The following is a 143,771-nucleotide window of genomic DNA, read 5'->3' as shown; positions in this document are numbered from 1 at the left end:
GAGGCGTCTGGAGACTAACGACACCTAACCTCTGGAACTTCGAAAGGGTCTTTCACACCCTTGCTGCTACTCAAGAAGTTCACCGCCATACCCGTGTCCACTCGAGAGGAAGCACGATGGTCCCGCCCACATCCAGAGGAGCCCCGTTTCCCCCTCGTAGCTCGAGATGAGGGATCCTTTCCCTGCTTTCAACGGGAAAGAATTCCCGGCATTCCCGTCGCATCTCAAGAGGAGGCACTCTCAACAGGAAAGGCGAGAGGAACTCCATGGTCGTACCACCATTCCAAGAGTCCCCCAGATGTCTCAGTCCATTCCAGAGGAACCTCTTTGCCCTGCACTGGCTCATCTTTCACGCCGAGGATCGACTCACACCACGGTGGCACGTGGGACAGCCCTGTGGGAAAGCCTCAAGGGAAAGCCTCGAGGGAAAACCACAGATCCTTTGATCCAGGCGAGGGGAAGCATGACATTGCTGCTATAGCCTGAAAGGAAAGCGCACGTGCATGCCCCCACTCGAGACGGGGCCTGACTCCCCTGGGGAGACTCCAGAAGTACCCAAAGATCCATGTCAGCCCCTGAGAGGAATCCTCGGTTCCGGCCCTGACTCCACACAAGGTTTTTGGCCCCGGTATCGACGGGAGAGGAATCCCGAGAGGCCCCCTAGCAACTCGCATGGGGACTGGCCTCTCCTGAGGCCACCAGGGCGGGTCCCTGAGGTCCCCGTCGTAACTCGAGAACACCTGTCCCAACTCGAGAAAATCCAGGAAGTTCTCCCTTCCAGGCGAGAAGAATCCTATTTCCGATGAGGCGTTTGAAGACTAATGACACCTAAACTCTGGAACTTCGAAAGGGTCTTTCACACCCTTGCTGCAACTCAAGAAGTTCACCGCCATACCCGTCTCCACTCGAGAGGAAGCACGATGGTCCCGCCCACATCCAGAGGAGCCCCGTTTCCCCCTCGTAGCTCGAGATGAGGGATCCTTTCCCTGCTTTCAACGGGAAAGAATTCCCGGCGTTCCCGTCGCATCTCAAGAGGAGGCACTCTCAACAGGAAAGGCGAGAGGAACTCCATGGTGGTACCACCATTCCAAGAGTCCCCCAGATGTCTCAGTCCATTCCAGAGGAACCTCTTTGCCCTGCACTGGCTCATCTTTCACGCCGAGGATCGACTCACACCACGGTGGAACGTTGGACAGACCTGTGGGAAAGCCTCGAGGGAAAGCCTCGTGGGAAAACCACAGATCCTTTGATCCAGGCCACGGGAAGAGTGACATTGCTGCTACAGCCTGGAAGGAAAGCGCACGTACCTGTCCCCACTCGAGACGAGGCCTGACTCCCCTGGGGAGACTCCAGAAGTACCCAAAGATCCATGTCAGCCCCAGAGAGGAAACCTCGGTTCCGGCCCTGACTCCACACAAGGTTTTTGGACCCGGTATCGACGGGAGAGGAATCCCAGAGTCCCTCTAGCAACTCGCATGGGGATTGGCCTCTCCTGAGGCCACCAGGGCTGGTACCTGAGGTCCCCGTCGTAACTCGAGAACACCTGCCGCAACTCGAGAAAATCCAGGAAGTTCTCCCTTCCAGGCGAGATGAGGCCTATTTCCGATGAGGCGTCTGGAGACTAATGACACCTAACCTCTGGAACTTCGAAAGGGTCTTTCACTCCCTTGCTGCAACTCAAGAAGTTCTCTGCCATACCCGTCTCCCCTCGAGAGGAAGCACGATGATCCCGCCCACATCCAGAGGAGCCCCGTTTCCCCTCGTAGCTCGAGATGAGGGATCCTTTCCCTGCTTTCAACGGGAAAGAATTCCCGGCGCTCCCGTCGCATCTCAAGAGGAGGCACTCTCAACAGGAAAGGCGAGAGGAACTCCATGGTCGTACCACCATTCCAAGAGTCCCCCAGATGTCTCAGTCCATTCCAGAGGAACCTCTTTGCCCTGCACTGGCTCATCTTTCACGCCGAGGATCGACCCACACCACGGTGGCACGTGGGACAGCCCTGTGGGAAAGCCTCGAGGGAAAGCCTTGAGGGAAAACCACAGATCCTTTGATCCACGCGACGGGAAGCGTGACATTGCTGCTACAGCCTGGAAGGAAAGCGCACGTGCATGCCCCCACTCGAGACGAGGCCTGACTCCCCTGGGGAGACTCCAGAAGTACCCAAAGATCCATGTCAGCCCCTGAGAGGAATCCTCGGTTCCGGCCCTGACTCCACACAAGGTTTTTGGCCCCGGTATCGACGGGAGGGGAATACCGAGAGGCCCCCTAGCAACTCGCATGGGGACTAGCCTCTCCTGAGGCCACCAGGGCGGGTCCCTGAGGTCCCCGGCGTAACTCGAGAACACCTGCCGCAACTCGAGAAAATCCAGGAAGTTCTCTCTTCCAGGCGAGATGAGGCCTATTTCCGATGAGGCGTCTGGAGACTAATGACACCTAACCTCTGGAACTTCGAAAGGGTCTTTCACACCCTTGCTGCAACTCAAGAAGTTCACCGCCATACCCGTCTCCACTCGAGAGGAAGCACGATGGTCCCGCCCACATCCAGAGGAGCCCCGTTTCCCCCTCGGAGCTCGAGATGAGATATCCTTTCCCTGCTTTCAACGGGAAAGAATTCACGGCTTTCCCGTCGCATCTCGAGGAGGCACTCTCAACAGGAAAGGCGAGAGGAACTCCCTGGTCGTACCACCATTCCAAGAGTCCCCCAGATGTCTCAGTCCATTTCAGAGGAACCTCTTTGCCCTGCACTGGCTCATCTTTCACGCCAAGGATCGACTCACACCACGGTGGCACGTGGGACAGCCCTGTGGGACAGCCTCGAGGGAAAGCCTCGAGGGAAAACCACAGATCCTTTGATCCAGGCCACGGGAAGCGTGACATTGCTGCTACAGCCTGGAAGGAAAGCGCACGTGCATGCCCCCACTCGAGACGAGGCCTGACGGCCCTGGGGAGACTCCAGAAGTACCCAAAGATCCATGTCAGCCCCTGAGAGGAATCCTCGATTCCGGCCCTGACTCCACACAAGGTTTTTGGCCCCGGTATCGACGGGAGAGGAATCCCGAGAGGCCCCCTAGCAACTCCCATGGGGACTGGCCGTTCCTGAGGCCACCAGGGCGGGTCCCTGAGGTCCCCGTCGTAACTCGAGAACACCTGCCACAACTCGAGAAAATCCAGGAAGTTCTCCCTTCCAGGCGAGATGAGGCCTATTTCCGATGAGGCGTCTGGAGACTAACGACACCTAACCTCTGGAACTTCGAAAGGGTCTTTCACACCCTTGCTGCAACTCAAGAAGTTCACCGCCATTCCCGTGTCCACTCGAGAGGAAGCACGATGGTCCCGCCCACATCCAGAGGAGCCCCGTTTCCCCCTCGTAGCTCGAGATGAGGGATCCTTTCCCTGCTTTCAACGGGAAAAAATTCCCAGCTTTCCCGTCGCATCTCAAGAGGAGGCACTCTCAACAGGAAAGGCGAGAGGAACTCCATGGTCGTACCACCATTCCAAGAGTCCCCCAGATGTCTCAGTCCATTCCAGAGGAACCTCTTTGCCCTGCACTGGCTCATCTTTCACGCCGAGGATCGACTCACACCACGGTGGCACGTGGGACAGCCCTGTGGGAAAGCCTCGAGGCAAAGCCTCAAGGGAAAACCACAGATCCTTTGATCCACGCGACGGGAAGCGTGACATTGCTGCTACAGCCTGGAAGGAAAGCGCACGTGCATGCCCCCACTCGAGACGAGGCCTGACTCCCCTGGGGAGACTCCAGAAGTACCCAAATATCCATGTCAGCCCCTGAGAGGAATCCTCGGTTCCGGCCCTGACTCCACACAAGGTTTTTGGCCCCGGTATCGACGGGAGAGGAATCCCGAGAGGCCCCCTAGCAACTCGCATAGGGACTGGCCGTTACTGAGGCCACCAGGGCGGGTCCCTGAGGTCCCCGTCGTAACTCGAGAACACCTGCCACAACTCGAGAAAATCCAGGAAGTTCTCCCTTCCAGGCGAGATGAGGCCTATTTCCGATGAGGCGTCTGGAGACTAACGACACCTAACCTCTGGAACTTCGAAAGGGTCTTTCACACCCTTGCTGCTACTCAAGAAGTTCACCGCCATACCCGTGTCCACTCGAGAGGAAGCACGATGGTCCCGCCCACATCCAGAGGAGCCCCGTTTCCCCCTCGTAGCTCGAGATGAGGGATCCTTTCCCTGCTTTCAACGGGAAAGAATTCCCGGCATTCCCGTCGCATCTCAAGAGGAGGCACTCTCAACAGGAAAGGCGAGAGGAACTCCATGGTCGTACCACCATTCCAAGAGTCCCCCAGATGTCTCAGTCCATTCCAGAGGAACCTCTTTGCCCTGCACTGGCTCATCTTTCACGCCGAGGATCGACTCACACCACGGTGGCACGTGGGACAGCCCTGTGGGAAAGCCTCGAGGCAAAGCCTCGAGGGAAAACCACAGATCCTTTGATCCACGCGACGGGAAGCGTGACATTGCTGCTACAGCCTGGAAGGAAAGCGCACGTGCATGCCCCCACTCGAGACGGGGCCTGACTCCCCTGGGGAGACTCCAGAAGTACCCAAAGATCCATGTCAGCCCCTGAGAGGAATCCTCGGTTCCGGCCCTGACTCCACACAAGGTTTTTGGCCCCGGTATCGACGGGAGAGGAATCCAGAGAGGCCCCCTAGCAACTCGCATGGGGACTGGCCTCTCCTGAGGCCACCAGGGCGGGTCCCTGAGGTCTCCATCGTAACTCGAGAACACCTGTCGCAACTCGAGAAAATCCAGGAAGTTCTCCCTTCCAGGCGAGAAGAATCCTATTTCCGATGAGGCGTTTGGAGACTAATGACACCTAAACTCTGGAACTTCGAAAGGGTCTTTCACACCCTTGCTGCAACTCAAGAAGTTCACCGCCATACCCGTCTCCACTCGCGAGGAAGCACGATGGTCCCGCCCACATCCAGAGGAGCCCCGTTTCCCCCTCGTAGCTCGAGATGAGGGATCCTTTCCCTGCTTTCAACGGGAAAGAATTCCCGGCGTTCCCGTCGCATCTCAAGAGGAGGCACTCTCAACAGGAAAGGCGAGAGGAACTCCATGGTCGTACCACCATTCCAAGAGTCCCCCAGATGTCTCAGTCCATTCCAGAGGAACCTCTTTGCCCTGCACTGGCTCATCTTTCACGCCGAGTATCAACTCACACCACGGTGGCACGTGGGACAGACCTTTGGGAAAGCCTCGACGGAAAGCCTCGTGGGAAAAGCACAGATCCTTTGATCCACGCCACGGGAAGCGTGACATTGCTGCTACAGCCTGGAAGGAAAGCGCACGTACCTGTCCCCACTCGAGACGAGGGCTGACTCCCCTGGGGAGACTCCAGAAGTACCCAAAGATCCATGTCAGCCCCTGAGAGGAATCCTCGGTTCCGGCCCTGACTCCACACAAGGTTTTTGGCCCCGGTATCGACGGGAGAGGAATCCCAGAGTCCCCCTAGCAACTCGCATGGGGATTGGCCTCTCCTGAGGCCACCAGGGCGGGTCCCTGAGGTCCCCGTCGTAACTCGAGAACACCTGCCGCAACTCGAGAAAATCCAGGAAGTTCTCCCTTCCAGGCGAGATGAGGCCTATTTCCGATGAGGCGTCTGGAGACTAATGACACCTAACCTCTGGAACTTCGAAAGGGTCTTTCACACCCTTGCTGCAACTCAAGAAGTTCACCGCCATACCCGTCTCAACTCGAGAGGAAGCACGATGGTCCCGCCCACATCCAGAGGAGCCCCGTTTCCCCCTCGGAGCTCGAGATGAGATATCCTTTCCCTGCTTTCAACGGGAAAGAATTCCCGGCGTTCCCGTCGCATCTCGAGGAGGCACTCTCAACAGGAAAGGCGAGAGGAACTCCCTGGTCGTACCACCATTCCAAGAGTCCCCCAGATGTCTCAGTCCATTTCAGAGGAACCTCTTTGCCCTGCACTGGCTCATCTTTCACGCCAAGGATCGACTCACACCACGGTGGCACGTGGGACAGCCCTGTGGGACAGCCTCGAGGGAAAGCCTCGAGGGAAAATCACAGATCCTTTGATCCACGGGACGGGAAGCGTGACATTGCTGCTACAGCCTGGAAGGAAAGCGCACGTGCATGCCCCCACTCGAGACGAGGCCCGACTCCCCTGGGGAGACTCCAGAAGTACCCAAAGGTCAATGTCAGCCCCTGAGAGGAATCCTCGGTTCCGGCCCTGACTCCACACAAGGTTATTGGCCCCGGTATCGACGGGAGAGGAATCCCGAGAGGCCCCCTACCAACTCGCATGGGGATTAGCCGTTCCTGAGGCCACCAGGGCGGGTCCCTGAGGTCCCCGTCGTAACTCGAGAACACATGCCGCAACTCTCGAAAATCCAGGAAGTTCTCCCTTCCAGGCGAGATGAGGCCTATTTCCGATGAGGCGTCTGGAGACTAATGACGCCTAACCTCTGGAACTTCGAAAGGGTCTTTCACACCCTTGCTGCAACTCAAGAAGTTCACCGCCATACCCATCTCCACTCGAGAGGAAGCACGATGGTCCCGCCCACATCCAGAGGAGCCCCGTTTCCCCCTCGTAGCTCGAGATGAGGGATCCTTTCCCTGCTTTCAAGGGGAAAGAATTCCCGGCGTTCCCGTCGCATCTCAAGAGGAGGCACTCTCAACAGGAAAGGCGAGAGGAACTCCATGGTCGTACCACCATTCCAAGAGTCCCCCAGATGTCTCAGTCCATTCCAGAGGAACCTCTTTGCCCTGCACTGGCTCATCTTTCTCACCGAGGATCGACTCACACCACGGTGGCACATGGGACAGCCCTGTGGGAAAGCCTAGAGGGAAAGCCTCGAGGGAAAATCACAGATCCTTTGATCCACGCGACGGGAAGCGTGACATTCCTGCTACAGCCTGGAAGGAAAGCGCACGTGCATGCCCCCACTCGAGACGAGGCCTGACTCCCCTGGGGAGACTCCACAAGTACCCAAAGATCCATGTCAGCCCCTGAGAGGAATCCTCGGTTCCGGCCCTGACTCCACACAAGGTTTTTGGCCCCGGTATCGACGGGAGAGGAATCCCGAGAGGCCCCCTAGCAACTCGCATGGGGACTGGCCTCTCCTGAGGCCACCAGGGCGGGTCCCTGAGGTCCCCGTCGTAACTCGAGAACACCTGCCGCAACTCGAGAAAATCCAGGAAGTTCTCCCTTCCAGGCGAGATGAGGCCTATTTCCGATGAGGCGTCTGGAGACTAATGACACCTAACCTCTGGAACTTCGAAAGGGTCTTTCACACCCTTGCTGCAACTCAAGAAGTTCACCGCCATACCCGTCTCCACTCGAGAGGAAGCACGATGGTCCCGCCCACATCCAGAGGAGCCCCGTTTCACCCTCGTAGCTCGAGATGAGGGATCCTTTCCCTGCTTTCAACGGGAAAGAATTCCCGGCGTTCCCGTCGCATCTCAAGAGGAGGCACTCTCAACAGGAAAGGCGAGAGGAACTCCATGGTCGTACCACCATTCGAAGAGTCCCCCAGATGTCTCAGTCTATTCCAGAGCAACCTCTTTGCCCTGCACTGGCTCATCTTTCACGCCGAGGATCGACTCACACCACGGTGGCACGTGGGACAGCCCTGTGGGAAAGCCTCAAGGGAAAGCCTCGAGGGAAAACCACAGATCCTTTGATCCAGGCGACGGGAAGCATGACATTGCTGCTATAGCCTGAAAGGAAAGCGCACGTGCATGCCCCCACTCGAGACGAGGCCTGACTACCCTGGGGAGACTCCAGAAGTACCCAAAGATCCATGTCAGCCCCTGAGAGGAATCCTCGGTTCCGGCCCTGACTCAACACAAGGTTTTTGGCCCCGGTATCGACGGGAGAGGAATCCCGAGAGGCCCCCTAGCAACTCGCATGGGGACTGGCCTCTCCTGAGGCCACCAGGGCGGGTCCCTGAGGTCCCCGTCGTAACTCGAGAACACCTGTCCCAACTCGAGAAAATCCAGGAAGTTCTCCCTTCCAGGCGAGAAGAATCCTATTTCCGATGAGGCGTTTGAAGACTAATGACACCTAAACTCTGGAACTTCGAAAGGGTCTTTCACACCCTTGCTGCAACTCAAGAAGTTCACCGCCATACCCGTCTCCACTCGAGAGGAAGCACGATGGTCCTGCCCACATCCAGAGGAGCCCCGTTTCCCCCTCGTAGCTCGAGATGAGGGATCCTTTCCCTGCTTTCAACGGGAAAGAATTCCCGGCGTTCCCGTCGCATCTCAAGAGGAGGCACTCTCAACAGGAAAGGCGAGAGGAACTCCATGGTGGTACCACCATTCCAAGAGTCCCCCAGATGTCTCAGTCCATTCCAGAGGAACCTCTTTGCCCTGCACTGGCTCATCTTTCACGCCGAGGATCGACTCACACCACGGTGGAACGTTGGACAGACCTGTGGGAAAGCCTCGAGGGAAAGCCTCGTGGGAAAACCACAGATCCTTTGATCCAGGCCACGGGAAGAGTGACATTGCTGCTACAGCCTGGAAGGAAAGCGCACGTACCTGTCCCCACTCGAGACGAGGCCTGACTCCCCTGGGGAGACTCCAGAAGTACCCAAAGATCCATGTCAGCCCCAGAGAGGAAACCTCGGTTCCGGCCCTGACTCCACACAAGGTTTTTGGACCCGGTATCGACGGGAGAGGAATCCCAGAGTCCCTCTAGCAACTCGCATGGGGATTGGCCTCTCCTGAGGCCACCAGGGCTGGTACCTGAGTTCCCCGTCGTAACTCGAGAACACCTGCCGCAACTCGAGAAAATCCAGGAAGTTCTCCCTTCCAGGCGTGATGAGGCCTATTTCCGATGAGGCGTCTGGAGACTAATGACACCTAACCTCTGGAACTTCGAAAGGGTCTTTCACTCCCTTGCTGCAACTCAAGAAGTTCTCTGCCATACCCGTCTCCACTCGAGAGGAAGCACGATGATCCCGCCCACATCCAGAGGAGCCCCGTTTCCCCTCCTAGCTCGAGATGAGGGATCCTTTCCCTGCTTTCAACGGGAAAGAATTCCCGGCGTTCCCGTCGCATCTCAAGAGGAGGCACTCTCAACAGGAAAGGCGAGAGGAACTCCATGGTCGTACCACAATTCCAAGAGTCCCCCAGATGTCTCAGTCCATTCCAGAGGAACCTCTTTGCCCTGCACTGGCTCATCTTTCACGCCGAGGATCGACTCACACCACGGTGGCACGTGGGACAGCCCTGTGGGACAGCCTCGAATGAAAGCCTCGAGGGAAAACCACAGATCCTTTGATCCACGCGACGGGAAGCGTGACATTGCTGCTACAGCCTGGAAGGAAAGCGCACGTGCATGCCCCCACTCGAGACGAGGCCCGACTCCCCTGGGGAGACTCCAGAAGTACCCAAAGGTCAATGTCAGCCCCTGAGAGGAATCCTCGGTTCCGGCCCTGACTCCACACAAGGTTATTGGCCCCGGCATCGACGGGAGAGGAATCCCGAGAGGCCCCCTACCAACTCGCATGGGGATTAGCAGTTCCTGAGGCCACCAGGGCGGGTCCCTGAGGTCCCCGTCGTAACTCGAGAACACATGCCGCAACTCTCGAAAATCCAGGAAGTTCTCCCTTTCAGGCGAGATGAGGCCTATTTCCGATGAGGCGTCTGGAGACTAATGACGCCTAACCTCTGGAACTTCGAAAGGGTCTTTCACACCCTTGCTGCAACTCAAGAAGTTCCCCGCCATACCCATCTCCACTCGAGAGGAAGCACGATGGTCCCGCCCACATCCAGAGGAGCCCCGTTTCCCCCTCGTAGCTCGAGATGAGGGATCCTTTCCCTGCTTTCAAGGGGAAAGAATTCCCGGCGTTCCCGTCGCATCTCAAGAGGAGGCACTCTCAACAGGAAAGGCGAGAGGAACTCCATGGTCGTACCACCATTCCAAGAGTCCCCCAGATGTCTCAGTCCATTCCAGAGGAACCTCTTTGCCCTGCACTGGCTCATCTTTCACGCCAAGGATCGACTCACACCACGGTGGCACGTGGGACAGCCCTGTGGGAGAGCCTCGAGGGAAAGCCTCGAGGGAAAACCACAGATCCTTTGATCCAGGCCACGGGAAGCGTGACATTGCTGCTACAGCCTGGAAGGAAAGCGCACGTGCATGCCCCCACTCGAGACGAGGCCTGACTCAGCTGGGGAGACTCCAGAAGTACCCAAAGATCCATGTCAGCCCCTGACAGGAATCCTCGTTTCCGGCCCTGACTCCACACAAGGTTTTTGGCCCCGGTATCGATGGGAGGGGAATCCCGAGAGGCCCCCTAGCAACTCGCATGGGGACTGGCCTCTCCTGAGGCCACCAGGGCGGGTCCCTGAGGTCCCCGTCGTAACTCGAGAACACCTGCCGCAACTCGAGAAAATCCAGGAAGTTCTCCCTTCCAGGCGAGATGAGGCCTATTTCCGATGAGGCGTCTGGAGACTAATGACACCTAACCTCTGGAACTTGGAAAGGGTCTTTCACACCCTTGCTGCAACTCAAGAAGTTCACCGCCATACCCGTCTCGACTCGAGAGGAAGCACGATGGTCCCGCCCACATCCAGAGGAGCCCCGTTTCCCCCTCGTAGCTCGAGATGAGGGATCCTTTCCCTGCTTTCAACGGGAAAGAATTCCCGGCGTTCCCGTCGCATCTCAAGAGGAGGCACTCTCAACAGGAAAGGCGAGAGGAACTCCATGGTCATACCACCATTCCAAGAGTCCCCCAGATGTCTCAGTCCATTCCAGAGGAACCTCTTTGCCCTGCACTGGCTCATCTTTCATGCCGAGGATCGACTCACACCACGGTGGCACGTGGGACAGCCCTGTGGGAAATCCTCGAGGGAAAGCCTCGAGGAAAAACCACAGATCCTTTGATCCACGAGACGGGAAGCGTGACATTGCTGCTACAGCCTGGAAGGAAAGCGCACGTGCATGCCCCCACTCGAGACGAGGCCTGACTCCCCTGGGGAGACTCCAGAAGTACCCAAAGATCCATGTCAGCCCCTGAGAGGAATCCTCGGTTCCGGCCCTGACTCCACACAAGGTTTTTGGCCCCGGTATCGACGGGAGAGGAATCCCGAGAGGCCCCCTAGCAACTCGCATGGGGACTGGCCTCTCCTGAGGCCACCAGGGCGGGTCCCTGAGGTCCCCGTCGTAACTCGAGAACACCTGCCGCAACTCGAGAAAATCCAGGAAGTTCTCCCTTCCAGGCGAGATGAGGCCTATTTCCGATGAGGCGTCTGGAGACTAATGACACCTAACCTCTGGAACTTCGAAAGGGTCTTTCACACCCTTGCTGCAACTCAAGAAGTTCACCGCCATACCCGTCTCCACTCGAGAGGAAGCACGATGGTCCCGCCCACATCCAGAGGAGCCCCGTTTCCCCCTCGTAGCTCGAGATGAGGGATCCTTTCCCTGCTTTCAACGGGAAAGAATTCCCGGCGTTCCCGTCGCATCTCAAGAGGAGGCACTCTCAACAGGAAAGGCGAGAGGAACTCCATGGTCGTACCACCATTCTAAGAGTCCCCCAGATGTCTCAGTCCATTCCAGAGCAACCTCTTTGCCCTGCACTGGCTCATCTTTCACGCCGAGGATCGAATCACACCACGGTGGCACGTGGGACAGCCCTGTGGGAAAGCCTCGAGGGAAAGCCTCGAGGGAAAACCACAGATCCTTTGATCCAGGCCACGGGAAGCGTGACATTGCTGCTACAGCCTGGAAGGAAAGCGCACGTGCATGCCCCCACTCGAGACGAGGCCTGACTCCCCTGGGGAGACTCCAGAAGTACCCAAAGATCCATGTCAGCCCCTGAGAGGAATCCTCGGTTCCGGCCCTGACTCCACACAAGGTTTTTGGCCCCGGTATCGACGGGAGGGGAATCCCGAGAGGCCCCCTAGCAACTCGCATGGGGACTGGCCTCTCCTGAGGCCACCAGGGCGGGTCCCTGAGGTCCCCGTCGTAACTCGAAAACACCTGCCGCACCTCGAGAAAATCCAGGAAGTTCTCCCTTCCAGGCGAGATGAGGCCTATTTCCGATGAGGCGTCTGGAGACTAATGACACCTAACCCCTGGAACTTCGAAAGGGTCTTCCACCCCCTTGCTGCTACTCAAGAAGTTCACCGCCATACCCGTCTCCACTCGAGAGGAAGCACGATGGTCCCGCCCACATCCAGAGGAGCCCCGTTTCCCCCTCGTAGCTCAAGATGAGGGATCCTTTCCCTGCTTTCAACGGGAAAGAATTCCCGGCGTTCCAGTCGCATCTCAAGAGGAGGCACTCTCAACAGGAAAGGCGAGAGGAACTCCATGGTCGTACCACCATTCCAAGTGTCCCCCAGATGTCTCAGTCCATTCCAGAGGAACCTCTTTGCCCTGCACTGGCTCATCTTTCACGCCGAGGATCGACTCACACCACGGTGGCACGTGGGACATCCCTGTGGCAAAGCCTCGAGGGAAAGCCTCGAGGGAAAACCACAGATCCTTTGATCCACGCGACGGGAAGCGTGACATTGCTGCTACAGCCTGGAAGGAAAGCGAACATGCATGCCCCCACTCGAGACGAGGCCTGACTCCCCTGGGGAGACTCCAGAAATACCCAAAGTTCCATGTCACCTCTGAGAGGAAACCTCGGTTCCGACCCTGACTCCACACAAGGTTTTTGGCCCCGGTATCGACGGGAGAGGAATCCTGAGAGGCCCCCTAGCAACTCGCATGGGGACTGGCCTTTCCTGAGGCCACCATGGCGGGTCCCTGAGGTCCCCGTCGTAACTCGAGAACACCTGCCGCAACTCGCGAAAATCCAGGAAGTTCTCCCTTCCATGCGAGATGAGGCCTATTTCCGATGAGGCGTCTGGAGACTAATGACACCTAACCTCTGGAATTTCGAGAGGGTCTTTCACACCCTTGCTGCTACTCAAGAAGTTCACCGCCATACCCGTCTCCACTCGAGAGGAAGCACGATGGTCCCGCCCACATCCAGAGGAGCCCCGTTTCCCCCTCGTAGCTCGAGATGAGGGATCCTTTCCCTGCTTTCAACGGGAAAGAATTCCCGGCGTTCCCGTCGCATCTCAAGAGGAGGCACTCTCAACAGGAAAGGCGAGAGGAACTCCATGGTCGTACCACCATTCCAAGAGTCCCCCAGATGTCTCAGTCCATTCCAGAGGAACCTCTCTGCCCTGCACTGGCTCATTTTTCACGCCGAGGATCGACTCACACCACGGTGGCACGTGGGACAGCCCTGTGGGAAAGCCTCGAGGGAAAGCCTCAAGGGAAAAACACAGATCCTTTGATCCACGCGACGGAAAGCGTGACATTGCTGCTACAGCCTGGAAGGAAAGCACACGTGCATGCCCCCACTCGAGACGAGGCCTGACTCCCCTGGGGAGACTCCAGAAGTACCCAAAGATCCATGTCAGCCCCTGAAAGGAATCCTCGGTTTGGGCCCTGACTCCACACAAGGTTCTTGGCCCCGGTATGGACGGGAGAGGAATCCCGAGAGGCCCCCTAGCAACTCGCATGGGGACTGGCCTCTCCTGAGGCCACCAGGGCGGGTCCCTGAGGTCCCCGTCGTAACTCGAGAACACCTGCCGTAACTCGAGAAAATCCAGGAAGTTCTCCCTTCCAGGCGAGATGAGGCCTATTTCCGATGAGGCGTCTGGAGACTAATGACACCTAACCTCTGGAATTTCGAAAGGGTCTTTCACACCCTTGCTGCAACTCAAGAAGTTCACCGCCATACCCGTCTCCACTCGAGAGGAAGCACGATGGTCCCGCCCACATCCAGAGGAGCCCCGTTTCCCCCTCGTAGCTCGAGATGAGGGATCCTTTCCCTGCTTTCAACGGGAAAGAATTCCCGGCGTTCCCGTCGCATCTCAAGAGGAGGCACTCTCAACAGGAAAGGCGAGAGGAACTCCATGGTCGTACCACCATTCCAAGAGTCCCCCAGATGTCTCAGTCCATTCCAGAGGAACCTCTTTGCCCTGCACTGGCTCATCTTTCACGCCGAGGATCGACTCACACCACGGTGGCACGTGGGACAGCCCTGTGGGAAAGCCTCGAGGGAAAGCCTCGAGGGAAAACCACAGATCCTTTGATCCACGCGACGGGAAGTGTGACATTGCTGCTACAGTCTGGAAGGAAAGCGCACGTGCATGCCCCCACTCGAGAAGAGGCCTGACTCCCCTGGGGAGACTCCAGAAGTACTCAAAGATCCATGTCAGCCCCTGAGAGGAATCCTCGGTTCGGGCCCTGACTCCACACAAGGTTATTGGCCCCGGTATCGACGGGAGAGGAATCCCGAGAGGCCCCCTAGCAACTCGCATGGGGACTGGCCTCTCCTGAGGCCACCAGGGCGGGTCCCTGATGTCCCCGTCGTAACTCGAGAACACCTGCCGCAACTCGAGAAAATCCAGGAAGTTCTCCCTTCCAGGTGAGATGAGGCCTATTTCCGATGAGGCGTCTGGTGACTAATGACACCTAACCTCTGGAATTTCGAAAGGGTCTTTCACACCCTTGCTGCAACTCAAGAAGTACACCGCCAGACCCGTCTCCACTCGAGAGGAAGCACGATGGTCCCGCCCACATCCAGAGGAGCCCCGTTTCCCCCTCGTAGCTCGAGATGAGGGATCCTTTCCCTGCTTTCAACAGGAAAGAATTCCCAGCGTTCCCGTCGCATCTCAAGAGGAGGCACTCTCAACAGGAAAGGCGAGAGGAACTCCATGGTCGTACCACCATTCCAAGAGTCCCCCAGATGTCTCAGTCCATTCCAGAGGAACCTCTTTGCCCTGCACTGGCTCATCTTTCACGCCGAGGATCGACTCACACCACGGCGGCACGTGGGACAACCCTGTGGGAAAGCCTCGAGGAAAAGCCTCGAGGGAAAACCACAGATCCTTTGATCCACGCGACGAGAAGCGTGACATTGCTGCTACAGCCTGGAAGGAAAGCGCACGTGCGTGCCCCCACTCGAGACGAGGCCTCACTCCCCTGGGGAGACTCCAGAAGTACCCAAAGATCCATGTCACACCTGAGAGGAATCCTCGGTTCCGGCCCTGACTCCACACAAGTTTTTTTGGCCCCGGTATCGACGGGAGACGAATCCCGAGAGGCCCCCTAGCAACTCGCATGGGGACTGGCCGTTCCTGAGGCCACCAGGGCGGGTCCCTGAGGTTCCCGTCGTAACTCGAGAACACCTGCCGCAACTCGAGAAAATCCAGGAAGTTCTCCCTTGCAGGCGAGATGAGGCCTATTTCCGATGAGGCGTCTGGAGACTAATGACACCTAACCTCTGGAACTTCGAAATGGTCTTTCACACCCTTGCTGCAACTCAAGAAGTTCACCGCCATACCCGTCTCCACTCGAGAGGATGCACGATGGTCCCGCCCACATCCAGAGGAGCCCCGTTTCCCCCTCGTAGCTCGAGATGAGGGATCCTTTCCCTGCTTTCAACGGGAAAGAATTCCCGGCGTTCCCGTCGCATCTCAAGAGGAGGCACTCTCAACAGGAAAGGCGAGAGGAACTCCATGGTCGTACCACCATTCCAAGAGTCCCCCAGATGACTCAGTCCATTCCAGAGGAACCTCTTTGCCCTGCACTGGCTCATCTTTCACGCCGAGGATCGACTCACACCACGGTGGCACGTGGGACAGCCCTGTGGGAAAGCCTCGAGGGAAAGCCTCGAGGGAAAACCACAGATCCTTTGATCCACGCGACGGGAAGCGTGACATTGCTGCTACAGCCTGGAAGGAAAGCGCACGTGCATGCCCCCACTCGAGAGGAGGCCTGACTCCCCTGGGGAGACTCCAGAAGTACCCAAAGATCCTTGTCACCCCTGAGAGGAATCCTCGGTCCCGGCCCTGACTCCACACAAGGTTTTTGGCCCCGGTATCGACGGGAGAGGAATCCCGAGAGGCCCCCTAGGAACTCGCATGGGGACTGGCCACTCTTGAGGCCAACCGGGCGGGTCCCTGAGGTCCCCGTCGTAACTCGAGAACACCTGCCGCAACTCAAGAAAATCCAGGAAGTTCTCCCTTCCAGGCGAGATGAGGCCTATTTCCGATGAGGCGTCTGGAGACTAATGACACCTAACCTCTGGAACTTCGAAAGGGTCTTTCACACCCTTGCTGCAACTCAAGAAGTTCACCGCCATACCCGTCTCCACTCGAGAGGAAGTACGATGGTCCCGCCCACATCCAGAGGAGCCCCGTTTCCCCCTCGGAGCTCGAGATGAGGGATCCTTTCCCTGCTTTCAACGGGAAAGAATTCCCGGCGTTTCCGTCGCATCTCAAGAGGAGGCACTCTCAACAGGAAAGGCGAGAGGAACTCCATGGTCGTACCACCATTCCAAGACTCCCCCAGATGTCTCAGTCCATTCTAGAGGAACCTCTTTGCCCTGCACTGGCTCATCTTTCACGCCGAGGATCGACTCACACCACGGTGGCACGTGGGACAGCCCTGTGGGAAAGCCTCGAGGGAAAGCCTCGAGGGAAAACCACAGATCCTTTGATCCACGCGACGGGAAGCGTGACATTGCTGCTACAGCCTGGAAGGAAAGCGCACGTGCATGCCCCCACTCGAGAGGAGGCCTGACTCCCCTGGGGAGACTCCAGAAGTACCCAAAGATCCATGTCAGCCCCTGAGAGGAATCCTCGGTTGGGGCCCTGACTCCACACAAGGTTCTTGGCCCCGGTATCGACGGGAGAGGAATCCCGAGAGGCCCCCTAGCAACTCGCATGGGGACTGGCCTCTCCTGAGGCCACCAGGGCGGGTCCCTGAGGTCCCCGTCGTAACTCGAGAACACCTGCCGCAATTCGAGAAAATCAAGGAAGTTCTCCCTTCCAGGCGAGATGAGGCCTATTTCCGATGAGGCGTCTGGAGACTAATGACACCTAACCTCTGGAACTTCGAAAGGGTCTTTCACACCCTTGCTGCAACTCAAGAAGTTCACCGCCATACCCGTCTCCTCTCGAGAGGAAGCACGATGGTCCCGCCCACATCCAGAGGAGCCCCGTTTCCCGCTCGTAGCTCGAGATGAGGGATCCTTTCCCTGCTTTCAACGGGAAAGAATTCCCGGCGTTCCCGTCGCATCTCAAGAGGAGGCACTCTCAACAGGAAAGGCGAGAGGAACTCCATGGTCGTACCACCATTCCAAGAGTCGCCCAGATATCTCAGTCCATTCCAGAGGAACCTCTTTGCCCTGCACTGGCTCATCTTTCACGCCGAGGATCGACTCACACCACGGTGGCACGTGGGACAGCCCTGTGAGAAAGCCTCGAGGGAAAGCCTCGAGGGAAAACCACAGATCCTTTGATCCACGCGACGGGAAGCGTGACATTGCTGCTACAGCCTGGAAGGAAAGCGCACGTGCATGCCCCCACTCGAGACGAGGCCTGACTCCCCTGGGGAGACTCCAGAAGTACCCAAAGATCCATGTCAGCCCCTGAGAGGAATCCCCGGTTCCGGGCCTGATTCCACACAAGGTTTTTGTCCCCGGTATCGACGGGAGAGGAATCCCGAGAGGCCCCCTAGCAAATTGCATGGGGACTGGCCTCTCCTGAGGCCACCAGGGCGGTTCCCTGAGGTCCCTGTCGTAACTCGAGAACACCTGCCGCAACTCGAGAAAATCCAGGAAGTTCTCCCTTCCAGGCGACATGTGGCCTATTTCCGATGAGGCGTCTGGAGACTAATGACACCTAACCTCTGGAACTTCGAAAGGGTCTTTCACACCCTTGCTGCAACTCAAGAAGTTCACCGCCATACCCGTCTCCACTCGAGAGGAAGCACGATGGTCCCGCCCACATCCAGAGGAGCCCCGTTTCCCCCTCGTAGCTCGAGATGAGGGATCCTTTCCCTGCTTTCAACGGGAAAGAATTCCCAGTGTTCCCGTCGCATCTCAAGAGGAGGCATTCTCAACAGGAAAGGCGAGAGGAACTCCATGGTCGTACCACCATTCCAGGATTGCCCAGATGTCTCAGTCCATTCCAGAGGAACCTCTTTGCCCTGCACTGGCTCATCTTTCACGCCGAGGATCGACTCACACCACGGTGGCACGTGGGACAGCCCTGTGGGAAAACCTCGAGGGAAAGACTCGAGGGAAAGCCACAGACCCTTTGATAAATGCGACGGGAATCGTGACATTGCTGCTACAGCCTGGAAGGAAAGCGCACGTGCATGCCCCCACTCGAGACGAGGCCTGACTCCCGTGGGGAGACTCCAGAAGTACCCAAAGATCCATGTCAGCCCCTGAGAGGAATCCTCGGTCCCGGCCCTGACTCCACACAAGGTTTTTGGCCCCGGTATCGACGGGAGAGGAATCCCGAGAGGCCCCCTAGCAACTCGCATGGGGACTGGCCTCTCCTGAGGCCACCAGGGCGGTTCCCTGAGGTCCCCGTCGTAACTCGAGAACACCTGCCGCAACTCGAGAAAATCCAGGAAGTTCTCCCTTCCAGGCGACATGTGGCCTATTTCCGATGAGGCGTCTGGAGACTAATGACACCTAACCTCTGGAACTTCGAAAGGGTCTTTCACACCCTTGCTGCAACTCAAGAAGTTCACCGCCATACCCGTCTCCACTCGAGAGGAAGCACGATGGTCCCGCCCACATCCAGAGGAGCCCCGTTTCCCCCTCGTAGCTCGAGATGAGGGATCCCTTCCCTGCTTTCAACGGGAAAGAATTCCCGGCGTTCCCGTCGCATCTCAAGAGGAGGCACTCTCAACAGGAAAGGCGAGAGGAACTCCATGGTCGTACCACCATTCCAAGAGTCCCCCAGATGTCTCAGTCCATTCCAGAGGAACCTCTTTGCCCTGCACTGGCTCATCTTTCATGCCGAGGATCGACTCACACCACGGTGGCACGTGGGCCAGCCCTGTGGGAAAGCCTCGATGGAAAGCCTCGAGGGAAAACCACAGATCCTTTGATCCACCCGACGGGAAGCGTGACATTGCTGCTACAGCCTGGAAGGAAAGCGCAAGTTCATGCCACCACTCGAGACGGGGCCTGACTCCCCTGGGGAGACTCCAGAAGTACCCAAAGATCCATGTCAGCCCCTGAGAGGAATCCTCGGTTCCGGGCCTGACTCCACAAAAGGTTTTTGGCCCCGGTATCGACGGGAGAGGAATCCCGAGAGGCCGCCTAGCAACTCGCACGGGGTGTGGCCTCTCCTGAGGCCACCAGGGCGGGTCCCTGACGTCCCCGTCCTAACTCGAGAACATCTGCCGCAACTCGAGAAAATCCAGGAAGTTCTCCCTTGCAGGCGAGATGAGGCCTATTTCCGATGAGGCGTCTGGAGTCTAATGACACCTAACCTCTGGAACTTCGAAAGGGTCTTTCACACCCTTGCTGCAACTCAAGAAGTTCACCGCCATACCCGTCTCCACTCGAGAGGAAGCACGATGGTCCCGCCCACATCCAGAGGAGCCCCGTTTCCCCCTCGTAGCTCGAGATGAGGGATCCTTTCCCTGCTTTCAACGGGAAAGAATTCCCGGCGTTCCCGTCGCATCTCAAGAGGAGGCACTCTCAACAGGAAAGGCGAGAGGAACTCCATGGTCGTACCACCATTCCAAGAGTCCCCCAGATGTCTCAGTCCATTCCAGAGGAAACTCTTTGCCCTGCACTGGCTCATCTTTCACGCCGAGGATCGACTCACACCACGGTGGCACGTGGGACAGCCCTGTGGGAAAGCCTCGAGGGAAAGCCTCGAGGGAAAACCACAGATCCTTTCATCCACGCGACGGGAAGCGTGACATTGCTGCTACAGCCTGGAAGGAAAGCGCACGTGCATGCCCCCACTCGAGACGAGGCCTGACTCCCCTGGGGAGACTCCAGAAGTACCCAAAGATCCATGTCAGCCCCTGAGAGGAATCCTCGGTTCCGGGCCTGACACCACACAAGGTTTTTGGCCCCGGTATCGACGGGAGAGGAAACCCGAGAGGCCCCCTAGCAAATTGCATGGGGACTGGCCTCTCCTGAGGCCACCAGGGCGGTTCCCTGAGGTCCCCGTCGTAACTCGAGAACACCTGCCGCAACTCGAGAAAATCCAGGAAGTTCTCCCTTCCAGGCGACATGTGGCCTATTTCCGATGAGGCGTCTGGAGACTAATGACACCTAACCTCTGGAACTTCGAAAGGGTCTTTCACACCCTTGCTGCAACTCAAGAAGTTCACCGCCATACCCGTCTCCACTCGAGAGGAAGCACGATGGTCCCGCCCACATCCAGAGGAGCCCCGTTTCCCCCTCGTAGCTCGAGATGAGGGATCCTTTCCCTGCTTTCAACGGGAAAGAATTCCCAGTGTTCCCGTCGCATCTCAAGAGGAGGCATTCTCAACAGGAAAGGCGAGAGGAACTCCATGGTCGTACCACCATTCCAGGATTGCCCAGATGTCTCAGTCCATTCCAGAGGAACCTCTTTGCCCTGCACTGGCTCATCTTTCACGCCGAGGATCGACTCACACCACGGTGGCACGTGGGACAGCCCTGTGGGAAAGCCTCGAATGAAAGCCTCGAGGGAAAACCACAGATCCATTACTCCACGCGACGGGATGCGTGACATTGCTGCTACAGCCTGGAAGGAAATCGCACGTGCATGCCCCCACTCGAGCCGAGGCCTGACTCCCCTGGGGAGACTCCAGAAGTACCCAAAGATCCATGTCAGCCCCTGAGAGGAATCCTCGGTTCCGGCCCTGACTCCACACAAGGTTTTTGGCCCCGGTATCGACGGGAGATTAATCCCGAGAGGCCCCCTAGCAACTCGCATGGGTACTGGCCTCCCCTGAGGCCACCAGGGCGGGTCCCTGAGGTCCCCGTCGTAACTCGAGAACACCTGCCGCAACTCGAGAAAATCCAGGAAGTTCTCCCTTCCAGGCGAGATGAAGACTATTTCCGATGAGGCGTCTGGAGACGAATGACACCTAACCTCTGGAAATTCGAAAGGGTCTTTCACACCCTTGCTGCAACTCAAGAAGTTCACCGCCATACCCGTCTCCACTCGAGAGGAAGCACGATGGTCCCGCCCCCATCCAGAGGAGCCCCGTTTCCCCCTCGGAGATCGAGATGAGGGATCCTTTCCCTGCTTTCAACGGGAAAGAATTCCTGCGTTCCCGTCGCATCTCAAGAGGAGGCACTCTCAACAGGAAAGGCGAGAGGAACTCCATGGCCGTACCACCATTCCAAGAGTCCCCCAGATGTCTCATTCCATTCCAGAGGAACCTCTTTGCCCTGCACTGGCTCATCTTTCACGGAGAAGTCGACTCACACCACAGTGGCACGTGGGACAGCCCTGTGGGAAAGCCTCGAGGGAAAACCACAGATCCTTTGATCCACGCCACGGGAAGCGTGACATTGCTGCTACAGCCTGGAAGGAAAGCACACGTGCATGACCCCACTCGAGACGAGGCCTGACTCCCCTGGGGAGACTCCAGAAATACCCAAAGATCCATGTCAGCCCCTGAGAGGAATCCTCGGTTCCGGCCCTGACTCCAGACAAGGTTTTTGGCCCCGGTATCGACGGGAGAGGAATCCCGAGAGGCCCCCTAGCAACTCGCATTGGGACTGGCCTTTACTGAGGCCACCAGGGCGGGTCACTGAGGTCCCCGTCATAACTCAAGAACACCTGCCACAACTCGAGAATATCCAGGAAGTTCTCCCTTCTAGGCGAGATGAGGCCTATTTCCGATGATGCGTCTGGAGACGAATGACACCTAACCTCTGGAACTTCGAAAGGGTCTTTCACACCCTTGCTGCAACTCAAGAAGTTCACCGCCATACCCGTCTCCACTCGAGAGGAAGCACGATGGTCCCGCCCACATCGAGAGGAGCCCCGTTTCCCCCTCGAAGCTCGAGATGAGGGATTCTTTCCCTGCTTTCAATGCAAAGAATTCCCGGCCTTCCCGTCACATCTCAAGAGGAGGCACTCTCAACAGGAAAGGCGAGAGGAACTCCATGGTCGTACCACCATTCCAAGAGTCCCCCAGATGTCTCAGTCCATTCCAGAGGAACCTCTTTGCCGTACACTGGCTCATCTTTCACGCCGAGGATCGACTCACACCACGGTGGCACGTGGGACAGCCCTGTGGGAAAGCCTCGAGGGAAAGCCTCGAGGGAAAACCACAGATCCTTTGATCCACGCCACGGGAAGCGTGACATTGCTGCTACAGCCTGGAAGGAAAGCGCACGTGCATGCCCCCACTCGAGACGAGGCCTGACTGCCCTGGGGAGACTCCAGAAGTACCCAAAGATCCATGTCAGCCCTTGAGAGGAATTCTCGGTTCCGGCCCTGACTCCACACAAGGTTTTTGGCCCCGGTATCGACGGGAGAGGAATCCCGAGAGGCCTCCCAGCAACTCGCATGGGAACTGGCCTCTCCTGAGGCCACCAGGGCGGGTCCCTGAGGTCCCCGTCGTAACTCGAGAACACCTGCCGCAACTCGAGAAAATCCAGGAAGTTCTCCCTTCCAGGCGAGATGAGGCCTATTTCCGATGAGGCGTCTGGAGACTAATGATACCTAACCTCTGGAACTTCGAAAGGGTCTTTCACACCCTTGCTGCAACTCAAGAAGTTCACCGCCATACCCGTCTCCACTCGAGAGGAAGCACGATGGTCCCGCCCACATCCAGAGGAGCCCCGTTTCCCCCTCGTAGCTCGAGATGAGGGATCCTTTCCCTGCTTTCAACGGGAAAGAATTCCCGGCGTTCCCGTCGCATCTCAAGAGGAGGCACTCTCAACAGGAAAGGCGAGCGGAACTCCATGGTCGTACCACCATTCCAAGAGTCCCCCAGATGTCTCAGTCCATTCCAGAGGAACCTCTTTGCCCTGCACTGGCTCATCTTTCACGCCGAGGATCGACTCACACCACGGTGGCACGTGGGACAGCCCTGTGGGAAAGCCTCGAGGGAAAACCACAGATCCATTACTCCACGCGACGGGATGCGTGACATTGCTGCTACAGCCTGGAAGGAAATCGCACGTGCATGCCCCCACTCGAGCCGAGGCCTGACTCCCCTGGGGAGACTCCAGAAGTACCCAAAGATCCATGTCAGCCCCTGAGAGGAATCCTCGGTTCCGGCCCTGACTCCACACAAGGTTTTTGGCCCCGGTATCGACGGGAGATTAATCCCGAGAGGCCCCCTAGCAACTCGCATGGGTACTGGCCTCCCCTGAGGCCACCAGGGCGGGTCCCTGAGGTCCCCGTCGTAACTCGAGAACACCTGCCGCAACTCGAGAAAATCCAGGAAGTTCTCCCTTCCAGGCGAGATGAAGACTATTTCCGATGAGGCGTCTGGAGACGAATGACACCTAACCTCTGGAAATTCGAAAGGGTCTTTCACACCCTTGCTGCAACTCAAGAAGTTCACCGCCATACCCGTCTCCACTCGAGAGGAAGCACGATGGTCCCGCCCACATCGAGAGGAGCCCCGTTTCCCCCTCGAAGCTCGAGATGAGGGATCCTTTCCCTGCTTTCAACGCAAAGAATTCCCAGCGTTCCCGTCACATCTCAAGAGGAGGCACTCTCAACAGGAAAGGCGAGAGGAACTCCATGGTCGTACCACCATTCCAAGAGTCCCCGAGATGTCTCAGTCCATTCCAGAGGAACCTCTTTGCCCTGCACTGGCTCATCTTTCACGCCGAGGATCGACTCACACCACGGTGGCACGTGGGACAGCCCTGTGGGAAAGCCTCGAGGGAAAGCCTCGAGGGAAAACCACAGATCCTTTGATCCACGCCACGGGAAGCGTGACATTGCTGCTACAGCCTGGAAGGAAAGCGCACGTGCATGCCCCCACTCGAGACGAGGCCTGACTCCCCTGGGGAGACTCCAGAAGTACCCAAAGATCCATGTCAGCCCTTGAGAGCAATTCTCGGTTCCGGCCCTGACTCCACACAAGGTTTTTGGCCCCGGTATCGACGGGAGAGGAATCCCGAGAGGCCTCCCAGCAACTCGCATGGGGACTGGCCTCTCCTGAGGCCACCAGGGCGGGTCCCTGAGGTCCCCGTCGTAACTCGAGAACACCTGCCGCAACTCGAGAAAATCCAGGAAGTTCTCCCTTCCAGGCGAGATGAGGCCTATTTCCGATGAGGCGTCTGGAGACTAATGACACCTAACCTCTGGAACTTCGAAAGGGTCTTTCACACCCTTGCTGCAACTCAAGAAGTTCACGGCCATACCCGTCTCCACTCGAGAGGAAGCACGATGGTTCCGCCCACATCCAGAGGAGCCCCGTTTCCCCCTCGTAGCTCGAGATGAGGGATCCTTTCCCTGCTTTCAACGGGAAAGAATTCCCGGCGTTCCCGTCGCATCTCAAGAGGTGGCACTCTCAACAGGAAAGGCGAGCGGAACTCCATGGTCGTACCACCATTCCAAGAGTCCCCCAGATGTCTCAGTCCATTCCAGAGGAACCTCTTTGCCCTGCACTGGCTCATCTTTCACGCCGAGGATCGACTCACACCATGGTGGCACGTGGGACAGCTCTGTGGGAAAGCCTCGAGGGAACGCCTCGAGGTTAAACCACAGATCCTTTGATCCACGCGACGGGAAGCGTGACATTGCTGCTACAGCCTGGAAGGAAAGCGCACGTGCATGCCCCCACTCGAGACGAGGCCTGACTCCCCTGGAGAGACTCCTGAAGTACCCAAAGATCCATGTCAGCCATTGAGAGGAATTCTCGGTTCCGGCCCTGACTCCACACAAGGTTTTTGGCCCCAGTATCGACTGGAGAGGAATCCCGAGAGGCCTCCCAGCAACTCGCATGGGGACTGGCCTCTCCTGAGGCCACCAGGGCGGGTCCCTGAGGTCCCCGTCGTAACTCGAGAACACCTGCCGCAACTCGAGAAAATCCAGGAAGTTCTACCTTCCAGGCGAGATGAGGCTTATTTCCGATGAGGCGTCTGGAGACTAATGACACCTAACCTCTGGAACTTCGAAAGGGTCTTTCACACCCTTGCTGCAACTCAAGAAGTTCAACGCCATACCCGTCTCCACTCCAGAGGAAGCACGATGGTCCCGCCCACATCCAGAGGAGCCCCGTTTCCCCCTCGTAGCTCGAGATGAGGGATCCTTTCACTGCTTTCAAAGCAAAGAATTCCCGGCGTTCCTGACGCATCTCAAGAGGTGGCACTCTCAACAGGAAAGGCGAGAGGAACTCCATGGTCGTACCACCATTCCAAGAGTCCCCCAGATGTCTCAGTCCATTCCAGAGGAACCTCTTTGCCCTGCACTGGCTAATCTTTCACGCCGAGGATCGAATCACACCACGGTGGCACGTGGGACAGCCCTGTGGGAAAGCCTCGATGGAAAATCACAGATCCTTTGATCCACGCGACGGGAAGCGTGACATTCCTGCTACAGCCTGGAAGGAAAGCGCACGTGCATGCCCCCACTCGAGACGAGGCCTGACTCCCCTGGGGAGACTCCAGAAGTACCCAAAGATCCATGTCAGCCCCTGAGAGGAATCCTCGGTTCCGGCCCTGACTCTACACAAGGTTTTTGGCCCCGGTATCGACGGGAGAGTAATCCCGAGAGGCCCCCTAGCAACTCGCATGGGGACTGGCCTCTCCTGAGGCCACCAGGGCGGGTCCCTGAGGTCCCCGTCGTAACTCAAGAACACCTGCCGCAACTCGAGAAAATCCAGGAAGTTCTCCCTTCCAGGCGAGATGAGGCCTATTTCCGATGAGGCGTCTGGAGACTAATGACACCTAACCTCTGGAACTTCGAAAGGGTCTTTCACACCCTTGCTGCAACTCAAGAAGTTCACCGCCATACCCGTCTCCACTCGAGAGGAAGCACGATGGTCCCGCCCACATCCAGAGGAGCCCCGTTTCACCCTCGTAGCTCGAGATGAGGGATCCTTTCACTGCTTTCAAAGCAAAGAATTCCCGGCGTTCCTGACGAATCTCAAGAGGTGGCACTCTCAACAGGAAAGGCGAGAGGAACTCCATGGTCGTACCACCATTCCAAGAGTCCCCCAGATGTCTCAGTCCATTCCAAAGGAACCTCTTTGCCCTGCACTGGCTTATCTTTCACGCCGAGGATCGACTCACACCACGGTGGCACGTGGGACAGCTCTGTGGGAAAGCCTCGATGGAAAATCACAGATCCTTTGATCCACGCGACGGGAAGCGTGACATTGCTGCTACAGCCTGGAAGGAAAGCGCACGTGCATGCCCCCACTCGAGACGAGGCCTGACTCCCCTGGGGAGACTCCAGAAGTACCCAAAGATCCATGTCAGCCCCTGAGAGGAAACCTCGGTTCCGGCCCTGACTCTACACAAGGTTTTTGGCCCTGGTATCGACGGGAGAGTAATTCCGAGAGGTCCCCTAGCAACTCGCATGGGGACTGGCCTCTCCTGAGGCCACCAGGGCGGGTCCCTGAGGTCCCCGTCGTACCTCGAGAACACCTGCCGCAACTCGAGAAAATCCAGGAAGTTCTCCCTTCCAGGCGAGATGAGGCCTATTTCCGATGAGGCGTCTGGAGACTAATGACACCTAACCTCTGGAACTTCGAAAGGGTCTTTCACACCCTTGCTGCAACTCAAGAAGTTCACCGCCATACCCGTCTCCACTCGAGAGGATGCACGATGGTCCCGCCCACATCCAGAGGAGCCCCGTTTCCCCCTCGGAGCTCGAGATGAGGGATCCTTTCCCTGCTTTCAACGGGAAAGAATTCCCGGCGTTCCCGTCGCATCTCAAGAGGAGGCACTCTCAACAGGAAAGGCGAGAGAAACTCCATGGTCGTACCACCATTCCAAGAGTCCCCCAGATGTCTCAGTCCATTCCAGAGGAAACTCTTTGCCCTGCACTGGCTCATCTTTCACGCCGAGGATCGACTCACACCACGGTGGCACGTGGGGCAGCCCTGTGGGAAAGCCTCGAGGGAAAGCCTCGAGGGAAAACCACAGATCCTTTGATCCACGCCACGGGAAGCGTGACATTGCTGCTACAGCCTGGAAGGAAAGCACACGTGCATGACCCCACTCGAGACGAGGCCTGACTCCCCTGGGGAGACTCCAGAAATACCCAAAGATCCATGTCATCCCCTGAGAGGAATCCTCGGTTCCGGCCCTGACTCCAGACAAGGTTTTTGGCCCCGGTATCGACGGGAGAGGAATCCCGAGAGGCCTCCCAGCAACTCGCATGGGGACTGGCCTCTCCTGAGGCCACCAGGGCGGGTTCCTGAGGTCCCCGTCGTAACTCGAGAACACCTGCCGCAACTCGAGAAAATCCAGGAAGTTCTCCCTTCCAGCGAGATGAGGACTATTTCCGATGAGGCGTCTGGAGACTAATGACACCTAACCTCTGGAACTTCGAAAGGGTCTTTCACACCCTTGCTGCAACTGAAGAAGTTCACCGCCATACCCGTCTCCACTCGAGAGGAAGCACGATGGTCCCGCCCACATCCAGAGGAGCCCCGTTTCCCCCTCGGAGCTCGAGATGAGGGATCCTTTCCCTGCTTTCAACGGGAAAGAATTCCCGGCGTTCCCGTCGCATCTCAAGAGGAGGCACTCTCAACAGGAAAGGCGAGCGGAACTCCATGGTCGTACCACCATTCCAAGAGTCCCCCAGATGTCTCAGTCCATTCCAGAGGACCCTCTTTGCCCTGCACTGGCTCATCTTTCACGCCGAGGATCGACGCACACCACGGTGGCACGTGGGACAGCCCTGTGGGAAAGCCTCGATGGAAAACCACAGATCCATTACTCCACGCGACGGGATGAGTGACATTGCTGCTACAGACTGGAAGGAAATCGCACGTGCATGCCCCCACTCGAGACGAGGCCTGACTCCCCTGGGGAGACTCCAGAAGTACCCAAACATCCATGTCAGCCCCTGAGAGGAATCCTCGGTTCTGGCCCTGACTCCACACAAGGTTTTTGGCCCCGGTATTGACGGGAGATTAATCCCGAGAGGCCCCCTAGCAACTCGCATGGGTACTGGCCTCCCCTGAGGCCACCAGGGCGGGTCCCTGAGGTCCCCGTCGTACCTCGAGAACACCTGCCTCAACTCGAGAAAATCCAGGAAGTTCTCCCTTCCAGGCGAGATGAGGCCTATTTCCGATGAGGCATCTGGAGACAAATGACACCTAACCTCTGGAACTTCGAAAGGGTCTTTCACACCCTTGCTGCAACTCAAGAAGTTCACCGCCATACCCGTCTCCACTCGAGAGGAAGCACGATGGTCACGCCCACATCGAGAGGAGCCCCGTTTCCCCCTCGTAGCTCGAGATGAGGGATTCTTTCCCTGCTTTCAACGCAAAGAATTCCCGGCCTTCCCGTCACATCTCAAGAGGAGGCACTCTCAACAGGAAAGGCGAGAGGAACTCCATGGTCGTACCACCATTCCAAGAGTCCCCCAGATGTCTCAGTCCATTCCAGAGGAATCTCTTTGCCGTACACTGGCTCATCTTTCACGCCGAGGATCGACTCTCACCACGGTGGCACGTGGGACAGCCCTGTGGGAAAGCCTCGAGGGAAAGCCTCGAGGGAAAACCACAGATCCTTTGATCCACGCCACGGGAAGCGTGACATTGCTGCTACAGCCTTAAAGGAAAGCGCACGTGCATGCCCCCACTCGAGACGAGGCCTGACTCCCCTGGGGAGACTCCAGAAGTACCCAAAGATCCATGTCAGCCACTGAGAGGAATCCTCGGTTCCGGCCCTGACTCCACACAAGGTTTTTGGCCCCGGTATCGACGGGAGAGGAATCCCGAGAGGCCCCCTAGCAACTCGCATGGGGACTGGCCTCTCCTGAGGCCACCAGGGCGGGTCCCTGAGGTCCCCGTCGTAACTCGAGAACACCTGCCACAACTCGAGAAAATCCAGGAAGTTCTCCCTTCCAGGCGAGATGAGGCCTATTTCCGATGAGGCGTCTGGAGACTAATGACACCTAAACTCTGGAACTTCGAAAGGGTCTTTCACACCCTTGCTGCAAATCAAGAAGTTCACCGCCATACCCGTCTCCACTCTAGAGGAAGCACGATGGTCCCGCCCACATCCAGAGGAGCCCCGTTTCCCCCTCCTAGCTCGAAATGAGCGATCCTTTCCCTGCTTTCAACGGGAAAGAATTCCCGGCGTTCCCGTCGCATCTCAAGAGGAGGCACTCTCAACAGGAAAGGCGAGAGGAACTCCATGGTCGTACCACCATTCCAAGAGTCCCCCAGATGTCTCAGTCCATTCCAGAGGAACCTCTTTGCCCTGCACTGGCTCATCTTTCACGCCGAGGATCGACTCACACCACGGTGGCACGTGGGACAGCCCTGTGGGAAAGCCTCGAGGGAAAACCACAGATCCATTACTCCACGCGACGGGATGAGTGACATTGCTGCTACAGCCTGGAAGGAAATCGCACGTGCATGCCCCCACTCGAGCCGAGGCCTGACTCCCCTGGGGAGACTCCAGAAGTACCCAAAGATCCATGTCAGCCCCTGAGAGGAATCCTCGGTTCCGGCCCTGACTCCACACAAAGTTTTTGGCCCCGGTATCGACGGGAGATTAATCCCGAGAGGCCCCCTAGCAACTCGCATGGGTACTGGCCTCCCCTGAGGCCACCAGGGCGGGTCCCTGAGGTCCCCGTCGTAACTCGAGAACACCTGCCGCAACTCGAGAAAATCCAGGAAGTTCTCCCTTCCAGGCGAGATGAAGCCTATTTCCGATGAGGCGTCTGGAGACGAATGACACCTAACCTCTGGAAATTCGAAAGGGTCTTTCACACCCTTGCTGCAACTCAAGAAGTTCACCGCCATACCCGTCTCCACTCGAGAGGAAGCACGATGGTCCCGCCCACATCGAGAGGAGCCCCGTTTCCCCCTCGAAGCTCGAGCTGAGGGATCCTTTCCCTGCTTTCAACGCAAAGAATTCCCAGCGTTCCCGTCACATCTCAAGAGGAGGCACTCTCAACAGGAAAGGCGAGAGGAACTCCATGGTCGTACCACCATTCCAAGAGTCCCCGAGATGTCTCAGTCCATTCCAGAGGAACCTCTTTGCCCTGCACTGGCTCATCTTTCACGCCGAGGATCGACTCACACCACGGTGGCACGTGGGACAGCCCTGTGGGAAAGCCTCGAGGGAAAGCCTCGAGGGAAAACCACAGATCCTTTGATCCACGCCACGGGAAGCGTGACATTGCTGCTACAGCCTGGAAGGAAAGCGCACGTGCATGCCCCCACTCGAGACGAGGCCTGACTCCCCTGGGGAGACTCCAGAAGTACCCAAAGATCCATGTCAGCCCTTGAGAGGAATTCTCGGTTCCGGCCCTGACTCCACACAAGGTTTTTGGCCCCGGTATCGACGGGAGAGGAATCCCGAGAGGCCTCCCAGCAACTCGCATGGGGACTGGCCTCTCCTGAGGCCACCAGGGCGGGTTCCTGAGGTCCCCGTCGTAACTCGAGAACACCTGCCGCAACTCGAGAAAATCCAGGAAGTTCTCCCTTCCAGGCGAGATGAGGCCTATTTCCGATGAGGCGTCTGGAGACTAATGACACCTACCCTCTGGAACTTCGAAAGGGTCTTTCACACCCTTGCTGCAACTCAAGAAGTTCACCGCCATAACCGTCTCCACTCGAGAGGAAGCACGATGGTCCCGCCCACATCCAGAGTAGCCCCGTTTCCCCCTCGTAGCTCGAGATGAGGGATCCTTTCACTGCTTTCAAAGCAAAGAATTCCCGGCGTTCCTGACGCATCTCAAGAGGTGGCACTCTCAACTGGAAAGGCGAGAGGAACTCCATGGTCGTACCACCATTCCAAGAGTCCCTCAGATGTCTCAGTCCATTCCAGAGGAACCTCTTTGCCCTGCACTGGCTCATCTTTCACGCCGAGGATCGACTCACACCACGGTGGCACGTGGGACAGCCCTGTAGGAAAGCCTCGATGGAAAATCACAGATCCTTTGATCCACGCGACGGGAAGAGGGACATTCCTGCTACAGCCTGGAAGGAAAGCGCACGTGCATGCCCCCACTCGAGACGAGGCCTGACTCCCCTGGGGAGACTCCAGAAGTACCCAAAGATCCATGTCAGCCCCTGAGAGGAATCCTCGGTTCCGGCCCTGACTCTACACAAGGTTTTTGGCCCCGGTATCGACGGGAGAGTAATCCCGAGAGGCCCCCTAGCAACTCGCATGGGGACTGGCCTCTCCTGAGGCCACCAGGGCGGGTCCCTGAGGTCCCCGTCGTAACTCAAGAACACCTGCCGCACCTCGAGAAAATCCAGGAAGTTCTCCCTTCCAGGCGAGATGAGGCCTATTTCCGATGAGGCGTCTGGAGACTAATGACACCTAACCTCTGGAACTTCGAAAGGGTCTTTCACACCCTTGCTGCAACTCAAGAAGTTCACCGCCATACCCGTCTCCACTCGAGAGGAAGCACGATGGTCCCGCCCACATCCAGAGGAGCCCCGTTTCCCCCTCGTAGCTCGAGATGAGGGATCCTTTCACTGCTTTCAAAGCAAAGAATTCCCGGCGTTCCTGACGCATCTCAAGAGGTGGCACTCTCAACAGGAAAGGCGAGAGGAACTCCATGGTCGTACCACCATTCCAAGAGTCCCCCAGATGTCTCAGTCCATTCCAAAGGAACCTCTTTGCCCTGCACTGGCTCATCTTTCACGCCGAGGATCGACTCACACCACGGTGGCACGTGGGACAGCCCTGTGGGAAAGCCTCGATGGAAAATAACAGATCCTTTGATCCACGCCACGGGAAGGGTGACATTGCTGCTACAGCCTGGAAGGAAAGCGCACGTGCATGCCCCCACTCGAGACGAGGCCTGACTCCCCTGGGGAGACTCCAGAAGTACCCAAAGATCCATGTCAGCCCCTGAGAGGAATCCTCGGTTCCGGCCCTGACTCTACACAAGGTTTTTGGCCCTGGTATCGACGGGAGAGTAATCCCGAGAGGCCCCCTAGCAACTCGCATGGGGACTGGCCTCTCCTGAGGCCACCAGGGCGGGTCCCTGAGGTTCCCGTCGTAACTCGAGAACACCTGCCCCAACTCGAGAAAATCCAGGAAGTTCTCCCTTCCAGGCGAGATGAGGCCTATTTCCGATGAGGCGTCTGGAGACTAATGACACCTAACCTCTGGAACTTCGAAAGGGTCTTTCACACCCTTGCTGCAACTCAAGAAGTTCACCGCCATACCCGTCTCCACTCGAGAGGATGCACGATGGTCCCGCCCACATCCAGAGGAGCCCCGTTTCCCCCTCGTAGCTCGAGATGAGGGATCCTTTCCCTGCTTTCAACGGGAAAGAATTCCCGGCGTTCCCGTCGCATCTCAAGAGGAGGCACTCTCAACAGGAAAGGCGAGAGAAACTCCATGGTCGTACCACCATTCCAAGAGTCCCCCAGATGTCTCAGTCCATTCCAGAGGAAACTCTTTGCCCTGCACTGGCTCATCTTTCACGCCGAGGATCGACTCACACCACGGTGGCACGTGGGGCAGCCCTGTGGGAAAGCCTCGAGGGAAAGCCTCGAGGGAAAACCACAGATCCTTTGATCCACGCCACGGGAAGCGTGACATTGCTGCTACAGCCTGGAAGGAAATCGCACGTGCATGCCCCCACTCGAGACGAGGCCTGACTCCCCTGGGGAGACTCCAGAAGTACCTAAAGATCCATGTCAGCCCTTGAGAGCAATTCTCGGTTCCGGCCCTGACTCCACACAAGGTTTTTGGCCCCGGTATCGACGGGAGAGGAATCCCGAGAGGCCTCCCAGCAACTCGCATGGGGACTGGCCTCTCCTGAGGCCACCAGGGCGGGTCCCTGAGGTCCCCGTCGTAACTCGAGAACACCTGCCGCAACTCGAGAAAATCCAGGAAGTTCTCCCTTCCAGGCGAGATGAGGCCTATTTCCGATGAGGCATCTGGAGACTAATGACACCTAACCTCTGGAACTTCGAAAGGGTCTTTCACACCCTTGCTGCAACTCAAGAAGTTCACCGCCATACCCGTCTCCACTCGAGAGGAAGCACGATGGTCCCGCCCACATCCAGAGGAGCCCCGTTTCCCCCTCGGTGCTCGAGATGAGGGATACTTTCCCTGCTTTCAACGGGAAAGAATTCCCGGCGTTCCCGTCGCATCTCAAGAGGAGGCACTCTCAACAGGAAAGGCGAGCGGAACTCCATGGCCGTACCACCATTCCAAGAGTCCCCCAGATGTCTCAGTCCATTCCAGAGGACCCTCTTTGACCTGCACTGGCTCATCTTTCACGCCGAGGATCGACTCACACCACGGTGGCACGTGGGACAGCCCTGTGGGAAAGCCTCGATGGAAAACCACAGATCCATTACTCCACGCGACGGGATGCGTGACATTGCTGGTACAGACTGGAAGGAAATCGCACGTGCATGCCCCCACTCGAGACGAGGCCTGACTCCCCTGGGGAGACTCCAGAAGTACCCAAACATCCATGTCAGCCCCTGAGAGGAATCCTCGGTTCCGGCCCTGACTCCACACAAGGTTTTTGGCCCCGGTATCGACGGGAGATTAATCCCGAGAGGCCCCCTAGCAACTCGCATGGGTACTGGCCTCCCCTGAGGCCACCAGGGCGGGTCCCTGAGGTCCCCGTCGTACCTCGAGAACACCTGCCGCAACTCGAGAAAATCCAGGAAGTTCTCCCTTCCAGGCGAGATGAAGCCTATTTCCGATGAGGCGTCTGGAGACAAATGACACCTAACCTCTGGAACTTCGAAAGGGTCTTTCACACCCTTGCTGCAACTCAAGAAGTTCACCGCCATACCCGTCTCCACTCGAGAGGAAGCACGATGGTCACGCCCACATCCAGAGGAGCCCCGTTTCCCCCTCGTAGCTCGAGATGAGGGATCCTTTCCCTGCTTTCAACGCAAAGAATTCCCGGCGTTCCCGTCACATCTCAAGAGGAGGCACTCTCAACAGGAAAGGCGAGAGGAACTCCATGGTCGTACCACCATTCCAAGAGTCCCCGAGATGTCTCAGTCCATTCCAGAGGAACCTCTTTGCCGTACACTGGCTCATCTTTCACGCCGAGGATCGACTCACACCACGGTGGCACGTGGGACAGCCCTGTGGGAAAGCCTCGAGGGAAAGCCTCGAGGGAAAACCACAGATCCTTTGATCCACACCACAGGAAGCGTGACATTGCTGCTACAGCCTGGAAGGAAAGCGCACGTGCATGCCCCGACTCGAGCCGAGGCCTGACTCCCCTGGGGAGACTCCAGAAGTACCCAAACATCCATGTCAGCCCCTGAGAGGAATCCTCGGTTCCGGCCCTGACTCCACACAAGGTTTTTGGCCCCGGTATCGACGGGAGAGGAATCCCGAGAGGCCCCCTAGCAACTCGCATGGGGACTGGCCTCTCCTGAGGCCATCAGGGCGGGTCCCTGTGGTTCCCGTCGTAACTCGAGAACACCTGCCGCAACTCGAGAAAATCCAGGAATTTCTCCCTTCCAGGCGAGATGAGGCCTATTTCCGATGAGGCGTCTGGAGACTAATGACACCTAACCTCTGGAACTTCGAAAGGGTCTTTCACACCCTTGCTGCAACTCAAGAAGTTCACCGCCATACCCGTCTCCACTCGAGAGGAAGCACGATGGTCCCGCCCACATCCAGAGGAGCCCCGTTTCCCCCTCGTAGCTCGAGATGAGGGATCCTTTCACTGCTTTCAAAGCAAAGAATTCCCGGCGTTCCTGACGCATCTCAAGAGGAGGCACTCTCAACAGGAAAGGCGAGCGGAACTCCATGGTCGTACCACCATACAAAGAGTCCCCCAGATGTCTCAGTCCATTCCAGAGGAACCTCTTTGCCCTGCACTGGTTCATCTTTCACGCCGAGGATCGACTCACACCACGGTGGCACGTGGGACAGCCCTGTGGGAAAGCCTCGAGGGAAAGCCTCGAGGGAAAACCACAGATCCTTTGATCCACGCGACGGGAAGCGTGACATTGCTGCTACAGCCTGGAAGGAAAGCGCACGTGCATGCCCCCACTCGAGACGAGGCCTGACTCCCCTGGGAGACTCCAGAAGTACCCAAAGATCCATGTCACCCCTGAGAGGAATCCTCGGTTCTGGCCCTGACTCCACACAAGGTTTTTGGCCCCGGTATCGACGGGAGAGGAATCTCGAGAGGCCCCCTAGCAACTCGCATGGGGACTGGCCTCTCCTGAGGCCACCAGGGCGGGTCCCTGAGGTCCCCGTCGTAACTCGAGAACACCTGCCGCAACTCGAGAAAATCCAGGAAGTTCTCCCTTCCAGCGAGATGAGGCCTATTTCCGATGAGGCGTCTGGAGACTAATGACACCTAACCTCTGGAACTTCGAAAGGGTCTTTCACACCCTTGCTGCAACTCAAGAAGTTCACCGCCATACCCGTCTCCACTCGAGAGGAAGCACGATGGTCCCGCCCCCATCCAGAGGAGCCCCGTTTCCCCCTCGGAGATCGAGATGAGGGATCCTTTCCCTGCTTTCAACGGGAAAGAATTCCTGCGTTCCCGTCGCATCTCAAGAGGAGGCACTCTCAACAGGAAAGGCGAGAGGAACTCCATGGCCGTACCACCATTCCAAGAGTCCCCCAGATGTCTCATTCCATTCCAGAGGAACCTCTTTGCCCTGCACTGGCTCATCTTTCACGGAGAAGTCGACTCACACCACAGTGGCACGTGGGACAGCCCTGTGGGAAAGCCTCGAGGGAAAACCACAGATCCTTTGATCCACGCCACGGGAAGCGTGACATTGCTGCTACAGCCTGGAAGGAAAGCGCACGTGCATGCCCCCACTCGAGACGAGGCCTGACTGCCCTGGGGAGACTCCAGAAGTACCCAAAGATCCATGTCAGCCCTTGAGAGGAATTCTCGGTTCCGGCCCTGACTGCACACAAGGTTTTTGGCCCCGGTATCGACGGGAGAGGAATCCCGAGAGGCCTCCCAGCAACTCGCATGGGAACTGGCCTCTCCTGAGGCCACCAGGGCGGGTCCCTGAGGTCCCCGTCGTAACTCGAGAACACCTGCCGCAACTCGAGAAAATCCAGGAAGTTCTCCCTTCCAGGCGAGATGAGGCCTATTTCCGATGAGGCGTCTGGAGACTAATGACACCTAACCTCTGGAACTTCGAAAGGGTCTTTCACACCCTTGCTGCAACTCAAGAAGTTCACCGCCATACCCGTCTCCACTCGAGAGGAAGCACGATGGTCCCGCCCACATCCAGAGGAGCCCCGTTTCCCCCTCGTAGCTCGAGATGAGGGATCCTTTCCCTGCTTTCAACGGGAAAGAATTCCCGGCGTTCCCGTCGCATCTCAAGAGGAGGCACTCTCAACAGGAAAGGCGAGCGGAACTCCATGGTCGTACCACCATTCCAAGAGTCCCCCAGATGTCTCAGTCCATTCCAGAGGAACCTCTTTGCCCTGCACTGGCTCATCTTTCACGCCGAGGATCGACTCACACCACGGTGGGACGTGGGACAGCCCTGTGGGAAAGCCTCGAGGGAAAACCACAGATCCATTACTCCACGCGACGGGATGCGTGACATTGCTGCTACAGCCTGGAAGGAAATCGCACGTGCATGCCCCCACTCGAGCCGAGGCCTGACTCCCCTGGGGAGACTCCAGAAGTACCCAAAGATCCATGTCAGCCCCTGAGAGGAATCCTCGGTTCCGGCCCTGACTCCACACAAGGTTTTTGGCCCCGGTATCGACGGGAGATTAATCCCGAGAGGCCCCCTAGCAACTCGCATGGGTACTGGCCTCCCCTGAGGCCACCAGGGCGGGTTCTGAGGTCCCCGTCGTAACTCGAGAACACCTGCCGCAACTCGAGAAAATCCAGGAAGTTCTCCCTTCCAGGCGAGATGAAGCCTATTTCCGATGAGGCGTCTGGAGACGAATGACACCTAACCTCTGGAAATTCGAAAGGGTCTTTCACACCCTTGCTGCAACTCAAGAAGTTCACCGCCATACCCGTCTCCACTCGAGAGGAAGCACGATGGTCCCGCCCACATCGAGAGGAGCCCCGTTTCCCCCTCGAAACTCGAGATGAGGGATCCTTTCCCTGCTTTCAACGCAAAGAATTCCCAGCGTTCCCGTCACATCTCAAGAGGAGGCACTCTCAACAGGAAAGGCGAGAGGAACTCCATGGTCGTACCACCATTCCAAGAGTCCCCGAGATGTCTCAGTCCATTCCAGAGGAACCTCTTTGCCCTGCACTGGCTCATCTTTCACGCCGAGGATCGACTCACACCACGGAGGGACGTGGGACAGCCCTGTGGGAAAGCCTCGAGGGAAAGCCTCGAGGGAAAACCACAGATCCTTTGATCCACGCCACGGGAAGCGTGACATTGCTGCTACAGCCTGGAAGGAAAGCGCACGTGCATGCCCCCACTCGAGACGAGGCCTGACTCCCCTGGGGAGACTCCAGAAGTACCCAAAGATCCATGTCAGCCCTTGAGAGGAATTCTCGGTTCCGGCCCTGACTCCACACAAGGTTTTTGGCCCCGGTATCGACGGGAGAGGAATCCCGAGAGGCCTCCCAGCAACTCGCATGGGGACTGGCCTCTCCTGAGGCCACCAGGGCGGGTTCCTGAGTTCCCCGTCGTAACTCGAGAACACTTGCCGCAACTCGAGAAAATCCAGGAAGTTCTCCCTTCCAGGCGAGATGAGGCCTATTTCCGATGAGGCGTTTGGAGACTAATGACACCTAACCTCTGGAACTTCGAAAGGGTCTTTCACACCCTTGCTGCAACTCAAGAAGTTCACCGCCATACCCGTCTCAACTCGAGAGGAAGCACGATGGTTCCGCCCACATCCAGAGGAGCCCCGTTTCCCCCTCGTAGCTCGAGATGAGGGATCCTTTCCCTGCTTTCAACGGGAAAGAATTCCCGGCGTTCCCGTCGCATCTCAAGAGGTGGCACTCTCAACAGGAAAGGCGAGCGGAACTCCATGGTCGTACCACCATTCCAAGAGTCCCCCAGATGTCTCAGTCCATTCCAGAGGAACCTCTTTGCCCTGCACTGGCTCATCTTTCACGCCGAGGATCGACTCACACCACGGTGGCACGTGGGACAGCCCTGTGGGAAAGCCTCGAGTGAACGCCTCGAGGTTAAACCACAGATCCTTTGATCCACGCGACGGGAAGCGTGACATTGCTGCTACAGCCTGGAAGGAAAGCGCACGTGCATGCCCCCACTCGAGACGAGGCCTGACTCCCCTGGAGAGACTCCTGAAGTACCCAAAGATCCATGTCAGCCATTGAGAGGAATTCTCGGTTCCGGCCCTGACTCCACACAAGGTTTTGGCCCCAGTATCGACGGGAGAGGAATCCCGAGAGGCCTCCCAGCAACTCGCATGGGGACTGGCCTCTCCTGAGGCCACCAGGGCGGGTCCCTGAGGTCCCCGTCGTAACTCGAGAACACCTGCCGCAACTCGAGAAAATCCAGGAAGTTCTCCCTTCCAGGCGAGATGAGGCTTATTTCCGATGAGGCGTCTGGAGACTAATGACACCTAACCTCTGGAACTTCGAAAGGGTCTCTCACACCCTTGCTGCAACTCAAGAAGTTCACCGCCATACCCGTCTCCACTCGAGAGGAAGCACGATGGTCCCGCCCACATCCAGAGGAGCCCCGTTTCCCCCTTGTAGCTCGAGATGAGGGATCCTTTCACTGCTTTCAAAGCAAAGAATTCCCGGCGTTCCTGACGCATCTCAAGAGGTGGCACTCTCAACAGGAAAGGCGAGAGGAACTCCATGGTCGTACCACCATTCCAAGAGTCCCCCAGATGTCTCAGTCCATTCCAGAGGAACCTCTTTGCCCTGCACTGGCTAATCATCTTTCACGCCGAGGATCGACTCACACCACGGTGGCACGTGGGACAGCCCTGTGGGAAAGCCTCGATGGAAAATCACAGATCCTTTGATCCACGCGACGGGAAGCGTGACATTCCTGCTACAGCCTGGAAGGAAAGCGCACGTGCATGCCCCCACTCGAGACGAGGCCTGACTCCCCTGGGGAGACTCCAGAAGTACCCAAAGATCCATGTCAGCCCCTGAGAGGAATCCTCGGTTCCGGCCCTGACTCTACACAAGGTTTTTGGCCCCGGTATCGACGGGAGAGTAATCCCGAGAGGCCCCCTAGCAACTCGCATGGGGACTGGCCTCTCCTGAGGCCATCAGGGCGGGTCCCTGAGGTCCCCGTCGTAACTCAAGAACACCTGCCGCAACTCGAGAAAATCCAGGAAGTTCTCCCTTCCAGGCGAGATGAGGCCTATTTCCGATGAGGCGTCTGGAGACTAATGACACCTAAACTCTGGAACTTCGAAAGGGTCTTTCACACCCTTGCTGCAACTCAAGAAGTTCACCGCCATACCCGTCTCCACTCGAGAGGAAGCACGATGGTCCCGCCCACATCCAGAGGAGCCCCGTTTCCCCCTCGTAGCTCGAGATGAGGGATCCTTTCACTGCTTTCAAAGCAAAGAATTCCCGGCGTTCCTGACGCATCTCAAGAGGTGGCACTCTCAACAGGAAAGGCGAGAGGAACTCCATGGTCGTACCACCATTCCAAGAGTCCCCCAGATGTCTCAGTCCATTCCAAAGGAACCTCTTTGCCCTGCACTGGCTCATCTTTCACGCCGAGGATCGACTCACACCACGGTGGCACGTGGGACAGCCCTGTGGGAAAGCCTCGATGGAAAATCACAGATCCTTTGATCCACGCGACGGGAAGCGTGACATTGCTGCTACAGCCTGGAAGGAAAGCGCACGTGCATGCCCCCACTCGAGACGAGGCCTGACTCCCCTGGGGAGACTCCAGAAGTACCCAAAGATCCATGTCAGCCCCTGAGAGGAATCCTCGGTTCCGGCCCTGACTCTACACAAGGTTTTTGGCCCTGGTATCGACGGGAGAGTAATTCCGAGAGGTCCCCTAGCAACTCGCATGGGGACTGGCCTCTCCTGAGGCCACCAGGGCGGGTCCCTGAGGTCCCCGTCGTAACTCGAGAACACCTGCCGCAACTCGAGAAAATCCAGGAAGTTCTCCCTTCCAGGCGAGATGAGGCCTATTTCCGATGAGGCGTCTGGAGACTAATGACACCTAACCTCTGGAACTTCGAAAGGGTCTTTCACACCCTTGCTGCAACTCAAGAAGTTCACCGCCATACCCGTCTCCACTCGAGAGGATGCACGATGGTCCCGCCCACATCCAGAGGAGCCCCGTTTCCCTCTCGTAGCTCGAGATGAGGGATCCTTTCCCTGCTTTCAACGGGAAAGAATTCCCGGCGTTCCCGTCGCATCTCAAGAGGAGGCACTCTCAACAGGAAAGGCGAGAGAAACTCCATGGTCGTACCACCATTCCAAGAGTCCCCCAGATGTCTCAGTCCATTCCAGAGGAAACTCTTTGCCCTGCACTGGCTCATCTTTCACGCCGAGGATCGACTCACACCACGGTGGCACGTGGGGCAGCCCTGTGGGAAAGCCTCGAGGGAAAGCCTCGAGGGAAAACCACAGATCCTTTGATCCACGCGACGGGAAGCGTGACATTGCTGCTACAGCCTGGAAGGAAAGCACACGTGCATGACCCCACTCGAGACGAGGCCTGACTCCCCTGGGGAGACTCCAGAAATACCCAAAGATCCATGTCAGCCCCTGAGAGGAATCCTCGGTTCCGGCCCTGACTCCAGACAAGGTTTTTGGCCCCGGTATCGACGGGAGAGGAATCCCGAGAGGCCCCCTAGGAACTCGCATTGGGGCTGGCCTTTACTGAGGCCACCAGGGCGGGTCCCTGAGGTCCCCGTCATAACTCAAGAACACCTGCCACAACTCGAGAATATCCAGGAAGTTCTCCCTTCTAGGCGAGATGAGGCCTATTTCCGATGATGCGTCTGGAGACGAATGACACCTAACCTCTGGAACTTCGAAAGGGTCTTTCACACCCTTGCTGCAACTCAAGAAGTTCACCGCCATACCCGTCTCCACTCGAGAGGAAGCACGATGGTCCCGCCCACATCGAGAGGAGCCCCGTTTCCCCCTCGAAGCTCGAGATGAGGGATTCTTTCCCTGCTTTCAACGCAAAGAATTCCCGGCCTTCCCGTCACATCTCAAGAGGAGGCACTCTCAACAGGAAAGGCGAGAGGAACTCCATGGTCGTACCACCATTCCAAGAGTCCCCCAGATGTCTCAGTCCATTCCAGAGGAACCTCTTTGCCGTACACTGGCTCATCTTTCACGCCGAGGATCGACTCACACCACGGTGGCACGTGGGACAGCCCTGTGGGAAAGCCTCGAGGGAAAGCCTCGAGGGAAAACCACAGATCCTTTGATCCACGCCACGGGAAGCGTGACATTGCAGCTACAGCCTGGAAGGAAAGCGCACGTACATGCCCCCACTCGAGACGAGGCCTGACTGCCCTGGGGAGACTCCAGAAGTACCCAAAGATCCATGTCAGCCCTTGAGAGGAATTCTCGGTTCCGGCCCTGACTCCACACAAGGCTTTTGGCCCCGGTATCGACGGGAGAGGAATCCCGAGAGGCCTCCCAGCAACTCGCATGGGAACTGGCCTCTCCTGAGGCCACCAGGGCGGGTCCCTGAGGTCCCCGTCGTAACTCGAGAACACCTGCCGCAACTCGAGAAAATCCAGGAAGTTCTCCCTTCCAGGCGAGATGAGGCCTATTTCCGATGAGGCGTCTGGAGACTAATGACACCTAACCTCTGGAACTTCGAAAGGGTCTTTCACACCCTTGCTGCAACTCAAGAAGTTCACCGCCATACCCGTCTCCACTCGAGAGGAAGCACGATGGTCCCGCCCACATCCAGAGGAGCCCCGTTTCCCCCTCGTAGCTCGAGATGAGGGATCCTTTCCCTGCTTTCAACGGGAAAGAATTCCCGGCGTTCCCGTCGCATCTCAAGAGGAGGCACTCTCAACAGGAAAGGCGAGCGGAACTCCATGGTCGTACCACCATTCCAAGAGTCCCCCAGATGTCTCAGTCCATTCCAGAGGAACCTCTTTGCCCTGCACTGGCTCATCTTTCACGCCGAGGATCGACTCACACCACGGTGGCACGTGGGACAGCCCTGTGGGAAAGCCTCGAGGGAAAACCACAGATCCATTAGTCCACGCGACGGGATGCGTGACATTGCTGCTACAGCCTGGAAGGAAATCGCACGTGCATGCCCCCACTCGAGCCGAGGCCTGACTCCCCTGGGGAGACTCCAGAAGTACCCAAAGATCCATGTCAGCCCCTGAGAGGAATCCTCGGTTCCGGCCCTGACTCCACACAAGGTTTTTGGCCCCGGTATCGACGGGAGATTAATCCCGAGAGGCCCCCTAGCAACTCGCATGGGTACTGGCCTCCCCTGAGGCCACCAGGGCGGGTCCCTGAGGTCCCCGTCGTACCTCGAGAACACCTGCCGCAACTCGAGAAAATCCAGGAAGTTCTCCCTTCCAGGCGAGATGAAGCCTATTTCCGATGAGGCGTCTGGAGACGAATGACACCTAACCTCTGGAAATTCGAAAGGGTCTTTCACACCCTTGCTGCAACTCAAGAAGTTCACCGCCATACCCGTCTCCACTCGAGAGGAAGCACGATGGTCCCGCCCACATCCAGAGGAGCCCCGTTTCCCCCTCGAAGCTCGAGATGAGGGATCCTTTCTCTGCTTTCAACGCAAAGAATTCCCAGCGTTCCCGTCACATCTCAAGAGGAGGCACTCTCAACAGGAAAGGCGAGAGGAACTCCATGGTCGTACCACCATTCCAAGAGTCCCCGAGATGTCTCAGTCCATTCCAGAGGAACCTCTTTGCCCTGCACTGGCTCATCTTTCACGCCGAGGATCGACTCACACCACGGTGGCACGTGGGACAGCCCTGTGGGAAAGCCTCGAGGGAAAGCCTCGAGGGAAAACCACAGATCCTTTGATCCACGCCACGGGAAGCGTGACATTGCTGCTACAGCCTGGAAGGAAAGCGCACGTGCATGCCCCCACTCGAGACGAAGCCTGACTCCCCTGGGGAGACTCCAGAAGTACCCAAAGATACATGTCAGCCTCTGAGAGGAATCCTCGGTTCCGGCCCTGACTCCACACAAGGTTTTTGGCCCCGGTATCGACGGGAGAGGAATCCCGAGAGGCCTCCCAGCAACTCGCATGGGGACTGGCCTCTCCTGAGGCCACCAGGGCGGGTTCCTGAGGTCCCCGTCGTAACTCGAGAACACCTGCCGCAACTTGAGAAAATCCAGGAAGTTCTCCTTTCCAGGCGAGATGAGGCCTATTTCCGATGAGGCGTCTGGAGACTAATGACACCTAACCTCTGGAACTTCGAAAGGGTCTTTCACACCCTTGCTGCAACTCAAGAAGTTCACCGCCATACCCGTCTCCACTCGAGAGGAAGCACGATGGTTCCGCCCACATCCAGAGGAGCCCCGTTTCCCCCTCGTAGCTCGAGATGAGGGATCCTTTCCCTGCTTTCAACGGGAAAGAATTCCCGGCGTTCCCGTCGCATCTCAAGAGGTGGCACTCTCAACAGGAAAGGCGAGCGGAACTCCATGGTCGTACCACCATTCCAAGAGTCCCCCAGATGTCTCAGTCCATTCCAGAGGAACCTCTTTGCCCTGCACTGGCTCATCTTTCACGCCGAGGATCGACTCACACCACGGTGGCACGTGGGACAGCCCTGTGGGAAAGCCTCGAGGGAACGCCTCGAGGTTAAACCACAGATCCTTTGATCCACGCGACGGGAAGCGTGACATTGCTGCTACAGCCTGGAAGGAAAGCGCACGTGCATGCCCCCACTCGAGACGAGGCCTGACTCCCCTGGAGAGACTCCTGAAGTACCCAAAGATCCATGTCAGCCATTGAGAGGAATTCTCGGTTCCGGCCCTGACTCCACACAAGGTTTTTGGCCCCAGTATCGACGGGAGAGGAATCCCGAGAGGCCTCCCAGCAACTCGCATGGGGACTGGCCTCTCCTGAGGCCACCAGGGCGGGTCCCTGAGGTCCCCGTCGTAACTCAAGAACACCTGCCGCAACTCGAGAAAATCCAGGAAGTTCTCCCTTCCAGGCGACATGTGGCCTATTTCCGATGAGGCGTCTGGAGACTAATGACACCTAACCTCTGGAACTTCGAAAGGGTCTTTCACACCCTTGCTGCAACTCAAGAAGTTCACCGCCATACCCGTCTCCACTCGAGAGGAAGCACGATGGTCCCGCCCAAATCCAGAGGAGCCCCGTTTCCCCCTCGTAGCTCGAGATGAGGGATCCTTTCACTGCTTTCAAAGCAAAGAATTCCCGGCGTTCCTGACGCATCTCAAGAGGTGGCACTCTCAACAGAAAAGGCGAGAGGAACTCCATGGTCGTACCACCATTCCAAGAGTCCCCCAGATGTCTCAGTCCATTCCAAAGGAACCTCTTTGCCCTGCACTGGCTCATCTTTCACGCCGAGGATCGACTCACACCACGGTGGCACGTGGGACAGCCCTGTGGGAAAGCCTCGAGGGAAAATCACAGATCCTTTGATCCACGCGACGGGAAGCGTGACATTGCTGCTACAGCCTGGAAGGAAAGCGCACGTGCATGCCCCCACTCGAGACGAGGCCTGAATCCCCTGGGGAGACTCCAGAAGTACCCAAAGATCCATGTCAGCCCCTGAGAGGAATCCTCGGTTCCGGCCCTGACTCTACACAAGGTTTTTGGCCCTGGTATCGACGGGAGAGTAATTCCGAGAGGTCCCCTAGCAACTCGCATGGGGACTGGCCTCTCCTGAGGCCACCAGGGCGGGTCCCTGAGGTCCCCGTCGTAACTCGAGAACACCTGCCGCAACTCGAGAAAATCCAGGAAGTTCTCCCTTCCAGGCGAGATGAGGCCTATTTCCGATGAGGCGTCTGGAGACTAATGACACCTAACCTCTGGAACTTCAAAAGGGTCTTTCACACCCTTGCTGCAACTCAAGAAGTTCACCGCCATACCCGTCTCCACTCGAGAGGATGCACGATGGTCCCGCCCACATCCAGAGGAGCCCCGTTTCCCCCTCGTAGCTCGAGATGAGGGATCCTTTCCCTGCTTTCAACGGGAAAGAATTCCCGGCGTTCCCGTCGCATCTCAAGAGGAGGCACTCTCAACCGGAAAGGCGAGAGAAACTCCATGGTCGTACCACCATTCCAAGAGTCCCCCAGATGTCTCAGTCCATTCCAGAGGAAACTCTTTGCCCTGCACTGGCTCATCTTTCACGCCGAGGATCGACTCACACCACGGTGGCACGTGGGCATCCCTGTGGGAAAGCCTCGAGGGAAAGCCTCGAGGGAAAACCACAGATCCTTTGATCCACGCCACGGGAAGCGTGACATTGCTGCTACAGCCTGGAAGGAAATCGCACGTGCATGCCCCCACTCGAGACGAGGCCTGACTCCCCTGGGGAGACTCCAGAAGTACCCAAAGATCCATGTCAGCCCTTGAGATGAATTCTCGGTTCCGGCCCTGACTCCACACAAGGTTTTTGGTCCCGGTATCGACGGGAGAGGAATCCCGAGAGGCCTCCCAGCAACTCGCATGGGGACTGGCCTCTCCTGAGGCCACCAGGGCGGGTTCCTGAGGTCCCCGTCGTAACTCGAGAACACCTGCCGCAACTCGAGAAAATCCAGGAAGTTCTCCCTTTCAGGCGAGATGAGGCCTATTTCCGATGAGGCGTCTGGAGACTAATGACACCTAACCTCTGGAACTTCGAAAGGGTCTTTCACACCCTTTCTGCAACTCAAGAAGTTCACCGCCATACCCGTCTCCACTCGAGAGGAAGCACGATGGTCCCGCCCACATCCAGAGGAGCCCCGTTTCCCCCTCGGAGCTCGAGATGAGGGATCCTTTCCCTGCTTTCAACGGGAAAGAATTCCCGGCGTTCCCGTCGCATCTCAAGAGGAGGCACTCTCAACAGGAAAGGCGAGCGGAACTCCATGGTCGTACCACCATTCCAAGAGTCCCCCAGATGTCTCAGTCCATTCCAGAGGACCCTCTTTGCCCTGCACTGGCTCATCTTTCACGCCGAGGATCGACTCACACCACGGTGGCACGTGGGACAGCCCTGTGGGAAAGCCTCGATGGAAAACCACAGATCCATTACTCCACGCGACGGGATGCGTGACATTGCTGCTACAGACTGGAAGGAAATCGCACGTGCATGCCCCCACTCGAGACGAGGCCTGACTCCCCTGGGGAGACTCCAGAAGTACCCAAACATCCATGTCAGCCCCTGAGAGGAATCCTTGGTTCCGGCCCTGACTCCACACAAGGTTTTTGGCCCCGGTATCGACGGGAGATTAATCCCGAGAGGCCCCCTAGCAACTCGCATGGGTACTGGCCTCCCCTGAGGCCACCAGGGCGGGTCCCTGAGGTCCCCGTCGTACCTCGAGAACACCTGCCGCAACTCGAGAAAATCCAGCAAGTTCTCCCTTCCAGGCGAGATGAAGCCTATTTCCGATGAGGCGTCTGGAGACAAATGACACCTAACCTCTGGAACTTCGAAAGGGTCTTTCACACCCTTGCTGCAACTCAAGAAGTTCACCGCCATACCCGTCTCCACTCGAGAGGAAGCACGATGGTCCCGCCCACATCCAGAGGAGCCCCGTTTCCCCCTCGTAGCTCGAGATGAGGGATCCTTTCACTGCTTTCAAAGCAAAGAATTCCCGGCGTTACCGTCGCATCTCAAGAGGAGGCACTCTCAACAGGAAAGGCGAGAGGAACTCCATGGCCGTACCACCATTCCAAGAGTCCCCCAGATGTCTCATTCCATTCCAGAGGAACCTCTTTGCCCTGCACTGGCTCATCTTTCACGGAGAAGTCGACTCACACCACAGTGGCACGTGGGACAGCCCTGTGGGAAAGCCTCGAGGGAAAACCACAGATCCTTTGATCCACGCCACGGGAAGCATGACATTGCTGCTACAGCCTGGAAGGAAAGCACACGTGCATGACCCCACTCGAGACGAGGCCTGACTCCCCTGGGGAGACTCCAGAAATACCCAAAGATCCATGTCAGCCCCTGAGAGGAATCCTCGGTTCCGGCCCTGACTCCAGACAAGGTTTTTGGCCCCGGTATCGACGGGAGAGGAATCCCGAGAGGCCCCCTAGCAACTCGCATTGGGACTGGCCTTTACTGAGGCCACCAGGGCGGGTCCCTGAGGTCCCCGTCATAACTCAAGAACACCTGCCACAACTCGAGTATATCCAGGAAGTTCTCCCTTCTAGGCGAGATGAGGCCTATTTCCGATGATGCGTCTGGAGACGAATGACACCTAACCTCTGGAACTTCGAAAGGGTCTTTCACACCCTTGCTGCAACTCAAGAAGTTCACCGCCATACCCGTCTCCACTCGAGAGGAAGCACGATGGTCCCGCCCACATCGAGAGGAGCCCCGTTTCCCCCTCGGAGCTCGAGATGAGGGATTCTTTCCCTGCTTTCAACGCAAAGAATTCCCGGCCTTCCCGTCACATCTCAAGAGGAGGCACTCTCAACAGGAATGGCGAGAGGAACTCCATGGTCGTACCACCATTCCAAGAGTCCCCCAGATGTCTCAGTCCATTCCAGAGGAACCTCTTTGCCGTACACTGGCTCATCTTTCACGCCGAGGATCGACTCACACCACGGTGGCACGTGGGACAGCCCTGTGGGAAAGCCTCGAGGGAAAGCCTCGAGGGAAAACCACAGATCCTTTGATCCATGCGACGGGAAGCGTGACATTGCTGCTACAGCCTGGAAGGAAAGCGCACGTGCATGCCCCCACTCGAGCCGAGGCCTGACTCCCCTGGGGAGACTCCAGAAGTACCCAAACATCCATGTCAGCCCCTAAGAGGAATCCTCGGTTCCGGCCCTGACTCCACACAAGGTTTTTGGCGCCGGTATCGACGGTAGAGGAATCCCGAGAGGCCCCCTAGCAACTCGCATGCGGACTGGCCTCTCCTGAGGCCATCAGGGCGGGTCCCTGTGGTTCCCGTCGTAACTCGAGAACACCTGCCGCAACTCGAGAAAATCCAGGAATTTCTCCCTTCCAGGCGAGATGAGGCCTATTTCCGATGAGGCGTCTGGAGACTAATGACACCTAACCTCTGGAACTTCGAAAGGGTCTTTCACACCCTTGCTGCAACTCAAGAAGTTCACCGCCATACCCGTCTCCACTCGAGAGGAAGCACGATGGTCCCGCCCACATCCAGAGGAGCCCCGTTTCCCCCTCGTAGCTCGAGATGAGGGATCCTTTCCCTGCTTTCAACGGGAAAGAATTCCCGGCGTTCCCGTCGCATCTCAAGAGGAGGCACTCTCAACAAGAAAGGCGTGAGGAACTGCATGGTCGTACCACCATTTCAAGAGTCCCCCAGATGTCTCAGTCCATTCCAGAGGAACCTCTTTGCCCTGCACTGGCTCATCTTTCACGCCGAGGATCGACTCACACCACGGTGGCACGTGGGCCAGCCCTGTGGGAAAGCCTCGAGGGAAAGCCTCGAGGGAAAACCACAGATCGTTTGATTCACGCCACGGGAAGCGTGACATTGCTGCTACAGCCTTGAAGGAAAGCGCACGTGCATGCCCCCACTCGAGACGAGGCCTGACTCCCCTGGTGAGACTCCAGAAGTACCCAAAGATCCATGTCAGCCACTGAGAGGAATCCTCGGTTCCGGCCCTGACTCCACACAAGGTTTTTGGCCCCAGTATCGACGGGAGAGGAATCCCGAGAGGCCCCCTAGCAACTCGCATGGGGACTGGCCTCTCCTGAGGCCACCAGGGCGGGTCCCTGAGGTCCCCGTCGTAACTCGAGAACACCTGCCGCAACTCGAGAAAATCCAGGAAGTTCTCCCTTCCAGGCGAGATGAGGCCTATTTCCGATGAGGCGTCTGGAGACTAATGACACCTAAACTCTGGAACTTCGAAAGGGTCTTTCACACCCTTGCTGCAAATCAAGAAGTTCACCGCCATACCCGTCTCCACTCTAGAGGAAGCACGATGGTCCCGCCCACATCCAGAGGAGCCCCGTTTCCCCCTCCTAGCTCGAGATGAGCGATCCTTTCCCTGCTTTCAACGGGAAAGAATTCCCGGCGTTCCCGTCGCATCTCAAGAGGAGGCACTCTCAACAGGAAAGGCGAGAGGAACTCCATGGTCGTACCACCATTCCAAGAGTCCCCCAGATGTCTCAGTCCATTCCAGAGGAACCTCTTTGCCCTGCACTGGCTCATCTTTCACGCCGAGGATCGAATCACACCACGGTGGCACGTGGGACAGCCCTGTGGGAAAGCCTCGAGGGAAAGCCTCGAGGGAAAACCACAGATCCTTTGATCCACGCGATGGGAAGCGTGACATTGCTGCTACAGCCTGGAAGGAAAGTGCACGTGCATGCGCCCACTCGAGATGAGGCCTTTCTCCCCTGGCGAGACTCCAGAAGTACCCAAAGATCCATATCAGCCCGTGAGAGGAATCCTCGGTTCCGGCCCAGACTCCACACAAGGTTTTTGGCCCGGGTATCGACGGGAGAGGAATCCCGAGAGGCCCCCTAGCAACTCGCATGGGGACTGGCCTCTCCTGAGGCCACCAGGGCGGGTCCCTGAGGTCCCCGTCGTAACTCGAGAACACCTGCCGCAACTCGAGAAAATCCAGGAAGTTCTCCCTTCCAGCGAGATGAGGCCTATTTCCGATCAGGCGTCTGGAGACTAATGACACCTAAACTCTGGAACTTCGAAAGGGTCTTTCACACCCTTGCTGCAACTCAAGAAGTTCACCGCCATACCCGTCTCCACTCGAGAGGAAGCACGATCGTCCCGCCCACATCCAGAGGAGCCCCGTTTCCCCCTCGTAGCTCGAGATGAGCGATCCTTTCCCGGCTTTCAACGGGAAAGTATTCCAGGCGTTCCCGTCGCTTCTCAAGAGGAGGCACTCTCAACAGAAAAGGCGAGAGGAACTCCATTGTCGTACCACCATTCCAAGAGTCCCCCAGATGTCTCAGTCCATTCCAGAGGAACCTCTTTGCCCTGCACTGGCTCATCTTTCACGCCGAGGATCGACTCACACGACGGTGGCACGTGGGACAGCCTTGTGGGAAAGACTCGAGGGAAAGCCTCGAGGGAAAACCACAGATCCTTTGATCCACGCGATGGGAAGCGTGACATTGCTGCTACAGCCTGGAAGGAAAGCGCACGTGCATGGCCCCACTCGAGACGAGGCGTGACTCCCCTGGGGAGACTCCAGAAGTACCCAAAGATCCATGTCAGCCCCTGAGAGGAATCCTCGTTTCCGGCCCTGACTCCACACAAGGATTTTGGCCCCGGTATCGACGGGAGAGGAATCCCGAGAGGCCCCCTAGCAACTCGCCTGGGGACTGGCCTCTCCTGAGGCCACCAGGGCGGGTCCCTGATGTCCCCGTCGTAACTCGAGAACACCTGCCGCAACTCGAGAAAATCCAGGAAGTTCTCCCTTCCAGGCGAGATGAGTCCTATTTCCGATGAGGCGTCTGGAGACTAATGACACCTAAACTCTGGAACTTCGAAAGGGTCTTTCACACCCTTGCTGCAACTCAAGAAGTTCACCGCCATACCCGTCTCCACTCGAGAGGAAGCACGATGGTCCCGCCCACATCCAGAGGAGCCCCGTTTCCCCCTCCTAGCTCGAGATGAGTGATCCTTTCCCTGCTTTCAATGGGAAAGAATTCCCGGCGTTCCCGTCGCATCTCAAGAGGAGGCACTCTCAACAGGAAAGGCGAGAGGAACTCCATGGTCGTACCACCATTCCAAGAGTCCCCCAGATGTCTCAGTCCATTCCAGAGGAACCTCTTTGCCCTGCACTGGCTCATCTTTCACGCCGAGGATCGACTCACACCACGGTGGCACGTGGGACAGCCCTGTGGGAAAGCCTCGAGGGAAAGCCTCGAGGGAAAACCACAGATCCTTTGATCCACGCGACGGGAAGCGTGACATTGCTGCTACAGCCTGGAAGGAAAGCGCACGTGCATGCCCCCACTCGAGATGAGGCCTGTCTCCCCTGGCGAGACTCCAGAAGTACCCAAAGATGCATATCAGCCCGTGAGAGGAATCCTCGGTTCCGGCCCTGACTCCACACAAGGTTTTTGGCCCGGGTATCGACGGGAGAGGAATCCCGAGAGGCCCCCTAGCAACTCGCATGGGGACTGGCCTCTCCTGAGGCCACCAGGGCGGTTCCCTGAGGTTCCCGTCGTAACTCGAGAACACCTGCCGCAACTCGAGAAAATCCAGGAAGTTCTCCCTTCCAGGCGAGATGAGGCCTATTTCCGATGAGGCGTCTGGAGACTAATGACACCTAACCTCTGGAACTTCGAAAGGGTCTTTCACACCCTTGCTGCAACTCAAGAAGTTCACCGCCATACCCGTCTCCACTCGAGAGGAAGCACGATGGTCCCGCCCACATCCAGAGGAGCCCCGTTTCCCCCTCGGAGATCGAGATGAGGGATCCTTTCCCTGCTTTCACGGGAAAGAATTCCCGGCGTTCCCGTCGCATCTCAAGAGGAGGCACTCTCAACAAGAAAGGCGAGAGGAACTGCATGGTCGTACCACCATTTCAAGAGTCCCCCAGATGTCTCAGTCCATTCCAGAGGAACCTCTTTGCCCTGCACTGGCTCATCTTTCACGCCGAGGATCGACTCACACCACGGTGGCACGTGGGACAGCCCTGTGGGAAAGCCTCGAGGGAAAACCACAGATCCTTTGATCCACGCGATGGGAAGCGTGACATTGCTGCTACAGCCTGGAAGGAAAGCGCACGTGCATGCCCCCACTCGAGATGAGGCCTGTCTCCCCTGGTGAGACTCCAGAAGTACCCAAAGATCCATATCAGCCACTGAAAGGAATCCTCGGTTCCGGCCCTAACTCCACACAAGGTTTTTGGCCCCGGTATCGATGGGAGAGGAATACCGAGAGGCCCCCTAGCAACTCGCATGGGGACTGGCCTCTTCTGAGGCCACCAGGGCGGGTCCCTGAGGTCCCCGTCGTAACTCGAGAACACCTGCCGCAACTCGAGAAAATCCAGGAAGTTCTCCCTTCCAGGCGAGATGAGGCCTATTTCCGATGAGGCGTCTGGAGACTAATGACACCTAACCTCTGGAACTTCGAAAGGGTCTTTCACACCCTTGCTGCAACTCAAGAAGTTCACCGCCATACCCGTCTCCACTCGAGAGGAAGCACGATAGTCCCGCCCACATCCAGAGGAGCCCCGTTTGCCTTCGTAGCTCGAGATGAGGGATCCTTTCCCTGCTTTCAACGGGAAAGAATTCCCGGCGTTCCCGTCGCATCTCAAGAGGAGACACTCTCAACAGGAAAGGCGAGATGAACTCCATGGTCGTACCACCATTCCAAGAGTCCCCCAGATGTCTCAGTCCATTCCAGAGGAACCTCTTTGCCCTACACTGGCTCATCTTTCACGCCGAGGATCGACTCACACCACGGTGGCACGTGGGACAGCCCTGTGGGAAAGCCTCGAGGGAAAGCCTCGAGGGAAAACCACAGATCCTTTGATCCACGCGACGGGAAGCGTGACATTGCTGCTACAGCCTGGAAGGAAAGCGCACGTGCATGCCCCGACTCGAGACAAGGCCTGACTCCCCTGGGGAGACTCCAGAAGTACCCAAAGATCCATGTCAGCCCCTGAGAGAAATCCTCGGTTCCGGCCTTTACACCACACAAGGTTTTTGGCCCCAGTATCGACGGGAGAGGAATCCCGAGAGGGCCCCTAGCAACTCGCATGGGGACTGGCCTCTCCTGAGGCCAACAGGGCGGGTCCCTGAGGTCCCCGTCGTAACTCGAGAACACCTGCCGCAACTCGAGAAAATCCAGGAAGTTCTCCCTTCCAGGCGAGATGAGGCCTATTTCCGATGAGGCGTCTGGAGACTAATGACACCTAAACTCTGGAACTTCGAAAGGGTCTTTCACACCCTTGCTGCAACTCAAGAAGTTCACCGCCATACCCGTCTCCACTCGAGAGGAAGCACGATGGTCCCGCCCACATCCAGAGGAGCTCCGTTTCCCCCTCCTAGCTCGAGATGAGTGATCCTTTCCCTGCTTTCAATGGGAAAGAATTCCCGGCGTTCCCGTCGCATCTCAAGAGGAGGCACTCTCAACAGGAAAGGCGAGAGGAATTCCATGGCCATACCACCATTCCAAGAGTCCCCCAGATGTCTCATTCCATTCCAGAGGAACATCTCTGCCCTGCACTGGCTCATCTTTCACGGAGAAGTCGACTCACACCACAGTGGCACGTGGGACAGCCCTGTGGGAAAGCCTCGAGGGAAAACCACAGATCCTTTGATCCACGCCACGGGAAGCGTGACATTGCTGCTACAGCCTGGAAGGAAAGCACACGTGCATGCCCCCACTCGAGACGAGGCCTGACTCCCCTGGGGAGACTCCAGAAATACCCAAAGATCCATGTCAGCCCCTGAGAGAAATCCTCGGTTCCGTCCCTGACTCCACACAAGGTTTTTGGCCCCGGTATCGACGGGAGAGGAATCCCGAGAGGCCGCCTAGCAACTCGCATGGGGACTGGCCTTTACTGAGGCCACCAGGGCGGGTCCCTGTGGTTCCCGTCGTAACTCGAGAACACCTGCCGCAACTCGAGAAAATCCAGGAAGTTCTCCCTTCCAGGCGAGATGAGGCCTATTTCCGATGAGGCGTCTGGAGACTAATGACACCTAACCTCTGGAACTTCGAAAGGGTCTTTCACACCCTTGCTGCAACTCAAGAAGTTCACCGCCATACCCGTCACCACTCGAGAGGAAGCACGATGGTCCCGCCCACATCCAGAGGAGCCCCGTTTCCCCCTCGTAGCTCGAGATGAGGGATTCTTTCCCTGCTTTCAACGGGAAAGAATTCCCGGCGTTCCCGTCGCATCTCAAGAGGAGGCACTCTCAACAAGAAAGGCGTGAGGAACTGCATGGTCGTACCACCATTTCAAGAGTCCCCCAGATGTCTCAGTCCATTCCAGAGGAACCTCTTTGCCCTGCACTGGCTCATCTTTCACGCCGAGGATCGACTCACACCACGGTGGCACGTGGGACAGCCCTGTGGGAAAGCCTCGAGGGAAAGCCTCGAGGGAAAACCACAGATCGTTTGATTCACGCCACGGGAAGCGTGACATTGCTGCTACAGCCTTGAAGGAAAGCGCACGTGCATGCCCCCACTCGAGACGAGGCCTGACTCCCCTGGGCAGACTCCAGAAGTACCCAAAGATCCATGTCAGCCACTGAGAGGAATCCTCGGTTCCGGCCCTGACTCCACACAAGGTTTTTGGCCCCGGTATCGACGGGAGAGGAATCCCGAGAGGCCCCCTAGCAACTCGCATGGGGACTGGCCTCTCCTGAGGCCACCAGGGCGGGTCCCTGAGGTCCCCGTCGTAACTCGAGAACACCTGCCGCAACTCGAGAAAATCCAGGAAGTTCTCCCTTCCAGGCGAGATGAGGCCTATTTCCGATGAGGCGTCTGGAGACTAATGACACCTAACCTCTGGAACTTCGAAAGGGTCGTTCACACCCTTGCTGCAACTCAAGAAGTTCACCGCCATACCCATCTCCACTCGAGAGGAAGGACGATCATCCCGCCCCCATCCAGAGGAGCCCCGTTTCCCCCTCGGAGATCGAGATGAGGGATCCTTTCCCTGCTTTCAACGGGAAAGAATTCCTGCGTTCCCGTCGCATCTCAAGAGGAGGCACACTCAACAGGAAAGGCGAGAGGAACTCCATGGCCGTACCACCATTCCAAGAGTCCCCCAGATGTCTCTTTCCATTCCAGAGGAACCTCTTTGCCCTGCACTGGCTCATCTTTCACGGAGAAGTCGACTCACACCACAGTGGCACGTGGGACAGCCCTGTGGGAAAGCCTCGAGGGAAAACCACAGATCCTTTGATCCACGCCACGGGAAGTGTGACATTGCTGCTACAGCCTGGAAGGAAAGCACACGTGCATGCCCCCACTCGAGACGAGGCCTGACTCCCCTGGGGAGACTCCAGAAATACCCAAAGATCCATGTCAGCCCCTGAGAGGAATCCTCGGTTCCGGCCCTGACTCCAGACAAGGTTTTTGGCCCCGGTATCGACGGGAGAGGAATCCCGAGAGGCCCCCTAGCAACTCGCATGGGGACTGGCCTTTACTGAGGACACCAGGGCGGGTCCCTGAGGTCCCCGTCATAACTCGAGAACACCTGCCAGAACTCGAGAATATCCAGGAAGTTCTCCCTTCTAGGCGAGATGAGGCCTATTTCCGATGATGCGTCTGGAGACGAATGACACCTAACCTCTGGAACTTCGAAAGGGTCTTTCACACCCTTGCTGCAACTCAAGAAGTTCACCGCCATACCCGTCTCCACTCTAGAGGAAGCACGATGGTCCCGCCCACATCGAGAGGAGCCCCGTTTCCCCCTCGGAGCTCGAGATGAGCGATCCTTTCCCTGCTTTCAACGGGAAAGAATTCCCGGCGTTCCCGTCGCATCTCAAGAGGAGGCACTCTCAACAGGAAAGGCGAGAGGAAGTCCATGGTCGTACCACCATTCCAAGAGTCCCCCAGATGTCTCAGTCCATTCCAGAGGAACCTCTTTGCCCTGCACTGGCTCATCTTTCACGCCGAGGATCGACTCACACCACGGTGGCACGTGGGACAGCCCTGTGGGAAAGCCTCGAGGGAAAGCCTCGAGGGAAAACCACAGATTCTTTGATCCACGCGACGGGAAGCGTGACATTGCTGCTACAGCCTGGAAGGAAAGTGCACGTGCATGCCCCGACTCGAGACGAGGCCTGACTCCCCTGGGGAGACTCCAGAAGTACCCAAAGATCCATGTCAGCCCCTGAGAGGAATCCTCGGTTCCGGCCCTGACTCCACACAAGGTTTTTGCCCCGGTATCGACGGGAGAGGAATCCCGAGAGGCCCCCTAGCAACTCGCATGGGGACTGGCCTCTCCTGAGGCCACCAGGGCGGGTCCCTGAGGTCCCCGTCGTAACTCGAGAACACCTGCCACAACTCGAGAAATTCCAGGAAGTTCCCCCTTCCAGGCGAGATGAGGCCTATTTCCGATGAGGCGTCTGGAGACTAATGACACCTAACCTCTGGAACTTCGAAAGGGTCTTTCACACCCTTGCTGCAACTCAAGAAGTTCACCGCCACACCCGTCTCCACTCGAGAGGAAGCACGATGGTCCCGCCCACATCCAGAGGAGCCCCGTTTCCCCCTCGTAGCTCGAGATGAGGGATCCTTTCCCTGCTTTCAACGGGAAAGAATTCCTGGCGTTCCCGTCGCATCTCAAGAGGAGGCACTCTCAACAGGAAAGGCGAGGGGAACTCCATGGTCGTACCACCATTCCAAGAGTCCCCCAGATGTCTCAGTCCATTCCAGAGGAACCTCTTTGCCCTGCACTGGCTCATCTTTCACGCCGAGGATCGACTCACACCACGGTGGCACGTGGGACAGCCCTGTGGGAAAGCCTCGAGGGAAAGCCTCGAGGGAAAACCACAGATCCTTTGATCCACGCCACGGGAAGCGTGACATTGTTGCTACAGCCTGGAAGGAAAGCGCACGTGCATGCCCCCACTCGAGACGAGGCCATACTCCCATGGGGAGACTCCAGAAGTACCCAAAGATCCATGTCAGCCCCTGAGAGGAATCCTCGGTTCCGGCCCTGACTCCACACAAGGTTTTTGCCCCGGTATCGACGGGAGAGGAATCCCGAGAGGCCCCCTAGCAACTCGCATGGGGACTGGCCTCTCCTGAGGCCACCAGGGCGGGTCCCTGAGGTCCCCGTCGTAACTCGAGAACACCTGCCACAACTCGAGAAATTCCAGGAAGTTCCCCCTTCCAGGCGAGATGAGGCCTATTTCCGATGAGGCGTCTGGAGACTAATGACACCTAACCTCTGGAACTTCGAAAGGGTCTTTCACACCCTTGCTGCAACTCAAGAAGTTCACCGCCACACCCGTCTCCACTCGAGAGGAAGCACGATGGTCCCGCCCACATCCAGAGGAGCCCCGTTTCCCCCTCGTAGCTCGAGATGAGGGATCCTTTCCCTGCTTTCAACGGGAAAGAATTCCTGGCGTTCCCGTCGCATCTCAAGAGGAGGCACTCTCAACAGGAAAGGCGAGGGGAACTCCATGGTCGTACCACCATTCCAAGAGTCCCCCAGATGTCTCAGTCCATTCCAGAGGAACCTCTTTGCCCTGCACTGGCTCATCTTTCACGCCGAGGATCGACTCACACCACGGTGGCACGTGGGACAGCCCTGTGGGAAAGCCTCGAGGGAAAGCCTCGAGGGAAAACCACAGATCCTTTGATCCACGCCACGGGAAGCGTGACATTGTTGCTACAGCCTGGAAGGAAAGCGCACGTGCATGCCCCCACTCGAGACGAGGCCATACTCCCATGGGGAGACTCCAGAAGTACCCAAAGATCCATGTCAGCCCCTGAGAGGAATCTTCCGTTCCGGCCGTGACTCCACACAAGGTTTTTGGCCCCGGTATCGACGGGAGAGGAATCCCGAGAGGCCCCCTAGCAACTCGCATGGGGACTGGCCTCTCCTGAGGCCACCAGGGCGGGTCCCTGAGGTCCCCGTCGTAACTCGAGAACACCTGCCGCAACTCGAGAAAATCCAGGAAGTTCTCCCTTCCAGGCGAGATGAGGCCTATTTCCGAAGAGGCGTCTGGAGACTAATGACACCTAACCTCTGGAACTTCGAAAGGGTCTTTCACACCCTTGCTGCAACTCAAGAAGTTCACCGCCATACCCGTCTCCACTCTAGAGGAAGCACGATGGTCCCGCCCACATCCAGAGGAGCCCCGTTTCCCCCTCCTAGCTCGAGATGAGCGATCCTTTCCCTGCTTTCAACGGGAAAGAATTCCCGGCGTTCCCGTCGCATCTCAAGAGGAGGCACTCTCAACAGGAAAGGCGAGAGGAACTCCATGGTCGTACCACCATTCCAAGAGTCCCCCAGATGTCTCAGTCCACTTCAGAGGAACCTCTTTGCCCTGCACTGGCTCATCTTTCACGCCGAGGATCGACTCACACCACGGTGGCACGTGGGACAGCCCTGTGGGAAAGCCTCGAGGGAAAGCCTCGAGGGAAAACCACAGATCCTTTGATCCAGGCGATGGGAAGGGTGACATTGCTGCTACAGCCTGGAAGGAAAGCGCACGTGCATGCACCCACTCGAGATAAGGCCTGTCTCCCCTGGCGAGACTGCAGAAGTACCCAAAGATCCATATCAGCCCGTGAGAGGAATCCTCGGTTCCGGCCCTGACTCCACACAAGGTTTTTGGCCCGGGTATCGACGGGAGAGGAATCCCGAGAGGCCCCCTAGCAACTCGCATGGGGACTGGCCTCTCCTGAGGCCACCAGGGCGGGTCCCTGAGGTCCCCGTCGTAACTCGAGAACACCTGCCGCAACTCGAGAAAATCCAGGAAGTTCTCCCTTCCAGGCGAGATGAGGCCTATTTCCGATGAGGCGTCTGGAGACTAATGACACCTAACCTCTGGAACTTCGAAAGGGTCTTTCACACCCTTGCTGCAACTCAAGAAGTTCACCGCCATACCCGTCTCCACTCGAGAGGAAGCACGATCGTCCCGCCCACATCCAGAGGATCCCCCTTTCCCCCTCGTAGCTCGAGATGAGGAATCCTTTCCCTGCTTTCAATGGGAAAGAATTCCCGGCGTTCCCGTCGCATCTCAAGAGGAGGCACTCTCAACAGGAAAGGCGAGGGGAACTCCATGGTCGTACCACCATTCCAAGAGTCCCCCAGATGTCTCAGTCCATTCCAGAGGAACCTCTTTGCCCTGCACTGGCTCATCTTTCACGCCGAGGATCGACTCACACCACGGTGGCACGTGGGACAGCCCTGTGGGAAAGCCTCGAGGGAAAGCCTCGAGGGAAAACCACAGATCCTTTGATCCACGCCACGGGAAGCGTGACATTGCTGCTACAGCCTGGAAGGAAAGCGCACGTGCATGCCCCCACTCGAGACGAGGCCATACTCCCATGGGGAGACTCCAGAAGTACCCAAAGATCCATGTCAGCCCCTGAGAGGAATCCTCCGTTCCGGCCGTGACTCCACACAAGGTTTTTGGCCCCGGTATCGACGGGAGAGGAATCCCGAGAGGCCCCCTAGCAACTCGCATGGGGACTGGCCGCTCCTGAGGCCACCAGGGCGGGTCCCTGAGGTCCCCGTCGTAACTCGAGAACACCTGCCGCAACTCGAGAAAATCCAGGAAGTTCTCCCTTCCAGGCGAGATGAGGCCTATTTCCGATGAGGCGTCTGGAGACTAATGACACCTAACCTCTGGAACTTCGAAAGGGTCTTTCACACCCTTGCTGCAACTCAAGAAGTTCACCGCCATACCCGTCTCCACTCTAGAGGAAGCACGATGGTCCCGCCCACATCCAGAGGAGCCCCGTTTCCCCCTCCTAGCTCGAGATGAGCGATCCTTTCCCTGCTTTCAACGGGAAAGAATTCCCGGCGTTCCCGTCGCATCTCAAGAGGAGGCACTCTCAACAGGAAAGGCGAGAGGAACTCCATGGTCGTACCACCATTCCAAGAGTCCCCCAGATGTCTCAGTCCATTTCAGAGGAACCTCTTTGCCCTGCACTGGCTCATCTTTCACGCCGAGGATCGACTCACACCACGGTGGCACGTGGGACAGCCCTGTGGGAAAGCCTCGAGGGAAAGCCTCGAGGGAAAACCACAGATCCTTTGATCCACGCGATGGGAAGCGTGACATTGCTGCTACAGCCTGGAAGGAAAGCGCACGTGCATGCACCCACTCGAGATAAGGCCTGTCTCCCCTGGCGAGACTCCAGAAGTACCCAAAGATCCATATCAGCCCGTGAGAGGAATCCTCGGTTCCGGCCCTGACTCCACACAAGGTTTTTGGCCCGGGTATCGACGGGAGAGGAATCCCGAGAGGCCCCCTAGCAACTCGCATGGGGACTGGCCTCTCCTGAGGCCACCAGGGCGGGTCCCTGAGGTCCCCGTCGTAACTCGAGAACACCTGCCGCAACTCGAGAAAATCCAGGAAGTTCTCCCTTCCAGGCGAGATGAGGCCTATTTCCGATGAGGCGTCTGGAGACTAATGACACCTAACCTCTGGAACTTCGAAAGGGTCTTTCACACCCTTGCTGCAACTCAAGAAGTTCACCGCCATACCCGTCTCCACTCGAGAGGAAGCACGATCGTCCCGCCCACATCCAGAGGATCCCCCTTTCCCCCTCGTAGCTCGAGATGAGGAATCCTTTCCCTGCTTTCAATGGGAAAGAATTCCCGGCGTTCCCGTCGCATCTCAAGAGGAGGCACTCTCAACAGGAAAGGCGAGAGGAACTCCATGGTCGTACCACCATTCCAAGAGTCCCCCAGATGTCTCAGTCCATTCCAGAGGAACCTCTTTGCCCTGCACTGGCTCATCTTTCACGCCGAGGATCGACTCACACCACGGTGGCACGTGGGACAGCCCTGTGGGAAAGCCTCGAGGGAAAGCCTCGAGGGAAAACCACAGATCCTTTGATCCACGCCACGGGAAGCGTGACATTGCTGCTACAGGCTGGAAGGAAAGTGCACGTGCATGCCCCGACACGAGACGAGGCCTGACTCCCCTGGGGAGACTCCAGAAGTACCCAAAGATCCATGTCAGCCCATGAGAGGAATCCTCGGTTCCGTCCCTGACTCCACGCAAGGTTTTTGGCCCCGGTATCGACGGGAGAGGAATCCCGAGAGGCCCCCTAGCAACTCGCATGGGGACTGGCCTGTCCTGAGGCCACCAGGGCGGGTCCCTGAGGTCCCCGTCGTAACTCGAGAACACCTGCCGCAACTCGAGAAAATCCAGGAAGTTCTCCCTTCCAGGCGAGATGAGGCCTATTACCGATCAGGCGTCTGGAGACTAATGACACCTAAACTCTGGAACTTCGAAAGGGTCTTTCACACCCTTGCTGCAACTCAAGAAGTTCACCGCCATACCCGTCTCCACTCTAGAGGAAGCACGATGGTCCCGCCCACATCGAGAGGAGCCCCGTTTCCCCCTCGGAGCTCGAGATGAGCGATCCTTTCCCTGATTTCAACGGGAAAGAATTCCAGGCGTTCCCGTCGCTTCTCAAGAGGAGGCACTCTCAACAGAAAAGGCGAGAGGAACTCCATTGTCGTACCACCATTCCAAGAGTCCCCCAGATGTCTCAGTCCATTCCAGAGGAACCTCTTTGCCCTGCACTGGCTCATCTTTCACGCCGAGGATCGACTCACACCACGGTGGCACGTGGGACAGCCCTGTGGGAAAGACTCGAGGGAAAGCCTCGAGGGAAAACCACAGATCCTTTGATCCACGCGATGGGAAGCGTGACATTGCTGCTACAGCCTGGAAGAAAAGCGCACGTGCATGGCCCCACTCGAGCCGAGGCCTGACTCCCCTGGGGAGACTCCAGAAGTACCCAAAGATCCATGTCAGCCCCTGAGAGGAATCCTCGTTTTCGGCCCTGACTCCACACAAGGATTTTGGCCCCGGTATCGACGGGAGAGGAATCCCGAGAGGCCCCCTAGCAACTCGCCTGGGGACTGGCCTCTCCTGAGGACACCAGGGCGGGTCCCTGATGTCCCCGTCGTAACTCGAGAACACCTGCCGCAACTCGAGAAAATCCAGGAAGTTCTCCCTTCCAGGCGAGATGAGTCCTATTTCCGATGAGGCGTCTGGAGACTAATGACACCTAAACTCTGGAACTTCGAAAGGGTCTTTCACACCCTTGCTGCAACTCAAGAAGTTCACCGCCATACCCGTCTCCACTCGAGAGGAAGCACGATCGTCCCGCCCACATCCAGAGGAGCCCCCTTTCCCCCTCCTAGCTCGAGATAAGCGATCCTTTCCCTGCTTTCAACGGGAAAGAATTCCCGGCGTTCCCGTCGCATCTCAAGAGGAGGCTCTCTCAACAGGAAAGGCGAGAGGAACTCCATGGTCTTACCACCATTCCAAGAGTCCCCCAGATGTCTCAGTCCATTCCAGAGGAACCTCTTTGCCCTGCACTGGCTCATCTTTCACGCCAAGGATCGACTCACACCACGGTGGCACGTGGGACAGCCCAGTGGGAAAGCCTCGAGGGAAAGCTTCGAGGGAAAACCACAGATCCTTTGATCCACGCCACGGGAAGCGTGACATTGCTGCTACAGCCTGGAAGGAAAGCGCACGTGCATGTCCCCACTCGAGCCGAGGCCTGACTCCCCTGGGGAGACGCCAGAAGTACCCAAACATCCATGTCAGCCCCTGAGAAGAATCCTCGGTTCCGGCTCTGACTCCACACAAGGTTTTTGGCCCCGGTATCGACGGGAGAGGAATCCCGAGAGGCCCCCTAGCAACTCGCATGGGGACTGGCCTCTCCTGAGGCCACCAGGGCGGGTCCCTGAGGTCCCCGTCGTAACTCGAGAACACCTGCCGCAACTCGAGAAAATCCAGGAAGTTCTCCCTTCCAGGCGAGATGAGGCCTATTTCCGAAGAGGCGTCTGGAGACTAATGACACCTAACCTCTGGAACTTCAAAAGGGTCTTTCACACCCTTGCTGCAACTCAAGAAGTTCACCGCCATACCCGTCTCCACTCTAGAGGAAGCACGATGGTCCCGCCCACATCCAGAGGAGCCCCGTTTCCCCCTCCTAGCTCGAGATGAGCGATCCTTTCCCTGCTTTCAACGGGAAAGAATTCCCGGCGTTCCCGTCGCATCTCAAGAGGAGGCACTCTCAACAGGAAAGGCGAGAGGAACTCCATGGTCGTACCACCATTCCAAGAGTCCCCCAGATGTCTCAGTCCACTTCAGAGGAACCTCTTTGCCCTGCACTGGCTCATCTTTCACGCCGAGGATCGACTCACACCACGGTGGCACGTGGGACAGCCCTGTGGGAAAGCCTCGAGGGAAAGCCTCGAGGGAAAACCACAGATCCTTTGATCCACGCGATGGGAAGCGTGACATTGCTGCTACAGCCTGGAAGGAAAGCGCACGTGCATGCACCCACTCGAGATAAGGCCTGTCTCCCCTGGCGAGACTCCAGAAGTACCCTAAGATCCATATCAGCCCGTGAGAGGAATCCTCGGTTCCGGCCCTGACTCCACACAAGGTTTTTGGCCCGGGTATCGACGGGAGAGGAATCCCGAGAGGCCCCCTAGCAACTCGCATGGGGACTGGCCTCTCCTGAGGCCACCAGGGCGGGTCCCTGAGGTCCCCGTCGTAACTCGAGAACACCTGCCGCAACTCGAGAAAATCCAGGAAGTTCTCCCTTCCAGGCGAGATGAGGCCTATTTCCGATGAGGCGTCTGGAGACTAATGACACCTAACCTCTGGAACTTCGAAAGGGTCTTTCACACCCTTGCTGCAACTCAAGAAGTTCACCGCCATACCCGTCTCCACTCGAGAGGAAGCACGATCGTCCCGCCCACATCCAGAGGATCCCCCTTTCCCCCTCGTAGCTCGAGATGAGGAGTCCTTTCCCTGCTTTCAATGGGAAAGAATTCCCGGCGTTCCCGTCGCATCTCAAAAGGAGGCACTCTCAACAGGAAAGGCGAGGGGAACTCCATGGTCGTACCACCATTCCAAGAGTCCCCCAGATGTCTCAGTCCATTCCAGAGGAACCTCTTTGCCCTGCACTGGCTCATCTTTCACGCCGAGGATCGACTCACACCACGGTGACACGTGGGACAGCCCAGTGGGAAAGCCTCGAGGGAAAGCCTCGAGGGAAAACCACAGATCCTTTGATCCACGCCACGGGAAGCGTGACATTGCTGCTACAGCCTGGAAGGAAAGCGCACGTGCATGCCCCCACTCGAGCCGAGGCCTGACTCCCCTGGGGAGACTCCAGAAGTACCCAAACATCCATGTCAGCCCCTGAGAAGAATCCTCGGTTCCGGCTCTGACTCCACACAAGGTTTTTGGCCCCGGTATCGACGGGAGAGGAATCCCGAGAGGCCCCCTAGCAACTCGCATGGGGACTGGCCTCTCCTGAGGCCACCAGGGCGGGTCCCTGAGGTCCCCGTCGTAACTCGAGAACACCTGCCGCAACTCGAGAAAATCCAGGAAGTTCTCCCTTCCAGGCGAGATGAGGCCTATTTCCGAAGAGGCGTCTGGAGACTAATGACACCTAACCTCTGGAACTTCAAAAGGGTCTTTCACACCCTTGCTGCAACTCAAGAAGTTCACCGCCATACCCGTCTCCACTCTAGAGGAAGCACGATGGTCCCGCCCACATCCAGAGGAGCCCCGTTTCCCCCTCCTAGCTCGAGATGAGCGATCCTTTCCCTGCTTTCAACGGGAAAGAATTCCCGGCGTTCCCGTCGCATCTCAAGAGGAGGCACTCTCAACAGGAAAGGCGAGAGGAACTCCATGGTCGTACCACCATTCCAAGAGTCCCCCAGATGTCTCAGTCCACTTCAGAGGAACCTCTTTGCCCTGCACTGGCTCATCTTTCACGCCGAGGATCGACTCACACCACGGTGGCACGTGGGACAGCCCTGTGGGAAAGCCTCGAGGGAAAGCCTCGAGGGAAAACCACAGATCCTTTGATCCACGCGATGGGAAGCGTGACATTGCTGCTACAGCCTGGAAGGAAAGCGCACGTGCATGCACCCACTCGAGATAAGGCCTGTCTCCCCTGGCGAGACTCCAGAAGTACCCAAAGATCCATATCAGCCCGTGAGAGGAATCCTCGGTTCCGGCCCTGACTCCACACAAGGTTTTTGGCCCGGGTATCGACGGGAGAGGAATCCCGAGAGGCCCCCTAGCAACTCGCATGGGGACTGGCCTCTCCTGAGGCCACCAGGGCGGGTCCCTGAGGTCCCCGTCGTAACTCGAGAACACCTGCCGCAACTCGAGAAAATCCAGGAAGTTCTCCCTTCCAGGCGAGATGAGGCCTATTTCCGATGAGGCGTCTGGAGACTAATGACACCTAACCTCTGGAACTTCGAAAGGGTCTTTCACACCCTTGCTGCAACTCAAGAAGTTCACCGCCATACCCGTCTCCACTCGAGAGGAAGCACGATCGTCCCGCCCACATCCAGAGGATCCCCCTTTCCCCCTCGTAGCTCGAGATGAGGAGTCCTTTCCCTGCTTTCAATGGGAAAGAATTCCCGGCGTTCCCGTCGCATCTCAAAAGGAGGCACTCTCAACAGGAAAGGCGAGGGGAACTCCATGGTCGTACCACCATTCCAAGAGTCCCCCAGATGTCTCAGTCCATTCCAGAGGAACCTCTTTGCCCTGCACTGGCTCATCTTTCACGCCGAGGATCGACTCACACCACGGTGACACGTGGGACAGCCCAGTGGGAAAGCCTCGAGGGAAAGCCTCGAGGGAAAACCACAGATCCTTTGATCCACGCCACGGGAAGCGTGACATTGCTGCTACAGCCTGGAAGGAAAGCGCACGTGCATGCCCCCACTCGAGCCGAGGCCTGACTCCCCTGGGGAGACTCCAGAAGTACCCAAACATCCATGTCAGCCCCTGAGAAGAATCCTCGGTTCCGGCTCTGACTCCACACAAGGTTTTTGGCCCCGGTATCGACGGGAGAGGAATCCCGAGAGGCCCCCTAGCAACTCGCATGGGGACTGGCCTCTCCTGAGGCCACCAGGGCGGGTCCCTGAGGTCCCCGTCGTAACTCGAGAACACCTGCCGCAACTCGAGAAAATCCAGGAAGTTCTCCCTTCCAGGCGAGATGAGGCCTATTTCCGAAGAGGCGTCTGGAGACTAATGACACCTAACCTCTGGAACTTCAAAAGGGTCTTTCACACCCTTGCTGCAACTCAAGAAGTTCACCGCCATACCCGTCTCCACTCTAGAGGAAGCACGATGGTCCCGCCCACATCCAGAGGAGCCCCGTTTCCCCCTCCTAGCTCGAGATGAGCGATCCTTTCCCTGCTTTCAACGGGAAAGAATTCCCGGCGTTCCCGTCGCATCTCAAGAGGAGGCACTCTCAACAGGAAAGGCGAGAGGAACTCCATGGTCGTACCACCATTCCAAGAGTCCCCCAGATGTCTCAGTCCACTTCAGAGGAACCTCTTTGCCCTGCACTGGCTCATCTTTCACGCCGAGGATCGACTCACACCACGGTGGCACGTGGGACAGCCCTGTGGGAAAGCCTCGAGGGAAAGCCTCGAGGGAAAACCACAGATCCTTTGATCCACGCGATGGGAAGCGTGACATTGCTGCTACAGCCTGGAAGGAAAGCGCACGTGCATGCACCCACTCGAGATAAGGCCTGTCTCCCCTGGCGAGACTCCAGAAGTACCCAAAGATCCATATCAGCCCGTGAGAGGAATCCTCGGTTCCGGCCCTGACTCCACACAAGGTTTTTGGCCCGGGTATCGACGGGAGAGGAATCCCGAGAGGCCCCCTAGCAACTCGCATGGGGACTGGCCTCTCCTGAGGCCACCAGGGCGGGTCCCTGAGGTCCCCGTCGTAACTCGAGAACACCTGCCGCAACTCGAGAAAATCCAGGAAGTTCTCCCTTCCAGGCGAGATGAGGCCTATTTCCGATGAGGCGTCTGGAGACTAATGACACCTAACCTCTGGAACTTCGAAAGGGTCTTTCACACCCTTGCTGCAACTCAAGAAGTTCACCGCCATACCCGTCTCCACTCGAGAGGAAGCACGATCGTCCCGCCCACATCCAGAGGATCCCCCTTTCCCCCTCGTAGCTCGAGATGAGGAATCCTTTCCCTGCTTTCAATGGGAAAGAATTCCCGGCGTTCCCGTCGCATCTCAAGAGGAGGCACTCTCAACAGGAAAGGCGAGGGGAACTCCATGGTCGGACCACCATTCCAAGAGTCCCCCAGATGTCTCAGTCCATTCCAGAGGAACCTCTTTGCCCTGCACTGGCTCATCTTTCACGCCGAGGATCGACTCACACCACGGTGGCACGTGGGACAGCCCTGTGGGAAAGCCTCGAGGGAAAGCCTCGAGGGAAAACCACAGATCCTTTGATCCACGCCACGGGAAGCGTGACATTGCTGCTACAGCCTGGAAGGAAAGCGCACGTGCATGCCCCCACTCGAGACGAGGCCATACTCCCATGGGGAGACTCCAGAAGTACCCAAAGATCCATGTCAGCCCCTGAGAGGAATCCTCCGTTCCGGCCGTGACTCCACACAAGGTTTTTGGCCCCGGTATCGACGGGAGAGGAATCCCGAGAGGCCCCCTAGCAACTCGCATGGGGACTGGCCTCTCCTGAGGCCACCAGGGCGGGTCCCTGAGGTCCCCGTCGTAACTCGAGAACACCTGCCGCAACTCGAGAAAATCCAGGAAGTTCTCCCTTCCAGGCGAGATGAGGCCTATTTCCGATGAGGCGTCTGGAGACTAATGACACCTAACCTCTGGAACTTCGAAAGGGTCTTTCACACCCTTGCTGCAACTCAAGAAGTTCACCGCCATACCCGTCTCCACTCGAGAGGAAGCACGATGGTCCCGCCCACATCGAGAGGAGCCCCGTTTCCCCCTCGGAGCTCGAGATGAGCGATCCTTTCCCTGATTTCAACGGGAAAGAATTCCAGGCGTTCCCGTCGCTTCTCAAGAGGAGGCACTCTCAACAGAAAAGGCGAGAGGAACTCCATTGTCGTACCACCATTCCAAGAGTCCCCCAGATGTCTCAGTCCATTCCAGAGGAACCTCTTTGCCCTGCACTGGCTCATCTTTCACGCCGAGGATCGACTCACACCACGGTGGCACGTGGGACAGCCCTGTGGGAAAGACTCGAGGGAAAGCCTCGAGGGAAAACCACAGATCCTTTGATCCACGCGATGGGAAGCGTGACATTGCTGCTACAGCCTGGAAGGAAAGCGCACGTGCATGGCCCCACTCGAGCCGAGGCCTGACTCCCCTGGGGAGACTCCAGAAGTACCCAAAGATCCATGTCAGCCCCTGAGAGGAATCCTCGTTTTCGGCCCTGACTCCACACAAGGATTTTGGCCCCGGTATCGACGGGAGAGGAATCCCGAGAGGCCCCCTAGCAACTCGCCTGGGGACTGGCCTCTCCTGAGGCCACCAGGGCGGGTCCCTGATGTCCCCGTCGTAACTCGAGAACACCTGCCGCAACTCGAGAAAATCCAGGAAGTTCTCCCTTCCAGGCGAGATGAGTCCTATTTCCGATGAGGCGTCTGGAGACTAATGACACCTAAACTCTGGAACTTCGAAAGGGTCTTTCACACCCTTGCTGCAACTCAAGAAGTTCACCGCCATACCCGTCTCCACTCGAGAGGAAGCACGATCGTCCCGCCCACATCCAGAGGAGCCCCCTTTCCCCCTCCTAGCTCGAGATAAGCGATCCTTTCCCTGCTTTCAACGGGAAAGAATTCCCGGCGTTCCCGTCGCATCTCAAGAGGAGGCTCTCTCAACAGGAAAGGCGAGAGGAACTCCATGGTCTTACCACCATTCCAAGAGTCCCCCAGATGTCTCAGTCCATTCCAGAGGAACCTCTTTGCCCTACACTGGCTCATCTTTCACGCCAAGGATCGACTCACACCACGGTGGCACGTGGGACAGCCCAGTGGAAAAGCCTCGAGGGAAAGCCTCGAGGGAAAACCACAGATCCTTTGATCCACGCCACGGGAAGCGTGACATTGCTGCTACAGCCTGGAAGGAAAGCGCACGTGCATGCACCCACTCGAGATAAGGCCTGTCTCCCCTGGCGAGACTCCAGAAGTACCCTAAGATCCATATCAGCCCGTGAGAGGAATCCTCGGTTCCGGCCCTGACTCCACACAAGGTTTTTGGCCCGGGTATCGACGGGAGAGGAATCCCGAGAGGCCCCCTAGCAACTCGCATGGGGACTGGCCTCTCCTGAGGCCACCAGGGCGGGTCCCTGAGGTCCCCGTCGTAACTCGAGAACACCTGCCGCAACTCGAGAAAATCCAGGAAGTTCTCCCTTCCAGGCGAGATGAGGCCTATTTCCGATGAGGCGTCTGGAGACTAATGACACCTAACCTCTGGAACTTCGAAAGGGTCTTTCACACCCTTGCTGCAACTCAAGAAGTTCACCGCCATACCCGTCTCCACTCGAGAGGAAGCACGATCGTCCCGCCCACATCCAGAGGATCCCCCTTTCCCCCTCGTAGCTCGAGATGAGGAATCCTTTCCCTGCTTTCAATGGGAAAGAATTCCCGGCGTTCCCGTCGCATCTCAAGAGGAGGCACTCTCAACAGGAAAGGCGAGGGGAACTCCATGGTCGTAAAACCATTCCAAGAGTCCCCCAGATGTCTCAGTCCATTCCAGAGGAACCTCTTTGCCCTGCACTGGCTCATCTTTCACGCCGAGGATCGACTCACACCACGGTGACACGTGGGACAGCCCAGTGGGAAAGCCTCGAGGGAAAGCCTCGAGGGAAAACCACAGATCCTTTGATCCACGCCACGGGAAGCGTGACATTGCTGCTACAGCCTGGAAGGAAAGCGCACGTGCATGCCCCCACTCGAGCCGAGGCCTGACTCCCCTGGGGAGACTCCAGAAGTACCCAAACATCCATGTCAGCCCCTGAGAAGAATCCTCGGTTCCGGCTCTGACTCCACACAAGGTTTTTGGCCCCGGTATCGACGGGAGAGGAATCCCGAGAGGCCCCCTAGCAACTCGCATGGGGACTGGCCTCTCCTGAGGCCACCAGGGCGGGTCCCTGAGGTCCCCGTCGTAACTCGAGAACACCTGCCGCAACTCGAGAAAATCCAGGAAGTTCTCCCTTCCAGGCGAGATGAGGCCTATTTCCGAAGAGGCGTCTGGAGACTAATGACACCTAACCTCTGGAACTTCAAAAGGGTCTTTCACACCCTTGCTGCAACTCAAGAAGTTCACCGCCATACCCGTCTCCACTCTAGAGGAAGCACGATGGTCCCGCCCACATCCAGAGGAGCCCCGTTTCCCCCTCCTAGCTCGAGATGAGCGATCCTTTCCCTGCTTTCAACGGGAAAGAATTCCCGGCGTTCCCGTCGCATCTCAAGAGGAGGCACTCTCAACAGGAAAGGCGAGAGGAACTCCATGGTCGTACCACCATTCCAAGAGTCCCCCAGATGTCTCAGTCCACTTCAGAGGAACCTCTTTGCCCTGCACTGGCTCATCTTTCACGCCGAGGATCGACTCACACCACGGTGGCACGTGGGACAGCCCTGTGGGAAAGCCTCGAGGGAAAGCCTCGAGGGAAAACCACAGATCCTTTGATCCACGCGATGGGAAGCGTGACATTGCTGCTACAGCCTGGAAGGAAAGCGCACGTGCATGCACCCACTCGAGATAAGGCCTGTCTCCCCTGGCGAGACTCCAGAAGTACCCAAAGATCCATATCAGCCTGTGAGAGGAATCCTCGGTTCCGGCCCTGACTCCACACAAGGTTTTTGGCCCGGGTATCGACGGGAGAGGAATCCCGAGAGGCCCCCTAGCAACTCGCATGGGGACTGGCCTCTCCTGAGGCCACCAGGGCGGGTCCCTGAGGTCCCCGTCGTAACTCGAGAACACCTGCCGCAACTCGAGAAAATCCAGGAAGTTCTCCCTTCCAGGCGAGATGAGGCCTATTTCCGATGAGGCGTCTGGAGACTAATGACACCTAACCTCTGGAACTTCGAAAGGGTCTTTCACACCCTTGCTGCAACTCAAGAAGTTCACCGCCATACCCGTCTCCACTCGAGAGGAAGCACGATCGTCCCGCCCACATCCAGAGGATCCCCCTTTCCCCCTCGTAGCTCGAGGTGAGGAATCCTTTCCCTGCTTTCAATGGGAAAGAATTCCCGGCGTTCCCGTCGCATCTCAAGAGGAGGCACTCTCAACAGGAAAGGCGAGGGGAACTCCATGGTCGGACCACCATTCCAAGAGTCCCCCAGATGTCTCAGTCCATTCCAGAGGAACCTCTTTGCCCTGCACTGGCTCATCTTTCACGCCGAGGATCGACTCACACCACGGTGGCACGTGGGACAGCCCTGTGGGAAAGCCTCGAGGGAAAGCCTCGAGGGAAAACCACAGATCCTTTGATCCACGCCATGGGAAGCGTGACATTGCTGCTACAGCCTGGAAGGAAAGCGCACGTGCATGCCCCCACTCGAGACGAGGCCATACTCCCATGGGGAGACTCCAGAAGTACCCAAAGATCCATGTCAGCCCCTGAGAGGAATCCTCCGTTCCGGCCGTGACTCCACACAAGGTTTTTGGCCCCGGTATCGACGGGAGAGGAATCCCGAGAGGCCCCCTAGCAACTCGCATGGGGACTGGCCTCTCCTGAGGCCACCAGGGCGGGTCCCTGAGGTCCCCGTCGTAACTCGAGAACACCTGCCGCAACTCGAGAAAATCCAGGAAGTTCTCCCTTCCAGGCGAGATGAGGCCTATTTCCGATGAGGCGTCTGGAGACTAATGACACCTAACCTCTGGAACTTCGAAAGGGTCTTTCACACCCTTGCTGCAACTCAAGAAGTTCACCGCCATACCCGTCTCCACTCGAGAGGAAGCACGATGGTCCCGCCCACATCGAGAGGAGCCCCGTTTCCCCCTCGGAGCTCGAGATGAGCGATCCTTTCCCTGATTTCAACGGGAAAGAATTCCAGGCGTTCCCGTCGCTTCTCAAGAGGAGGCACTCTCAACAGAAAAGGCGAGAGGAACTCCATTGTCGTACCACCATTCCAAGAGTCCCCCAGATGTCTCAGTCCATTCCAGAGGAACCTCTTTGCCCTGCACTGGCTCATCTTTCACGCCGAGGATCGACTCACACCACGGTGGCACGTGGGACAGCCCTGTGGGAAAGACTCGAGGGAAAGCCTCGAGGGAAAACCACAGATCCTTTGATCCACGCGATGGGAAGCGTGACATTGCTGCTACAGCCTGGAAGGAAAGCGCACGTGCATGGCCCCACTCGAGCCGAGGCCTGACTCCCCTGGGGAGACTCCAGAAGTACCCAAAGATCCATGTCAGCCCCTGAGAGGAATCCTCGTTTTCGGCCCTGACTCCACACAAGGATTTTGGCCCCGGTATCGACGGGAGAGGAATCCCGAGAGGCCCCCTAGCAACTCGCCTGGGGACTGGCCTCTCCTGAGGCCACCAGGGCGGGTCCCTGATGTCCCCGTCGTAACTCGAGAACACCTGCCGCAACTCGAGAAAATCCAGGAAGTTCTCCCTTCCAGGCGAGATGAGTCCTATTTCCGATGAGGCGTCTGGAGACTAATGACACCTAAACTCTGGAACTTCGAAAGGGTCTTTCACACCCTTGCTGCAACTCAAGAAGTTCACCGCCATACCCGTCTCCACTCGAGAGGAAGCACGATCGTCCCGCCCACATCCAGAGGAGCCCCCTTTCCCCCTCCTAGCTCGAGATAAGCGATCCTTTCCCTGCTTTCAACGGGAAAGAATTCCCGGCGTTCCCGTCGCATCTCAAGAGGAGGCTCTCTCAACAGGAAAGGCGAGAGGAACTCCATGGTCTTACCACCATTCCAAGAGTCCCCCAGATGTCTCAGTCCATTCCAGAGGAACCTCTTTGCCCTACACTGGCTCATCTTTCACGCCAAGGATCGACTCACACCACGGTGGCACGTGGGACAGCCCAGTGGAAAAGCCTCGAGGGAAAGCCTCGAGGGAAAACCACAGATCCTTTGATCCACGCGACGGGAAGCGTGACATTGCTGCTACAGCCTGGAAGGAAAGCGCACGTGCATGCCCCCACTCGAGCCGAGGCCTGACTCCCCTGGGGAGACTCCAGAAGTACCCAAACATCCATGTCAGCCCCTGAGAAGAATCCTCGGTTCCGGCTCTGACTCCACACAAGGTTTTTGGCCCCGGTATCGACGGGAGAGGAATCCCGAGAGGCCCCCTAGCAACTCGCATGGGGACTGGCCTCTCCTGAGGCCATCAGGGCGGGTCCCTGTGGTCCCCGTCGTAACTCGAGAACACCTGCCGCAACTCGAGAAAATCCAGGAATTTCTCCCTTCCAGGCGAGATGAGGCCTATTTCCGATCAGGCGTCTGGAGACTAATGACACCTAAACTCTGGAACTTCGAAAGGGTCTTTCACACCCTTGCTGCAACTCAAGAAGTTCACCGCCATACCCGTCTCCACTCGAGAGGAAGCACGATGGTCCCGCCCACATCCAGAGGAGCCCCGTTTCCCCCTCGTAGCTCGAGATGAGGGATCCTTTCCCTGCTTTCAACGGGAAAGAATTCCCGGCGTTCCCGTCGCATCTCAAGAGGAGGCACTCTCAACAAGAAAGGCGAGAGGAACTGCATGGTCGTACCACCATTTCAAGAGTCCCCCAGATGTCTCAGTCCATTCCAGAGGAACCTCTTTGCCCTGCACTGGCTCATCTTTCAGGCCGAGGATCGACTCACACCACAGTGGCACGTGGGACAGCCCTGTGGGAAAGCCTCGAGGGAAAACCACAGATCCTTTGATCCACGCGATGGGAAGCGTGACATTGCTGCTACAGCCTGGAAGGAAAGCGCACGTGCATGCCCCCACTCGAGATGAGGCCTGTCTCCCCTGGCGAGACTCCAGAAGTACCCAAAGATCCATATCAGCCACTGAAAGGAATCCTCGGTTCCGGCCCTAACTCCACACAAGGTTTTTGGCCCCGGTATCGATGGGAGAGGAATACCGAGAGGCCCCCTAGCAACTCGCATGGGGACTGGCCTCTTCTGAGGCCACAAGGGCGGGTCCCTGAGGTCCCCGTCGTAACTCGAGAACACCTGCCGCAACTCGAGAAAATCCAGGAAGTGCTCCCTTCCAGGCGAGATGAGGCCTATTTCCGATGAGGCGTCTGGAGACTAATGACACCTAACCTCTGGAACTTCGAAAGGGTCTTTCACACCCTTGCTGCAACTCAAGAAGTTCACCGCCATACCCGTCTCCACTCGAGAGGAAGCACGATAGTCCCGCCCACATCCAGAGGAGCCCCGTTTCCCCTCGTAGCTCGAGATGAGGGATCCTTTCCCTGCTTTCAACGGGAAAGAATTCCCGGCGTTCCCGTCGCATCTCAAGAGGAGACACTCTCAACAGGAAAGGCGAGAGGAACTCCATGGTCGTACCACCATTCCAAGAGTCCCCCAGATGTCTCAGTCCATTCCAGAGGAACCTCTTTGCCCTACACTGGCTCATCTTTCACGCCGAGGATCGACTCACACCACGGTGGCACGTGGGACAGCCCTGTGGGAAAGCCTCGAGGGAAAGCCTCGAGGGAAAACCACAGATCCTTTGATCCACGCGACGGGAAGCGTGACATTGCTGCTACAGCCTGGAAGGAAAGCGCACGTGCATGACCCGACACGAGACAAGGCCTGACTCCCCTGGGGAGACTCCAGAAGTACCCAAAGATACATGTCAGCCCCTGAGAGAAATCCTCGGTTCCGGCCTTGACACCACACAAGGTTTTTGGCCCCAGTATCGACGGGAGAGGAATCCCGAGAGGGCCCCTAGCAACTCGCATGGGGACTGGCCTCTCCTGAGGCCACCAGGGCGGGTCCCTGAGGTCCCCGTCGTAACTCGAGAACACCTGCCGCAACTCGAGAAAATCCAGGAAGTTCTCCCTTCCAGGCGAGATGAGGCCTATTTCCGATGAGGCGTCTGGAGACTAATGACACCTAAACTCTGGAACTTCGAAAGGGTCTTTCACACCCTTGCTGCAACTCAAGAAGTTCACCGCCATACCCGTCTCCACTCTAGAGGAAGCACGATGGTCCCGCCCACATCCAGAGGAGCCCCGTTTCCCCCTCCTAGCTCGAGATGAGCGATCCTTTCCCTGCTTTCAACGGGAAAGAATTCCCAGCGTTCCCGTCGCATCTCAAGAGGAGGCACTCACAACAGGAAAGGCGAGAGGAACTCCATGGTCGTACCACCATTCCAAGAGTCCCCCAGATGTCTCAGTCCATTCCAGAGGAACCTCTTTGCCCTGCACTGGCTCATCTTTCACGCCGAGGATCGACTCACACCACGGTGGCACGTGGGACAGCCCTGTGGGAAAGCCTCGAGGGAAAGCCTCGAGGGAAAACCACAGATCCTTTGATCCACGCGACGGGAAGCGTGACATTGCTGCTACAGCCTGGAAGGAAAGCGCACGTGCATGCCCCCACTCGAGATGAGGCCTGTCTCCCCTGGCGAGACTCCAGAAGTACCCAAAGATCCATATCAGCCCGTGAGAGGAATCCTCGGTTCCGGCCCTGACTCCACACAAGGTTTTTGGCCCGGGTATTGACGGGAGAGGAATCCCGAGAGGCCCCCTAGCAACTCGCATGGGGACTGGCCTCTCCTGAGGCCACCAGGGCGGTTCCCTGAGGTCCCCGTCGTAACTCGAGAACACCTGCCGCAACTCGAGAAAATCCAGGAAGTTCTCCCTTCCAGGCGAGATGAGGCCTATTTCCGATGAGGCATCTGGAGACTAATGACACCTAACCTCTGGAACTTCGAAAGGGTCTTTCACACCCTTGCTGCAACTCAAGAAGTTCACCGCCATACCCGTCTCCACTCGAGAGGAAGCACGATGGTCCCGCCCACATCCAGAGGAGCCCCGTTTCCCCCTCCTAGCTCGAGATGAGCGATCCTTTCCCTGCTTTCAACGGGAAAGAATTCCCGGCATTCCCGTCGCATCTCAAGAGGAGGCACTCTCAACAGGAAAGGCGAGAGGAACTCCATGGTCGTACCACCATTCCAAGAGTCCCCCAGATGTCTCAGTCCATTTCAGAGGAACCTCTTTGCCCTGCACTGGCTCATCTTTCACGCCGAGGATCGACTCACACCACGGTGGCACGTGGGACAGCCCTGTGGGAAAGCCTCGAGGGAAAGCCTCGAGGGAAAACCACAGATCCTTTGATCCACGCGATGGGAAGCGTGACATTGCTGCTACAGCCTGGAAGGAAAGCGCACGTGCATGCACCCACTCGAGATAAGGCCTGTCTCCCCTGGCGAGACTCCAGAAGTACCCAAAGATCCATATCAGCCCGTGAGAGGAATCCTCGGTTCCGGCCCTGACTCCACACAAGGTTTTTGGCCCGGGTATCGACGGGAGAGGAATCCCGAGAGTCCCCCTAGCAACTCGCATGGGGACTGGCCTCTCCTGAGGCCACCAGGGCGGGTCCCTGAGGTCCCCGTCGTAACTCGAGAACACCTGCCGCAACTCGAGAAAATCCAGGAAGTTCTCCCTTCCAGGCGAGATGAGGCCTATTTCCGATGAGGCGTCTGGAGACTAATGACACCTAACCTCTGGAACTTCGAAAGGGTCTTTCACACCCTTGCTGCAACTCAAGAAGTTCACCGCCATACCCGTCTCCACTCGAGAGGAAGCACGATCGTCCCGCCCACATCCAGAGGATCCCCCTTTTCTCCTCGTAGCTCGATATGAGGAATCCTTTCCCTGCTTTCAATGGGAAAGAATTCCCGGCGTTCCCGTCGCATCTCAAGCGGAGGCACTCTCAACAGGAAAGGCGAGAGGAACTCCATGGTCGTACCACCATTCCAAGAGTCCCCCAGATGTCTCAGTCCATTCCAGAGGAACCTCTTTGCCCTGCACTGGCTCATCTTTCACGCCGAGGATCGACTCACACCACGGTGGCACGTGGGACAGCCCTGTGGGAAAGCCTCGAGGGAAAGCCTCGAGGGAAAACCACAGATCCTTTGATCCACGCCACGGGAAGCGTGACATTGCTGCTACAGGCTGGAAGGAAAGTGCACGTGCATGCCCCGACACGAGACGAGGCCTGACTCCCCTGGGGAGACTCCAGAAGTACCCAAAGATCCATGTCAGCCCCTGAGAGGAATCCTCGGTTCCGGCCGTGACTCCACACAAGGTTTTTGGCCCCGGTATCGACGGGAGAGGAATCCCGAGAGGCCCCCTAGCAACTCGCATGGGGACTGGCCTCTCCTGAGGCCACCAGGGCGGGTCCCTGAGGTCCCCGTCGTAACTCGAGAACACCTGCCGCAACTCGAGAAAATCCAGGAAGTTCTCCCTTCCAGGCGAGATGAGGCCTATTTCCGATGAGGTGTCTGGAGACTAATGACACCTAACCTCTGGAACTTCGAAAGGGTCTTTCACACCCTTGCTGCAACTCAAGAAGTTCACCGCCATACCCGTCTCCACTCTAGAGGAAGCACGATGGTCCCGCCCACATCCAGAGGAGCCCCGTTTCCCCCTCCTAGCTCGAGATGAGCGATCCTTTCCCTGCTTTCAACGGGAAAGAATTCCCGGCGTTCCCATCGCATCTCAAGAGGAGGCACTCTCAACAGGAAAGGCGAGAGGAACTCCATGGTCGTACCACCATTCCAAGAGTCCCCCAGATGTCTCAGTCCATTTCAGAGGAACCTCTTTGCCCTGCACTGGCTCATCTTTCACGCCGAGGATCGACTCACACCACGGTGGCACGTGGGACAGCCCTGTGGGAAAGCCTCGAGGGAAAGCCTCGAGGGAAAACCACAGATCCTTTGATCCACGCGATGGGAAGCGTGACATTGCTGCTACAGCCTGGAAGGAAAGCGCACGTGCATGCACCCACTCGAGATAAGGCCTGTCTCCCCTGGCGAGACTCCAGAAGTACCCAAAGATCCATATCAGCCCGTGAGAGGAATCCTCGGTTCCGGCCCTGACTCCACACAAGGTTTTTGGCCCGGGTATCGACGGGAGAGGAATCCCGAGAGTCCCCCTAGCAACTCGCATGGGGACTGGCCTCTCCTGAGGCCACCAGGGCGGGTCCCTGAGGTCCCCATCGTAACTCGAGAACACCTGCCGCAACTCGAGAAAATCCAGGAAGTTCTCCCTTCCAGGCGAGATGAGGCCTATTTCCGATGAGGCGTCTGGAGACTAATGACACCTAACCTCTGGAACTTCGAAAGGGTCTTTCACACCCTTGCTGCAACTCAAGAAGTTCACCGCCATACCCGTCTCCACTCGAGAGGAAGCACGATCGTCCCGCCCACATCCAGAGGATCCCCCTTTCCCCCTCGTAGCTCGATATGAGGAATCCTTTCCCTGCTTTCAATGGGAAAGAATTCCCGGCGTTCCCGTCGCATCTGAAGCGGAGGCACTCTCAACAGGAAAGGCGAGAGGAACTCCATGGTCGTACCACCATTCCAAGAGTCCCCCAGATGTCTCAGTCCATTCCAGAGGAACCTCTTTGCCCTGCACTGGCTCATCTTTCACGCCGAGGATCGACTCACACCACGGTGGCACGTGGGACAGCCCTGTGGGAAAGCCTCGAGGGAAAGCCTCGAGGGAAAACCACAGATCCTTTGATCCACGCCACGGGAAGCGTGACATTGCTGCTACAGGCTGGAAGGAAAGTGCACGTGCATGCCCCGACACGAGACGAGGCCTGACTCCCCTGGGGAGACTCCAGAAGTACCCAAAGATCCATGTCAGCCCCTGAGAGGAATCCTCGGTTCCGGCCCTGACTCCACGCAAGGTTTTTGGCCCCGGTATCGACGGGAGAGGAATCCCGAGAGGCCCCCTAGCAACTCGCATGGGGACTGGCCTCTCCTGAGGCCACCAGGGCGGGTCCCTGAGGTCCCCGTCGTAACTCGAGAACACCTGCCGCAACTCGAGAAAATCCAGGAAGTTCTCCCTTCCAGGCGAGATGAGGCCTATTTCCGATGAGTCGTCTGGAGACTAATGACACCTAAACTCTGGAACTTCGAAAGGGTCTTTCACACCCTTGCTGCAACTCAAGAAGTTCACCGCCATACCCGTCTCCACTCTAGAGAAAGCACGATGGTCCCGCCCACATCCAGAGGAGCCCCGTTTCCCCCTCCTAGCTCGAGATGAGCGATCCTTTCCCTGCTTTCAACGGGAAAGAATTCCCTGCGTTCCCGTCGCATCTCAAGAGGAGGCACTCTCAACAGGAAAGGCGAGAGGAACTCCATGGTCGTACCACCATTCCAAGAGTCCCCCAGATGTCTCAGTCCATTCCAGAGGAACCTCTTTGCCCTGCACTGGCTCATCTTTCACGCCGAGGATCGACTCACACCACGGTGGCACGTGGGACAGCCCTGTGGGAAAGCCTCGAGGGAAAGCCTCGAGGGAAAACCACAGATCCTTTGATCCACGCGATGGGAAGCGTGACATTGCTGCTACAGCCTGGAAGGAAAGTGCACGTGCATGCCCCCACTCGAGACGAGGCCTGACTCCCATGGGGAGACTCCAGAAGGACCCAAAGATCCATGTCAGCCCCTGAGAGGAATCCTCGGTTCCGGCCCTGACTCCACACAAGGTTTTTGGCCCCGGTATCGACGGGAGAGGAATCCCGAGAGGCCCCCTAGCAACTCGCATGGGGACTGGCCTCTCCTGAGGCCACCAGGGCGGGTCCCTGAGGTCCCCGTCGTAACTGGAGAACACCTGCTGCAACTCGAGAAAATCCAGGAAGTTCTCCCTTCCAGGCGAGATGAGGCCTATTTCCGATGAGGCGTCTGGAGACTAATGACACCTAAACTCTGGAACTTCGAAAGGGTCTTTCACACCCTTGCTGCAACTCAAGAAGTTCACCGCCATACCCGTCTCCACTCGAGAGGAAGCACGATAGTCCCGCCCACATCCAGAGGAGCCCCGTTTCCCCCTCGTAGCTCGAGATGAGGGATCCTTTCCCTGCTTTCAACGGGAAAGAATTCCCGGCGTTCCCGTCGCATCTCAAGAGGAGGCACTCTCAACAGGAAAGGCGAGAGGAACTCCATGGTCGTACCACCATTCCAAGAGTCCCCCAGATGTCTCAGTCCATTCCAGAGGAAGCTCTTTGCCCTACACTGGCTCATCTTTCACGCCGAGGATCGACTCACACCACGGTGGCACGTGGGACAGCCCTGTGGGAAAGCCTCGAGGGAAAGCCTCGAGGGAAAACCACAGATCGTTTGATTCACGCCACGGGAAGCGTGACATTTCTGCTACAGCCTTGAAGGAAAGCGCCCGTGCATGCCCCCACTCGAGACGAGGCCTGACTCCCATGGGGAGACTCCAGAAGTACCCAAAGATCCATGTCAGCCACTGAGAGGAATCCTCGGTTCCGGCCCTGACTCCACACAAGGTTTTTGGCCCGGTATCGACGGGAGAGGAATCCCGAGAGGCCCCCTAGCAACTCGCATGGGGACTGGCCTCTCCTGAGGCCACCAGGGCGGGTCCCTGAGGTCCCCGTCGTAACTCGAGAACACCTGCCGCAACTCGAGAAAATCCAGGAAGTTCCCCCTTCCAGGCGAGATGAGGCCTATTTCCGATGAGGCGTCTGGAGACTAATGACACCTAAACTCTGGAACTTCGAAAGGGTCTTTCACACCCTTGCTGCAACTCAAGAAGTTCACCGCCATACCCGTCTCCACTCGAGAGGAAGCACGATCGTCCCGCCCACATCCAGAGGAGCCCCCTTTCCCCCTCGTAGCTCGAGATGAGGAATCCTTTCCCTGCTTTCAATGGGAAAGAATTCCCGGCGTTCCCGTCGCATCTGAAGCGGAGGCACTCTCAACAGGAAAGGAGAGAGGAACTCCATGGTCGTACCACCATTCCAAGAGTCCCCCAGATGTCTCAGTCCATTCCAGAGGAAGATCTTTGCCCTGCACTGGCTCATCTTTCACGCCGAGGATCGACTCACACCACGGTGGCACGTGGGACAGCCCTGTGGGAAAGCCTCGAGGGAAAGCCTCGAGGGAAAACCACAGATCCTTTGATCCACGCCACGGGAAGCGTGACATTGCTGCTACAGCCTGGAAGGAAACCGCACGTGCATGCCCCGACTCGAGACGAGGCCTGACTCCCCTGGGGAGACTCCAGAAGTACCCAAAGATCCATGTCAGCCCCTGACAGGAATCCTCGGTTCCGGCCCTGACTCCACACAAGGTTTTTGGCCCCGGTATCGACGGGAGAGGAATCCCGAGAGGCCCCCTAGCAAGTCGCATGGGGACTGGCCTCTCCTGAGGCCACCAGGGCGGGTCCCTGAGGTCCCCGTCGTAACTCGAGAACACCTGCCGCAACTCGAGAAAATCCAGGAAGTTCTCCCTTCCAGGCGAGATGAGGCCTATTTCCGATCAGGCGTCTGGAGACTAATGACACCTAACCTCTGGAACTTCGAAAGGGTCTTTCACACCCTTGTTGCAACTCAAGAAGTTCACCGCCATACCCGTCTCCACTCGAGAGGAAGCACTATGGTCCCGCCCACAACCAGAGGAGCCCCGTTTCCCCCTCGTAGCTCGAGATGAGGGATCCTTTCCCTGCTTTCAACGGGAAAGAATTCCCGGTGTTCCCGTCCCATCTCAAGAGGAGGCACTCTCAACAGCAAAGGCGAGAGGAACTCCATGGGCGTACCACCATTCCAAGAGTCCTCCAGATGTCTCAGTCCATTCCAGAGGAACCTCTTTGCCCTGCACTGGCTCATCTTTCACGCCGAGGATTGACTCACACCACGGTGGCACGTGGAACAGCCCTGTGGGAAAGCCTCGAGGGAAAGCCTCGAGGGAAAACCACAGATCCTTTGATCCACGCCACGGGAAGCGTGACATTGCTGCTACAGCCTGGAAGGAAAGTGCACGTGCATGCCCCGACTCGAGACGAGGCCTGACTCCCCTGGGGAGACTCCAGAAGTACCCAAAGATCCATGTCAGCCCCTGAGAGGAATCCTCGGTTCAGGCCCTGACTCCACACAAGGTTTTTGGCCCCGGTATCGACGGGAGAGGAATCCCGAGAGGCCCCCTAGCAACTCGCATGGGGACTGGCCTCTCCTGAGGCCATCAGGGCGGGTCCCTGAGGTCCCCGTCGTAACTCGAGAACACCTGCCACAACTCGAGAAATTCCAGGAAGTTCCCCCTTCCAGGCGAGATGAGGCCTATTTCCGATGAGGCGTCTGGAGACTAATGACACCTAACCTCTGGAACTTCGAAAGGGTCTTTCACACCCTTGCTGCAACTCAAGAAGTTCACCGCCACACCCGTCTCCACTCGAGAGGAAGCACGATGGTCCCGCCCACATCCAGAGGAGCCCCGTTTCCCCCTCGTAGCTCGAGATGAGGGATCCTTTCCCTGCTTTCAACGGGAAAGAATTCCCGGCGTTCCCGTCGCATCTCAAGAGGAGGCACTCTCAACAGGAAAGGCGAGAGGAACTCCATGGTCGTACCACCATTCCAAGAGTCCCCCAGATGTCTCAGTCCATTTCAGAGGAACCTCTTTGCCCTGCACTGGCTCATCTTTCACTCCGAGGATCGACTCACACCACGGTGGCACGTGGGACAGCCCTGTGGGAAAGCCTCGAGGGAAAGCCTCGAGGGAAAACCACAGATCCTTTGATCCACGCGATGGGGAGCGTGACATTGCTGCTACAGCCTGGAAGGAAAGCGCACGTGCATGCCCCCACTCGAGACGAGGCCTGACTCCCATGGGGAGACTCCAGAAGGACCCAAAGATCCATGTCAGCCCCTGATAGGAATCCTCGGTTCCGGCCCTGACTCCACACAAGGTTTTTGGCCCCGGTATCGACGGGAGAAGAATCCCGAGAGGCCCCCTAGCAACACGCATGGGGACTGGCCTCTCCTGAGGCCACCAGGGCGGGTCCCTGAGGTCCCCGTCGTAACTCGAGAACACCTGCCGCAACTCGAGAAAATCCAGGAAGTTCTCCCTTCCAGGCGAGATGAGGCCTATTTCCGATGAGGCGTCTGGAGACTAATGACACCTAACCTCTGGAACTTCGAAAGGGTCTTTCACACCCTTGCTGCAACTCAAGAAGTTCACCGCCATACCCGTCTCCACTCGAGAGGAAGCACGATAGTCCCGCCCACATCCAGAGGATCCCCGTTTCCCCCTCGTAGCTCGAGATGAGGGATCCTTTCCCTGCTTTCAACGGGAAAGAATTCCCGGCGTTCCCGTCGCATCTCAAGAGGAGGCACTCTCAACAGGAAAGGCGAGAGGAACTCCATGGTCGTACCACCATTCCAAGAGTCCCCCAGATGTCTCAGTCCATTCCAGAGGAACCTCTTTGCCCTGCACTGGCTCATCTTTCACGCCGAGGATCGACTCACACCACGGTGGCACGTGGGACAGCCCTGTGGGAAAGCTTCGAGGGAAAGCCTCGAGGGAAAACCACAGATCCTTTGATTCACGCCACGGGAAGCGTGACATTGCTGCTACAGCCTTGAAGGAAAGCGCCCGTGCATGCCCCCACTCGAGACGAGGCCTGACTCCCATGGGGAGACTCCAGAAGGACCCAAAGATCCATGTCAGCCACTGAGAGGAATCCTCGGTTCCGGCCCTGACTCCACACAAGGTTTTTGGCCCCGGTATCGACGGGAGAGGAATCCCGAGAGGCCCCCTAGCAACTCGCATGGGGACTGGCCTCTCCTGAGGCCACCAGGGCGGGTCCCTGAGGTCCCCGTCGTAACTCGAGAACACCTGCCGCAACTCGAGAAAATCCAGGAAGTTCTCCCTTCCAGGCGAGATGAGGCCTATTTCCGATGAGGCGTCTGGAGACTAATGACACCTAACCTCTGGAACTTCGAAAGGGTCTTTCACACCCTTGCTGCAACTCAAGAAGTTCACCGCCATACCCGTCTCCACTCGAGAGGAAGCACGATAGTCCCGCCCACATCCAGAGGAGCCCCGTTTCCCCCTCCTAGCTCGAGATGAGCGATCCTTTCCCTGCTTTCAACGGGAATGAATTCCCGGCGTTCCCGTCGCATCTCAAGAGGAGGCACTCTCAACAGGAAAGGCGAGAGGAACTCCATGGTCGTACCACCATTCCAAGAGTACCCCAGATGTCTCAGTCCATTCCAGAGGAACCTTTTTGCCCTGCACTGGCTCATCTTTCACTCCGAGGATCGACTCACACCACGGTGGCACGTGGGACAGCCCTGTGGGAAAGCCTCGAGGGAAAGCCTCGAGGGAAAACCACAGATCCTTTGATCCACGCGATGGGAAGCGTGACATTGCTGCTACAGCCTGGAAGGAAACCGCACGTGCATGCCCCCACTCGAGACGAGGCCTGACTCCCATGGGGAGACTCCAGAAGGACCCAAAGATCCATGTCAGCCCCTGAGAGGAATCCTCGGTTCCGGCCCTGACTCCACACAAGGTTTTTGGCCCCGGTATCGACGGGAGAGGAATCCCGAGAGGCCCCCTAGCAACTCGCATGGGGACTGGCCTCTCCTGAGGCCACCAGGGCGGGTCCCTGAGGTCCCCGTCATAACTCGAAAACACCTGCCGCAACTCGAGAAAATCCAGGAAGTTCTCCCTTCCAGGCGAGATGAGGCCTATTTCCAATGAGGCGTCTGGAGACTAATGACACCTAACCTCTGGAACTTCGAAAGGGTCTTTCACACCCTTGCTGCAACTCAAGAAGTTCACCGCCATACCCGTCTCCACTCGAGAGGAAGCACGATGGTCCCGCCCACATCCAGAGGAGCCCCGTTTCCCCCTCGTAGCTCGAGATGAGGGATCCTTTCCCTGCTTTCAACGGGAAAGAATTCCCGGCGTTCCCGTCGCATCTCAAGAGGAGGCACTCTCAACAGGAAAGGCGAGAGGAACTCCATGGTCGTACCACCATTCCAAGAGTCCCCCAGATGTCTCAGTCCATTCCAGAGGAAGCTCTTTGCCCTACACTGGCTCATCTTTCACGCCGAGGATCGACTCACACCACGGTGGCACGTGGGACAGCCCTGTGGGAAAGCCTCGAGGGAAAGCCTCGAGGGAAAACCAGAGATCGTTTGATTCACGCCACGGGAAGCGTGACATTGCTGCTACAGCCTTGAAGGAAAGCGCCCGTGCATGCCCCCACTCGAGACGAGGCCTGACTCCCATGGGGAGACTCCAGAAGTACCCAAAGATCCATGTCAGCCACTGAGAGGAATCCTCGGTTCCGGCCCTGACTCCACACAAGGTTTTTGGCCCCGGTATCGACGGGAGAGGAATCCCGAGAGGCCCCCTAGCAACTCGCATGGGGACTGGCCTCTCCTGAGGCCACCAGGGCGGGTCCCTGAGGTCCCCGTCGTAACTCGAGAACTCCTGCCGCAACTCGGGAAAATCCAGGAAGTTCTCCCTTCCAGGCGAGATGAGGCCTATTTCCGATGAGGCGTCTGGAGACTAATGACACCTAAACTCTGGAACTTCGAAAGGGTCTTTCACATCCTTGCTGCAACTCAAGAAGTTCCCCGCCATACCCGTCTCCACTCGAGAGGAAGCACGATCGTCCCGCCCACATCCAGAGGAGCCCCCTTTCCCCCTCGTAGCTCGAGATGAGGAATCCTTTCCCTGCTTTCAATGGGAAAGAATTCCCGGCGTTCCCGTCGCATCTGAAGCGGAGGCACTCTCAACAGGAAAGGAGAGAGGAACTCCATGGTCGTACCACCATTCCAAGAGTCCCCCAGATGTCTCAGTCCATTCCAGAGGAAGATCTTTGCCCTGCACTGGCTCATCTTTCACGTCGAGGATCGACTCACACCACGGTGGCACGTGGGACAGCCCTGTGGGAAAGCCTCGAGGGAAAGCCTCGAGGGAAAACCACAGATCCTTTGATCCACGCCACGGGAAGCGTGACATTGCTGCTACAGCCTGGAAGGAAAGTGCACGTGCATGCCCCGACTCGAGACGAGGCCTGACTCCCCTGGGGAGACTCCAGAAGTACCCAAAGATCCATGTCAGCCCCTGACAGGAATCCTCGGTTCCGGCCCTGACTCCACACAAGGTTTTTGGCCCGGGTATCGACGGGAGAGGAATCCCGAGAGGCCCCCTAGCAACTCGCATGGGGACTGGCCTCTCCTGAGGCCACCAGGGCGGGTCCCTGAGGTCCCCGTCGTAACTCGAGAACACCTGCCGCAACTCGAGAAAATCCAGGAAGTTCTCCCTTCCAGGCAGGATGAGGCCTATTTCCGATGAGGCGTCTGGAGACTAATGACACCTAACCTCTGGAACTTCGAAAGGGTCTTTCACACCCTTGCTGCAACTCAAGAAGTTCACCGCCATACCCGTCTCCACTCGAGAGGAAACACGATCGTCCCGCCCACATCCAGAGGAGCCCCCTTTCCCTCTCGTAGCTCGAGATGAGGAATCCTTTCCCTGCTTTCAATGGGAAAGAGTTCCCGGCGTTCCCGTCGCATCTCAAGCGGAGGCACTCTCAACAGGAAAGGCGAGAGGAACTCCATGGTCGTACCACCATTCCAAGAGTCCCCCAGATGTCTCAGTCCATTCCAGAGGAAGCTCTTCGCCCTGCACTGGCTCATCTTTCACGCCGAGGATCGACTCACACCACGGTGGCACGTGGGACAGCCCTGTGGGAAAGCCTCGAGGGAAAGCCTCGAGGGAAAACCACAGATCCTTTGATCCACGCCACGGGAAGCGTGACATTGCTGCTACAGCCTGGAAGGAAAGTGCACGTGCATGCCCCGACTCGAGACGAGGCCTGACTCCCCTGGGGAGACTCCAGAAGTACCCAAAGATCCATGTCAGCCCCTGACAGGAATCCTCGGTTCCGGCCCTGACTCCACACAAGGTTTTTGGCCCGGGTATCGACGGGAGAGGAATCCCGAGAGGCCCCCTAGCAACTCGCATGGGGACTGGCCTCTCCTGAGGCCACCAGGGCGGGTCCCTGAGGTCCCCGTCGTAACTCGAGAACACCTGCCGCAACTCGAGAAAATCCAGGAAGTTCTCCCTTCCAGGCAGGATGAGGCCTATTTCCGATGAGGCGTCTGGAGACTAATGACACCTAACCTCTGGAACTTCGAAAGGGTCTTTCACACCCTTGCTGCAACTCAAGAAGTTCACCGCCATACCCGTCTCCACTCGAGAGGAAACACGATCGTCCCGCCCACATCCAGAGGAGCCCCCTTTCCCTCTCGTAGCTCGAGATGAGGAATCCTTTCCCTGCTTTCAATGGGAAAGAGTTCCCGGCGTTCCCGTCGCATCTCAAGCGGAGGCACTCTCAACAGGAAAGGCGAGAGGAACTCCATGGTCGTACCACCATTCCAAGAGTCCCCCAGATGTCTCAGTCCATTCCAGAGGAAGCTCTTCGCCCTGCACTGGCTCATCTTTCACGCCGAGGATCGACTCACACCACGGTGGCACGTGGGACAGCCCTGTGGGAAAGCCTCGAGGGAAAGCCTCGAGGGAAAACCACAGATGCTATGATCCACGCCACGGGAAGCGTGACATTGCTGCTACAGCCTGGATGGAAAGTGCACGTGCATGCCCCGACTCGAGACGAGGCCTGACTCCCCTGGGGAGACTCCAGAAGAACCCAAAGATCCCTGTCAGCCCGTGAGAGGAATCCTCGGTTCCGGCCCTGACTCCACACAAGGTTTTTGGCCCCGGTATCGACGGGAGAGGAATCCCGAGAGGCCCCCTAGCAAGTCGCATGGGGACTGGCCTCTCCTGAGGCCACCAGGGCGGGTCCCTGAGGTCCCCGTCGTAACTCGAGAACACCTGCCACAACTCGAGAAATTCCAGGAAGTTCCCCCTTCCAGGCGAGATGAGGCCTATTTCCGATGAGGCGTCTGGAGACTAATGACACCTAACCTCTGGAACTTCGAAAGGGTCTTTCACACCCTTGCTGCAACTCAAGAAGTTCACCGCCATACCCGTCTCCACTCGAGAGGAAGCACGATCGTCCCGCCCACATCCAGCGGAGCCCCCTTTCCCCGTCGTAGCTCGAGATGAGGAATCCTTTCCCTGCTTTCAATGGGAAAGAGTTCCCGGCGTTCCCGTCGCATCTCAAGCGGAGGCACTCTCAACAGGAAAGGCGAGAGGAACTCCATGGTCGTACCACCATTCCAAGAGTCCCCCAGATGTCTCAGTCCATTCCAGAGGAAGCTCTTTGCCCTGCACTGGCTCATCTTTCACGCCGAGGATCGACTCACACCACGGTGGCATGTGGGACAGCCCTGTGGGAAAGCCTCGAGGGTAAGCCTCGAGGGAAAACCACAGATCCTTTGATCCACGCCACGGGAAGCGTGACATTGCTGCTACAGCCTGGAAGGAAAGTGCACGTGCATGCCCCGACTCGAGACGAGGCCTGACTCCCCTGGGGAGACTCCAGAAGTACCCAAAGATCCATGTCAGCCCGTGAGAGGAATCCTCGGTTCCGGCCCTGACTCCACACAAGGATTTTGGCCCCGGTATCGACGGGAGAGGAATCCCGAGAGGCCCCCTAGCAACTCGCATGGGGACTGGCCTCTCCTGAGGCCACCAGGGCGGGTCCCTGAGGTCCCCGTCGTAACTCGAGAACACCTGTCGCAACTCGAGAAAATCCAGGAAGTTCTCCCTTCCAGGCGAGATGAGGCCTATTTCCGATGAGGCGTCTGGAGACTAATGACACCTAAACTCTGGAACTTCGAAAGGGTCTTTCACACCCTTGCTGCAACTCAAGAAGTTCCCCGCCATACCCGTCTCCACTCGAGAGGAAGCACGATCGTCCCGCCCACATCCAGAGGAGCCCCCTTTCCCCCTCGTAGCTCGAGATGAGGAATCCTTTCCCTGCTTTCAATGGGAAAGAATTCCCGGCGTTCCCGTCGCATCTGAAGCGGAGGCACTCTCAACAGGAAAGGAGAGAGGAACTCCATGGTCGTACCACCATTCCAAGAGTCCCCCAGATGTCTCAGTCCATTCCAGAGGAAGATCTTTGCCCTGCACTGGCTCATCTTTCACGCCGAGGATCGACTCACACCACGGTGGCACGTGGGACAGCCCTGTGGGAAAGCCTCGAGGGAAAGCCTCGAGGGAAAACCACAGATCCTTTGATCCACGCCACGGGAAGCGTGACATTGCTGCTACAGCCTGGAAGGAAAGTGCACGTGCATGCCCCGACTCGAGACGAGGCCTGACTCCCCTGGGGAGACTCCAGAAGTACCCAAAGATCCATGTCAGCCCCTGACAGGAATCCTCGGTTCCGGCCCTGACTCCACACAAGGTTTTTGGCCCCGGTATCGACGGGAGAGGAATCCCGAGAGGCCGCCTAGCAACTCGCATGGGGACTGGCCTCTCCTGAGGCCACCAGGGCGGGTCCCTGAGGTCCCCGTCGTAACTCGAGAACACCTGCCACAACTCGAGAAATTCCAGGAAGTTCCCCCTTCCAGGCAGGATGAGGCCTATTTCCGATGAGGCGTCTGGAGACTAATGACACCTAACATCTGGAACTTCGAAAGGGTCTTTCACACCCTTGCTGCAACTCAAGAAGTTCACCGCCATACCCGTCTCCACTCGAGAGGAAGCACGATGGTCCCGCCCACATCCAGAGGAGCCCCGTTTCCCCCTCGGAGCTCGAGATGAGGGATCCTTTCCCTGCTTTCAACGGTAAAGAATTCCCGGCGTTCCCGTCGCATCTCAAGAGGAGGCACTCTCAACAGGAAAGGCGAGAGGAACTCCATGGTCGCACCACCATTCCAAGAGTCCCCCAGATGTCTCAGTCCATTCCAGAGGAAACTCTTTGCCCTGCACTGGCTCATCTTTCACGCCTAGGATCGACTCACACCACGGTGGCACGTGGGACAGCCCTGTGGGAAAGCCTCGAGGGAAAGCCTCGAGGGAAAACCACAGATCCTTTGATCCACGCCTCGGGAAGCGTGACATTGCTGCTACAGCCTGGAAGGAAAGCGCAAGTGCATGCCCCCACTCGAGCCGAGGCCTGACTCCCCTGGGGAGACTCCAGAAGTACCCAAAGATCCATGTCAGCCCCTGAGAGGAATCCTCGTTTCCGGCCCTGACTCCACACAAGGTTTTTGGCCCCGGTATCGATGGGAGAGGAATCCCGAGAGGCCCCCTAGCAACTCGCATGGGGACTGGCCTCTCCTGAGGCCATCAGGGCGGGTCCCTGAGGTCCCCGTCGTAACTCGAGAGCACCTGCCGCAACTCGAGAAAATCCAGGAAGTTCTCCCTTCCAGGCGAGATGAGGCCTATTTCCGATGAGGCGTCTGGAGACTAATGACACCTAACCTCTGGAACTTCGAAAAGGTCTTTCACACCCTTGCTGCAACTCAAGAAGTTCACCGCCATACCCGTCTCCACTCGAGAGGAAGCACGATGGTCCCGCCCACATCCAGAGGAGCCCCGTTTCCCCCTCCTAGCTCGAGATGAGCGATCCTTTCCCTGCTTCCAACGGGAAAGAATTCCCGGCGTTCCCGTCGCATCTCAAGAGGAGGCACTCTCAACAGGAAAGGCGAGAGGAACTCCATGGTCGTACCACCATTCCAAGAGTCCCCCAGATGTCTCAGTCCATTCCAGAGGAACCTCTTTGCCCTGCACTGGCTCATCTTTCACGCCGAGGATCGACTCACACCACGGTGACACGTGGGACAAACCTGTGGAAAAACCACAGATCCTTTGATCCACGCGATGGAAAGCGTGACATTGCTGCTACAGCCTGGAAGGAAAGCGCACGTGCATGCCCCCACTCGAGATGGGGCCTGTCTCCCCTGGCGAGACTCCAGAAGTACCCAAAGATCAATATCAGCCCGTGAGAGGAATCCTCGGTTCCGGCCCTGACTCCACACAAGGTTTTTGGCCCGGGTATCGACGGGAGAGGAATCCCGAGAGGCCCCCTAGCAACTCGCATGGGGACTGGCCTCTCCTGAGGCCATCAGGGCGGGTCCCTGAGGTCCCCGTCGTAACTCGAGAGCACCTGCCGCAACTCGAGAAAATCCAGGAATTTCTCCCTTCCAGGCGAGATGAGGCCTATTTCCGATGAGGCGTCTGGAGACTAATGACACCTAACCTCTGGAACTTCGAAAGGGTCTTTCACACCCTTGCTGCAACTCAAGAAGTTCACCGCCATACCCGTCTCCACTCGAGAGGAAGCACGATGGTCCCGCCCACATCCAGAGGAGCCCCGTTTCCCCCTCCTAGCTCGAGTTGAGGGATCCTTTCCCTTCTTTCAACGGGAAAGAATTCCCGGCGTTCCCGTCGCATCTCAAGAGGAGGCACTCTCAACAGGAAAGGCGAGAGGAACTGCATGGTCGTACCACCATTTCAAGAGTCCGCCAGATGTCTCAGTCCATTCCAGAGGAACCTCTTTGCCCTGCACTGGCTCATCTTTCACGCCGAGGATCGACTCACACCACGGTGGCACGTGGGACAGCCCTGTGGGAAAGCCTCGAGGGAAAGCCTAGAGGGAAAAACACAGATCCTTTGATCAACGCGACGGGAAGCGAGACATTGCTGCTACAGCCTGGAAGGAAAGTGCACGTGCATGCCCCCACTCGAGACGAGGCCTGTCTCCCCTGGCGAGACTCCAGAAGTACCCAAAGATCCATATCAGCCCCTGAGAGGAATCCTCGGTTCCGGCTCTGACTCCACACAAGGTTTTTGGCCCCGGTATCGATGGGAGAGGAATCCCGAGAGGCCCCCTAGCAACTCGCATGGGGACTGGCCTCTCCTGAGGCCACCAGGGCGGGTCCCTGAGGTCCCCGTCGTAACTCGAGAACACCTGCCGCAACTCGAGAAAATCCAGGAAGTTCTCCGTTCCAGGCGAGATGAGGCCTATTTCCGATTAGGCGTCTGGAGACTAATGACACCTAACCTCTGGAACTTCGAAAGGGTCTTTCACACCCTTGCTGCAACTCAAGAAGTTCACCGCCATACCCGTCTCCACTCGAGAGGAAGCACGATGGTCCCGCCCACATCCAGAGGAGCCCCGTTTCCCCCTCGTAGCTCGAGATGAGGGATCCTTTCCCTGCTTTCAACGGGATAGAATTCCCGGCGTTCACGTCGCATCTCAAGAGGAGGCACTCTCAACAGGAAAGGCGAGAGGAACTCCATGGTCGTACCACCATTCCAAGAGTCCCCCAGGTGTCTCAGTCCATTCCAGAGGAACCTCTTTGCCCTGCACTGGCTCATCTTTCACGCCGAGGATCGACTCACACCACGGTGGCACGTGGGACAGCCCTGTGGGAAAGCCTCGGGGGAAAACCACAGATCCTTTGATCCACGCGACGGGAAGCGTGACATTGCTGCTACAGCCTGGAAGGAAAGCGCACGTGCATGCCCCCACTCGAGACGAGGCCTGACTCCCCTGGGGAGACTCCAGAAGTACCCAAAGATCCATGTCACCCCTGAGAGGAATCCTCGGTTCCGGCCCTGACTCCACACAAGGTTTTTGGCCCCGGTATCGACAGGAGAGGAATCCTGAGAGGCCCCCTAGCAACTCGCATGGGCCTGGCCTCTCCTGAGGCCATCAGGGCGGGTCCCTGAGGTCCCCGTCGTATCTCGAGAACACCTGCCGCAACTCGAGAAAATCCAGGAAGTTCTCCCTTCCAGGCGAGATGAGGCCTATTTCCGATGAGGCGTCTGGAGACTAATGACACCTAACCTCTGGAACTTCGAAAGGGTCTTTCACACCCTTGCTGCAACTCAAGAAGTTCACCACCATACCCGTCTCCACTCGAGAGGAAGCACGACGGTCCCGCCCACATGCAGAGGAGCCCCGTTTCCCCCTCGTAGCTCGAGATGAGGGATCCTTTCCCTGCATTCGACGGGAAAGAATTACCGGCGTTCCCGTCGCATCTCAAGAGGAGGCACTCTCAACAGGAAAGGCGAGAGGAACTCCATGGTCGTACCACCATTCCAAGAGTCCCCCAGATGTCTCAGTCCATTCCAGAGGAACCTCTTTGCCCTGCACTGGCTCATCTTTCACGCCTAGGATCGACTCACACCACGGTGGCACGTGGGACAGCCCTGTGGGAAAGCCTCGAGGGAAAGCCTCGAGGGAAAACCACAGATCCTTTGATCCACGCGACGGGAAGCGTGCCATTGCTGCTACAGCCTGGAAGGAAAGCGCACGTGCATGCCCCCACTCGAGACGAGGCCTGACTCCCCTGGGGAGACTCCAGAAGTACCCAAGATCCATATCAGCCCCTGAGAGGAATCCTCGGTTCCGGCCCTGACTCCACACAAGGTTTTTGGCCCCGGTATCGGCGGGAGAGGAATACCGAGAGGCCCCCGAGCAACTCGCATGGGGACTGGCCTCTCCTGAGGCCACCAGGGCGGGTCCCTGAAGTCCCCGTCGTAACTCGAGAACACCTGCCGCAACTCGAGAATATCCAGGAAGTTCTCCCTTCCAGGCGAGATGAGGCCTATTTCCGATGAGGCATCTGGAGACTAATGACACCTAACCTCTGGAACTTCGAAAGGATCTTTCACACCCTTGCTGCAACTCAAGAAGTTCACCGCCATACCCATCTCCACTCGAGAGGAAGCACGATGGTCCCGCCCACATCCAGAGGAGCCCCGTTTCCCCCTCTTAGCTCGAGATGAGGGATCCTTTCCCTGCTTTCAACGGGAAAGAATTCCCAGCGTTCCCATCGCATCTCAAGAGGAGGCACTCTCAACAGGAAAGGCGAGAGGAACTCCATGGTCGTACCACCATGCCAAGAGTCCCCAAGATGTCTCAGTCCATTCCAGAGGAACCTCTTTGCCCTGCACTGGCGCATCTTTCACGCCTAGGATCGACTCACACCACGGTGGCACGTGGGACAGCCCAGTGGGAAAGCGTTGAGGGAAAGCCTCGAGGGAAAACCACAGATCCTTTGATCCACGCGACGGGAAGCGTGACATTGCAGCTACAGCCTGGAAGGAAAGCGCACGTGCATGCCCCCACTCGAGACGAGGCCTGACTCCCCTGGGGAGACTCCAGAAGTACCCAAAGATCCATGTCACCCCTGAGAGGAATCCTCGGTGCCCGCCCTGACTCCACACAAGCTTTTTGGCCCCGGTATCGACGGGAGAGGAATCCCGAGAGGCCCCCTAGCAACTCGCATGGGGACTGGCCTCTCCTGAGGCCACCAGGACGGGTCCCTGAGGTCCCCGTCTTAACTCGAGAACACCTCCCGCAACTCGAGAAAACCCAGGAAGTTCTCCCTTCCAGGCGAGATGAGGCCTATTTCCGATGAGGCATCTGGAGACTAATGACACCTAACCTCTGCAACTTCGAAAGGGTCTTTCACACCCTTGCTGCAACTCAAGAAGTTCACCGCCATACCCGTCTCCACTCCAGAGGAAGCACGATGGTCCCGCCCACATCCAGAGGAGCCCCGTTTCCCCCTCGGAGTTCGAGATGAGGGATCCTTTCCCTGCTTTCAACGGGAAAGAATTCCCGGCGTTCCCGTCGCATCTCAAGAGGAGGCACTCTCAACAGGAAAGGCGAGAGGAACTCCATGGTCTTACCACCATTCCAAGAGTCCCCCAGATATTTCAGTCCATTCCAGAGGAACCTCTTTGCCATGCACTGGCTCATCTTTCACGCCGAGGATCGACTCACACCACGGTGGCACGTGGGACAGCCCTGTGGGAAAGCCTCGGGGGAAAACCACAGATCCTGTGATCCACGCGACGGGAAGCGTGACATTGCTGCTACAGCCTGGAAGGAAAGCGCACGTGCATGCCCCCACTCGAGACGAGGCCTGACTCCCCTTGGGAGACTCCAGAAGTACCCAAAGATCCATGTCACCCCTGAGAGGAATCCTCGGTTCCGGCCCTGAATCCACACAAGGTTTTTGGCCCCGGTATCCACGGGAGAGGAATCCTGAGAGGCCCCCTAGCAACTCGCATGGGCCTGGCCTCTCCTGAGGCCATCAGGGCGGGTCCCTGAGGTCCCCGTCGTAACTCGAGAACACCTGCCGCAACTCGAGAAAATCCAGGAAGTTCTCCCTTCCAGGCGAGATGAGGCCTATTTCCGATGAGGCGTCTGGAGACTAATGACACCTAACCTCTGGAACTTCGAAAGGGTCTTTCACACCCTTGCTGCAACTCAAGAAGTTCACCGCCATACCCGTCTCCACTCGAGAGGAAGCACGACGGTCCCGCCCACATCCAGAGGAGCCCCGTTTCCCCCTCGTAGCTCGAGTTGAGGGATCCTTTCCCTGCATTCAACGGGAAAGAATTCCCGGCGTTCCCGTCGCATCTCAAGAGGAGGCACTCTCAACAGGAAAGGCGAGAGGAACTCCATGGTCGTACCATCATTCCAAGAGTCCCCCAGATGTCTCAGTCCATTCCAGAGGAACCTCTTTGCCCTGCACTGGCTCATCTTTCACGCCTAGGATCGACTCACACCACGGTGGCACGTGGGACAGCCCTGTGGGAAAGCTTCGAGGGAAAGCCTCGAGGGAAAACCACAGATCCTTTGATCCACGCGACGGGAAGCGTGACATTGCTGCTACAGCCTGGAAGGAAAGCGCACGTGCATGCCCCCACTCGAGACGAGGCCTGACTCCCCTGGGGAGACTCAAGAAGTACCCAAAGATCCATGTCACCCATGAGAGGAATCCTCGGTTCCGGCCCTGACTCCACACAAGGTTTTTGGCCCCGGTATCGACGAGAGAGAAATCCCGAGAGGCCCCCTAGCAACTCGCATGGGGACTGGCCTCTCCTGAGGCCACCAGGACGGGTCCCTGAGGTCCCCGTCGTAACTCGAGAACACCTGCCGCAACTCGAGAATATCCAGGAAGTTCTCCCTTCCAGGCGAGATGAGGCCTATTTCCGATGAGGCATCTGGAGACTAATGACACCTAACCTCTGCAACTTCGAAAGGGTCTTTCACACCCTTGCTGCAACTCAAGAAGTTCACCGCCATACCCGTCTCCACTCGAGAGGAAGCACGATGGTCCCGCCCACATCCAGAGGAGCCCCGTTTCCCCCTCGTAGCTCGAGATGAGGGATCCTTTCCCTGCTTTCAACGGGAAAGAATTCCCAGCGTTCCCATCGCATCTCAAGAGGAGGCACTCTCAACAGGAAAGGCGAGAGGAACTCCATGGTCGTACCACCATGCCAAGAGTCCCCCAGATGTCTCAGTCCATTCCAGAGGAACCTCTTTGCCCTGCACTGGCTCATCTTTCACGCCTAGGATCGACTCACACCACGGTGGCACGTGGGACAGCCCTGTGGGAAAGCCTCGAGGGAAAACCACAGATCCTTTGATCCACGCGACGGGAAGCGTGACATTGCTGCTACAGCCTGGAAGGAAAGCGCACGTGCATGCCCCCACTCGAGACGAGGCCTGACTCCCCTGGGGAGACCTCAGAGTACCCAAAGATCCATCTCAGCCCCTGAGAAGAATCCTCGGTTCCGGCCCTGACTCCACACAAGGTTTTTGGCCCCGGTATCGACGGGAGAGGAATCCCGGGAGGCCCCCTATCACCTCGCATGGGGACTGGCCTCTCCTGAGGCCACCAGGGCGGGTCCCTGAGGTCCCCGTCGAAACTCGAGAACACCTGCCGCAACTCGAGAAAATCCAGGAAGTTCCCCCTTCCAGGCGAGATGAGGCCTATTTGCGATGAGGCGTCTGGAGACTAATGACCCCTAACGTTTGGAACTTCGAAAGGGTCTTTCACACCCTTGCTGCAACTCAAGAAGTTCACCGCCATACCCGTCTCCACTCGAGAGGAAGCACGATGGTCCCGCCCACATCTATAGGAGCCCCGGTTCCTCCTCGGAGCTCGAGATGACGGATCCTTTCCCTGCTTTCAACGGGAAAGAATTCCCGGCGTTCCCATCGCATCTCAAGAGGAGGCACTCTCAACAGGAAAGGCGAGAGGAACTCCATGGTCGTACCACCATTCCAAGAGTCCCCCAGATGTCTCAGTCCATTCCAGAGGAACTTCTTTGCCCTGCACTGGCTCATCTTTCACCCCGAGGATCGATTCACACCACGGTGGCACGTGGGACAGCCCTGTGGGAAAGCCTCGAGGGAAAGCCTCGAGGGAAAACCACAGATCCTTTGATCCACGCCACAAGAAGCGTGACATTGCTGCTACAGCCTCGAAGGAAAGCGCACGTGCATGCCCCCACTCGAGACGAGGCCTGACTCCCCTGGGGAGACTCCAGAAGTACCCAAAGATCCATGTCAGCCCCTGAGAGGAATCCTCGGTTCCGGCCCTGACTACACACAAGGTTTATGGCCCCGGAATTGACGGGAGAGGAACCCCAAGAGGCCCCCTAGCAACTCGCATGGGGACTGGCCTCTCCTGAGGCCACCAGGGCGGGTCCCTGAGGTCCCCGTCGTAACTCGAGAACACCTGCCGCAACTCGAGAAAATCCAGGAAGTTCTCCCTTCCAGGCGAGATGAGGCCTATTTCCGATGAGGCGTCTGGAGACTAATGACACCTAACCTCTGGAACTTCGAAAGGGTCTTTCACACCCTTGCTGCAACTCAAGAAGTTCACCGCCATACCCGTCTCCACTCGAAGGGAAGCACGATGGTCCCGCCCACATCCAGAGGAGCCCCGTGTCCCCCTCGTAGCTCGAGATGAGGGATCCTTTCCCTGCTTTCCACGGGAAAGAATTGCCGGCGTTCCCGTCGCATCTCAAGAGGAGGCACTCTAAACAGGAAAGGCGAGAGGAACTCCATGGTCGTACCACCATTCCAAGAGTCCCCCAGATGTCTCAGTCCATTCCAGAGGAACCTCTTTGCCCTGCACTGGCTCATCTTTCACGCCGAGGATCTACTCACACCACGGTGGCACGTGGGACAGCCCTGTGGGAAAGCCTCGAGGGAAAACCACAGATCCTTTGATCCACGCGACGGGAAGCGTGACATTGCTGCTACAGCCTGGAAGAAAAGCTCACATGCATGCCCCCACTCGAGACGAGGCCTGACTCCCCTGGGGAGACTCCAGAAGTACCCAAAGATCCTTGTCAGCCCCTGAGAGGAATCCTCGGTTCCGGCCCTGACTCCACACAAGGTTTTTGGCCCCGGTATCGACGGGAGAGAAATCCCGAGAGGCCCCCTAGCAACTCGCATGGGGACTGGCCTCTCCTGAGGCCACCAGGGCGGGTCCCTGAGGTCCCCGTCGTAACTCGAGAACACCTGCCGCAACTCGAGAAAATCCAGGAAGTTCTCCCTTCCAGGCGAGATGAGGCCTATTTCCGATGAGGCGTCTGGAGACTAATGACACCTAAACTCTGGAACTTCGAAAGGGTCTTTCACACCCTTGCTGCAACTCAAGAAGTTCACCGCCATACCCGTCTCCACTCGAGAGGAAGCACGATGGTCCCGCCCACATACATAGGAGCCCCGTTTCCCCCTCGTAGCTCGAGATGAGGGATCTTTTCCCTGCTTTCAACGGGAAAGAATTCCCGGCGTTCCCGTCGCATCTCAAGAGGAGGCACTCTCAACAGGAAAGGCGAGAGGAACTCCATTGTCGTACCACCATTCCAAGAGTCCCCCAGATGTCTCAGTCCATTCCAGAGGAACCTCTTTGCCCTGCACTGGCTCATCTTTCACGCCGAGGATCGACTCACACCACGGTGGCACGTGGGACAGCCCTGTGGGAAAGCCTCGAGGAAAGCCTCGAGGGAAAACCACAGATCCTTTGATCCACGCCACGGGAAGCGTCACATTTCTGCCACAGCCTGGAAGGAAAGCGCACGTGCATGCCCCCACTCGAGAGGAGGCCTGACTCCCCTGGGGAGACTCCAGAAGTACCCAAAGATCCATGTCTGCCCCTGAGAGGAATCCTCGGTTCCGACCCTGACTCCACACAAGGTCTTTGGCCCCGGTATCGACGGGAGAGGAATCCCGAGAGGCCCCCTTGCAACTCGCATGGGGACTGGCTTCTCCTGAGGCCACCAGTGCGGGTTCCTGAGGTCCCCGTCGTAACTCGAGAACACCTGCCGCACCTCGAGAAAATCCAGGAAGTTCTCCCTTCCAGGCGAGATGAGGCCTATTTCCAATGAGGCGTCTGGAGACTAATGGCACATAACCTCTGGAACTTCGAATGGGTCTTTCACACCCTTGCTGCGACTCAAGAAGTTCACCGCCATACCCGTCTCCACTCGAGAGGAAGCACGATGGTCCCGCCCACATCCAGAGGAGCCCCGTTTCCCCCTCGTAGCTCGAGATGAGCGATCCTTTCCCTGCTTTCAACGGGAACGAATTCCCGGCGTTCCCGTCCCATATCAAAAGGAGGCACTCTCTACAGGAAAGGCGAGAGGAACTCCATTGTCGTACCACCATTCCAAGAGTCCCCCAGATGTCTCAGTCCATTCCAGAGGAACCTCTTTGCCCTGCACTGGCTCATCTTTCACGCCGAGGATCGACTCACACCACGGTGGCACGTGGGACAGCCCTGTGGGAAAGCCTCGAGGGAAAGCCTCGAGGGAAAACCGCAGATCCTTTGATCCACGCGACGGGAAGCGTGACATTGCTGCTACAGCCTGGAAGGAAAGCGCACGTGCATTCCCCCACTCGAGACGAGGCCTGACTCCACTGGGGAGACTCCAGAAGTACCCAAAGATCCATGTCAGCCCCTGAGAGGAATCCTCGGTTCCGGCCCTGACTCCACACAAGGATTTTGGCCCCGGTATCGACGAGAGAGGAAACCCGAGAGGCCCCCTAGCAACTCGCATGGGGACTGGCCTCTCCTGAAGCCACCAAGGCGGGTCCCTGAGGTCCCCGTCGTAATTCGAGAACACCTGCGGCAACTCGAGAAAATCCAGGAAGTTCTCCCTTCCAGGCGAGATGAGGCATATTTCCGATGAGGCGTGTGGAGACTAATGACACCTAACCTCTGGAACTTCGAAAGGGTCTTTCACACCTTTGCTGCGACTCAAGAAGTTCACCGCCATACCCGTCTCCACTCGAGAGGAAGCACGATGGTCCCGCCCACATCCAGAGGAGCCCCGTTTCCCCCTCGTAGCTCGAGATGAGGGATCCTTTCCCTGCTTTCAACGGGAAAGAATTCCCGGCGTTCCCGTCGCATCTCAAGAGGAGGCACTCTCAACAGGAAAGGCGAGAGGAACTCCATGGTCGTACCACCATTCCAAGAGTCCCCCAGATGTCTCAGTCCATTCCAGAGGAACCTCTTTGCCCTGCACTGGCTCATCTTTCATGCCGAGGATCGACTCACACCACGGTGGCACGTGGGACAGCCCTGTGGGAAAGCCTCGAGGGAAAGCCTCGAGGGAATACCGCAGATCCTTTGATCCACGAGTCGGGAAGCGTGACATTGCTGCTACAGCCTGGAAGGAAAGCGCACGTGCATGCCCCCACTCGAGACGAGGCCTGACTCCCCTGGGGAGACTCCAGAAGTACCCAAAGATCCATGTCAGCCCCTGAGAGGAATCCTCGGTTCCGGCCCTGACTCCACACAAAGTTTTCGGCCCCGGTATCGACGGGAGAGGAATCCCGAGAGGCCCCCTAGCAACTCGCATGGGGACTGGCCTCTCCTGAGGCCACCAGGGCGGGTCCCTGAGGTTCCCGTCGTAACTCGAGAGCACCTGCCGCAACTCGAGAAATTCAAGGAAGTTCTCCCTTCCAGGCGAGATGAGGCCTATTTCCGATGAGGCGTCTGGAGACTAATGACACCTAACCTCTGGAACTTCGAAAGGGTCTTTCACACCCTTGCTGCGACTCAAGAAGTTCACCGCCATACCCGTCTCCACTCGAGTGGAAGCACGATGGTCCCGCCCACATCCAGAGGATCCCCGTTTCCCCCTCGTAGCTCGAGATGAGGGATCCTTTCCCTGCTTTCAACGGGAAAGAATTCCCGGCGTTCCCGTCGCATCTCAAGAGGAGGCACTCTCAACAGGAAAGGCGAGAGGAACTCCATGGTCATACCACCATTCCAAGAGTCCCCCAGATGTCTCAGTCCATTCCAGAGGAACCTCTTTGCCCTGCACTGGCTCATCTTTCACGCCGAGGATCGACTCACACCACGGTGGCACGTGGGACAGCCCTGTGGGAAAGCCTCGAGGGAAAGCCTCGAGGGAAAACCACAGATCCTTTGATCCACGCCACGGGAAGCGTGACATTGCTGCTACAGCCTGGAAGGAAAGCGCACGTGCATGCCCCCACTCGAGACGAGGCCTGACTCCCCTGGGGAGACCTCAGAGTACCCAAAGATCCATCTCAGCCCCTGAGAAGAATCCTCGGTTCCGGCCCTGACTCCACACAAGGTTTTTGGCCCCGGTATCGACGGGAGAGGAATCCCGGGAGGCCCCCTATCACCTCGCATGGGGACTGGCCTCTCCTGAGGCCACCAGGGCGGGTCCCTGAGGTCCCCGTCGAAACTCGAGAACACCTGCCGCAACTCGAGAAAATCCAGGAAGTTCCCCCTTCCAGGCGAGATGAGGCCTATTTGCGATGAGGCGTCTGGAGACTAATGACCCCTAACGTTTGGAACTTCGAAAGGGTCTTTCACACCCTTGCTGCAACTCAAGAAGTTCACCGCCATACCCGTCTCCACTCGAGAGGAAGCACGATGGTCCCGCCCACATCTATAGGAGCCCCGGTTCCTCCTCGGAGCTCGAGATGACGGATCCTTTCCCTGCTTTCAACGGGAAAGAATTCCCGGCGTTCCCATCGCATCTCAAGAGGAGGCACTCTCAACAGGAAAGGCGAGAGGAACTCCATGGTCGTACCACCATTCCAAGAGTCCCCCAGATGTCTCAGTCCATTCCAGAGGAACTTCTTTGCCCTGCACTGGCTCATCTTTCACCCCGAGGATCGATTCACACCACGGTGGCACGTGGGACAGCCCTGTGGGAAAGCCTCGAGGGAAAGCCTCGAGGGAAAACCACAGATCCTTTGATCCACGCCACAAGAAGCGTGACATTGCTGCTACAGCCTCGAAGGAAAGCGCACGTGCATGCCCCCACTCGAGACGAGGCCTGACTCCCCTGGGGAGACTCCAGAAGTACCCAAAGATCCATGTCAGCCCCTGAGAGGAATCCTCGGTTCCGGCCCTGACTCCACACAAGGTTTTTGGCCCCTGTATCGACGGGAGAGGAATCCCGAGAGGCCCCCTAGCAACTCGCATGGGGACTGGCCTCTCCTGAGGCCACCAGGGCGGGTCCCTGAGATCCCCGTCGTAACTCGAGAACACCTGCCGCAACTCGAGAAAATCCAGGAAGTTCTCCCTTCCAGGCGAGATGAGGCCTATTTCCGATAAGGCGTCTGGAGTCTAATGACACCAAACCTCTGGAACTTCGGAAGGGTCTTTCACACCCTTGCTGCAACTCAAGAAGTTCACTGCCATACCCGTCTCCACTCGAGAGGAAACACGATGGTCCCGCCCACATCCAGAGGAGCCCCGTTTCCCCATCGTAGCTCGAGATGAGGGATCCTTTCCCTGCTTTCGACGGGAAAGAATTCCCGGCGTTCCCGTCGCATCTCAAAAGGAGGCACTCTCAACAGGAAAGGCAAGAGGAACTCCATGCTCGTACCACCATTCCAAGAGTCCCCCAGATGTCTCAGTCCATTCCAGAGGAACCTCTTTGCCCTGCACTCTCTCATCTTTCACGCCGAGGATCGATTCACACCACGGTGGCACGTGCGACAGCCCTGTGGGAAAGCCTCGAGGGAAAGCCTCGAGGGAAAACCACAGATCCTTTGATCCAGGCCACGGGAAGCGTGACATTGCTGCTACAGCCTGGAAGGAAAGCGCACGTGCATGCCCCCACTCGAGACGAGGCCTGACTCCCCTGGGGAGACTCCAGAAGTACCCAAAGATCCATGTCAGCCTCTGAGAGGAATCCTCGGTTCCGGACCTAACTCCACACAAGGTTTTTGGCCCCGGTATCGACGGGAGAGGAATCCCGAGAGGCCCCCTGACAACTCGCATGGGGACTGGCCTCTCCTGAGGCCACCAGGGCGGGTCCCTGAGGTCCCCGTCGTAACTCGAGAACACCTGCCGCAACTCGAGAAAATCCAGGAAGTTCACCATTCCAGGCGAGATGAGGCCTATTTCCGATGAGGCATCTGGAGACTAATGACACCAAACCTCTGGAACTTCGGAAGGGTCTTTCACACCCTTGCTGCAACTCAAGAAGTTCACCGCCATACCCGTCTCCACTCGAGAGGAAACACGATGGTCCCGCCCACATCCAGAGGAGCCCCGTTTCCCCATCGTAGCTCGAGATGTGGGATCCTTTCCCTGCTTTCAACGGGAAAGAATTCCCGGCGTTCCCGTCGCATCTCAAGAGGAGGCACTCTCAACAGGAAAGGCGAGAGGAACTCCATGGTCGTACCACCATTCCAAGAGTCCCCCAGATGTCTCAGTCCATTCCAGAGGAACCTCTTTGCCCTGCACTGGCTCATCTTTCACGCCGAGGATCGATTCACACCACGGTGGCACGTGCGACAGCCCTGTGGGAAAGCCTCGAGGGAAAACCACAGATCCTTTGATCCACGCGACGGGAAGCGTGACATTGCTGCTACAGCCTGGAAGGAAAGCGCACGTGCATGCCCCGACTCGAGACGAGGCCTGACTCCCCTGGGGAGACTCCAGAAGTACCCAAAGATCCATGTAAGCCCCTGAGAGGAATCCTCGTTTCCGGACCTGACTCCACACAAAGTTTTTGGCCCCGGTATCGACGGGAGAGGAATCCCGAGAGGCCCCCTAGCATCTCGCATGGGGACTGGCCTCTCCTGAGGCCACCAGGGCGGGTCCCTGAGGTCCCCGTCGTAACTCGAGAGCACCTGCCGCAACTCGAGAAAATCCAGGAAGTTCTCCCTTCCAGGCGAGATGAGCCCTATTTCCGATGAGGCGTCTGGAGACTAATGATACCTAACCTCTGGAACTTCGAAAGGGTCTTTCACACCCTTGCTGCAACTCAAGAAGTTCACCGCCATACCCGTGTCCACTCGAGAGGAAGCACGATGGTCCCGCCCACATCCAGAGGAGCCCCGTTTCCCCCTCGTAGCTCGAGATGAGCGATCCTTTCCCTGCTTTCAACGGGAAAGAATTCCCGGCGTTCCCGTCGCATCTCAAAAGGAGGCACTCTCAACAGGAAAGGCGAGAGGAACTCCATGGTCGTACCACCATTCCAAGAGTCCCCCAGATGTCTCAGTCCATTCCAGCGGAACCTCTGTGCCCTGCACTGGCTCATCTTTCACGCCAGGATCGACTCACACCACGGTGGCACGTGGGACAGCCCTGTGGGAAAGCCTCGAGGGAAAGCCTCGAGGGAAAACCACAGATCCTTTGATCCACGCGAAGGGAAGCGTGACATTGCTGCTACAGCCTGGAAGGAAGGCGCACGTGCATGCCCCCACTCGAGACGAGGCCTGACTCCCCTGTGGAGACTCCAGAAGTACCCAAAGATCCATGTCAGCCCCTGAGAGGAATCCTCGGTTCCGGCCCTGACTCCACACAAGGTTTTTGGCCCCGGTATCGACGGGAGAGAAATCCCGAGAGGCCCCCTAGCAACTCGCATGGGGACTGGCCTCTCCTGAGGCCACCAGGGCGGGTCCCTGAGGTCCCCGTCGTAACTCGAGAACACCTGCCGCAACTCGAGAAAATCCAGGAAGTTCTCCCTTCCAGGCGAGATGAGGCCTATTTCCGATGAGGCGTCTGGAGACTAATGACACCTAAACTCTGGAACTTCGAAAGGGTCTTTCACACCCTTGCTCCAACTCAAGAAGTTCACCGCCATACCCGTCTCCACTCGAGAGGAAGCACGATGGTCCCGCCCACATACATAGGAGCCCCGTTTCCCCCTCGTAGCTCGAGATGAGGGATCTTTTCCCTGCTTTCAACGGGAAAGAATTCCCGGCGTTCCCGTCGCATCTCAAGAGGAGGCACTCTCAACAGGAAAGGCGAGAGGAACTCCATTGTCGTACCACCATTCCAAGAGTCCCCCAGATGTCTCAGTCCATTCCAGAGGAACCTCTTTGCCCTGCACTGGCTCATCTTTCACGCCGAGGATCGACTCACACCACGGTGGCACGTGGGACAGCCCTGTGGGAAAGCCTCGAGGAAAGCCTCGAGGGAAAACCACAGATCCTTTGATCCACGCCACGGGAAGCGTCACATTTCTGCCACAGCCTGGAAGGAAAGCGCACGTGCATGCCCCCACTCGAGAGGAGGCCTGACTCCCCTGCGGAGACTCCAGAAGTACCCAAAGATCCATGTCTGCCCCTGAGAGGAATCCTCGGTTCCGACCCTGACTCCACACAAGGTCTTTGGCCCCGGTATCGAGGGGAGAGGAATCCCGAGAGGCCCCCTTGCAACTCGCATGGGGACTGGCTTCTCCTGAGGCCACCAGTGCGGGTTCCTGAGGTCCCCGTCGTAACTCGAGAACACCTGCCGCACCTCGAGAAAATCCAGGAAGTTCTCCCTTCCAGGCGAGATGAGGCCTATTTCCAATGAGGCGTCTGGAGACTAATGGCACATAACCTCTGGAACTTCGAATGGGTCTTTCACACCCTTGCTGCGACTCAAGAAGTTCACCGCCATACCCGTCTCCACTCGAGAGGAAGCACGATGGTCCCGCCCACATCCAGAGGAGCCCCGTTTCCCCCTCGTAGCTCGATATGAGCGATCCTTTCCCTGCTTTCAACGGGAACGAATTCCCGGCGTTCCCGTCCCATATCAAAAGGAGGCACTCTCTACAGGAAAGGCGAGAGGAACTCCATTGTCGTACCACCATTCCAAGAGTCCCCCAGATGTCTCAGTCCATTCCAGAGGAATCTCTTTGCCCTGCACTGGCTCATCTTTCACGCCGAGGATCGACTCACACCACGGTGGCACGTGGGACAGCCCTGTGGGAAAGCCTCGAGGGAAAGCCTCGAGGGAAAACCGCAGATCCTTTGATCCATGCGACGGGAAGCGTGACATTGCTGCTACAGCCTGGAAGGAAAGCGCACGTGCATTCCCCCACTCGAGACGAGGCCTGACTCCACTGGGGAGACTCCAGAAGTACCCAAAGATCCATGTCAGCCCCTGAGAGGAATCCTCGGTTCCGGCCCTGACTCCACACAAGGATTTTGGCCCCGGTATCGACGAGAGAGGAAACCCGAGAGGCCCCCTAGCAACTCGCATGGGGACTGGCCTCTCCTGAAGCCACCAAGGCGGGTCCCTGAGGTCCCCGTCGTAATTCGAGAACACCTGCCGCAACTCGAGAAAATCCAGGAAGTTCTCCCTTCCAGGCGAGATGAGGCATATTTCCGATGAGGCGTGTGGAGACTAATGACACCTAACCTCTGGAACTTCGAAAGGGTCTTTCACACCTTTGCTGCGACTCAAGAAGTTCACCGCCATACCCGTCTCCACTCGAGAGGAAGCACGATGGTCCCGCCCACATCCAGAGGAGCCCCGTTTCCCCCTCGTAGCTCGAGATGAGGGATCCTTTCCCTGCTTTCAACGGGAAAGAATTCCCGGCGTTCCCGTCGCATCTCAAGAGGAGGCACTCTCAACAGGAAAGGCGAGAGGAACTCCATGGTCGTACCACCATTCCAAGAGTCCCCCAGATGTCTCAGTCCATTCCAGAGGAACCTCTTTGCCCTGCACTGGCTCATCTTTCATGCCGAGGATCGACTCACACCACGGTGGCACGTGGGACAGCCCTGTGGGAAAGCCTCGAGGGAAAGCCTCGAGGGAATACCGCAGATCCTTTGATCCACGAGTCGGGAAGCGTGACATTGCTGCTACAGCCTGGAAGGAAAGCGCACGTGCATGCCCCCACTCGAGACGTGGCCTGACTCCCCTGGGGAGACTCCAGAAGTACCCAAAGATCCATGTCAGCCCCTGAGAGGAATCCTCGGTTCCGGCCCTGACTCCACACAAAGTTTTCGGCCCCGGTATCGACGGGAGAGGAATCCCGAGAGGCCCCCTAGCAACTCGCATGGGGACTGGCCTCTCCTGAGGCCACCAGGGCGGGTCCCTGAGGTTCCCGTCGTAACTCGAGAGCACCTGCCGCAACTCGAGAAATTCCAGGAAGTTCTCCCTTCCAGGCGAGATGAGGCCTATTTCCGATGAGGCGTCTGGAGACTAATGACACCTAACCTCTGGAACTTCGAAAGGGTCTTTCACACCCTTGCTGCGACTCAAGAAGTTCACCGCCATACCCGTCTCCACTCGAGTGGAAGCACGATGGTCCCGCCCACATCCAGAGGATCCCCGTTTCCCCCTCGTAGCTCGAGATGAGGGATCCTTTCCCTGCTTTCAACGGGAAAGAATTCCCGGCGTTCCCGTCGCATCTCAAGAGGAGGCACTCTCAACAGGAAAGGCGAGAGGAACTCCATGGTCATACCACCATTCCAAGAGTCCCCCAGATGTCTCAGTCCATTCCAGAGGAACCTCTTTGCCCTGCACTGGCTCATCTTTCACGCCGAGGATCGACTCACACCACGGTGGCACGTGGGACAGCCCTGTGGGAAAGCCTCGAGGGAAAGCCTCGAGGGAAAACCACAGATCCTTTGATCCACGCCACGGGAAGCGTGACATTGCTGCTACAGCCTGGAAGGAAAGCGCACGTGCATGCCCCCACTCGAGACGAGGCCTGACTCCCCTGGGGAGACTCCAGAAGTACCCAAAGATCCATGTCAGCCCCTGAGAGGAATCCTCGGTTCCGGCCCTGACACCACACAAGGTTTTTGGCCCCGGTATCGACGGGAGAGGAATCCCGAGAGGCCCCCTAGCAACTCGCATGGGGACTGGCCTCTCCTGAGGCCACCAGGGCGGGTCCCTGAGGTCCCCTTCGTAACTCGAGAACACCTGCCGCAACTCGAGAAAATCCAGGAAGTTCTCCCTTCCAGGCGAGATGAGGCCTATTTCCGATGAGGCGTCTGGAGACTAATGACACCTAACCTCTGGAACTTCGAAAGGGTCTTTCACACCCTTGCTGCAACTCAAGAAGTTCACCGCCATACCCGTCTCCACTCGAGAGGAAGCACGATGGTCCCGCCCACATCCAGAGGAGCCCCGTTTCCCCCTCGTAGCTCGAGATGAGGGATCCTTTCCCTGCTTTCAACGGGAAAGAATTCCCGGCGTTCCCGTCGCATCTCAAGAGGAGGCACTCTCAACAGGAAAGGCGAGAGGAACTCCATGGTCGTACCACCATTCCAAGAGCCCCCAGATGTCTCAGTCCATTCCAGAGGAACCTCTTTGCCCTGCACTGGCTCATCTTTCACGCCACGATCGACTCACACCACGGTGGCACGTGGGACAGCCCTGTGGGAAAGCCTCGAGGGAAAGCCTCGAGGGAAAACCACAGATCCTTAGATCCACGCGAGGGGAAGCGTGACATTGCTGCTACAGCCTGGAAGGAAAGCGCACGTGCATGCCCCCACTCGAGACGAGGCCTGACTCCCCTGGGGAGACTCCAGAAGTACCCAAAGATCCATGTCAGCCCCTGAGAGGAATCCTCGGTTCCGGCCCTGACTCCACACAAGGTTTTTGGCCCCTGTATCGACGGGAGAGGAATCCCGAGAGGCCCCCTAGCAACTCGCATGGGGACTGGCCTCTCCTGAGGCCACCAGGGCGGGTCCCTGAGATCCCCGTCGTAACTCGAGAACACCTGCCGCAACTCGAGAAAATCCAGGAAGTTCTCCCTTCCAGGCGAGATGAGGCCTATTTCCGATGAGGCGTCTGGAGTCTAATGACACCAAACCTCTGGAACTTCGGAAGGGTCTTTCACACCCTTGCTGCAACTCAAGAAGTTCACTGCCATACCCGTCTCCACTCGAGAGGAAACACGATGGTCCCGCCCACATCCAGAGGAGCCCCGTTTCCCCATCGTAGCTCGAGATGAGGGATCCTTTCCCTGCTTTCGACGGGAAAGAATTCCCGGCGTTCCCGTCGCATCTCAAAAGGAGGCACTCTCAACAGGAAAGGCAAGAGGAACTCCATGCTCGTACCACCATTCCAAGAGTCCCCCAGATGTCTCAGTCCATTCCAGAGGAACCTCTTTGCCCTGCACTGGCTCATCTTTCACGCCGAGGATCGATTCACACCACGGTGGCACGTGCGACAGCCCTGTGGGAAAGCCTCGAGGGAAAGCCTCGAGGGAAAACCACAGATCCTTTGATCCAGGCCACGGGAAGCGTGACATTGCTGCTACAGCCTGGAAGGAAAGCGCACGTGCATGCCCCCACTCGAGACGAGGCCTGACTCCCCTGGGGAGACTCCAGAAGTACCCAAAGATCCATGTCAGCCTCTGAGAGGAATCCTCGGTTCCGGACCTAACTCCACACAAGGTTTTTGGCCCCGGTATCGACGGGAGAGGAATCCCGAGAGGCCCCCTGACAACTCGCATGGGGACTGGCCTCTCCTGAGGCCACCAGGGCGGGTCCCTGAGGTCCCCGTCGTAACTCGAGAACACCTGCCGCAACTCGAGAAAATCCAGGAAGTTCACCATTCCAGGCGAGATGAGGCCTATTTCCGATGAGGCATCTGGAGACTAATGACACCAAACCTCTGGAACTTCGGAAGGGTCTTTCACACCCTTGCTGCAACTCAAGAAGTTCACCGCCATACCCGTCTCCACTCGAGAGGAAACACGATGGTCCCGCCCACATCCAGAGGAGCCCCGTTTCCCCATCGTAGCTCGAGATGTGGGATCCTTTCCCTGCTTTCAACGGGAAAGAATTCCCGGCGTTCCCGTCGCATCTCAAGAGGAGGCACTCTCAACAGGAAAGGCGAGAGGAACTCCATGGTCGTACCACCATTCCAAGAGTCCCCCAGATGTCTCAGTCCATTCCAGAGGAACCTCTTTGCCCTGCACTGGCTCATCTTTCACGCCGAGGATCGATTCACACCACGGTGGCACGTGCGACAGCCCTGTGGGAAAGCCTCGAGGGAAAACCACAGATCCTTTGATCCACGCGACGGGAAGCGTGACATTGCTGCTACAGCCTGGAAGGAAAGCGCACGTGCATGCCCCGACTCGAGACGAGGCCTGACTCCCCTGGGGAGACTCCAGAAGTACCCAAAGATCCATGTAAGCCCCTGAGAGGAATCCTCGTTTCCGGACCTGACTCCACACAAAGTTTTTGGCCCCGGTATCGACGGGAGAGGAATCCCGAGAGGCCCCCTAGCATCTCGCATGGGGACTGGCCTCTCCTGAGGCCACCAGGGCGGGTCCCTGAGGTCCCCGTCGTAACTCGAGAGCACCTGCCGCAACTCGAGAAAATCCAGGAAGTTCTCCCTTCCAGGCGAGATGAGCCCTATTTCCGATGAGGCGTCTGGAGACTAATGATACCTAACCTCTGGAACTTCGAAAGGGTCTTTCACACCCTTGCTGCAACTCAAGAAGTTCACCGCCATACCCGTGTCCACTCGAGAGGAAGCACGATGGTCCCGCCCACATCCAGAGGAGCCCCGTTTCCCCCTCGTAGCTCGAGATGAGCGATCCTTTCCCTGCTTTCAACGGGAAAGAATTCCCGGCGTTCCCGTCGCATCTCAAAAGGAGGCACTCTCAACAGGAAAGGCGAGAGGAACTCCATGGTCGTACCACCATTCCAAGAGTCCCCCAGATGTCTCAGTCCATTCCAGCGGAACCTCTGTGCCCTGCACTGGCTCATCTTTCACGCCAGGATCGACTCACACCACGGTGGCACGTGGGACAGCCCTGTGGGAAAGCCTCGAGGGAAAGCCTCGAGGGAAAACCACAGATCCTTTGATCCACGCGAAGGGAAGCGTGACATTGCTGCTACAGCCTGGAAGGAAGGCGCACGTGCATGCCCCCACTCGAGACGAGGCCTGACTCCCCTGTGGAGACTCCAGAAGTACCCAAAGATCCATGTCAGCCCCTGAGAGGAATCCTCGGTTCCGGCCCTGACTCCACACAAGGTTTTTGGCCCCGGTATCGACGGGAGAGGAATCTCGAGAGGACTCCTAGCAACTCGCATGGGGACTGGCCTCTCCTGAGACCACCAGTGCGGGTCCCTGAGGTCCCCGTCGTAACTCCAGAACAGCTGCCGCAACTCGAGAAAATCCAGGAAGTTCTCCCTTCCAGGCGAGATTAGGCCTATTTCCGATGAGGCGTCTGGAGACTAATGACACCTAACCTCTGGAACTTCGAAAGGGTCTTTCACACCCTTGCTGCAACTCAAGAAGTTCACCGCCATACCCGTCTCCACTCGAGAGGAAGCACGATGGTCCCGCCCATATCCAGAGGAGCCCCGTTTCCCCCTCGTACCTCGAGATGAGGGATCCTTTCCCTGCTTTCAACGGGAAAGAATTCCCGGCGTTCCCGTCGCATCTCAAGAGGAGGCACTCTCAACAGGAAAGGCGAGAGGAACTCCATGGTCGTACCACCATTCCAAGAGTACCCCAGATGTCTCAGTCCATTCCAGAGGAACCTCTTTGCCCTGCACTGGCTCATCTTTCACGCCGAGGATCGACTCACACCACGGTGGCACGTGGGACAGCCCTGTGGGAAAGCCTCGAGGGAAAACCACAGATCCTTTGATCCACGCGACGGGAAGCGTGACATTGCTGCTACAGCCTGGAAGGAAATCGCACGTGCATGCCCCCACTCGAGACGAGGCCTGACTCCCCTGGGGAGACTCCAGAAGTACCCAAAGATCCATGTCAGCCCCTGAGAGGAATCCTCGGTTCCGGCCCTGATTCCACACAAGGTTTTTGGCCCCGGTATCGACGGGAGAGGAATCCCGAGAGGCCCCCTAGCAACTCGCATGGGGACTGGCCTCTCCTGAGGCCACCAGGGCGGGTCCCTGAGGTCCCCGTCGTAACTCGAGAACACCTGCCGCAACTCGAGAAAATCCAGGAAGTTCTCCCTTCCAGGCGAGATGAGGCCTATTTCCGATGAGGCGTCTGGAGACTAATGACACCTAACCTCTGGAAATACGAAAGGGTCTTTCACACCCTTGCTGCAACTCAAGAAGTTCACCGCCATACCCGTCTCCACTCGAGAGGAAGCACGATGGTCCCGCCCACATCCAGAGGAGCCCCGTTTCCCCCTCGTAGCTCGAGATGAGGGATCCTTTCCCTGCTTTCAACGGGAAAGAATTCCCGGCGTTCCCGTCGCATCTCAAGCGGAGGCACTCTCAACAGGAAAGGCGAGAGGAACTCCATGGTCGTACCACCATTCCAAGAGTGCCCCAGATGTCTCAGTCCATTCCAGAGGAACCTCTTTGCCCTGCACTGGCTCATCTTTCACGCCAGGATCGACTCACACCACGGTGGCACGTGGGACAGCCCTGTGGGAAAGCCTCGAGGGAAAGCCTCGAGGGAAAACCACAGATCCTTTGATCCACGCGACGGGAAGCGTGACATTGCTGCTACAGCCTGGAAGGAAAGCGCACGTGCATGCCCCCACTCGAGACGAGGCCTGACTCCCCTGCGGAGACTCCAGAAGTACCCAAAGATCCATGTCAGCTCCTGAGAGGAATCCTCGGTTCCGGCCCTGACTCCACACAAGGTTTTTGGCCCCGGTATCGACGGGAGAGGAATCCGGAGAGGCCCCCTAGCAACTCGCATGGGGACTGGCCTCTCCTGAGGCCACCAGGGCGGGTCCCTGAGGTCCCCGTCGTAACTCGAGAACACCTGCCGCAACTCGAGAAAATCCAGGAAGTTCTCCCTTCCAGGCGAGATGAGGCCTATTTCCAATGAGGCGTCTGGAGACTAATGACACCTAACCTCTGGAACTTCGAAAGGGTCTTTCACACCCTTGCTGCAACTCAAGAAGTTCACCGCCATACCCGTCTCCACTCGAGAGGAAGCACGATGGTCCCGCCCACATCCAGAGGAGCCCCGTTTCCCCCTCGTAGCTCGAGATGAGGGATCCTTTCCCTGCTTTCAACGGGAAAGAATTCCCGGCGTTCCCGTCGCATCTCAAGAGGAGGCACTCTCAACAGGAAAGGCGAGAGGAACTCCATGGTCGTACCACCATTCCAAGAGTCCCCCAGATGTCTCAGTCCATTCCAGAGGAACCTCTTTGCCGTGCACTGGCTCATCTTTCACGCCAGCATCGACTCACACGACGGTGGCACGTGGGACAACCCTGTGGGAAAGCCTCGAGGGAAAGCCTCGAGGGAAAACCACAGATCCTTTGATCCACGCGAAGGGAAGCGTGACATTGCTGCTACAGCCTGGAAGGAAAGCGCACGTGCATGCCCCCACTCGAGACGAGGCCTGATTCCCCTGGGGAGACTCGAGAAGTACCCAAAGATCCATGTCAGCCCCTGAGAGGAATCCTCGGTTCCGGCCCTGACTCCACACAAGGTTTTTGGCCCCGGTATCGACGGGAGAGGAATCCCGAGAGGCCCCCTAGCAACTCGCATGGGGACTGGCCTCTCCTGAGGCCACCAGGGCGGGTCCCTGAGGTCCCCGTCGTAACTCGAGAACACCTGCCGCAACTCGAGAAAATCCAGGAAGTTCTCCCTTCCAGGCGAGATGAGGCCTATTTCCGATGAGGCGTCTGGAGACTAATGACACCTAACCTCTAGAACTTCGAAAAGGTCTTTCACACCCTTGCTACAACTCAAGAAGTTCACCGCCATACCCGTCTCCACTCGAGGGGAAGCACGATGGTCCCGCCCACATCCAGAGGAGCCCCGTTTCCCCCTCGTAGCTCGAGATGAGGGATCCTTTCCCTGCTTTCAACGGGAAAGAATTCCCGGCGTTCCCGTCGCATCTCAAGAGGAGGCACTCTCAACAGGAAAGGCGAGAGGAACTCCATGGTCGTACCACCATTCCAAGAGTCCCCCAGATGTCTCAGTCCATTCCAGAGGAACCTCTTTGCCCTGCACTGGCTCATCTTTCACGCCGAGGATCGACTCACACCACGGTGGCACGTGGGACAGCCCTGTGGGAAAGCCTCGAGGGAAAACCACAGATCCTTTGATCCACGCGACGGGAAGCGTGACATTGCTGCTACAGCCTGGAAGGAAATCGCACGTGCATGCCCCCACTCGAGACGAGGCCTGACTCCCCTGGGGAGACTCCAGAAGTACCCAAAGATCCATGTCAGCCCCTGAGAGGAATCCTCGGTTCCGGCCCTGATTCCACACAAGGTTTTTGGCCCCGGTATCGACGGGAGAGGAATCCCGAGAGGCCCCCTAGCAACTCGCATGGGGACTGGCCTCTCCTGAGGCCACCAGGGCGGGTCCCTGAGGTCCCCGTCGTAACTCGAGAACACCTGCCGCAACTCGAGAAAATCCAGGAAGTTCTCCCTTCCAGGCGAGATGAGGCCTATTTCCGATGAGGCGTCTGGAGACTAATGACACCTAACCTCTGGAAATACGAAAGGGTCTTTCACACCCTTGCTGCAACTCAAGAAGTTCACCGCCATACCCGTCTCCACTCGAGAGGAAGCACGATGGTCCCGCCCACATCCAGAGGAGCCCCGTTTCCCCCTCGTAGCTCGAGATGAGGGATCCTTTCCCTGCTTTCAACGGGAAAGAATTCCCGGCGTTCCCGTCGCATCTCAAGAGGAGGCACTCTCAACAGGAAAGGCGAGAGGAACTCCATGGTCGTACCACCATTCCAAGAGTGCCCCAGATGTCTCAGTCCATTCCAGAGGAACCTCTTTGCCCTGCACTGGCTCATCTTTCACGCCAGGATCGACTCACACCACGGTGGCACGTGGGACAGCCCTGTGGGAAAGCCTCGAGGGAAAGCCTCGAGGGAAAACCACAGATCCTTTGATCCACGCCACGGGAAGCGTGACATTGCTGCTACAGCCTGGAAGGAAAGCGCACGTGCATGCCCCCACTCTAGACGAGGCCTGACTCCCCTGCGGAGACTCCAGAAGTACCCAAAGATCCATGTCAGCTCCTGAGAGGAATCCTCGGTTCCGGCCCTGACTCCACACAAGGTTTTTGGCCCCGGTATCGACGGGAGAGGAATCCGGAGAGGCCCCCTAGCAACTCGCATGGGGACTGGCCTCTCCTGAGGCCACCAGGGCGGGTCCCTGAGGTCCCCGTCGTAACTCGAGAACACCTGCCGCAACTCGAGAAAATCCAGGAAGTTCTCCCTTCCAGGCGAGATGAGCCCTATTTCCGATGAGGCGTCTGGAGACTAATGATACCTAACCTCTGGAACTTCGAAAGGGTCTTTCACACCCTTGCTGCAACTCAAGAAGTTCACCGCCATACCCGTGTCCACTCGAGAGGAAGCACGATGGTCCCGCCCACATCCAGAGGAGCCCCGTTTCCCCCTCGTAGCTCGAGATGAGCGATCCTTTCCCTGCTTTCAACGGGAAAGAATTCCCGGCGTTCCCGTCGCATCTCAAAAGGAGGCACTCTCAACAGGAAAGGCGAGAGGAACTCCATGGTCGTACCACCGTTCCAAGAGTCCCCCAGATGTCTCAGTCCATTCCAGCGGAACCTCTGTGCCCTGCACTGGCTCATCTTTCACGCCAGGATCGACTCACACCACGGTGGCACGTGGGACAGCCCTGTGGGAAAGCCTCGAGGGAAAGCCTCGAGGGAAAACCACAGATCCTTTGATCCACGCGAAGGGAAGCGTGACATTGCTGCTACAGCCTGGAAGGAAGGCGCACGTGCATGCCCCCACTCGAGACGAGGCCTGACTCCCCTGTGGAGACTCCAGAAGTACCCAAAGATCCATGTCAGCCCCTGAGAGGAATCCTCGGTTCCGGCCCTGACTCCACACAAGGTTTTTGGCCCCGGTATCGACGGGAGAGGAATCTCGAGAGGACTCCTAGCAACTCGCATGGGGACTGGCCTCTCCTGAGACCACCAGTGCGGGTCCCTGAGGTCCCCGTCGTAACTCCAGAACAGCTGCCGCAACTCGAGAAAATCCAGGAAGTTCTCCCTTCCAGGCGAGATTAGGCCTATTTCCGATGAGGCGTCTGGAGACTAATGACACCTAACCTCTGGAACTTCGAAAGGGTCTTTCACACCCTTGCTGCAACTCAAGAAGTTCACCGCCATACCCGTCTCCACTCGAGAGGAAGCACGATGGTCCCGCCCATATCCAGAGGAGCCCCGTTTCCCCCTCGTAGCTCGAGATGAGGGATCCTTTCCCTGCTTTCAACGGGAAAGAATTCCCGGCGTTCCCGTCGCATCTCAAGAGGAGGCACTCTCAACAGGAAAGGCGAGAGGAACTCCATGGTCGTACCACCATTCCAAGAGTCCCCCAGATGTCTCAGTCCATTCCAGAGGAACCTCTTTGCCCTGCACTGGCTCATCTTTCACGCCGAGGATCGACTCACACCACGGTGGCACGTGGGACAGCCCTGTGGGAAAGCCTCGAGGGAAAACCACAGATCCTTTGATCCACACGACGGGAAGCGTGACATTGCTGCTACAGCCTGGAAGGAAATCGCACGTGCATGCCCCCACTCGAGACGAGGCCTGACTCCCCTGGGGAGACTCCAGAAGTACCCAAAGATCCATGTCAGCCCCTGAGAGGAATCCTCGGTTCCGGCCCTGATTCCACACAAGGTTTTTGGCCCCGGTATCGACGGGAGAGGAATCCCGAGAGGCCCCCTAGCAACTCGCATGGGGACTGGCCTCTCCTGAGGCCACCAGGGCGGGTCCCTGAGGTCCCCGTCGTAACTCGAGAACACCTGCCGCAACTCGAGAAAATCCAGGAAGTTCTCCCTTCCAGGCGAGATGAGGCCTATTTCCGATGAGGCGTCTGGAGACTAATGACACCTAACCTCTGGAAATACGAAAGGGTCTTTCACACCCTTGCTGCAACTCAAGAAGTTCACCGCCATACCCGTCTCCACTCGAGAGGAAGCACGATGGTCCCGCCCACATCCAGAGGAGCCCCGTTTCCCCCTCGTAGCTCGAGATGAGGGATCCTTTCCCTGCTTTCAACGGGAAAGAATTCCCGGCGTTCCCGTCGCATCTCAAGAGGAGGCACTCTCAACAGGAAAGGCGAGAGGAACTCCATGGTCGTACCACCATTCCAAGAGTGCCCCAGATGTCTCAGTCCATTCCAGAGGAACCTCTTTGCCCTGCACTGGCTCATCTTTCACGCCAGGATCGACTCACACCACGGTGGCACGTGGGACAGCCCTGTGGGAAAGCCTCGAGGGAAAGCCTCGAGGGAAAACCACAGATCCTTTGATCCACGCGACGGGAAGCGTGACATTGCTGCTACAGCCTGGAAGGAAAGCGCACGTGCATGCCCCCACTCGAGACGAGGCCTGACTCCCCTGCGGAGACTCCAGAAGTACCCAAAGATCCATGTCAGCTCCTGAGAGGAATCCTCGGTTCCGGCCCTGACTCCACACAAGGTTTTTGGCCCCGGTATCGACGGGAGAGGAATCCGGAGAGGCCCCCTAGCAACTCGCATGGGGACTGGCCTCTCCTGAGGCCACCAGGGCGGGTCCCTGAGGTCCCCGTCGTAACTCGAGAACACCTGCCGCAACTCGAGAAAATCCAGGAAGTTCTCCCTTCCAGGCGAGATGAGGCCTATTTCCAATGAGGCGTCTGGAGACTAATGACACCTAACCTCTGGAACTTCGAAAGGGTCTTTCACACCCTTGCTGCAACTCAAGAAGTTCACCGCCATACCCGTCTCCACTCGAGAGGAAGCACGATGGTCCCGCCCACATCCAGAGGAGCCCCGTTTCCCCCTCGTAGCTCGAGATGAGGGATCCTTTCCCTGCTTTCAACGGGAAAGAATTCCCGGCGTTCCCGTCGCATCTCAAGAGGAGGCACTCTCAACAGGAAAGGCGAGAGGAACTCCATGGTCGTACCACCATTCCAAGAGTCCCCCAGATGTCTCAGTCCATTCCAGAGGAACCTCTTTGCCCTGCACTGGCTCATCTTTCACGCCAGCATCGACTCACACCACGGTGGCACGTGGGACAGCCCTGTGGGAAAGCCTCGAGGGAAAGCCTCGAGGGAAAACCACAGATCCTTAGATCCACGCGAAGGGAAGCGTGACATTGCTGCTACAGCCTGGAAGGAAAGCGCACGTGCATGCCCCCACTCGAGACGAGGCCTGATTCCCCTGGGGAGACTCAAGAAGTACCCAAAGATCCATGTCAGCCCCTGAGAGGAATCCTCGGTTCCGGCCCTGACTCCACACAAGGTTTTTGGCCCCGGTATCGACGGGAGAGGAATCCCGAGAGGCCCCCTAGCAACTCGCATGGGGACTGGCCTCTCCTGAGGCCACCAGGGCGGGTCCCTGAGGTCCCCGTCGTAACTCGAGAACACCTGCCGCAACTCGAGAAAATCCAGGAAGTTCTCCCTTCCAGGCGAGATGAGGCCTATTTCCGATGAGGCGTCTGGAGACTAATGACACCTAACCTCTAGAACTTCGAAAAGGTCTTTCACACCCTTGCTACAACTCAAGAAGTTCACCGCCATACCCGTCTCCACTCGAGGGGAAGCACGATGGTCCCGCCCACATCCAGAGGAGCCCCGTTTCCCCCTCGTAGCTCGAGATGAGGGATCCTTTCCCTGCTTTCAACGGGAAAGAATTCCCGGCGTTCCCGTCGCATCTCAAGAGGAGGCACTCTCAACAGGAAAGGCGAGAGGAACTCCATGGTCGTACCACCATTCCAAGAGTCCCCCAGATGTCTCAGTCCATTCCAGAGGAACCTCTTTGCCCTGCACTGGCTCATCTTTCACGCCGAGGATCGACTCACACCACGGTGGCACGTGGGACAGCCCTGTGGGAAAGCCTCGAGGGAAAACCACAGATCCTTTGATCCACGCGACGGGAAGCGTGACATTGCTGCTACAGCCTGGAAGGAAATCGCACGTGCATGCCCCCACTCGAGACGAGGCCTGACTCCCCTGGGGAGACTCCAGAAGTACCCAAAGATCCATGTCAGCCCCTGAGAGGAATCCTCGGTTCCGGCCCTGATTCCACACAAGGTTTTTGGCCCCGGTATCGACGGGAGAGGAATCCCGAGAGGCCCCCTAGCAACTCGCATGGGGACTGGCCTCTCCTGAGGCCACCAGGGCGGGTCCCTGAGGTCCCCGTCGTAACTCCAGAACACCTGCCGCAACTCGAGAAAATCCAGGAAGTTCTCCCTTCCAGGCGAGATGAGGCCTATTTCCGATGAGGCGTCTGGAGACTAATGACACCTAACCTCTGGAAATACGAAAGGGTCTTTCACACCCTTGCTGCAACTCAAGAAGTTCACCGCCATACCCGTCTCCACTCGAGAGGAAGCACGATGGTCCCGCCCACATCCAGAGGAGCCCCGTTTCCCCCTCGTAGCTCGAGATGAGGGATCCTTTCCCTGCTTTCAACGGGAAAGAATTCCCGGCGTTCCCGTCGCATCTCAAGAGGAGGCACTCTCAACAGGAAAGGCGAGAGGAACTCCATGGTCGTACCACCATTCCAAGAGTGCCCCAGATGTCTCAGTCCATTCCAGAGGAACCTCTTTGCCCTGCACTGGCTCATCTTTCACGCCAGGATCGACTCACACCACGGTGGCACGTGGGACAGCCCTGTGGGAAAGCCTCGAGGGAAAGCCTCGAGGGAAAACCACAGATCCTTTGATCCACGCGACGGGAAGCGTGACATTGCTGCTACAGCCTGGAAGGAAAGCGCACGTGCATGCCCCCACTCGAGACGAGGCCTGACTCCCCTGCGGAGACTCCAGAAGTACCCAAAGATCCATGTCAGCTCCTGAGAGGAATCCTCGGTTCCGGCCCTGACTCCACACAAGGTTTTTGGCCCCGGTATCGACGGGAGAGGAATCCGGAGAGGCCCCCTAGCAACTCGCATGGGGACTGGCCTCTCCTGAGGCCACCAGGGCGGGTCCCTGAGGTCCCCGTCGTAACTCGAGAACACCTGCCGCAACTCGAGAAAATCCAGGAAGTTCTCCCTTCCAGGCGAGATGAGGCCTATTTCCAATGAGGCGTCTGGAGACTAATGACACCTAACCTCTGGAACTTCGAAAGGGTCTTTCACACCCTTGCTGCAACTCAAGAAGTTCACCGCCATACCCGTCTCCACTCGAGAGGAAGCACGATGGTCCCGCCCACATCCAGAGGAGCCCCGTTTCCCCCTCGTAGCTCGAGATGAGGGATCCTTTCCCTGCTTTCAACGGGAAAGAATTCCCGGCGTTCCCGTCGCATCTCAAGAGGAGGCACTCTCAACAGGAAAGGCGAGAGGAACTCCATGGTCGTACCACCATTCCAAGAGTCCCCCAGATGTCTCAGTCCATTCCAGAGGAACCTCTTTGCCCTGCACTGGCTCATCTTTCACGCCAGCATCGACTCACACCACGGTGGCACGTGGGACAGCCCTGTGGGAAAGCCTCGAGGGAAAGCCTCGAGGGAAAACCACAGATCCTTTGATCCACGCGAAGGGAAGCGTGACATTGCTGCTACAGCCTGGAAGGAAAGCGCACGTGCATGCCCCCACTCGAGACGAGGCCTGATTCCCCTGGGGAGACTCGAGAAGTACCCAAAGATCCATGTCAGCCCCTGAGAGGAATCCTCGGTTCCGGCCCTGACTCCACACAAGGTTTTTGGCCCCGGTATCGACGGGAGAGGAATCCCGAGAGGCCCCCTAGCAACTCGCATGGGGACTGGCCTCTCCTGAGGCCACCAGGGCGGGTCCCTGAGGTCCCCGTCGTAACTCGAGAACACCTGCCGCAACTCGAGAAAATCCAGGAAGTTCTCCCTTCCAGGCGAGATGAGGCCTATTTCCGATGAGGCGTCTGGAGACTAATGACACCTAACCTCTAGAACTTCGAAAAGGTCTTTCACACCCTTGCTACAACTCAAGAAGTTCACCGCCATACCCGTCTCCACTCGAGGGGAAGCACGATGGTCCCGCCCACATCCAGAGGAGCCCCGTTTCCCCCTCGTAGCTCGAGATGAGGGATCCTTTCCCTGCTTTCAACGGGAAAGAATTCCCGGCGTTCCCGTCGCATCTCAAGAGGAGGCACTCTCAACAGGAAAGGCGAGAGGAACTCCATGGTCGTACCACCATTCCAAGAGTCCCTCAGATGTCTCAGTCCATTCCAGCGGAACCTCTGTGCCCTGCACTGGCTCATCTTTCACGCCGAGGATCGACTCACACCACGGTGGCACGTGGGACAGCCCTGTGGGAAAGCCTCGAGGGAAAGCCTCGATGGAAAACCACAGATCCTTTGATCCACGCGAAGGGAAGCGTGACATTGCTGCTACAGCCTGGAAGGAAAGCGCACGTGCATGCCCCCACTCGAGACGAGGCCTGATTCCCCTGGGGAGACTCCAGAAGTACCCAAAGATCCATGTCAGCCCCTGAGAGGAATCCTCGGTTCCGGCCCTGACTCCACACAAGGTTTTTGGCCCCGGTATCGACGGGAGAGGAATCCCGAGAGGCCCCCTAGCAACTCGCATGGGGACTGACCTCTCCTGAGGCCACCAGTGCGGGTCCCTGAGGTCCCCGTCGTAACTCCAGAACAGCTGCCGCAACTCGAGAAAATCCAGGAAGTTCTCCCTTCCAGGCGAGATTAGGCCTATTTCCGATGAGGCGTCTGGAGACTAATGACACCTAACCTCTGGAACTTCTAAAGGGTCTTTCACACCCTTGCTGCAACTCAAGAAGTTCACCGCCATACCCGTCTCGACTCGAGAGGAAGCACGATGGTCCCGCCCACATCCAGAGGAGCCCCGTTTCCCCCTCGTAGCTCGAGATGAGGGATCCTTTCCCTGCTTTCAACGGGAAAGAATTCCCGGCGTTCCCGGCGCATCTCAAGAGGTGGCACTCTCAACAGGAAAGGCGAGAGGAACTCCATGGTCGTACCACCATTCCAAGAGTCCCCCAGATGTCTCAGTCCATTCCAGAGGAACCTCTTTGCCCTGCACTGGCTCATCTTTCACGCCGAGGATCGACTCACACCACGGTGGCACGTGGGAAAGCCCTGTGGGAAAGCCTCGAGGGAAAACCACAGATCCTTTGATGACGCGACGGGAAGCGTGACATTGCTGCTACAGCCTGGAAGGAAATCACACGTGCATGCCCCCACTCGAGACGAGGCCTGACTCCCCTGGGGAGACTCCAGAAGTACCCAAAGATCCATGTCAGCCCCTGAGAGGAATCCTCGGTTCCGGCCCTGACTCCACACAAGGTTTTTGGCCCCGGTATCGACGGGAGAGGAATCCCGAGAGGCCCCCTAGCAACTCGCATGGGGACTGGCCTCTCCTGAGGCCACCAGGGCGGGTCCCTGAGGTCCCCGTCATAACTCGAGAACACCTGCCGCAACTCGAGAAAATCCAGGAAGTTCTCCCTTCCAGGCGAGATGAGGCCTATTTCCGATGAGGCGTCTGGAGACTAATGACACCTAACCTCTGGAACTTCGAAAGGGTCTTTCACACCCTTGCTGCAACTCAAGAAGTTCACCGCCATACCCGTCTCGACTCGAGAGGAAGCACGATGGTCCGCCCACATCCAGAGGAGCCCCGTTTCCCCCTCGTAGCTCGAGATGAGGGATCCTTTCCCTGCTTTCAACGGGAAATGATTCCCGGCGTTCCGGTCGCATCTCAAGAGGAGGCACTCTCAACAGGAAAGGCGAGAGGAACTCCATGGTCGTACCACCATTCCAAGAGTCCCCCAGATGTCTCAGTCCATTCCAGAGGAACCTCTTTGCCCTGCACTGGCTCATCTTTCACGCCAGAATCGACTCACACCACGGTGGCACGTGGGACAGCCCTGTGGGAAAGCCTCGAGGGAAAGCCTCGAGGGAAAACCACAGATCCTTTGATCCACGCGAAGGGAAGCGTGACATTGCTGCTACAGGCTGGAAGGAAAGCGCACGTGCATGCCCCCACTCGAGACGAGGCCTGATTCCCCTGGGGAGACTCCAGAAGTACCCAAAGATCCATGTCAGCCCCTGAGAGGAATCCTCGGTTCCGGCCCTGACTCCACACAAGGTTTTTGGCCCCGGTATCGACGGGAGAGGAATCCCGAGAGGCCCCCTAGCAACACGCATGGGGACTGGCCTCTCCTGAGGCCACCAGGGCGGGTCCCAGAGGTCCCCGTCGTAACTCGAGAACACCTGCCGCAACTCGAGAAAATCCAGGAAGTTCTCCCTTCCAGGCGAGATGAGGCCTATTTCCGATGAGGCGTCTGGAGACTAATGACACCTAACCTCTGGAACTTCGAAAAGGTCTTTCACACCCTTGCTGCAAATCAAGAAGTTCACCGCCATACCCGTCTCCACTCGAGGGGAAGCACGATGGTCCCGCCCACATCCAGAGGAGCCCCGTTTCCCCCTCGTAGCTCGAGATGAGGGATCCTTTCCCTGCTTTCAACGGGAAAGAATTCCCGGCGTTCCGTCCCATCTCAAGAGGAGGCACTCTCAACAGGAAAGGCGAGAGGAACTCCATGGTCGTACCACCATTCCAAGAGTCCCCCAGATGTCTCAGTCCATTCCAGCGGAACCTCTGTGCCCTGCACTGGCTCATCTTTCACGCCAGGATCGACTCACACCACGGTGGCACGTGGGACAGCCCTGTGGGAAAGCCTCGAGGGAAAGCCTCGAGGGAAAACCACAGATCCTTAGATCCACGCGAAGGGAAGCGTGACATTGCTGCTACAGCCTGGAAGGAAAGCGCACGTGCATGCCCCCACTCGAGACGAGGCCTGATTCCCCTGGGGAGACTCAAGAAGTACCCAAAGATCCATGTCAGCCCCTGAGAGGAATCCTCGGTTCCGGCCCTGACTCCACACAAGGTTTTTGGCCCCGGTATCGACGGGAGAGGAATCCCGAGAGGCCCCCTAGCAACTCGCATGGGGACTGGCCTCTCCTGAGGCCACCAGGGCGGGTCCCTGAGGTCCCCGTCGTAACTCGAGAACACCTGCCGCAACTCGAGAAAATCCAGGAAGTTCTCCCTTCCAGGCGAGATGAGGCCTATTTCCGATGAGGCGTCTGGAGACTAATGACACCTAACCTCTAGAACTTCGAAAAGGTCTTTCACACCCTTGCTACAACTCAAGAAGTTCACCGCCATACCCGTCTCCACTCGAGGGGAAGCACGATGGTCCCGCCCACATCCAGAGGAGCCCCGTTTCCCCCTCGTAGCTCGAGATGAGGGATCCTTTCCCTGCTTTCAACGGGAAAGAATTCCCGGCGTTCCCGTCGCATCTCAAGAGGAGGCACTCTCAACAGGAAAGGCGAGAGGAACTCCATGGTCGTACCACCATTCCAAGAGTCCCCCAGATGTCTCAGTCCATTCCAGAGGAACCTCTTTGCCCTGCACTGGCTCATCTTTCACGCCGAGGATCGACTCACACCACGGTGGCACGTGGGACAGCCCTGTGGGAAAGCCTCGAGGGAAAACCACAGATCCTTTGATCCACGCGACGGGAAGCGTGACATTGCTGCTACAGCCTGGAAGGAAATCGCACGTGCATGCCCCCACTCGAGACGAGGCCTGACTCCCCTGGGGAGACTCCAGAAGTACCCAAAGATCCATGTCAGCCCCTGAGAGGAATCCTCGGTTCCGGCCCTGATTCCACACAAGGTTTTTGGCCCCGGTATCGACGGGAGAGGAATCCCGAGAGGCCCCCTAGCAACTCGCATGGGGACTGGCCTCTCCTGAGGCCACCAGGGCGGGTCCCTGAGGTCCCCGTCGTAACTCCAGAACACCTGCCGCAACTCGAGAAAATCCAGGAAGTTCTCCCTTCCAGGCGAGATGAGGCCTATTTCCGATGAGGCGTCTGGAGACTAATGACACCTAACCTCTGGAAATACGAAAGGGTCTTTCACACCCTTGCTGCAACTCAAGAAGTTCACCGCCATACCCGTCTCCACTCGAGAGGAAGCACGATGGTCCCGCCCACATCCAGAGGAGCCCCGTTTCCCCCTCGTAGCTCGAGATGAGGGATCCTTTCCCTGCTTTCAACGGGAAAGAATTCCCGGCGTTCCCGTCGCATCTCAAGAGGAGGCACTCTCAACAGGAAAGGCGAGAGGAACTCCATGGTCGTACCACCATTCCAAGAGTGCCCCAGATGTCTCAGTCCATTCCAGAGGAAGCTCTTTGCCCTACACTGGCTCATCTTTCACGCCAGGATCGACTCACACCACGGTGGCACGTGGGACAGGCCTGTGGGAAAGCCTCGAGGGAAAGCCTCGAGGGAAAACCACAGATCCTTTGATCCACGCGACGGAAAGCGTGACATTGCTGCTACAGCCTGGAAGGAAAGCGCACGTGCATGCCCCCACTCGAGACGAGGCCTGACTCCCCTGCGGAGACTCCAGAAGTACCCAAAGATCCATGTCAGCTCCTGAGAGGAATCCTCGGTTCCGGCCCTGACTCCACACAAGGATTTTGGCCCCGGTATCGACGGGAGAGGAATCCGGAGAGGCCCCCTAGCAACTCGCATGGGGACTGGCCTCTCCTGAGGCCACCAGGGCGGGTCCCTGAGGTCCCCGTCGTAACTCGAGAACACCTGCCGCAACTCGAGAAAATCCAGGAAGTTCTCCCTTCCAGGCGAGATGAGGCCTATTTCCAATGAGGCGTCTGGAGACTAATGACACCTAACCTCTGGAACTTCGAAAGGGTCTTTCACACCCTTGCTGCAACTCAAGAAGTTCACCGCCATACCCGTCTCCACTCGAGAGGAAGCACGATGGTCCCGCCCACATCCAGAGGAGCCCCGTTTCCCCCTCGTAGCTCGAGATGAGGGATCCTTTCCCTGCTTTCAACGGGAAAGAATTCCCGGCGTTCCCGTCGCATCTCAAGAGGAGGCACTCTCAACAGGAAAGGCGAGAGGAACTCCATGGTCGTACCACCATTCCAAGAGTCCCCCAGATGTCTCAGTCCATTCCAGAGGAACCTCTTTGCCCTGCACTGGCTCATCTTTCACGCCAGCATCGACTCACACCACGGTGGCACGTGGGACAGCCCTGTGGGAAAGCCTTGAGGGAAAGCCTCGAGGGAAAACCACAGATCCTTTGATCCACGCGAAGGGAAGCGTGACATTGCTGCTACAGCCTGGAAGGAAAGCGCACGTGCATGCCCCCACTCGAGACGAGGCCTGATTCCCCTGGGGAGACTCGAGAAGTACCCAAAGATCCATGTCAGCCCCTGAGAGGAATCCTCGGTTCCGGCCCTGACTCCACACAAGGTTTTTGGCCCCGGTATCGACGGGAGAGGAATCCCGAGAGGCCCCCTAGCAACTCGCATGGGGACTGGCCTCTCCTGAGGCCACCAGGGCGGGTCCCTGAGGTCCCCGTCGTAACTCGAGAACACCTGCCGCAACTCGAGAAAATCCAGGAAGTTCTCCCTTCCAGGCGAGATGAGGCCTATTTCCGATGAGGCGTCTGGAGACTAATGACACCTAACCTCTAGAACTTCAAAAAGGTCTTTCACACCCTTGCTACAACTCAAGAAGTTCACCGCCATACCCGTCTCCACTCGAGGGGAAGCACGATGGTCCCGCCCACATCCAGAGGAGCCCCGTTTCCCCCTCGTAGCTCGAGGTGAGGGATCCTTTCCCTGCTTTCAACGGGAAAGAATTCCCGGCGTTCCCGTCGCATCTCAAGAGGAGGCACTCTCAACAGGAAAGGCGAGAGGAACTCCATGGTCGTACCACCATTCCAAGAGTCCCTCAGATGTCTCAGTCCATTCCAGCGGAACCTCTGTGCCCTGCACTGGCTCATCTTTCACGCCGAGGATCGACTCACACCACGGTGGCACGTGGGACAGCCCTGTGGGAAAGCCTCGAGGGAAAGCCTCGATGGAAAACCACAGATCCTTTGATCCACGCGAAGGGAAGCGTGACATTGCTGCTACAGCCTGGAAGGAAAGCGCACGTGCATGCCCCCACTCGAGACGAGGCCTGATTCCCCTGGGGAGACTCCAGAAGTACCCAAAGATCCATGTCAGCCCCTGAGAGGAATCCTCGGTTCCGGCCCTGACTCCACACAAGGTTTTTGGCCCCGGGATCGACGGGAGAGGAATCCCGAGAGGCCCCCTAGCAACTCGCATGGGGACTGACCTCTCCTGAGGCCACCAGTGCGGGTCCCTGAGGTCCCCGTCGTAACTCCAGAACAGCTGCCGCAACTCGAGAAAATCCAGGAAGTTCTCCCTTCCAGGCGAGATTAGGCCTATTTCCGATGAGGCGTCTGGAGACTAATGACACCTAACCTCTGGAACTTCTAAAGGGTCTTTCACACCCTTGCTGCAACTCAAGAAGTTCACCGCCATACCCGTCTCGACTCGAGAGGAAGCACGATGGTCCCGCCCACATCCAGAGGAGCCCCGTTTCCCCCTCGTAGCTCGAGATGAGGGATCCTTTCCCTGCTTTCAACGGGAAAGAATTCCCGGCGTTCCCGGCGCATCTCAAGAGGTGGCACTCTCAACAGGAAAGGCGAGAGGAACTCCATGGTCGTACCACCATTCCAAGAGTCCCCCAGATGTCTCAGTCCATTCCAGAGGAACCTCTTTGCCGTGCACTGGCTCATCTTTCACGCCGAGGATCGACTCACACCACGGTGGCACGTGGGAAAGCCCTGTGGGAAAGCCTCGAGGGAAAACCACAGATCCTTTGATGACGCGACGGGAAGCGTGACATTGCTGCTACAGCCTGGAAGGAAATCACACGTGCATGTCCCCACTCGAGACGAGGCCTGACTCCCCTGGGGAGACTCCAGAAGTACCCAAACATCCATGTCAGCCCCTGAGAGGAATCCTCGGTTCCGGCCCTGACTCCACACAAGGTTTTTGGCCCCGGTATCGACGGGAGAGGAATCCCGAGAGGCCCCCTAGCAACACGCATGGGGACTGGCCTCTCCTGAGGCCACCAGGGCGGGTCCCAGAGGTCCCCGTCGTAACTCGAGAACACCTGCCGCAACTCGAGAAAATCCAGGAAGTTCTCCCTTCCAGGCGAGATGAGGCCTATTTCCGATGAGGCGTCTGGAGACTAATGACACCTAACCTCTGGAACTTCGAAAAGGTCTTTCACACCCTTGCTGCAAATCAAGAAGTTCACCGCCATACCCGTCTCCACTCGAGGGGAAGCACGATGGTCCCGCCCACATCCAGAGGAGCCCCGTTTCCCCCTCGTAGCTCGAGATGAGGGATCCTTTCCCTGCTTTCAACGGGAAAGAATTCCCGGCGTTCCGTCCCATCTCAAGAGGAGGCACTCTCAACAGGAAAGGCGAGAGGAACTCCATGGTCGTACCACCATTCCAAGAGTCCCCCAGATGTCTCAGTCCATTCCAGCGGAACCTCTGTGCCCTGCACTGGCTCATCTTTCACGCCAGGATCGACTCACACCACGGTGGCACGTGGGACAGCCCTGTGGGAAAGCCTCGAGGGAAAGCCTCGAGGGAAAACCACAGATCCTTAGATCCACGCGAAGGGAAGCGTGACATTGCTGCTACAGCCTGGAAGGAAAGCGCACGTGCATGCCCCCACTCGAGACGAGGCCTGATTCCCCTGGGGAGACTCAAGAAGTACCCAAAGATCCATGTCAGCCCCTGAGAGGAATCCTCGGTTCCGGCCCTGACTCCACACAAGGTTTTTGGCCCCGGTATCGACGGGAGAGGAATCCCGAGAGGCCCCCTAGCAACTCGCATGGGGACTGGCCTCTCCTGAGGCCACCAGGGCGGGTCCCTGAGGTCCCCGTCGTAACTCGAGAACACCTGCCGCAACTCGAGAAAATCCAGGAAGTTCTCCCTTCCAGGCGAGATGAGGCCTATTTCCGATGAGGCGTCTGGAGACTAATGACACCTAACCTCTAGAACTTCGAAAAGGTCTTTCACACCCTTGCTACAACTCAAGAAGTTCACCGCCATACCCGTCTCCACTCGAGGGGAAGCACGATGGTCCCGCCCACATCCAGAGGAGCCCCGTTTCCCCCTCGTAGCTCGAGATGAGGGATCCTTTCCCTGCTTTCAACGGGAAAGAATTCCCGGCGTTCCCGTCGCATCTCAAGAGGAGGCACTCTCAACAGGAAAGGCGAGAGGAACTCCATGGTCGTACCACCATTCCAAGAGTCCCCCAGATGTCTCAGTCCATTCCAGAGGAACCTCTTTGCCCTGCACTGGCTCATCTTTCACGCCGAGGATCGACTCACACCACGGTGGCACGTGGGACAGCCCTGTGGGAAAGCCTCGAGGGAAAACCACAGATCCTTTGATCCACGCGACGGGAAGCGTGACATTGCTGCTACAGCCTGGAAGGAAATCGCACGTGCATGCCCCCACTCGAGACGAGGCCTGACTCCCCTGGGGAGACTCCAGAAGTACCCAAAGATCCATGTCAGCCCCTGAGAGGAATCCTCGGTTCCGGCCCTGATTCCACACAAGGTTTTTGGCCCCGGTATCGACGGGAGAGGAATCCCGAGAGGCCCCCTAGCAACTCGCATGGGGACTGGCCTCTCCTGAGGCCACCAGGGCGGGTCCCTGAGGTCCCCGTCGTAACTCCAGAACACCTGCCGCAACTCGAGAAAATCCAGGAAGTTCTCCCTTCCAGGCGAGATGAGGCCTATTTCCGATGAGGCGTCTGGAGACTAATGACACCTAACCTCTGGAAATACGAAAGGGTCTTTCACACCCTTGCTGCAACTCAAGAAGTTCACCGCCATACCCGTCTCCACTCGAGAGGAAGCACGATGGTCCCGCCCACATCCAGAGGAGCCCCGTTTCCCCCTCGTAGCTCGAGATGAGGGATCCTTTCCCTGCTTTCAACGGGAAAGAATTCCCGGCGTTCCCGTCGCATCTCAAGAGGAGGCACTCTCAACAGGAAAGGCGAGAGGAACTCCATGGTCGTACCACCATTCCAAGAGTGCCCCAGATGTCTCAGTCCATTCCAGAGGAACCTCTTTGCCCTGCACTGGCTCATCTTTCACGCCAGGATCGACTCACACCACGGTGGCACGTGGGACAGCCCTGTGGGAAAGCCTCGAGGGAAAGCCTCGAGGGAAAACCACAGATCCTTTGATCCACGCGACGGAAAGCGTGACATTGCTGCTACAGCCTGGAAGGAAAGCGCACGTGCATGCCCCCACTCGAGACGAGGCCTGACTCCCCTGGGGAGACTCCAGAAGTACCCAAAGATCCATGTCAGCCCCTGAGAGGAATCCTCGGTTCCGGCCCTGACTCCACACAAGGTTTTTGGCCCCGGTATCGACGGGAGAGGAATCCCGAGAGGCCCCCTAGCAACTCGCATGGGGACTGGCCTCTCCTGAGGCCACCAGGGCGGGTCCCTGAGGTCCCCGTCGTAACTCGAGAACACCTGCCGCAACTCGAGAAAATCCAGGAAGTTCTCCCTTCCAGGCGAGATGAGGCCTATTTCCGATGAGGCGTCTGGAGACTAATGACACCTAACCTCTAGAACTTCGAAAAGGTCTTTCACACCCTTGCTACAACTCAAGAAGTTCACCGCCATACCCGTCTCCACTCGAGGGGAAGCACGATGGTCCCGCCCACATCCAGAGGAGCCCCGTTTCCCCCTCGTAGCTCGAGATGAGGGATCCTTTCCCTGCTTTCAACGGGAAAGAATTCCCGGCGTTCCCGTCGCATCTCAAGAGGAGGCACTCTCAACAGGAAAGGCGAGAGGAACTCCATGGTCGTACCACCATTCCAAGAGTCCCTCAGATGTCTCAGTCCATTCCAGCGGAACCTCTGTGCCCTGCACTGGCTCATCTTTCACGCCGAGGATCGACTCACACCACGGTGGCACGTGGGACAGCCCTGTGGGAAAGCCTCGAGGGAAAGCCTCGATGGAAAACCACAGATCCTTTGATCCACGCGAAGGGAAGCGTGACATTGCTGCTACAGCCTGGAAGGAAAGCGCACGTGCATGCCCCCACTCGAGACGAGGCCTGATTCCCCTGGGGAGACTCCAGAAGTACCCAAAGATCCATGTCAGCCCCTGAGAGGAATCCTCGGTTCCGGCCCTGACTCCACACAAGGTTTTTGGCCCCGGTATCGACGGGAGAGGAATCCCGAGAGGCCCCCTAGCAACTCGCATGGGGACTGACCTCTCCTGAGGCCACCAGTGCGGGTCCCTGAGGTCCCCGTCGTAACTCCAGAACAGCTGCCGCAACTCGAGAAAATCCAGGAAGTTCTCCCTTCCAGGCGAGATTAGGCCTATTTCCGATGAGGCGTCTGGAGACTAATGACACCTAACCTCTGGAACTTCTAAAGGGTCTTTCACACCCTTGCTGCAACTCAAGAAGTTCACCGCCATACCCGTCTCGACTCGAGAGGAAGCACGATGGTCCCGCCCACATCCAGAGGAGCCCCGTTTCCCCCTCGTAGCTCGAGATGAGGGATCCTTTCCCTGCTTTCAACGGGAAAGAATTCCCGGCGTTCCCGGCGCATCTCAAGAGGTGGCACTCTCAACAGGAAAGGCGAGAGGAACTCCATGGTCGTACCACCATTCCAAGAGTCCCCCAGATGTCTCAGTCCATTCCAGAGGAACCTCTTTGCCCTGCACTGGCTCATCTTTCACGCCGAGGATCGACTCACACCACGGTGGCACGTGGGAAAGCCCTGTGGGAAAGCCTCGAGGGAAAACCACAGATCCTTTGATGACGCGACGGGAAGCGTGACATTGCTGCTACAGCCTGGAAGGAAATCACACGTGCATGCCCCCACTCGAGACGAGGCCTGACTCCCCTGGGGAGACTCCAGAAGTACCCAAAGATCCATGTCAGCCCCTGAGAGGAATCCTCGGTTCCGGCCCTGACTCCACACAAGGTTTTTGGCCCCGGTATCGACGGGAGAGGAATCCCGAGAGGCCCCCTAGCAACTCGCATGGGGACTGGCCTCTCCTGAGGCCACCAGGGCGGGTCCCTGAGGTCCCCGTCATAACTCGAGAACACCTGCCGCAACTCGAGAAAATCCAGGAAGTTCTCCCTTCCAGGCGAGATGAGGCCTATTTCCGATGAGGCGTCTGGAGACTAATGACACCTAACCTCTGGAACTTCGAAAGGGTCTTTCACACCCTTGCTGCAACTCAAGAAGTTCACCGCCATACCCGTCTCGACTCGAGAGGAAGCACGATGGTCCGCCCACATCCAGAGGAGCCCCGTTTCCCCCTCGTAGCTCGAGATGAGGGATCCTTTCCCTGCTTTCAACGGGAAATGATTCCCGGCGTTCCGGTCGCATCTCAAGAGGAGGCACTCTCAACAGGAAAGGCGAGAGGAACTCCATGGTCGTACCACCATTCCAAGAGTCCCCCAGATGTCTCAGTCCATTCCAGAGGAACCTCTTTGCCCTGCACTGGCTCATCTTTCACGCCAGAATCGACTCACACCACGGTGGCACGTGGGACAGCCCTGTGGGAAAGCCTCGAGGGAAAGCCTCGAGGGAAAACCACAGATCCTTTGATCCACGCGAAGGGAAGCGTGACATTGCTGCTACAGGCTGGAAGGAAAGCGCACGTGCATGCCCCCACTCGAGACGAGGCCTGATTCCCCTGGGGAGACTCCAGAAGTACCCAAAGATCCATGTCAGCCCCTGAGAGGAATCCTCGGTTCCGGCCCTGACTCCACACAAGGTTTTTGGCCCCGGTATCGACGGGAGAGGAATCCCGAGAGGCCCCCTAGCAACACGCATGGGGACTGGCCTCTCCTGAGGCCACCAGGGCGGGTCCCAGAGGTCCCCGTCGTAACTCGAGAACACCTGCCGCAACTCGAGAAAATCCAGGAAGTTCTCCCTTCCAGGCGAGATGAGGCCTATTTCCGATGAGGCGTCTGGAGACTAATGACACCTAACCTCTGGAACTTCGAAAAGGTCTTTCACACCCTTGCTGCAAATCAAGAAGTTCACCGCCATACCCGTCTCCACTCGAGGGGAAGCACGATGGTCCCGCCCACATCCAGAGGAGCCCCGTTTCCCCCTCGTAGCTCGAGATGAGGGATCCTTTCCCTGCTTTCAACGGGAAAGAATTCCCGGCGTTCCGTCCCATCTCAAGAGGAGGCACTCTCAACAGGAAAGGCGAGAGGAACTCCATGGTCGTACCACCATTCCAAGAGTCCCCCAGATGTCTCAGTCCATTCCAGCGGAACCTCTGTGCCCTGCACTGGCTCATCTTTCACGCCAGGATCGACTCACACCACGGTGGCACGTGGGACAGCCCTGTGGGAAAGCCTCGAGGGAAAGCCTCGAGGGAAAACCACAGATCCTTTGATCCACGCCACGGGAAGCGTGACATTGCTGCTACAGCCTGGAAGGAAAGCGCACGTGCATGCCCCCACTCGAGACGAGGCCTGACTCCCCTGTGGAGACTCCAGAAGTACCCAAAGATCCATGTCAGCCCCTGAGAGGAATCCTCGGTCCCGGCCCTGACTCCACACAAGGTTTTTGGCCCCGGTATCGACGGGAGAGGAATCCCGAGAGGCCCCCTAGCGACTCGCATGGGGACTGGCCTCTCCTGAGGCCACCAGGGCGGGTCCCTGAGGTCCCCGTCGTAACTCCAGAACAGCTGCCGCAACTCGAGAAAATCCAGGAAGTTCTCCCTTCCAGGCGAGATGAGGCCTATTTCCGATGAGGCGTCTGGAGACTAATGACACCTAACCTCTGGAAATTCGAAAGGGTCTTTCACACCCTTGCTGCGACTCAAGAAGTTCACCGCCATACCCGTCTCCACTCGAGAGGAAGCACGATGGTCCCGCCCACATCCAGAGGAGCCCCGTTTCCCCCTCGTAGCTCGAGATGAGGTATCCTTTCCCTGCTTTCAACGGGAAAGAATTCCCGGCGTTCCCGTCGCATCTCAAGAGGAGGCACTCTCAACAGGAAAGGCGAGAGGAACTCCATGGTCGTACCACCATTCCAAGAGTCCCCCAGATGTCTCAGTCCATTCCAGAGGAACCTCTTTGCACTGCACTGGCTCATCTTTCACGCCGAGGATCGACTCACACCACGGTGGCACGTGGGACAGCCCTGTGGGAAAGCCTCGAGGAAAGCCTCGAGGGAAAACCACATATCCTTTGATCCACGCGACGGGAAGCGTGACATTTCTGCCACAGCCTGGAAGGAAAGCGCACGTGCATTCCCCCACTGGAGACGTGGCCTGACTCCCCTGGGGAGACTCCAGAAGTACCCAAAGATCCATGTCAGCCCCTGAGAGGAATCCTCGGTTCCGGCCCTGACTCCACACAAGGTTTTTGGCCCCGGTATCGACGGGAGAGGAATCCCGAGAGGCCCCCTAGCAACTCGCATGGGGACTGGCCTCTCCTGAGGCCACCAGTGCGGGTCCCTGAGGTCCCCGTCGTAACTCCAGAACACCTGCCGCAACTCGAGAAAATCCAGGAAGTTCTCCCTTCCAGGCGAGATGAGGCCTATTTCCGATGAGGCGTCTGGAGACTAATGACACCTAACCTCTGGAACTTCGAAAGGGTCTTTCACACCCTTGCTGCAACTCAAGAAGTTCACCGCCATACCCGTCTCCACTCGAGAGGAAGCACGATGGTCCCGCCCACATCCAGAGGAGCCCCGTTTCCCCCTCGTAGCTCGAGATGAGCGATCCTTTCCCTGCTTTCAACGGGAAAGAATTCGCTGTGTTCCCGTCGCATCTCAAAAGGAGGCACTCTCAACAGGAAAGGCGAGAGGAACTCCCTGGTCGTACCACCATTCCAAGAGTCCCCCAGATGCCTCAGTCCATTCCAGCGGAACCTCTGTGCCCTGTACTGGCTCATCTTTCACGCCAGGATCGACTCACACCACGGTGGCACGTGGGACAGCCCTGTGGGAAAGCCTCGAGGGAAAGCCTCGAGGGAAAACCACAGATCCTTTGATCCACGCTAAGGGAAGCGTGACATTGCTGCTACAGCCTGGAAGGAAAGCGCACGTGCATGCCCCCACTCGAGACGAGGCCTGACTCCCCTGTGGAGACTACAGAAGTACCCAAAGATCCATGTCTGCCCCTGAGAGGAATCCTCGGTTCCGGCCCTGACTCCACACAAGGTTTTTGGCCCCGGTATCGACGGGAGAGGAATCCCGAGAGGCCCCCTAGCAACTCGCATGGGGACTGGCCTCTCCTGAGGCCACCAGTGCGGGTCCCAGAGGTCCCCGTCGTAACTCCGGAACAGCTGCCGCAACTCGAGAAAATCCAGGAAGTTCTCCCTTCCTGGCGAGATTAGGCCTATTTCCGATGAGGCGTCTGGAGACTAATGACACCTAACCTCTGGAACTTCGAAAGGGTCTTTCACACCCTTGCTGCAACTCAAGAAGTTCACCGCCATACCCGTCTCGACTCGAGAGGAAGCACGATGGTCCCGCCCACATCCAGAGGAGCCCCGTTTCCCCCTCCTAGCTCGAGATGAGGGATCCTTTCCCTGCTTTCAACGGGAAAGAATTCCCGGCGTTCCCGTCGCATCTCAAGAGGAGGCACTCTCAACAGGAAAGGCGAGAGGAACTCCATGGTCATACCACCATTCCAAGAGTCCCCCAGATGTCTCAGTCCATTCCAGAGGAACCTCTTTGCCCTGCACTGGCTCATCTTTCACGCCGAGGATCGACTCACACCACGGTGGCACGTGGGACAGCCCTGTGGGAAAGCCTCGAGGGAAAACCACAGATCCTTTGATCCACTCGACGGGAAGCTTGACATTGCTGATACAGCCTGGAAGGAAATCGCACGTGCATGCCCCCACTCGAGACGAGGCCTGACTCCCCTGGGGAGACTCCAGAAGTACCCAAAGATCCATGTCAGCCCCTGAGAGGAATCCTCGGTTCCGGCCCTGACTCCACACAAGGTTTTTGGCCCCGGTATCGACGGGAGAGGAATCCCGAGAGGCCCCCTAGCAACTCGCATGGGGACTGGCCTCTCCTGAGGCCACCAGTGCGGGTCCCTGAGGTCCCCGTCATAACTCGAGAGCACCTGCCGCAACTCGAGAAAATCCAGGAAGTTCTCCCTTCCTGGCGAGATTAGGCCTATTTCCGATGAGGCGTCTGGAGACTTATGACACCTAACCTCTGGAACTTCGAAAGGGTCTTTCACACCCTTGCTGCAACTCAAGAAGTTCACCGCCATACCCGTCTCGACTCGAGAGGAAGCACGATGGTCCCGCCCACATCCAGAGGAGCCCCGTTTCCCCCTCGTAGCTCGAGATGAGGGATCCTTTCCCTGATTTCAACGGGAAAGAATTCCCGGCGTTCCCGTCGCATCTCAAGAGGAGGCACTCTCAACAGGAAAGGCGAGAGGAACTCCATGGTCGTACCACCATTCCAAGAGTCCCCCAGATGTCTCAGTCCATTCCAGAGGAACCTCTTTGCCCTGCACTGGCTCATCTTTCACGCCAGGATCGACTCACACCACGGTGGCACGTGGGACAGCCCTGTGGGAAAGCCTCGAGGGAAAGCCTCGAGGGAAAACCACAGATCCTTAGATCCTCGCGAAGGGAAGCGTGACATTGCTGCTACAGCCTGGAAGGAAAGCGCACGTGCATGCCCCCACTCGAGACGAGGCCTGACTCCCCTGGGGAGACTCCAGAAGTACCCAAAGATCCATGTCAGCCTCTGAGAGGAATCCTCGGTTCCGGCCCTGACTCCACACAAGGTTTTTGGCCCCGGTATCGACGGGAGAGGAATCCCGAGAGGCCCCCTAGCAACTCGCATGGGGACTGGCCTCTGCTGAGGCCACCAGGGCGGGTCCCTGAGGTCCCCGTCGTAACTCGAGAACACCTGCCGCAACTCGAGAAAATCCAGGAAGTTCTCCCTTCCAGGCGAGGTGAGGCCTATTTCCGATGAGGCATCTGGAGACTAATGACACCAAACCTCTGGAACTTCGGAAGGGTCTTTCACACCCTTGCTGCGACTCAAGAAGTTCACCGCCATACCCGTCTCCACTCGAGAGGAAACACGATGGTCCCGCCCACATCCAGAGGAGCCCCGTTTCCCCATCGTAGCTCGAGATGTGGGATCCTTTCCCTGCTTTCAACGGGAAAGAATTCCCGGCGTTCCCGTCGCATCTCAAGAGGAGGCACTCTCAACAGGAAAGGCGAGAGGAACTCCATGGTCGTACCACCATTCCAAGAGTCCCCCAGATGCCTCAGTCCATTCCAGAGGAACCTCTTTGCACTGCACTGGCTCATCTTTCACGCCGAGGATCGACTCACACCACGGTGGCACGTGGGGCAACCCTGTGGGAAAGCCTCGAGGGAAAGCCTCGAGGGAAAACCACAGATCCTTTGATCCACGCGACGGGAAGCGTGACATTTCTGCCACAGCCTGGAAGGAAAGCGCACGTGCATGCCCCCACTGGAGACGAGGCCTGACTCCCCTGGGGAGACTCCAGAAGTACCCAAAGATCCATGTCAGCCCCTGAGAGGAATCCTCGGTTCCGGCCCTGACTCCACACAAGGTTTTTGGCCCCGGTATCGACGGGAGAGGAATCCCGTGAGGCCCCCTAGCAACTCGCATGGGGACTGGCCTCTCCTGAGGCCACCAGGGCGGGTCCCTGAGGTCCCCGTCGTAACTCGAGAACACCTGCCGCAACTCGAGAAAATCCAGGAAGTTCTCCCTTCCAGGCGAGATGAGGCCTATTTCCGATGAGGCGTCTGGAGACTAATGACACCTAACCTCTGGAACTTCGAAAGGGTCTTTCACACCCTTGCTGCAACTCAAGAAGTTCACCGCCATACCCGTCTCCACTCGAGAGGAAGCACGATGGTCCCGCCCACATCCAGAGGAGCCCCGTTTCCCCCTCGTAGCTCGAGATGAGGGATCCTTTCCCTGCTTTCAACGGGAAAGAATTCCCGGCGTTCCCGTCGCATCTCAAGAGGAGGCACTCTCAACAGGAAAGGCGAGAGGAACTCCATGGTCGTACCACCATTCCAAGAGTCCCCCAGATGTCTCAGTCCATTCCAGAGGAACCTCTTTGCACTGCACTGGCTCATCTTTCACGCCGAGGATCGACTCACACCACGGAGGCACGTGGGGCAGCCCTGTGGGAAAGCCTCGAGGAAAGCCTCGAGGGAAAACCACAGATCCTTTGATCCACGCGACGGGAAGCGTGACATTGCTGCTACAGCCTGGAAGGAAATCGCACGTGCATGCCCCCACTCGAGACGAGGTCTGACTCCCCTGGGGAGACTCCAGAAGTACCCAAAGATCCATGTCAGCCCCTGAGAGGAATCCTCGGTTCCGGCCCTGACTCCACACAAGGTTTCTGGCCCCGGTATCGACGGGAGAGGAATCCCGAGAGGCCCCCTAGCAACTCGCATGGGGACTGGCCTCTCCTGAGGCCACCAGGGCGGGTCCCTGAGGTCCCCGTCGTAACTCGAGAACACCTGCCGCAACTCGAGAAAATCCAGGAAGTTCTCCCTTCCAGGCGAGATGAGGCCTATTTCCGATGAGGCGTCTGGAGACTAATGACACCTAACCTCTGGAAATTCGAAAGGGTCTTTCACACCCTTGCTGCAACTCAAGAAGTTCACCGCCATACCCGTCTCCACTCGAGAGGAAGCACGATGGTCCCGCCCACATCCAGAGGAGCCCCGTTTCCCCCTCGTAGCTCGAGATGAGGGATCCTTTCCCTGCTTTCAACGGGAAAGAATTCCCGGCGTTCCCTTCGCATCTCAAGAGGAGGCACTCTCAACAGGAAAGGCGAGAGTAACTCCATGGTCGTACCACCATTCCAAGAGTCCCCCAGATGTCTCTGTCCATTCCAGAGGAACCTCTTTGCCCTGCACTGGCTCATCTTTCACGCCAGGATCGACTCACACCACGGTGGCACGTGGGACAGCCCTGTGGGAAAGCCTCGAGGGAAAGCCTCGAGTGAAAACCACAGATCCTTTGATCCACGCGAAGGGAAGCGTGACATTGCTGCTACAGCCTGGAAGGAAAGCGCACGTGCATGCCCCCACTCGAGACGAGGCCTGACTCCCCTGGGGAGACTCCAGAAGTACCCAAAGATCCATGTCAGCCTCTGAGAGGAATCCTCGGTTCCGGCCCTGACTCCACACAAGGTTTTTGTCCCCGGTATCGACGGGAGACGAATCCCGAAAGGCCCCCTAGCAACTCGCATGGGGACTGGCCTCTCCTGAGGCCACCAGGGCGGGTCCCTGAGGTCCCCGTCGTAACTCGAGAACACCTGCCTCAACTCGAGAAAATCCAGGAAGTTCACCCTTCCAGGCGAGATGAGGCCTATTTCCGATGAGGCATCTGGAGACTAATGACACCAAACCTCTGGAACTTCGGAAGGGTCTTTCACACCCTTGCTGCAACTCAAGAAGTTCACCGCCATTCCCGTCTCCACTCGAGAGGAAACACGATGGTCCCGCCCACATCCAGAGGAGCCCCGTTTCCCCATCGTAGCTCGAGATGTGGGATCCTTTCCCTGCTTTCAACGGGAAAGAATTCCCGGCGTTCCCGTCGCAACTCAAGAGGAGGCACTCTCAACAGGAAAGGCGAGAGGAACTCCATGGTCGTACCACCATTCCAAGAGTCCCCCAGATGTCTCAGTCCATTCCAGAGGAACCGCTTTGCACTGCACTGGCTCATCTTTCACGCCGAGGATCGACTCACACCACGGTGGCACGTGGGGCAGCCCTGTGGGAAAGCCTCAAGGAAAGCCTCGAGGGAAAACCACAGATCCTTTGATCCACGCGACGGGAAGCGTGACATTTCTGCCACAGCCTGGAAGGAAAGCGCACGTGCATGCCCCCACTGGAGACGAGGCCTGACTCCCCTGGGGAGACTCCAGAAGTACCCAAAGATCCATGTCAGCCCCTGAGAGGAATCCTCGGTTCCGGCCCTGACTCCACACAAGGTTTTTGGCCCTGGTATCGACGGGAGAGGAATCCCGAGAGGCCCCCTAGCAACTCGCATGGGGACTGGCCTCTCCTGAGGCCACCAGGGCGGGTCCCTGAGGTCCCCGTCGTAACTCGAGAACACCTGCCGCAACTCGAGAAAATCCAGGAAGTTCTCCCTTCCAGGCGAGATGATTCCTATTTCCGATGAGGCGTCTGGAGACTAATGACACCTAACCTCTGGAACTTCGAAAAGGTCTTTCACACCCTTGCTGCAAATCAAGAAGTTCACCGCCATACCCGTCTCCACTCGAGGGGAAGCACGATGGTCCCGCCCACATCCAGAGGAGCCCCGTTTCCCCCTCGTAGCTCGAGATGAGGGATCCTTTCCCTGCTTTCAACGGGAAAGAATTCCCGGCGTTCCTGTCGCATCTCAAGTGGAGGCACTCTCAACAGGAAAGGCGAGAGGATCTCCATGGTCGTACCACCATTCCAAGAGTCCCCCAGATGTCTCAGTCCATTCCAGCGGAACCTCTGTGCCCTGCACTGGCTCATCTTTCACGCCAGGATCGACTCACACCACGGTGGCACGTGGGACAGCCCTGTGGGAAAGCCTCGAGGGAAAGCCTCGAGGGAAAACCACAGATCCTTTGATCCACGCGAAGGGAAGCGTGACATTGCTGCTACAGCCTGGAAGGAAAGCGCACGTGCATGCCCCCACTCGAGACGAGGCCTGATTCCCCTGGGGAGACTCCAGAAGTACCCAAAGATCCATGTCAGCCCCTGAGAGGAATCCTCGGTTCCGGCCCTGACTCCACACAAGGTTTTTGGCCCCGGTATCGACGGGAGAGGAATCCCGAGAGGCCCCCTAGCAACTCGCATGGGGACTGACCTCTCCTGAGGCCACCAGTGCGGGTCCCTGAGGTCCCCGTCGTAACTCCAGAACAGCTGCCGCAACTCGAGAAAATCCAGGAAGTTCTCCCTTCGAGGCGAGATTAGGCCTATTTCCGATGAGGCGTCTGGAGACTAATGACACCTAACCTCTGGAACTGCGAAAGGGTCTTTCACACCCTTGCTGCAACTCAAGAAGTTCACCGCCATACCCGTCTCGACTCGAGAGGAAGCACGATGGTCCCGCCCACATCCAGAGGAGCCCCGTTTCCCCCTCGTAGCTCGAGATGAGGGATCCTTTCCCTGCTTTCAACGGGAAAGAATTCCCGGCGTTCCCGTCGCATCTCAAGAGGAGGCACTCTCAACAGGAAAGGCGAGAGGAACTCCATGGTCGTACCACCATTCCAAGAGTCCCCCAGATGTCTCAGTCCATTCCAGAGGAACCTCTTTGCCCTGCACTGGCTCATCTTTCACGCCAGGATCGACTCACACCACGGTGGCACGTGGGACAGCCCTGTGGGAAAGCCTCGAGGGAAAACCACAGATCCTTTGATGACGCGACGGGAAGCGTGACATTGCTGCTACAGCCTGGAAGGAAATCACACGTGCATGCCCCCACTCGAGACGAGGCCTGACTCCCCTGGGGAGACTCCAGAAGTACCCAAAGATCCATGTCAGCCCCTGAGAGGAATCCTCGGTTCCGGCCCTGACTCCACACAAGGTTTTTGGCCCCGGTATCGACGGGAGAGGAATCCCGAGAGGCCCCCTAGCAACTCGCATGGGGACTGGCCTCCCCTGAGGCCACCAGGGCGGGTCCCTGAGGTCCCCGTCGTAACTCGAGAACACCTGCCGCAACTCGAGAAAATCCAGGAAGTTCTCCCTTCCAGGCGAGATGAGGCCTATTTCCGATGAGGCGTCTGGAGACTAATGACACCTAACCTCTGGAACTTCGAAAGGGTCTTTCACACCCTTGCTGCAACTCAAGAAGTTCACCGCCATACCCGTCTCGACTCGAGAGGAAGCACTATGGTCCCGCCCACATCCAGAGGAGCCCCGTTTCCCCCTCGTAGCTCGAGATGAGGGATCCTTTCCCTGCTTTCAACGGGAAAGAATTCCCGGCGTTCCCGTCCCATCTCAAGAGGAGGCACTCTCAACAGGAAAGGCGAGAGGAACTCCATGGTCGTACCACCATTCCAAGAGTCCCCCAGATGTCTCAGTCCATTCCAGAGGAACCTCTTTGCCCTGCACTGGCTCATCTTTCACGCCAGGATCGACTCACACAACGTTGGCACGTGGGACAGCCCTGTGGGAAAGCCTCGAGGGAAAGCCTCGAGGGAAAACCACAGATCCTTTGATCCACGCGAAGGGAAGCGTGACATTGCTGCTGCAGGCTGGAAGGAAAGCGCACGTGCATGCCCCCACTCGAGACGAGGCCTGATTCCCCTTGGGAGACTCCAGAAGTACCCAAAGATCCATGTCAGCCCCTGAGAGGAATCCTCGGTTCCGGCCCTGACTCCACACAAGGTTTTTGGCCCCGGTATCGACGGGAGAGGAATCCCGAGAGGCCCCCTAGCAACACGCATGGGGACTGGCCTCTCCTGAGGCCACCAGGGCGGGTCCCAGAGGTCCCCGTCCTAACTCGAGAACACCTGCCGCAACTCGAGAAAATCCAGGAAGTTCTCCCTTCCAGGCGAGATGAGGCCTATTTCCGATGAGGCGTCTGGAGACTAATGACACCTAACCTCTGGAACTTCGAAAGGGTCTTTCACACCCTTGCTGCAACTCAAGAAGTTCACCGCCATACCCGTCTCGACTCGAGAGGAAGCACTATGGTCCCGCCCACATCCAGAGGAGCCCCGTTTCCCCCTCGTAGCTCGAGATGAGGGATCCTTTCCCTGCTTTCAACGGGAAAGAATTCCCGGCGTTCCCGTCCCATCTCAAGAGGAGGCACTCTCAACAGGAAAGGCAAGAGGAACTCCATGGTCGTACCACCATTCCAAGAGTCCCCCAGATGTCTCAGTCCATTCCAGAGGAACCTCTTTGCCCTGCACTGGCTCATCTTTCACTCCGAGGATCGACTCACACCACGGTGGCACGTGGGACAGCCCTGTGGGAAAGCCTCGAGGGAAAGCCTCGAGGGAAAACCACAGATCCTTTGATCCACGCGATGGGAAGCGTGACATTGCTGCTACAGCCTGGAAGGAAAGCGCACGTGCATGCCCCCACTCGAGACGAGGCCTGACTCCTATGGGGAGACTCCAGAAGGACCCAAAGATCCATGTCAGCCCCTGAGAGGAATCCTCGGTTCCGGCCCTGACTCCACACAAGGTTTTTGGCCCCGGTATCGACGGGAGAGGAATCCCGAGAGGCCCCCTAGCAACTCGCATGGGGACTGGCCTCTCCTGAGGCCACCAGGGCGGGTCCCTGAGGTCCCCGTCATAACTCGAGAACACCTGCCGCAACTCGAGAAAATCCAGGAAGTTCTCCCTTCCAGGCGAGATGAGGCCTATTTCCGATGAGGCGTCTGGAGACTAATGACACCTAACCTCTGGAACTTCGAAAGGGTCTTTCACACCCTTGCTGCAACTCAAGAAGTTCACCGCCATACCCGTCTCCACTCGAGAGGAAGCACGATAGTCCCGCCCACATCCAGAGGAGCCCCGTTTCCCCCTCGTAGCTCGAGATGAGGGATCCTTTCCCTGCTTTCAACGGGAAAGAATTCCCGGCGTTCCCGTCGCATCTCAAGAGGAGGCACTCTCAACAGGAAAGGCGAGAGGAACTCCATGGTCGTACCACCATTCCAAGAGTCCCCCAGATGTCTCAGTCCATTCCAGAGGAAGCTCATTGCCCTACACTGGCTCATCTTTCACGCCGAGGATCGACTCACACCACGGTGGCACGTGGGACAGCCCTGTGGGAAAGCCTCGAGGGAAAGCCTCGAGGGAAAACCAGAGATCGTTTGATTCACGCCACGGGAAGCGTGACATTGCTGCTACAGCCTTGAAGGAAAGCGCCCGTGCATGCCCCCACTCGAGACGAGGCCTGACTCCCATGGGGAGACTCCAGAAGTACCCAAAGATCCATGTCAGCCACTGAGAGGAATCCTCGGTTCCGGCCCTGACTCCACACAAGGTTTTTGGCCCCGGTATCGACGGGAGAGGAATCCCGAGAGGCCCCCTAGCAACTCGCATGGGGACTGGCCTCTCCTGAGGCCACCAGGGCGGGTCCCTGAGGTCCCCGTCGTAACTCGAGAACTCCTGCCGCAACTCGAGAAAATCCAGGAAGTTCTCCCTTCCAGGCGAGATGAGGCCTATTTCCGATGAGGCGTCTGGAGACTAATGACACCTAAACTCTGGAACTTCGAAAGGGTCTTTCACACCCTTGCTGCAACTCAAGAAGTTCCCCGCCATACCCGTCTCCACTCGAGAGGAAGCACGATCGTCCCGCCCACATCCAGAGGAGCCCCCTTTCCCCCTCGTAGCTCGAGATGAGGAATCCTTTCCCTGCTTTCAATGGGAAAGAATTCCCGGCGTTCCCGTCGCATCTGAAGCGGAGGCACTCTCAACAGGAAAGGAGAGAGGAACTCCATGGTCGTACCACCATTCCAAGAGTCCCCCAGATGTCTCAGTCCATTCCAGAGGAAGATCTTTGCCCTGCACTGGCTCATCTTTCACGCCGAGGATCGACTCACACCACGGTGGCACGTGGGACAGCCCTGTGGGAAAGCCTCGAGGGAAAGCCTCGAGGGAAAACCACAGATCCTTTGATCCACGCCACGGGAAGCGTGACATTGCT

This window comes from Capricornis sumatraensis, unplaced genomic scaffold (assembly GCF_032405125.1).
Source record: "Capricornis sumatraensis isolate serow.1 unplaced genomic scaffold, serow.2 scaffold10, whole genome shotgun sequence".
NCBI lineage: Eukaryota > Metazoa > Chordata > Mammalia > Artiodactyla > Bovidae > Capricornis > Capricornis sumatraensis.
Note: the sequence above shows the minus strand (reverse complement) of the source record.